The sequence below is a fragment of the Amblyomma maculatum genome, chromosome 11 (assembly GCF_055883805.1).
Source record: "Amblyomma maculatum isolate TAMU_Amacu chromosome 11, ASM5588380v1, whole genome shotgun sequence".
NCBI lineage: Eukaryota > Metazoa > Arthropoda > Arachnida > Ixodida > Ixodidae > Amblyomma > Amblyomma maculatum.
Window position 1 is genome coordinate 66515096 of NC_139354.1, and position 143579 is coordinate 66658674.

General features: G+C 46.6%; 3 protein-coding genes, 1 long non-coding RNA gene, 9 other non-coding genes and 1 pseudogene across 14 annotated transcripts in view; 10 read left to right on the plus strand and 4 right to left on the minus strand.

Annotated features, from left to right (window-relative positions):
* The first annotated feature begins 15410 nt into the window (after positions 1 to 15410).
* On the plus strand, positions 15411 to 30014 carry LOC146174016 (uncharacterized). The gene is made up of 3 exons (XM_084583819.1): positions 15411 to 16298; positions 26138 to 26340; positions 29120 to 30014. The coding sequence occupies exons 1-3, from the start codon at positions 15899 to 15901 to the stop codon at positions 29495 to 29497; spliced, it is 981 nt and encodes a 326-aa protein (XP_084439945.1). The 5' UTR covers positions 15411 to 15898; the 3' UTR covers positions 29498 to 30014.
* Positions 30015 to 33399: 3385 nt separating this feature from the next.
* Positions 33400 to 90004, minus strand: LOC146174017 (transmembrane protease serine 11D-like). Of its 2 annotated transcripts, XM_084585052.1 has the most exons (8): positions 89939 to 90004; positions 86385 to 86482; positions 86101 to 86242; positions 50154 to 50268; positions 42059 to 42092; positions 38365 to 38375; positions 35548 to 35687; positions 33400 to 33591 (listed from the first exon to the last, which is right to left on the minus strand). In XM_084585052.1, exons 1-8 carry the CDS (start codon positions 89990 to 89992, stop codon positions 33400 to 33402), a joined length of 786 nt encoding a protein of 261 aa, XP_084441178.1. In that variant the 5' UTR covers positions 89993 to 90004. The 2 variants fall into 2 exon arrangements, with proteins under 2 accessions (XP_084441178.1, XP_084441177.1); XM_084585051.1 differs by lacking the exons at positions 38365 to 38375; positions 42059 to 42092 and having other exon boundaries at positions 89939 to 89992.
* Positions 90005 to 95984: 5980 nt separating this feature from the next.
* Positions 95985 to 96807, minus strand: LOC146174018 (uncharacterized; annotated as a pseudogene).
* A 9308-nt stretch (positions 96808 to 106115) lies between these two features.
* On the plus strand, positions 106116 to 109719 carry LOC146174019 (uncharacterized). Its single transcript, XR_014701925.1, has 2 exons — positions 106116 to 106261; positions 109349 to 109719. It is a non-coding gene; the product is annotated as an uncharacterized LOC146174019 (long non-coding RNA).
* A 78-nt stretch (positions 109720 to 109797) lies between these two features.
* TRNAS-GGA (transfer RNA serine (anticodon GGA)) lies at positions 109798 to 109871 on the minus strand. Its single transcript has one exon. It is a non-coding gene; the product is annotated as a tRNA-Ser (tRNA).
* A 285-nt stretch (positions 109872 to 110156) lies between these two features.
* Positions 110157 to 110230, plus strand: TRNAS-GGA (transfer RNA serine (anticodon GGA)). Its single transcript has one exon. It is a non-coding gene; the product is annotated as a tRNA-Ser (tRNA).
* A 211-nt stretch (positions 110231 to 110441) lies between these two features.
* TRNAS-GGA (transfer RNA serine (anticodon GGA)) lies at positions 110442 to 110515 on the plus strand. The gene has a single exon. It is a non-coding gene; the product is annotated as a tRNA-Ser (tRNA).
* A 211-nt stretch (positions 110516 to 110726) lies between these two features.
* On the plus strand, positions 110727 to 110800 carry TRNAS-GGA (transfer RNA serine (anticodon GGA)). The gene has a single exon. It is a non-coding gene; the product is annotated as a tRNA-Ser (tRNA).
* A 211-nt stretch (positions 110801 to 111011) lies between these two features.
* TRNAS-GGA (transfer RNA serine (anticodon GGA)) lies at positions 111012 to 111085 on the plus strand. The gene has a single exon. It is a non-coding gene; the product is annotated as a tRNA-Ser (tRNA).
* Positions 111086 to 111296: 211 nt separating this feature from the next.
* TRNAS-GGA (transfer RNA serine (anticodon GGA)) lies at positions 111297 to 111370 on the plus strand. Its single transcript has one exon. It is a non-coding gene; the product is annotated as a tRNA-Ser (tRNA).
* A 211-nt stretch (positions 111371 to 111581) lies between these two features.
* On the plus strand, positions 111582 to 111655 carry TRNAS-GGA (transfer RNA serine (anticodon GGA)). The gene has a single exon. It is a non-coding gene; the product is annotated as a tRNA-Ser (tRNA).
* Positions 111656 to 111866: 211 nt separating this feature from the next.
* Positions 111867 to 111940, plus strand: TRNAS-GGA (transfer RNA serine (anticodon GGA)). Its single transcript has one exon. It is a non-coding gene; the product is annotated as a tRNA-Ser (tRNA).
* A 210-nt stretch (positions 111941 to 112150) lies between these two features.
* TRNAS-GGA (transfer RNA serine (anticodon GGA)) lies at positions 112151 to 112224 on the plus strand. The gene has a single exon. It is a non-coding gene; the product is annotated as a tRNA-Ser (tRNA).
* An 8652-nt stretch (positions 112225 to 120876) lies between these two features.
* The window catches only part of LOC146174029 (glucose dehydrogenase [FAD, quinone]-like), a 29543-nt gene continuing 6840 nt past the window's right edge, over positions 120877 to 143579 (minus strand). The window contains exons 2-11 of the mRNA XM_084585614.1: positions 142179 to 142381; positions 141524 to 141716; positions 140491 to 140622; positions 138952 to 139073; positions 133905 to 134075; positions 132148 to 132306; positions 129477 to 129641; positions 126008 to 126185; positions 121665 to 121887; positions 120877 to 121060 (exon numbers count right to left, since the gene is read on the minus strand). Coding sequence (XP_084441740.1) covers positions 120877 to 121060; positions 121665 to 121887; positions 126008 to 126185; positions 129477 to 129641; positions 132148 to 132306; positions 133905 to 134075; positions 138952 to 139073; positions 140491 to 140622; positions 141524 to 141716; positions 142179 to 142381 — 1730 coding nt within the window. The remainder of the gene's footprint in view (positions 121061 to 121664; positions 121888 to 126007; positions 126186 to 129476; positions 129642 to 132147; positions 132307 to 133904; positions 134076 to 138951; positions 139074 to 140490; positions 140623 to 141523; positions 141717 to 142178; positions 142382 to 143579) is intronic.

Here is a 143579-nt window from a genome sequence, read left to right on the forward strand (position 1 = left end):
AGATAGAAGAGAATATAGAGAAGAAAGAAAAGCAAGAGGGAAAGAAAGACTCGCGCCGCAACCACAGCCGCCGTCCACCACCAGCGGTGGCGTGTGCAATGACGACCTACAACAGATAAAAAATTGGTGGCAGGAGAGCCTCCGCCGTAAGCGGCGGTGACCTGCCTGTCCCAGCCCCATCAGGGGAGTATCACGTTAAAAATCCCCAGGTGGTCGAAATTACTCCGTAGCCATCCACTATGACTCCCCTTTCTCTCTTTCCACTTTCACTTACATCTTCGTTCCTTCCCTTACGGCGTAGTTCAGGTGTCCACTGAGCAAGTGTGACAGATACTGCGCCTTTCCCTTCCTATGAGCCAATTATTATTATTATTATTATTATTATTATTATTATTATTATTATTATTATTATTATTATTATTGTTATTATTATTATTATTATTATTATTATTATTATTATTATTATTATTATTATTATTATTATTATTATTATTATTATTATTATTATTATTATTATTATTATTATTATTATTATTATTATTATTATCCTAGGGCTAAAATCAGCGCGCTCGCTGATTGGACATCTCGAGCCGCCATCAAGTGCTGCCTCCGGATTCGGCAATTTGAGGGCCAACGACTTTTCCAGGCAGTGCCGCTCGCAAGGAGGGGACACGTCGTAGTCTCCCCGGCCGTCGCTGCGTGACTGCAGTATGTCCAGCTGTTAGTCCTCGGGCCCCATGCCGATTTGCTGTAAATATGTCCTGTATATGGTGTATAAAGACGCCTTTGTTCATCTCTTCGATACTGACTCGGTTTTATCGCTAGCATCAAGGGAGCAGACAGCTCTCGATCACGAAACGGGTGACGCCAACTACGGGCCATACTCCCTTCGCACTATCCCGTAATCTCAATCACACCATGTGATCACAATAACATAAAATATATAACAAAAGGAAGGTGAAAGATAAAGGCATAAAGAACTATTTCAAGTCTTTAAATTTACCCTTGCAAGAAACATGAAGCAGTAAATTGGTGTACCCTCAAGTGTGGTGTTTCGTGAGCTAACGCTCGACATCCATGTTCGGCATCGTCGAACATCTGAGATTTTTGAAATAATATTTATTTCTTCAGGAAGTAAAGGGAATCGAAAATAAAATGATGAAGAGAGGTTAGCCGATCAACTGAAGTTGAGGAAAAACTTATTCGTTTATAGGAAGGAGTTGAGGAAGGAGCGATGATATGGCCCCTACGTCCAAGCAGTATTTGAGTACGGGGTGCACAGTGGGAGACCTGCAGCGCTAGGCAAACCCACTAGTGGTGAATACCTTCGTTACGCTCGTCGCCACTTGGCGTATTCAGGGGGAGTATAAAAATGCGAATGTAACCAATATTATAAAGCGCAAATTGCTGTGAACGATTTCTGCGACTACTGAGGCAATATTTCAACTGTCCATAGGGCGTCATACGGTTGAGACAGGTGCTAAAAGCAAAGCGAAGATTTGGTACTCGCTTATAATCACAAGGATATTTGGGGCTCTGGAAGAATCTTTGAGAGACGAAAGAATGTAGTTTGGAGTCTACAGTCAGACTCCTCCCGACAGCCAGCACAGATCATGGTGATCTGTGATGACATCGAATGGCCGACCATATAAGTAAGGGCGAAATTTAGTGATGGTCCAACAATTGCCAGACATTCTTTTTCTGTTATTGCATAGTTGGTCTCTACTTTGGTCAAGGCAGGACTGGAGTAAGCTACGACGTACTCAGGAAAACCAGATTTGCGCTGAGCGAGAACGGAATCGATACCGATGTCGCTGGCGTCCGTGTGGAGCTTGGTAGGAGCGCACGGGTCAAAGTGGCGTATCGGTGGGGATGTCAGAAGTCGGCGGAGCGTAGTGAAACCTTCATAACATTCAGGTAACCAGGCAGACAGGTCGAGGCTCCCAGCTAGAATCTGGTTCAATGGGGCAATAACTTCGACAAAATGTCTGAAGAAGCGGCGGAAATACGATCAAAGCCCAATAAAGCTGTGCCGTTCTTTCAGTAAGGTGGTCCTGGGAAATTGGTTTGGTTTGTGGGGTTTAACGTCCCAAAGCGACTCAGGCCATGCGAGATGCCATAGTGGAGAACTCCGGAAATTTCGACCACCTGGGGTTCTTTAATGTGCACTGACATCGCACAGCACACGGGCGCCTTGCTTTTCGCCTCCATCGAAAAGCGGCCGCCGAGGTCGGGATTCGATCCCGCGTCCTTGGGAACAGTAGTCGAGCGCTGTAACCACTGCGCCACCCCGACGGGGCGCCTGGGAAATTCCGCCACTTGACGAAGTTTGGCAGGGCCCGGCAGGACTCCGTCTTTGGACGCAACGTGGCCGAGTAAGGCCAGCTGTAGAGCGCCAAATGACACTTCCTTAAGTTTAGCTGCAAGCATGCGTCGCTCAGACATCGAAGAACCCTCTCAAGGTGAAGGTGGAAAGTCCTTCGAGAAGATAGCATCATCATCTAGGTAGCAGAGACATATCTGTCATTTCAGCCCCCGGAGGAGGTTGTTCATTATGCGCTCAAATGTGGCTAGAGTGTTGCACAAACCGAAAGGCATGTAATTAAGTTCATATAGACCATTACGCGTTATAAATGCGGTTTTCTGGTGGTCGGTTTCAGCCATTTGCACATGCGAATAGCCAGAGCGGCAATCCAGCGAAGAAAGGTATATTCCGCTCTCTGCAAACAGTCAAGGGCTTCGTCGACGCGAGGAAGGGAATACGCCGTCGACGCGTGGGAGGGGGTAAACGTCCTTCCTAGTAATGTTGTTGAGCCGACAGTAGTTGACGCACAGCCGAATGAAGCCGTCATTTTTTCCTACTAGCACGACGGGTGAAGCCCACGGGCTGTGAAAAGGCTGGATCACTCCGCACTCGAGCATGTCCATGACTTGGTCATCGATGACGCGGGGTTCAGCGGCTGAGACTCGATAGGGGCGTTGGCGCAGTGCTGCGTAGAGGACGGTGTCGATATGATGGCGAACCACTGTTGTACGTCCCAACGAAATTTAGTAAGAGTCGAAGGAGGTGCTGAATCGTTGAAGCAAGGTGACGAGCTGGTCGCGCTGGGTAGGCGGCAAAGATGCGTCGACAGAACGATCGGAAATGTCAGATGTGGTCGAGTCGGTGACACCAGTGGGAGGAGTGAGGACGGTAATGTGATGCACTATATGATCTGCAATAACAATAGAGGCGTCGGCGGGATTAATGATGTCTACAGTGCCAGGCGATTCTCCTCGAAGTAACGTCGTTGGAAAAGGGGGAAAGGCAACTAGTTGGCGATGTACAAAGCACTAATACCGCCAGAAATTGTGAGCACGGCATGCGGGAGCAGCACATATTTGCGATGAGCACTATGGACGGACGTTGTGTACATTGCAGTAGCGTCAGTAATGGCGTCACGTGTCACGGGGACAAGAACAGAAAAGGAAGCAGGGACAGCGATGTCGTTGGCAGCCACGATAGGCGCAGCTGGAGCAGGGGTTATGTCTACGTGAGTGTCACAAAGCGGAAACAAATCAATATGAGCACGTGCGAAGTCGATGATGGCATGATGCTTGGGCAAAACGGCTCATTCGAGGATGATTTCATGAGAAGAGTGAGCGAGAACGATGAATTCAATATTGTATGTGAGGCCTACCCTACTGAAAAAATTGTCTGAGGCAATAAACCTCACGTTTTCTCACACAATCTCACTCAATTCACATAAGAAATCAGATACAAGTCACATATAATTGCATAAGGTCTCGTAGTTTCTTGTACATTATCATAAATTATGTACGATATTTTATGATAATAATGTGCACCGTATGAGACTATATGCGATTTGGTGATATTTTATGAGGTTATTCCACCGTAGAACTTTTGGTTTTTCAGTAGGGTAGTGTGATGAGAAGTGCTGTGCACGCAGCAAGCGGGTTCGCAGTGAAATATCGGAGATCGGCGTCATCACTTTTTTAGTTTGCGGCACAGGTTGCAACTAATCACGAACATCGCAGCGTCATTGTCAACAAGCGTATCAACAGCAACAGTTTCGACGAAACCTTAATACTTTTATTGCGATAGCAATACTGCGCCAGGTTTCGGCCCGTCGCGTCGTCCCGGGAAGGGCCACGCTTGACCTTGAACAGCCGCGAAGATGAAGAAGAAAGAACAAGAAGAAGACTCGCTTTCGCTCCGCATTCAGTTCAGCAGCATTGAAGCCTTCCAATTTATATGTGGGCTAGTAGCTTACGCTCCCGCGTCATACTATTAAAGGGAAGCTGAAGTGGTTTTCAAATTGCATGAAATGCCGTGGTTGGGAAGGAAAGACCTCGAAAATCATATGTGTAAATTTTTTCTCGATTCTGTCCGTTAGAACAGCCGCAATCGCCTTTTAAAAACCCGCCGCGGACACGCCCCCGTCGCCTCCGGAAGCGCCGGGTTGGGGGATGGCAAAATTGGAGAGCTGGCGGAAGTGACGCCATTCACGGGGAGCCGGCCAGCCGTCCTGCCCGTCCCGCATTGCTTGCTCCGCTGCGTCTCGCGCTTTGGCGTGGCGAACGACGATTCAACGTAATCCTTTGCTAGTGCCGTTTGGTTTTTCTAGTTCGAGCGTTCTGTGTGGAGTGGGTGTAGCGACAAGTGGCCATCATGCCGTCGTTCTGCGCAGCATTCGGCTGCGCGAACACTGGCGGCCGGGATGATGGGGTGTTTCACACGTTTCCAAAGGACAAGAAACTTTCAGCGCGGTGGGTCTCCGCCGTGAAGAGGAAAAATTTCGTACCTACGAAATCAACTGTGTTGTGCTCGAACCATTTCCGTGACAGTGACTATTATCGGAGCTTGGGAACGATGCGGGCACTCGGAATTCCAATTAAATCAGCGCAACTGAAGCCCGGAGTCGTTCCGTCAGTGTTCCCGCACAACAATAACGCCTCGCCACCTCCAAGAGCGGCCTCCTGGCAGCACAAGCCGTCCTCTTCATTATTCAACAGCGCGCAGCACATGCAGCTGCACCTAATTGAACAAAATCCGATTATTTGAACTTATAAATATTTGAGCAATGCAAACAATTTGCATTCGTGAACGCTTGACAAGGCTGATGATCGACAATAGTATAGCGTTCGTGCAAATTTTTCCTCGAGTAAAAATGGCAAACTTGTCGAGCCGCGGTATGCATATATCTGTTGTTAGTCATTCTGCTGGCTATCTCGCTGCGCAACACCACCAACTACATCCTGCTGAAACAAAACCAACGGAAAGCCGCAGACAAAAAGAGGTGCACAGGACGACGCGGCAAAGATCTGCCTCGTTTTCTAGCTGGCTTTACTTGTTTAAAATGTGCCAATTCACCTAGCTCTCCACTCTACTACATCTCGTAGGACGACAGAAGAAAAAAAATACAGCGGCGCACTTAATAGCACACACGAATAGCTTCCTCTGTCATCTCGTTACACTGCAGTCCAGCAGTGAACTCACTAAACAGGTTTGGCGCTCTTTCGTATAGCAATAAAAGGCCTTCGGATGTAAGTAGGCACCGTGCTCTAAATCAATGAAAAATAAATGCTTTACCTCGCGTGACTCGTGTAAACATGCCGGCGTTTTGAATTCGATATTACAGGTGTCTGGTGTTCCGGCTGTTATGCAGCAGCCAGTAAGCAACAGCGTTTCGACGTGATTTACTTTATTACCACTTGCACATCTACATCGCAAAGATATGTAAAAACAAGCACCTACGCAAAACATACGTACCAGAGGAGATTTCAAACCTGTGAAAATGTCGCGGCGTCACTTTCTCCATCGGCGCACTCCGCGGCGTCGCTGGTTCCGCCGTTTTCTGCAGCCGCTGATGGCTCGAACATATATGGCGAGAGTCCAAACTGTTCACTACTGCCCGCACTATCCATAATTTTCAAGACTAGGCCTTCCAGCCAACTGAAGCAACGCGCTAGCAACGCACTACGCAGCAACGCCGTCGGTGCAGGCCGGAGACCCGCGGGACGCCCGTAGATGACGTCACGACGGTCCCGACCACTCACAGGCGACAGTGGCATTCGCTCGGCGCCCTGAGGCGCTGGCGCGCGTTTTCTTCTAAAAAACAGCTGTTTGCGTTTATTTAAGCCCTTTTTTCATGCGATATTCTTGTTCACTGGACCAAAAACAACTAAATGCTGCCGAAAACTCAATTTTTTCGAAAAGTGCTTCAGCTTCCCTTTAAAGGATGAGCTGAAGTGTCCCCAATAACGTAGCACCTTACACTGATAGGACGTGATAGGAGAATAATGTAGCATGCAGGAGAAGCTTCCGCAATTGCTATCGCAATTAAACTAGGGTTAACTAAAGTTAAGCCACAATTAATTCTTGCAGGGCGTAGTTCTCGCCTCCGGATCAGCAGCGCCTAGTTTTCCGGCTGAAGGGGTAGTGATCGGCGGGTCATAGTAGAGCGTGACCGACGTCGGAGAGATCACGACTGGTGGCTATATAAATTGGAACGTATCGGAGAGTGATGCGAATGCGGACGATCGGACTCAGATTCGAAAAAGGTATATTGTACGCTGGAGCGCGCCCATAGTCATAAAAATGGGGTCCCCGTGCACAACACCACCATACCACATGGCCAGCTACACCGCAGACGTAGCATATCGAACGGTTATCTTGTGTGCGCCGCAAATTCGGATGGCGGGACCGGTGCAAAGCCGATCAGGCTGCGTAGGTGGCACCAGAGGCACTGGCGGCCGGCGATTGAAGATGTGGCTCTGGAGCGCGTACGTTAGCGCGGCGGGTGAAAGCGGATGGCAGCTTGAGATTTCGGCATGCTTCGGCGGAGCGGCGACCATAGCGGTGATTTGGTTCTTGGCAGGATCTCGGCAACCTGCTCCTGAATGACATGCTTGTAAGAAGGCGACAGAGATGAAGAGTAGGGCCGGCTGGTAACCATGGACAACTGTCGAGCCACCTCCTCCCGCACAAACTGATTTTATTTGCTGGAGAAGCGCTGGGAGGAGCACCGGGAAGATCCAGTGTCGATAGTGCTTCATCCGAGGAAATGGTCGGGCGCATCATGAGACGCTGTTTGCGGAGCTCGTCATAAGTCTGACATCTAGAGATGACGTCAGAAACGGTTTGGAGGTTTCTGGCGACGAGCATGTGGAATGCGTCCTCTTCAATTCCTTTGAGGACATGCTTGATCTTCTGTGCTTCAGCCATAGATGGATAAAGACGTTTACACAGGTCGACAATATCCTCAATGTAGCTTGTGAAATTTTCGCTTTTCTACTGGACGCGAGAGCCCAACTGTTGTTCGGCGCGAAGTTTCCGAACAGTGGGGCGGCGGAAAACCTCCGCGAGACTAGTTTTGAGTGCTGGCCAGGTTGAAATATCAGCTTCGTGGTTTCGGAACCACTAGCTAGCGACATCCGTAAATAGAATATGACGTTGGTGAGCTTAACGTAATCGTCCCACTTATTGTAGGCACTCACACGCTCGTATGAAGTCACCCAGTCCTCTACGTCGGTGTCGTCTGTGCCGCTGAAGATGGGTGGGTCGCGCTGTCGTACTGGTCCCGAACATATGATAGCGCTGGGAACAAGAGGGTCAGACTGCACCGTGGCGTCTATCATAATGGCAGAGCCGGACAAGGTGCGACTTCGGAGCTCCAAGTTGGGAACAGGCGACACTTCCACCAAGTGTAATGAGGCGGTTTAGGTAGTTTGCATGGCAATATAATTATCTTATTGTATATCAGCTACGAAGTTGTTGTTGTTCTCCTCTCACCAGCGCTCACAGCGACAGCTCGAGCTTCGTCAGCTTTGTCATTTTCACAACTTCATCGTCTTCGGCGCGCGAAGTGTCCGTTTTCCTCTTCTTTCTGCTTTGTCACGGGTCAGGCACCACTCTTACAATACATATATAAGGGTGGGCTCAGAAATGTCGGCCACCTAGTGTTCTTCAACATCCACTAATGTCGAAAAGCAGAGAAGCGCCTTGCATTTCGCCTCCTTCAAAAAGCAGGCGCCGCGGTGATGGCAGTGTTTCCGGGCCAGGCAGTGCTTCGGCACCTTTGACGCACGTGTGCGCACAGAACAAGAGGCGCCGGCTGCCACTGAGCGCTACTGGTGCCGCCATCTTTACCGACACAACGGCTTCCTCCTCGCCACCAAGTACGAACTATTTCGTAAGCTTGTCACCAGGAGTGATAGTGGGTGCTATTTTGGGATAGTACAGTGTTCGACACTCCCTCGAGTACGGGCCTACCTTCACCTAGGGAGAGTAGGGAAGGCAAACTATAAAACTCAGTCATCATCATCATCATCATCATCATCATCAGCCTGATTATACCCACTGCAGGGCGAAGGCCTCTCCCATATTTCTCCACTTAACCCGGTTCTGTGCTAGCTGCATCCACTTGACCCCTGCGAACTTCTTAATCTCATCCGCCCACCTAACTTTCTGCCGCCCCCTGCTACGCTTTCCTTCCCTTGGAATCCAGTTTGTTACCCTCAGCGACCATCGGTTATCCTCTCTTCGCACTACATGTCCTGCCCATGTCCATTTCTTCTTCTTAATTTCTACTAGAATGTCGGTAACTTGAGTTATTTCTCTGACCCACTCTGCGCGCTTTCTATCTCTTAATGTTACCCCTACCATTTTTCGTTCCATAGCCCTCTGGGTTGTCCTCAACTTAAGTAGAACTCTCTTGGTTAGCCTCCACGTTTCAGCCCCATAGGTGAGTACAGGCAAGATGCAACTGTTGTATACTTTCCTCTTGAGCGATACCGGTAAGCTGCTAGTCATAATCTGCGAGTGCTTGCCAAATGCGCTCCATCCCAATCGTATTCTTCTTGTTATTTCCTTTTCGTGGTCCGGGTCTGCGGTTACTACCTGTCCTAAGTAGACATATTCGCCTACTACTTCCAGTATTTCGCTACCTAGTGTAAACTGCTGTTCCTTCCCGAGGCTGTTGAACATTACCTTAGTCTTCTGCATATTGATTTTGAAGCCTACCTTTCTACTTTTCCTGTCTAAGTCATCAATCATTATTTGCAGTTCATCCCCCGAATTGCTTAGCAAGGCAATGTCATCAGCAAATCGCAGATTACTGAGGTATTCTCCATCTACCCTTATCCCTAACTGCTCCCATTCCAAGTCTCTGAATACTTCCTCTAAACAAGCTGTGAATAGTACTGGGGAGATTGTGTCTCCTTGCCTAACACCTCTCTTTATGGGAATTTTGTTACTTTCTTTATGCAGAACTATTGTTGCTGTGCAGCCGCTATATATATCTTCCAGCACTTTCACGTATGGCTCGTCTACCCCCTGATTTCGCAATGCCTGCATCACCGCCGAGGTTTCAACTGAGTCAAATGCTTTTTCGTAATCAATGAATGCTATGTATAAGGGCTGGTTATATTCCGAGCATTTTTCTATCACCTGATTGATTGTATGGATATGATAGATAGTAGAGTACCGTTTCCGAAACCCTGCTTGATCCTTTGCTTGATTGCAGTCTAAGGTTGTCCTGATTCTATTAGCGATTACCTTAGTAAATACCTTATACGTAACAGACAGTAAGCTGATTGGTCTGTAATTTTTAAGGTCCTTAGAGTCCCCTTTCTTGTGAATGAGGATAATGTTTGCATTCTTCCATGGTTCCGGTACCGTCGATGACACCAGGCACTGCGTATACAGGGTGGCTAGGTTTTCTAGCACGATATCCCACCCGTCCTTCAGCAAATCTGTAGTTATCTGATCCTCTCCAGCTGATTTCCCCCTTTTCATAGTTTCTAGTGCTTTCTTGACCTCGTCCTTCGTCACTGGTGGAACGTCTGACTGTTTTTCCCTACCGCCAATCTCATTACGGTCCTGACTACTTTGGCTACTGTAGAGATCTGTATAGAACTCTTCGGCTACTTTGACTATCTTTTCCATATTAGTGATGACGTTGCCCGCCTTGTCCCTTATCGCATACATCTGGTTTTTGCCTATGCCCAATTTCTTCTTTACCGCTTTAAGGCTTCCCCCGTTCTTTACAACATGCTCAATTTTCTCCATGTTATACTTCCTAATATCGGCCACCTTGCGCTTATTGATTAGCTTTGATATCTCGGCCAATTCGATCTGGTCTGTTGGATTGGAAGCTTTCATACTCTGGCGTTTCTTAATCAAATCTTTCGTCTCCTTAGACAGCTTACCGGTATCCTCTCTAACTATCCTACCGCCTACTTCTACCGCGCACTCAGTAATGATATCTCTGAAATTATTGTTCCTTGCCTCTAGGGTAATGTCGCCATCCTCAGTTAGAGCTGAAAACCTATTCTGTAGCGAGATCCTGAACTCTTCTGCCCTCCCCCTCACCGCTAATTCGTTGATGGGTTTCTTTCTTACTAATCTGTTGCGTTCCTTCTTCAGATTTAGGCTAATATGGGACCTCACCATCCTGTGGTCACTGCATCGCACTTTCCCGATTACCTCTACATCTTGCATAATGGCGGGGGTTGCATAAAACTGAGTGTGCCCGTGCATTGGTGCTCTCGGACTGATTCCTTGTTCTTATTCTGTTTCTTGTTTTGTTCTGGTTCCTAGTTCTTTCCTGATGCATTCAAGATGTAAATAAACCCAGTTTTCTTCGTCCTTTAACTCCATACCTCCTTTACTCGTCAGCACTTCTCTCCTTGATGGAACGGGCGTCTACTTGGCCAAGGATCCATCAAGCGCAGCACCCGGACCCCACTTCTTAATGACTATTTGCCAACATGCCCTGCTCTCTGCTGCGGGCGCTTCCAGCATGCAAACTGTTTATACAGCCCCAGGTGTCACTAAATGAGGAGCTTCGAAAGCGGTGCAAACGGGGCGAGGGTTTACCATCTACAATTTCATTGCTAAACCACCCCATTTGCGAGTACTCATGCTACAGTGCTTTATGTTGCTGCAGGCAGAGATCATCTATCGCTATAACGGCATCTGTAGTTTGCTTACCGCTCAGGAAGCCTGTTGGTTGTTCACATAAAATAGACGTAATGACAAGTGCTCCTGGTATTTTTTCGCCTCCTCGCTCATGAGAATGTACAGCTATGCTCTTACGTACTTCCTAGATATATTGTGTGCATTCTTTTCTTCCTGTGTTGTGCATGCATACATCAAGGTTCATGCTTTGTATTGACAACAAGTGAAACCATTTTCTCCTGACACGAAATTTGTCATATTTAGCGGCAAATGTTCCATTCACTTCTGGCAATACTTGTTTCTATAACTAAAACACATATAGATGCATAAATTAGGGCACCCATTTATTGTAATGTCTGCTGAAGCCATGAGCACGACCAGGTAATCCCTAGTCTCGATGACTTGCAGAGATGTCGCTGCACATTTTATGATAGCCACCTGCAGGGAAACAAGCAAATGCAGATTATGCATGAGAGAGTGTTGCATTATAAAATGTTCAAAAACTTGCATGAAAAATAATTTTGTCATCTTGTTCGCACCACCCAGTTATTCCCATTACATTCTGCAGGCTGAATGTTTCGGCAACATATAGACCGAATAAAACATGCAAGCTTCCTTGCCATGATGCGGAAGTGTGTGAGGGCGGTAACGTGACACGTGCCTAAAATGAAACTCAAGAGCCATCGGTACACCTAATAGTCATCTCTAACATGTTAATACTGATATGATAAATCAGTTTTATATGCTTCCATATTACAAGCAGACCGTGCATGCGTAAATAGCGTTTTTAACATCGCGAATGCTACTATATGTATGTAATTCAGAAAGAACGAACAGAAACGCTAAATATTTGGCGCAACGCAGCAGCACCACGAGACCTCAGTCGTACTAAATCAGCCACAGCACAAGCCACCTCTGCACTCCTCTTCAGAAACAAGGTAAAACTACAGCAGACTTAAGCGAAGAAAATTCGAAATTTTTCCACCATGTTCGCGCGTCGAAAACCGCTGCGCAGAGCGGGCGGGTGCCGCCGCGTATCCCTCGATGAGAAACCAAACGTGATCAGTGAGCGAAAATAAATAGAGCCAGCTACGTGAGAGCAGTGACGCTGATCCTTCCGTTAAAACCACAAAAGGGCTCATTACGACGGTACTGTCTATTAAATAAGACGCACAAGGATTGCTATGCTCAAACGAATGAAGACGCATACCTCGCAGTGCCCGCTCAGCTGCGGATTCCAGCGGTGCGGTTTTCTGCGACACATTTCGCTTCAGGGAGGAAGCACAGACATTTATTTACCTCCGAGAGTAAGTCGTATACTCACAAAACAATGCAACATTCCATCTTTGACAAAACATTTATTTTCACAATAATCACAATTGAGCGGCCAAATCGCTTCATAGCTCGCCGCGGCCATGGCCGCCATCTTGACAGCGCCCGTAGGGACCAAAGTATGATAGCGCCCGCGCAATCCGGAAATACATGCCTTCCGCTTTGCTTTAAGTGGTGTCCAATCTGAACGCGCCGCAAAGCACGCTGGGTACTTCGGACTTCCGGGTCCATCGACGAGAAGCTCGTCTGCTTAGGTGTGCTTGAAACTCGGCATCGAGAAGCTTAAATTCGACTTTTCACGTGTTTTATAAGCGCAAATAAAGTCGTAGAGAAGGTCATAATGATCTGTGTACATATTAATTACCCCATGTAATGTTTCGTATTTCAAGAAAACGGGTGAAAAATCGTTGCAAGTGCAACCAATTACAACGTGTGTCGTCCGTTCATGCTGAAGTTTAGCATGCATCATTCAGTCCACCAAAGCTCATTTGTCGTTGATGTTATCATGCAGTCGCTACATATATCTCTAAAATATACTGGAGTAAACAGATTTTAGAGGTATTTCGCTAGCGGAAGCCGGATAATTACACTGGCGGCAGCCGCAGTTTTTGGCGTTACGTAGGAGCAGACTGTCACGCATGTTATAGCTGCGACGGCAAAGAGCTGAAAGCATGCAAGTCCCAGAAGAACATTATGCGCTTTCTTTTTTTTTTTTTTTTTTGCAGCCTTTACAAAGATTTCTCGGGTTATTCTGCACTGTCCGAGAGAGTCAGAGCTGCTAGGGTTTCTTGTCTTGCAGTGCACTGTAGCTGCCTACAAGTACGGCCGGTACACTGCGGTTGCTCAGCTAAAATTGTGACATGCCATTCTTACAATGTGTTGTGCTATTCCTCCAGAAGATCTAGATATACTTACCAGTGCTTCGAAATCTTAGAAGTGTACACAATCTTCGCTATTTTAAGCTACATGCTCTTCACAGCTGAATTGATTTTGTGCACAGAAGTATATTGTGAGCCTTCCGTGGCTCTTTCATTTGTACATACCATCATCATCGTCAAGCGGCGCCTCCATCTCCAGCACCTCCACCACTTGTGAAAGAAGGCTAGGTCGAGACGGCAAGGCCGTGACGGCAAGGCTAGCAATGCCTTGTCTAGCCTTTTTATCCGATCATGAACCCAGGCGCGTGCCGTAACCGGCGCCGCGGAACGATGATGACGGTATGTACAAATGAAAGAACAAGATCATGGCATGTACAAATGAAAGAAGATCCACGGAAGGCTCACAATATGTGCTACAGCTCTTTTTTTTTTTTTTTTAACTGTAGGAGGTAGAATGCCAACGAATTCATGGTTAACATATTATACTGTCAATCAATGAAAATAATAGGAGTATCGGGAAATAAATAAAAATCTTTCTCCAGCATTTGATTTTTACTTCAGTTGTATTACGACAATGTAACTGTATGGCGTATGAGTTGCCTTTTTAGCACTGCTGTATCCATTCTGCATGCATCGTACCCCAACATGTATAAGTAGCCAAGACTATGCGGCCAAAAACCTCTACTAATGCGTGTTGAGGGCCTGGATCGGCTCGTGACGTAGCTATACAGGCATTCAAAGCGACATATCCACGTGCCGAGGAAAAAAAAACAGCTTGACGCGGTAAAAACATTATTCACAGTAGCGCACCCCTCTTGAAAGCCGCCAGGCAAAGTACGATTAAGGCGAATGGTTGCCAAGGCACCCCGCATTCCAAGTTGAGTGAATGGCTGGTCTCGCATAGCCTGGGCAAAAACGCGTGAATCATCGGTAGACTTCCTCCCCCCTCCCCCGCCCTCAAACCTGGTCGCGTCTTCACGCTTGGAGTAAGCTAGAGGACACGGACAGAGCTGGGGGGAGGGGGGGGGGAAGGGGGGGGGGGGGCAGAGAACAATACAATGCGAGCATTTCCGAGGACCTAGAAGAGTCTTGCACTGCACGCATTTCGCGGCAGTTTAACGCGTCGATGAAGCAAGGGATGTCGTTTCGTGGAAAAGCACGTGCAGCGAACCCCTCCCCTGTTGCCTCGCATATCGGGGCAAGAAATGGCGGCAGAGGAAGCTTAGCGCATGCGCAGTGGCTTTACTTGCGAAAAGGTTCATTTACGCAGGTTCAGCTACTTCACAATTGTACCTTGTGAACCGCCTCATATTTGACCTGTACGCTTTGCAGCCGGTGTTAAGAAAATGTTTAGCTTTTTGAGACCCAGACATGCATCTAATCAGTTAAAAATGCAGGCAGCGTTTAATCGATGCCAATTTAACTCTGGAATCTCTGCCGGGCGTGACAAGTTTCGATTTCGGAGACCAAGCGAAATGTACTCTTTTCATATGGCTGGAAGTTTTCGATAGTTTTTTTTTTTTTTTTTTCCGATAGTTAAAACCAGCCTTAACAAAACCTAGTTTCATAGTTCGAGCGTTGTCCCCGATTTCAGCAAAATGTCGACGGCACTAGTGGTACCCGACTATGCTCTTTCTGTCATAAGAAAGCCAAGGAAATCGCAAAAACCAATCATGCTGGCACGACCTACCGGCTTGGTTTCTGGAGAACCTGTAGGTTTCGGCAGGAAGTGACCGATAGACGTAAAGCGCTGACTCGTCCTCTCTCAACATTTTTTTTTTTTTTTTGAATTTGTGAAAGCTAACGAATGTACATTGCTTGTATCATCAAAGCTAGGTCGTTCTGCTGTCTGACGAAAATGTAGAGAATACCGCTCTACCTTCCTCGTCGTGAATTCCATGGAAAAACGTAAATTTTGAATATTCATATAAAAAGACGCAAAACGAAGAACGAGAAAGGGAGGGGCACATCAGAGGAGTTCTACACAGAAGGCCTTTTGGTGTAAGGCAGGCCCTGATCTCGTAGCTCTTAAATCCCGGGAAACTTCAAACGTACGCCAATCAAACTACGCGCGTTGTGTAGCTGTAGCTACCGTAGCGCCATCTCGAGAGTGTAGAGAGAGCCTACTTTTACAATGTGTCCTCAGGCGCCGCTTGGCGGCGCTGGCGTCTAAAACGGCTTTGAAAATACGCTGACTCCGACCCCTCGCAAGGGTACGTTTTCACTCTCCGGCCGAAATGTGAGTGTGACGTCGGTCGTCAGATGACAACACTCCGCGGAGCCGGTCCCCAGTTGACCGGAGCCGCGGATGACGTGACTTTTGAAAACTGTGGCGCTTGAAGGAAGGAGAGAAGCCGCGGTGAGACCAACCATACCATTCCACTGCTCGGAACACCAGTAAAGAAATCTGACGTGCAGGCACGGCACTAAAGAATTGTCCCCGCTCCTTTGTTCAGCCCCGGCACCTCGGGCGAGCCTGGAGATGTTTCAAGGGGGCCTCCCCGGTGGGAAAGGGGGATCTTCGGCAGGAGGAGGATAAACGGTGCCAGGAGGGCGTATTCCGGTTTTTGTTCGTCGTCGGTAGCCTCCCCGTCACTGTTGCCGCCTCTCCCTCCCCACTACCAGTGCAGGCCCAGCTGCCGAAGCGGGTGGGGAGCTGCTCCAGCACTTGGCGACATTCGTCCACAAACGTGCTCGTTGTGCACAGCGTGGTGCTCCCCACGCGATGCTTCTGGGGCAGCCGGCGGGCTGCGGTGTTCAACTTCCTGGCCCCGGTACGCTCGTACGCCTCGATAGGCGACCGGACGGCACCGTGAACGTGATTCCAGTTAGCGTGCTGGTCGCCTGCGATCCTCCTGACCCAGTACCACATCATAGACTTGCCCGCACGCTGACGCCACCCGGATTACGTCGTACAGTCGTCCCTGAAACCGAAGCCATCTCGACGATGATGACCTTATCCCACGAGGCGACCGACTACTTCCTTGACCTGTTGAGGGAGAGACCAGGTGTTTGGGACGTCTATCACCCGGATTACCAAAAGCGAGCTGTCAAGGAGACTTTGTGGGATGACGTGGTGACTCTGATGAGGAAGAACTGGCCTGCGTATGGTCCTTACACAGCCGGTAGGTGTCTCTATTTCTCCTTTTAACGTAATTAGCCATATGCGCTGTCGCTAATTTCCTTCCTGTGCTATTTGGCCGTTTGAGAGGACACGGGCATGAGGTACACAGGGAGAACGATGGTTTGTTTAGTCCATCACCTTGCTGAGCGCCTTTCTGGGAGAGCTTTATTACCGTGTGGAGTGGAATTCGCCCTTCTGTAATGGAAATTGTATTAGAGGAGCTAAGAGCATGTTTGTTCAATGGGCCAAATGCACAATTTGTCTCGTCAAATTTATTTAATTCATTTCATTGAGCAAATCAATGCAGGCAGCAAATATTCGATACGGTCGAACTATTTAGTCATACGCTTTGAAAACAGCGCCCACTGGGACAACGCGCGGCGCCGCCTGCTGCAGTTACGTTGGTCCCGCTCTCTCTCATGCGAGTTCAAGAACGGACAGCCCAACCCGTCAGAGCAACGTCGCTCGGAGCGACCGTTGCCTGTTTGCGTGCTGCCACAGCGTATTGCTCCGCCATGTGCACTTGTCTAATTAAGCAGTTATCGTACATTCACTATTCTTTTCCGCGATGAAACAGTGTTCGTTGAAATCATTTCGGGTAATACCACACATCGCCTTCACGTACTGCGGCGTATGATTGATGACAGCGTCTAAATCATATTTACTGCTTAAATAACGCGTAGCTGCCATTTATGCATCTTCTGCGGTCAAGGAAGAGGAAAGCAGTGTGCGCTGTAGCCGGTGCCTGCGCATGCCGGTGCCACAAGCGAGATCAATCTATGAGTGGCTGTACGAGTCGGATCGTGCAGTTCCTGAAACAAGCGCGTCATGCGTACAGCCACGCTTATCTTACTTTCCACGCGCTGCCACTCCGAACGGGAATATCATTTACAGCTCGCAAATAAACTGAATGGGAAATTGCTTTAGCAGATGGAAAGAAAGTTGATATCGTGAAAAGGCGTACATCGGGGATGTATTTCAATAAATGGAGCGTCATTCCCCGGAAGACTTCGCCTTGTGGTATCCGCATGTGCAAGGATAGGAACCATGTTATATGACTTGAGCGACATGTTGCGCTGTCAGGTAATAGAACGTGTTTATGGGCACAAATAACGCGTTTTTATATTATTCCGAAGATTTTTGACGACCGCCATGCGGCTGTAGCACGCACTGACCGTTCCACGTGTCGTATAAAGCGACGGCCGCTCCGACTAGTGTTGCTCTTGCGAGTTGGCCTGTGGCACGGGAGAGCGATGATTGGGGAATGTGAAGTGCGACAAGAAAGCGGCATACATGCGGGAGGTCCCGATGTGGAGAGGGCGTGCACAACGTCATTGGAAGGCCAAAATAGCCCTGTGCTCCCAGGAGAGCGGATAGTCTCCGGGATGGATATCGCTGTTTTTTTTTTTTTTTTTTTCGCACGCAGACCGACACGAAGGCGAAGTACACAAGGCATCGTCTCTGTTCCCCGACATTTAATTGCCGCTCAGCGAAACAATGTAAGGAAGACAGCAGATTCAGCACAAAATAAAATAGGAAGAGTGATATGCGAGCGCTGAAGCTGCCTGTTGTTATCCGCTCCTACTCGGACGCCTGTTGATTTTTTTTTTTTTTTTGTCTTTCCACATTTGCGCAAGCCAAGCAGTATGCATGGCGAACCCTGTAAATGCAGTAAGCTTGCCGTAGCGTTGGGGCGCATCATGTAGACTCCTTAGCCAGGGTACTAGCTGGCTACGAACCGCGATGTATGCACCCGCGCTGCGGCGTGCGCCGGCTAGACGATTCTCCCCCGTGGGAGACGGGAACTGTTCCTGCCGGTCGCGGCTGTCACGTGTGAGTGCCAGACGCCGCCTCAGGAAGAAAAGCAAAGAATTAACAAGAACGGAAACGGAGAAACAACCGGCCCGCAAAATTCGAAGCAGACATATACCACGGGGACGGAGCCAGGCAGACGGCGTAAAGTGCGCGCGTCTGCGCGGAAGCAATAATCGTTTAGACAGAAGACCAGACGTCGTAACCGCGTGGTTTCGGGAACCTCAAGGTCACGCCAACTCGCGGATCCCACGGCCGGGAAGATACATGGGCGCAATGCTCCCGGCGGGAGAGGAGAACGGTATGCATGCGACGACGCCTGCTCGGTGCGGCTGCCCCGGGGGCAGGGAAGAGGAGACGAGTTTTGGACCTGGAGTGAGAAAGACGTATCGAGGCTGCCCTCCTAGGCCGACGTATCTCGGCCGCGATCCGGATCGTCGAGACGCTCCTTCGGCTACGCTCCGGAGGCCCCAGCGAGGACAACTCGAGCGACACCCCTCATCTGAATCGCCGCTAAGTACCGATTTGAACATTTGCCTACTCATCGATTCGTTTTTGTTTTGTGAAGGACTCTAAAGACCAATTAGGACCATATTGTCGCGATCCTTAAATCCACCTGCGTGTGGTGTTGCCTGATGTGTGCATGCTAATTGGTGCCCTGTAACCTATTTCTTTTTGTTTTTTTTTTGTTGTTTATGGTTATACTAAAAGTTGTTTCTCGAGATGTACACCTCTCTGGTTTTTCGACTCACGTTCTAGATATGTAGTGACAAATTTATGGCGAGCCTGCCAGGATTCTCTTTAGTCATTTTGTCTGAACGTTAAAGTCAACACGCTTGTGTTCGTGCTAAAACCAGAGAGATGGACCTCCAAAAGCTTATGCTTAGAGCCGAAAAGCTCGGGTTCACGAAAGAGGAAACAATGGCTCTTTATGAGGAAGAGAAAACGAGACACAGAGAGGAAAAAGAGTTGGCGCACAGGCAGGCGCTTGAAGAGAGCGACAGGGCTCGCGAGCAGGCACGTGAAACAGAAGAGAGAGCTAAGCGGATGGCTGAGGTAGAAGAAAAGAGATTGGCACAGGAAAAAGAAGTGCTTGAACTCAGGTTACGCCTTGCGAACACTAACGTTGGAGCCGTGCCAGAGGCAACAGGACTCTCGTCAGGTGTTGGGGCCCCACGCCCAACAGCGGTCTGTCCAAGGAAGCTGATGGCTCCTTTTGACGATAAGCGGGACGATTTGGATGCGTATTTGCACCGTTTCGAGAGAATCGCAACAGGCCAAGGATGGAGTAAGAGCGAATGGGCAACAGCCCTGAGCCTTTGTCTGGTGGGCGAGGCATTAACAGTCTTTGGGAGGATGCCCGCATCAGAGTCGACGGACTATGACAAAGTGAAGAAAACACTTCTGCAGAGGTTCCGTTTAACCGCGGAAGGTTTTCGAGATAGGTTTCGAAGCAGTAAACCAAATGATGCGGAAACAGCAAAGCAGTTCGCATCGCGATTGTCGAACTACTTTGAGCGATGGCTGGAAATGGCAGAGGTTGAAAAAACATACCAAGGGGTGAGAGATCTAATGGTGGCAGAACAGTTTTTGGCCTGCTGTCACCCGAAGTTGGCCATATTTCTGAAAGAGCGGAAGTTGAAGACAGTAGAGGAATTTACAGAATATGCTGACCAGTTCATGGAAGCCCAAGGCCATAGAAACCTAGGAAAGGTCAAGGAAGACAACGGGAGAGCTTCCGATGTCGACGCGGTAAAGCGAGGAGTGCAAAGTGGCACATTTAGGCAACCCCCGAGGTGTTTCTTGTGCAACCGTGTTGGACACCGCGCCTCGGACTGTAGGCTTGGAGGAAATAGAGGGCAGACGCAGACATTCTGCCAAAACTGCAACAAGAGGGGCCACCGTACAGAAGACTGCAGATATCGGACGCAAGAGAAAGCCGCGTGTATCGTACATCCCCGACAAACTGACTTGACCGCAGAGGAAGTCGAAAAGACGGCAGAGGGTGAGAGATCGGAAGGTGAAACGGCAAGGCACGCAACCGTCAGCGAGTCGATGCCTGTAGTTAAAGGTGAAATTCGCGGACAGCGCGTGAGCGTGTTGAGAGACAGTGGCACAAACACTGTCCTGGTAAGAAGGAGCCTTGTTGAAGATGAGGAGCTTACCGGTCAACTTGCGGCGGTGCTACTGGTTGACAGCACGGTTCGCTACCTTCCCGAGGCAATGATTGAAATTTCTACACCGTACTATTCGGGGCCGGTCTTGGCGAAATGCCTAGATGCACCCCTATATGACTTGGTGCTAGGAAACATCGCGGGCGTACGAAAAGTTGACGATCCCGATGCCGACTGGACCCTCAGTGGGGAACATTTCCCGGATCAGGATGAAAAAGATGAAGAGGAAACCGTTGTGAAGACTCCCTCCAACGTGATTTCAAGAGAGTGCAGCGGAAACCTAGAGCCGGCTGAAGGAAAAGTCGAAACACCCACAGTGTCGTCTGCCGTACAGACTAGAGCAGCAAAAGCAGCACAAGGGAAGATGCCCAAACTCAAGGTTCCTGCGGCGGAACTACTGAAGGTGACTCCCGAGAAGGTAGCGCAGGAGCAAAGCAACGACGCGTCACTGGCGGACTGTTTCAAGAAGGTTGGCGAAATTCTAAAAAGAAAGAAAGGCCGGACGACATTCCAGTTTCTCATCCAAGATGGGCTGTTGTACCGAAAATGTACTTTCAACTCAGGAAGGGAAGCGCTACAACTAGTGACACCAAAAGAATTGAGACCATCCGTCATGTGTCTGGGTCACGATTCGATTATGGCGGGACACCAAGGTGCCAAGAACACAGTGAACAGAATAACCGAAGAATTCTACTGGCCTGGCCTGCAGAGTGACGTGAAGCGGTATGTCAGATCTTGCGATATATGCCAAAGAACGGTACCGAAAGGAAGAGTTGGGAAAGCACCACTTGCAACTATGCCGACCATTGAAATGCCATTCCAGAGGGTGGCAGTCGACATCATTGGGCCTATGACACCTTCCTCAAGAAGAGGAAATCGGTACGTCATCACCCTGGTCGACATGGCGACTAGGTACCCGGATGCTATCGCCTTGAAAACTATCGATACAGTCGAGGTGGCCGAAGCGCTACTCGAGATGTTTTCGCGATATGGTGTGCCGAAAGAGATGCTTACAGACCGGGGATCCAATTTCACATCGGTCTTGATGCAGGAAGTGAGCCGACTCATGTCAATGAAGCAACTGCTGACAACCCCCTATCACCCGATGTGCAACGGCCTGGTGGAGCGCTTCAACGGGACAATCAAGCACATGATGAGGAAAATGTGCCAAGAAAGACCGGCCGACTGGGATCGATACCTCCCGGCACTGCTATTTGCATATCGCGAGGTCCCTCAGTCAAGTTTGGGGTTCTCGCCGTTTGAAATGCTATACGGCAGAGCCGTCAGAGGACCACTAACCATTCTCCGAGAGTTCTGGTCCAATAAAGAATTGGGAACGGAAGAGAAGACAACGTATACCTACGTACTGGAGCTGAGAGAGAGGTTGGAAGAAACCTGCAAGATCGCACACTGCAACCTGGAAGCCGCAAAGGAGAAGTATAAGAAATTTTATGATCGAAAGTCGGTGAATCGACAGCTCAAGCCAGGGGGCAAAGCCTTGATCCTGCTGCCAAGTGAAAAGAACAAGCTCACAATGCAGTGGAAGGGCCCATTTCCAGTAACAGCAAAGAAGAATGAAGTAGACTACGAGCTACTCGTGAACGGAAACAAAAAAGTATTCCACATAAATATGCTGAAAGGTTATGAAGAGAGGCGTCCTGATCTTGACCATACAATCGCCTGCATGGTCATCAATGATGAACCGGACGCGGGGGAAGTGCCTACTTTCAACACAAGAAAGACATCGGGACCAAGGGACGCGGCGCTTAACCCGACTCTGGACACAGAAAAGATAGCGCAAGTCAAGTGTCTGCTGGAGCGATATGACACCATTTTCTCAGACCTGCCCGGGAAGACGAAGCTTCTTGAGTGCAAGCTGCGACTGACCACCGAGCAGCCCATACACGTCAGGCAGTATCCTTTGCCACTGGTTGCACACAAGACAGTCGAGAAAGAAGTAGAAGATATGCTGGAACTTGGCATAATTGAACGCACGGAGTCTGCCTATAACTCACCCCTCGTAGTCGTCAAAAAGACAGATGGCTCCAATCGACTTTGTGTTGACTTCAGGCGGCTCAATAGCGTGTTAATTCCTGACAGCGAGCCGATTCCGAGAATCGATGTGGTGTTTGCGAGCGTCGCGCAGAAGAAATTTTTCTCGAAGTTCGACCTCGCGAAAGGTTATTGGCAAATACCAATGGAGGAAGGTTCCAAAGAAAAAACAGCTTTCTCATGCGCTAACGGCCTGTTCCAGTTTCGATTCATGCCGTTTGGCTTAAAAACTGCCGCAGCCACGTTCACTAAGCTAATGAGAAAGGTTTTGGGCGGTCTTCCAAATGTACACCACTATATAGATGACATTCTGGTCGCCACAGATACTTGGCAAGAACATCTGAATGCGCTCGAAGCCCTGTTCGAGAGACTCCGTGAGGCAAACCTGACGGTGAAGCCCACAAAGTGCGAGGTCGGGTTCGAATCAGTGTCTTTTCTCGGGCACGAGATAGGAATGGGCAGGATAGCGACGAAGCCAGATATCCTGGAAAAAATACAGGCGGCACCAAGACCAAACACCAAGAAACAGGTGCAGTCGTTTTTAGGATTAACTGGATATTACAGGGAATTCATCCCACAGTACGCCGACAAAGCTCTCCCACTCGTAGAAATGACAAAGAAAGGGGCGCCAAATGCGGTGCACTGGACTGACCGACACCAAGAAGCGTTCAGTCAACTGAAAGAATGCTTGGCGCAACCACCCGTCTTGCTAGCCGCTAATGTAGACAAGGAATTTGTTTTGCGCACAGACGCATCAGACACAGCTCTGGGCGCAGTACTGATGCAGGAGGAAGACGGCATCCTGCACCCTGTGGCGTATGCGAGCAAGAAGCTTAGCCAGTGCGAAAAGAACTACTCGACGGTAGAAAAGGAATGTTTAGCACTGGTGTGGGCAGTAAAGAAGTTTCACTTGTACTTGTACGGAACACATTTCAAAGTACAGACGGATCACCAGCCCCTACAGTGTTTGACAAAAACTAAATGGTCAAACGGAAGGCTGATGAGATGGAGTCTGACTCTCCAGGAGTACGACTTCCACATCGAGTATATAAAAGGGAGAGAAAACGTAGGAGCGGACTTCCTAAGTAGGCTGGACTAAGGCTATATTTGTCAGCGTGTGTAGCATGTCCATATAGCAGCAGAAAAGAAGTATACACGTGCGTTCGAGCTTTGCTATTGATGGTTTGTACTATGTGAACAGTGCAGTTTGTTGTGACGTTTGCCTGTGCGTGTGTGTGTTTATTACGCCAGTGAGTAGTTTTCCGTGCGGGAAAACTCTTAAGTGTGGGGGTACTTGTCACGTGTGAGTGCCAGACGCCGCCTCAGGAAGAAAAGCAAAGAATTAACAAGAACGGAAACGGAGAAACAACCGGCCCGCAAAAGGCGAAGCAGACATATACCACGGGGACGGAGCCAGGCAGACGGCGTAAAGTGCGCGCGTCTGCGCGGAAGCAATAATCGTTTAGACAGAAGACCAGACGTCGTAACCGCGTGGTTTCGGGAACCTCAAGGTCACGCCAACTCGCGGATCCCACGGCCGGGAAGATACATGGGCGCAATGCTCCCGGCGGGAGAGGAGAACGGTATGCATGCGACGACGCCTGCTCGGTGCGGCTGCCCCGGGGGCAGGGAAGAGGAGACGAGTTTTGGACCTGGAGTGAGAAAGACGTATCGAGGCTGCCCTCCTAGGCCGACGTATCTCGGCCGCGATCCGGATCGTCGAGACGCTCCTTCGGCTACGCTCCGGAGGCCCCAGCGAGGACAACTCGAGCGACACCCCTCATCTGAATCGCCGCTAAGTACCGATTTGAACATTTGCCTACTCATCGATTCGTTTTTGTTTTGTGAAGGACTCTAAAGACCAATTAGGACCATATTGTCGCGATCCTTAAATCCACCTGCGTGTGGTGTTGCCTGATGTGTGCATGCTAATTGGTGCCCTGTAACCTATTTCTTTTTGTTTTTTTTTTTGTTGTTTATGGTTATACTAAAAGTTGTTTCTCGAGATGTACACCTCTCTGGTTTTTCGACTCACGTTCTAGATATGTAGTGACAGCGGCACAAAGCCGGAATCTGCGCCACCATCGAGGAACATAAATATGATTCTATGGCGTCGCCGCAGCTTCTCGAAGGCATGACGTGCACGCAATCTTCCAGCCAGGTGAGGGCACAGTGTTTATGATACGTATGGCCATCGGGTGATGCGCAAAGCAATTATATCATTCTAATTTCTGGTTATTGTGATTGATTATTTATTGGTGTGTGATAGGCAATGACGAGTTAATCAAATCATTGTAATTAATTGTTGTATGATCAAAGTAGAAAAACAGGGAGTTCAAACTTCAAATGCGTCAAAATGCTCAAAATGAAAAACCAGTATTCGATGATGCTAAGAAAAATCACAAAGTATGTAATTGATCCAATAAATAACTGCAATACGAAGTAGAAATGTTTCAACGCGCTCACAATGAAAAGACAATGCTTGATAATGCCAATTAAAAAATTATAGTGTGTAATTGATCGATTAAATGATTGAAACAATTAGAAATTACAAAAGGCGGCTTCATAGGTGTCAAAATGCTTAAAATAAACAGCTAATGCTTGATGGGGCTAATAAACAAAATGTAACTGTTCAACTAATTCAATAAAATATTTGAGAAAAACAATAGAAAATTGCGGTCAAAGGTGTCAGCTGCGATCAGTCGAGAAAACCAATGTTTACCGATGCTAAGCATCGCAGTACAGAAAATGAATACAAATTTAAAGGAAAAGATACAAAAGCCAAAGAAATTAAACGAAGTTAGGGAGCATGCAGCATCCGTGTGTGTGAAATGCTAACGCGGCATACCCATATCGGCAAAGCTTAATGTGCCCCTAATTTTTTTTTTCGAACGTTTTGTTACTAGACACGTTCTGAGCAATCCAATATATTATTTAGTAGCCCATCCTCAGTACTCACTGCCTTTTATCCGAAAACGGGTTGTAATCACTGCGGCACGAAAAGGAAAGCACACAGCGCGCCTGGGAACATCATGATGGCAGCACAGCAGTGTGAAAATAGGCAGGTTTAATCATGCTTAAAGCAGTGGTCCTAGCGAAAGCGGTGCGATGTTCTTGTTCGATTATGGTCATCCTCCAGCCTTGTAGCGCGTTCTTCTGACTCCTCCACGACAACCTCCAATTCGCATCTAAATCGTGTCCCGCAATGCGCCAGCCACAACGTAGCAATGGAGGCGGCCAGTTTGGCTTCCGTTTTTGCACATATTCTGTTCGCGTAAAGAAAGAAAAAAAACTTCATTGAAGCGAACCAAACGAGGCCGGCGGCATAGTTAGCCTTGTTCTTTCATACCCACATTTCAAACAACACTGCATCCCATCGCGCTATGCGGCGCACTTTTCTTTACTCAATGCAAAGCCGAATTTCATGTCAATGTGGCAATCTTATATATAGCCAACCTTAAGGTCAAATATTCAGTTAGTAGACAGTAACATCCGGTTTGGCTCATCAACTTTAAGCGGACATTAAGTGACATCATCTAGACAAATAGGACGTCTAATAATAGTTTGAGTCATAACTCGCCAGTCATGGATTTAGTTCGTTGGTTTGGTTTGTGTGGTTTAACATCCCAAAGCGACTCAGGCTCATCAAAGTATATGTATTACTTTGCTCATTGTTTTTGCTTTACTGACGCACTTGGTTACATGGTCAAATTGCAGATGACATTCTTAGTTGTGTATGCTTGCTTTATTGTTTTTCACATTGAGCCTCACGTGGCGGTGAATGCGTCCATTACTCTCGCAGCCTCCTTGCGGGCGCTGTTCAAGAACAAGCGGCGGACATACCGAGACGAAAGAAGAAAAATCCGACGGTTGAGCGACCAGGACTCGGATGGTGTCTACGTAGGAAAATGGCGCTACTATGAACCAATGTCTTTCTTGGAGCCCATGTCAAGGATGCGGGAACTCAGCGGAGCAGTTGACGATGATGCCGGGGAAGCAGACACGGTATTCTTCCTTTGGTGTTTGCTTATATGCAATTTTGACATGCCAGAGTGAGGAAGATAAGATGCCAGAATTCTTTGAACGTGTATTTGTGGTATGCAGCCGGTGAAGTGAACGGTGGTCGCGCCACCAAAACGAAGTGTTCGATTTCCCTGGTAAAAGTTTCAAAACAGCCTGCTGAATGCATCGTCATTCTTGATTACGTACTATCAGCGTCCAATGAAACGCGAACAGCGGAACGCGTGGCGATAGGCCCAACTGAGGCCGCCTGCCTATCGTTATCAGCGAGCGGCGCGAATTTCCGGTTCGCGACAGTTTGCTTCTATTGTCTTTGGCCTTCGTTTTCTTGTTTTGCCACATGGAGCGTCACATTCCTACTTACCACCGATCGCAAGTGCCGCAGCGCGGTTTCTCTGGCGAAAGAGGCTTATCAGAAGAAAGAGCAATTAAAAACGTCACGTAGCGCACCGACCGTTCCCGATCGGCCACCTACGCTGTTCGAATGGCAACCAGATGCTGATAACATCGCATCGGGGGAAGCACAATCAAAGCGCTGTGCAAGGTGTAATTGGTGCTAAGTATGAATGTGGCGCTCCAGTGGCAAAGCAGAAAACGAACGTCAAAGAAAATACAAGTAAACTATCGCGAACCGGAAATTCGTGCCTCTCACTGATAACGACAGGCAAGCGGCCTCAGTTGGGCCTCGCCACGCGTTCCGCTGTTCGCGTTTCATTTGACGCCGATAGTACATTCCCCGAAAAAATGTTAACACTTCCCCGCCATCAGTTGAGAACAGATTGTTGTGTTTTCAGGGAGTATTTATTCACACGTTGCCTGCAGAGGCAGTAAGAAAAGTGCTTTTCAGTAGTGGATTAGCATCTAGTTTTCAACGCTAAATGCGCTGGTTGAAGGCACATTTCTGACAGTTTTAGATTTCTTTTGTTTTTACATTAAGTCAGTCTCTGGCGCGCCCGTTATAGCTCTAATTCTGAGATCAGACTCGGAACTTTAGAATATTTTGTAAGCGTTGCACTATGATTCACTTTTTTTTTTTTTTTGATAAACTGACAATTCCCTGTGCCCTCCCTACGGCGCATGTTCCTTATAAGTTACACGTCTGATGTGCTTCGGAGATTGTGCATTAAAGTAAAACAGTTTTCAGCCGGCCTCGTGGCTGTATCAGCTGCCCCATACGTTCCCGCGGAAGGAGCAGCTCGCATAAGTTTTTGCCATCACGCATTAAGCTTCCGAAAAAGAAAAAAAAAAAAAACTGAAATAATTTTAAGACAATTGTATTTTTTTTTTGCTTTTTTTCGTTATTCTTCAAAGTCCTGTGCAACAAAAACAAATGATAAAACATCTAAATGAATTTCACTTCGCTGTGTCACTGCTACACACTATAAAATAGTCATTTCGGAGGTGGCCAAGCGTCTTGACCGAATTGCCCACGTTGTGGTAGGCATTTGCAGCAAGCAATCGCTGACTACGTCGAGTAGTCTGCATTCTTGAATCGCCTGCGTCATCTCAAAGAAACCGATCTCATTTTAATGTAGTAACAAGCTGTGCAACAAGCTAGACCATCACGTACAACAAACATATCTGCGTATGCTTGAAGCCCGACATGCGAATATTTGCGCAATACCCATTCCTACCAAGACGGTTGAGACTGAATCTCTTCTTCCTGTTGCTATATTTTCCTGAAAATCCTTTACAGCAAATTTGTTTCCGGGAAAACCTATAATTCCTTACTTATTTCGGGTTAGAAAATCAGCTCATCTAGTAAATATTTCTGTTCTCGATTCTTTTATTCCGGAGTTTCACGAAGTTCTGAAAAAAAAAAGAAAGGAGGAGAATTGGCTGCATTCAGAGCTTTTCGAATTTCATGAAATTTTGCCTGTGTAGTGTCGGCCTCCTACCGCAATTATGCACACTCGGTTTCAAAGTTGAGAAGAGGCCACGTGCGTGAGAACGAGTATATACTTCTGTGCACTGCCTAGTCTATAGGAGCTTATCAGCCATTTGGAACCAGTGCATTATGCAACATTACCCACCATGTGATTGTGCCTATATTATCACTTTGGTAGAGGAAGCAGTCATTGTAGAGTGCGGCAAAGTGACAGGTGGGGAAATAGGATTAGCACTATAGTTACGACGCGACGCTCGCAGTCGGCAGAGGCAAGTGCTATTTGGTGGCCTCTTTTCTGCTCGCGGGATAATCGCTAAGCCGTTCATCATTAAGATGATTGTGCTTTAACCTTTTTTTTTTTTTTCAGTTCTATCCACAGTAACACCACCTGGTAGTAGAAACTTTTTTATCATACTGACAATATTGATCTGTCAGTGGCGGCCTTTCAGGGTTGTGCATATTTTGAGTTTTTAAGGCGAAAGCATTTTTTTTTTTTTTTTTGGCTCATGAGTCACGTGGACAGACCCTGTCTTCAGAACAGGTCCACAAGAACTGTCAACAATTCAGTGTATGGGTAATTCATAAAATAGCACCAAATTAGGTGCCCGATTAATTAGAGCATGGTTAACCTGATGGTGACCTCTAAATTTGGATGGGGCTTCCCCAAAATCTGGATCCTGGAACCACAAAATTTGACCTCAACAGAAATTGCACAAAATTTATCTCTGGCCTAAATCGAGAGAGGCCAACCCACTAACTGCAAACATTTGTCATCGTCAGAATGTGACCAATACTGATATATAACCTATTTCAATTATGTCCAATTGTGTGCGTTTCTTTTCCATGATGCTTGTTCTTGTTGTTCTTATTACGTAGCCACCCCCGCAATCCTACGATGAGGTCCTACTGCCCGATGACCCCTGCGAGAACAACCTACAGTTTCGAATAATCAGCGCCACCTCAATGGCAAGTACAACATCGCCTCCACCTGAAGTCGGCCAGTCCCAACCGGAAAGCAGCTGCAAGCGCCCCAGGGAGCCCGATGCCAGCACTTTGGCAACGTCAGAGTTCGACACAGAGCGCCAGCCTGTCCCCAAAGTGGCCCGTACTGTCGCAGAGAGTGCCGACTGTGATGATGCTGCTGTGTACTTTGGAAAGACTGTGACTGCACTGCTTCGGTCACTGGACACCAGAAAACTCGTCAAGTGCCAGGCAGAGATACTCGGTGTGATTGAGCGATACCTTGTGGAGTGAACATTGTTTTACTTTTATTTTTCATTTTGAGCAGCTGTGTTGCCTTCGTACAGTGCGTCTACATTATATGCGGAAATCAGTTGACAGATTTCAACAATTAACGTGGACTAACATTTTTCGGATTACGACGACCACATTTTGTAATCATTCATCTGCAATGAAAGATGTGCCTCACCTTTCACTATTGTTGCGTCTCGTCAGCATGCGCGATAAGTGGCAGTGGAAAAGATAATTGCAAATAAAAAAAAAAAAAAGTTCCGATACTTGCCCCGCTTAAATTTATTGGTGCAAGAATGCAGTGTGGTGACTCGACGGACGTCTCGAAAGAGTTGTGTCGATAGTGCGTGAAGTGGCTCTACTTTGGTTCAACGCACCTCAAGCCTTGAGTCAGTATATTGCCTGTCACATGTTAAAAGCTGGCGAAGGCTTTAGTAGTTTTTTCCCGCAGGAAAAAACTACTAAAGCCTCAATATGTTACAAAATATTTAATGCCGTTTACCACGGCGCTTTATTCAGTGCAATAAATACATGCCAAACTGCTTGAAAGTCTGACAAAGTTCCGGTCGTCGTTTTGGTCAGTCGTGAACTTAAGTAAGCAGCTATAGTTAGCTATATGGGGTTTTATGGCACAAAAGCAACTATGGCCAAACAAGATTGGAAGTAGGCAGCTCTGGTCGGATATCGCTTATATCTTCAGGCACCGCCGTGCACGGCATTTCTATATAACAAAAATGTAGTCCACGTGAAACTAGGTTTTATTGCGTAAACAAACGCTAATTACGGGACGAAATTATGCCGCCAAGATTTTGATGATTTTGCCACGTTGGATACTCTCAAAGATCAAAACTGTATTTCGTTCGTTGTTATTGTTTAGCGGAGCATACGGGATGTAGCGCTTGCGTCAGTGTCCTCATCGTATCTGTCTTCTTCCGCGAGCGGTTTCTGTGCAGGTGTGTACATACTGGACAAGCTACTTTCGGTAAAGTGGTACGTCACGAACCACGGTTTGTTGTCACCAACTACTATTTTTTTGTTTTAACTGTAGCATAATATATCGGTGCTTCCTTGTGCCTCCGGGTACCCACCGGATTTCAATGGGCACAAGATGTCCCTCGACCTGATGATCGGATCTTCTGGGATGCTATGCTAGGGAAAGGGGTCATGAAACACTTGGGCCACATTTGGGCTTTTGCTACACGAGGCGGACTTATGGTGTGTCCGATAGCGGAACGGATGGCTGACCGATCGGCGCAACAATTGGGCGCTGTGCATGCTGCTCCTTCCTTGACGTGCCGTTAGAGCCAACATCGCTGAGGTTACATTATTCACATTCATGTCCAGCGTCGCGGGAAAAGAGTAGTTGTAGCTGAATATCGCAAGAATTGGCGCCCTAAACAGTGCATCGGAAAATTTACTCTGTAGCCTTCAAGCAGATACAAGGATCTCGACAGAATTGCACCTTACAATATTTTTGACGGAAGGAAAATTAGTTATTGCATGAGTTAGAGCCATATTCATGTAAGAATTGCCGTATTTTTTATATATATGAATCATGTTTTTGTCAGACACACCTCTCGTGTCAACAAAAAGGGTGGGCTTGAGTTTCTACTTGAGGTAGCGATGAGAGGAAATATCTTGATGAGAACGCCAAAGTACAAAGCATACATAAAGAAAAAAACGAGCATGCGCAGAAAGGGACAGATAAAGCAGCAGCTGTCAGCGCAAAAACATGCCCAGAAAGGCGCATTCCGCTGACTACATGTGTACCTACAGAAGTATGGCTAACGCGACGATCGGATAGCTTATCTACATAATATGCCTCTAATAGAAGCCTTGCCATATAATTCCCACTTTGCTGGTGAAGCAAGCGCCGTTCTCCGGGTATTATCTCAAGGGCGGTACCGGTAACGGCCGCATAGCGGCAGTACTGTACGTAAAATTTGCGGCAATTATGTTCCTAAAGAGCGGCTTTCAAGCGTTTGCTGTCTGTACCTACTCCATAGCCGAAGGTGGTGAAAAAAAAAAAAAAAAAAGAACATTGCTGAAGGAACGCGCAGTTTTTGACGCGTGAAACAAAGACAGAAACGTCGAAATGCATTGGAGGGGCGTTTCTGGAAAGAAAGGTTCATATTCCAGCAGTCAAACATCCTGAGGAAAACAGGACGTTACTGAAAAGCAAGCAAAATAAACACAATAAACTCTTTTCCAGTAGCACACCCTTCTCGCGAGTCGCGACTGCCACGCGGAGTACATTTTGACGGTTACGATTGCCACGGCTCCTTCACATATTCTCTATAGAAATACATTCACAATAGCGAGTTGGGTTTACTTTATTAGCTGTAGTTGAGTGCGGGGCTGATCTCGCCTAGCCTGTGAAGAGACGCATGGGCCATCGGCGGAATCGCTTCCTCTGCAATTCATCTACTTCCATGACCAAGGGCGCTGGTGAACCTAAACGCGTCTTCTTGCTTGATCCTTGCGCTTGTCCGTCATCATGTGGAACCAACTAGCCCGCCAGATTGTTCTTCTAAATTAATCCAGCGTTAGGCCAAGGTAAATTTTATTCGATGTGCCCTAACCGAGGCCAAGATCAGTAGGCGAAAGCTCTGCTTCCCTCTTAATGTGTGCATTGCTTAGAATAAAGGTACTCCCTCCTCCTCCCCGCCATCCATGTGGAAAAAACAGCTTGTAACACGACTCTCTGGGTAAACAGCCTCCATCTAAATGCAGCACCATCATCTCAGTATCGGTTTCCACTTCTTCCATGTAGTATGTGTTTCGGTTTAGTGAGTCGAAAGATGCACTAACGTCGTAAGCAGGCAAGGAATCATTTGCTACAATACATTTTCCGAGATCACTGAAGAATTGCACTGGGGAAATACGTAAGCCTGCGCGTTGCTTTGCTGTCAAAGAGATGTGTTAGCGGGATACCGCGAGTGACAGATACTGTTCCTTCTCTTTCCCGTAAACCAATAACAGAACTCTGGTGAACTTTGATGCATTCAAAGGAAGGACAAGGGGCGTTCCACTGAGACATGTGACCAAAATCTGAGAAACAAAACATTTTGGCTGACGGCCATCTTGGCTCCCAATTACACACTTAAATGGCTATATCTAATTACGTAATTAACCCGCATCAACCAATTTGTCACTTGCACACCCCTTCTTGATTCTGCATCCTACGGTACCATTCTTTTTTCCGATGTAGCATTTAGTTCCTCTTTTATAGCACCGACAATGTCATGCCTCCGCGAAACCCGCCTACATAGCCATACAATGCTTAACGCATCGAAAAAGATGAAGCAGAACAGGTTGTGTTCAAGCTATGTCGTTTTAACTTCTGAAACAAGCTTGCGAAGGAGCTCCGACTCTATACGGCAAATGCCTCTGCCCTATCTCTCCCATTATCCCGGTATAGTGCCTGCTGCGGCAAGATTATGTTACGGCAAAGTTCCTAATCTCATCCCCACGCCTAATTTTCTGGCACCCCCTGCTACGCTGGCCTGACCCTGAAATCTACTCTGTGACTCGTTATGTGACCTTCGCTGTGCATGCTCTATAGATAGATATCTTACAGTATTTTTACTTTCGACTCTCCAGGTGGCCCAAATGCTCGCGCGACTGTTAAATGCCTGGATGGGAGTAAGACGTTAAAACAACGATTGTGTGTTTTGTTCTTTTTGTTGTCCATACTTCATACCTGCACGCGATTTGGCAAACATCGTTTAATTAGTTTAAACCGAAGAGACGCCTGAAGCAAAGAAGGCGCACGCGAATATACTGAGGCGGTTCTAGTAACAAAGTTCCAAACAAAGAGCATGCAGAAAGTAATTTGTTTCCGTACACCTTTACACAGAACTGAAATAAATACGTCGCAAAGCATACACTTTAATATCTCTATCTCACGGCGTAGGAATATTTGTATATTCTGCGAATCGGTTAAGCTTATGGTAAAGCCACGGAACGAAGGCTTCGATGCGGACAAACACGCTGGGCACATCGCTGCTTCCGCAAGAGTATCCATAGGAAGCCAAGCCAAGCAGGTAAGTTAGCCCGTCTGTGCCTGTTACCATTGCTGGAGCTGCTGTGTCACCCTGAAAAAAAAAGAAAAAAGAAAAATGTTATCACCACGAGCTCTAATCACTTTTTGTTTGGTTGATCTTGCTTTTTCAATGGGGAACATGACGTCATGTTAGGCTTACGCTCAGAATATCGACAGTGCACACCACTGTGTATGCAGAAAAGAGTAGCTTCCAAAGGGGGGAGTGGTCTTGTCCAGGGTATTACACATAGTTTCGATGCCGAAGTCGTGTTCGACAGCAATACTTTGTGGCCAAACGTTTACAGAGCAGGTCTTATTATTGCCAAAATAATATGGCTTAAAACGCACCCGGAACATAGGCGTTTTCAGATCATTATACAAGCTTCTGATTAGAGTTTGTGCTTCAAGGTTTAAAGAGCTGCAATTGCATCTGTTGACCAACACGTCTTGTGTTGAATGTGTGTTTTTACGATAAGTGGCTAAAATGAGACCGCGAACCACTGTTGATATTCTGCGCGTAAGCGCAACATAACGTCATGTTACGCTTACGCGCAGAATTTCAAAATATGAATTCGACGTCAAATAGCGTGCTGAACAACACGATGATTGAGAACAGTGAAGTTATTACGCTGAGCACTTCTCAATTTCAGTAGCGTTCGTGTCGAGCAGTGCCACCACTGAAAGCGATGAGCCGATCGTGGCCAGCGACGCATCAATTTTCCAGGCATAGGTCCTAAAATTAGGGAAACACTATGAGCCGCAGTTAGACTGCGTTAACGGGATTTTCTGGTATACACGTGCCCTGCTCGTGCTAAAGATTGCCTATTTAAATTCATAGTTAGAGGAGGTTCATCTCCGGTGTATTTGCCCAGTAAACCTATACGGTCATCCGCTTCTGGTTTTACGTACATTTCTGTATTCAGTGAATACCCATCTGCAAGACGTTCAGCCATCCGGACTGTACAGTCGTAATTATTTTTTATGTATCACCCAGCGTAGACTTAATGGAGCTTCTGGGCCGGCATACAAACAAGAAAAAACGTATGGGGAAGGGGGGGGGGGGGGGGGGGGGTTCACATGTACTATTTCAGCTGTTGAAATGAGCACCGTCTGCAAAGCTTTTCCGACTAAGGCGTAGTAATTTCTACCTACAATCGCTGTTATTTTACCCGATCATCAAAATGGCCGACCACCTATTTTTATCGGCGTAAAGGTAACATCTGAAAATAGCATACATTTGCAATCAACAACTTAGGGTGCCCAAAAAGGTGAAATTGTTACCAATTTCAAGAGACCGTCGATATAGGCACATAATACAGACAATGCCCTGGTGACGCTATACCCACGACCGAAACCGGCACTTAACGTCATGCTTGGAAGGTTGTGCTTTTTCACCACACAGCAGCCTGCAAACAGCAGACACAACAAAAACATGCGCTCTCAGACCTAGGGCGCAAAAGCCGCTTCGCAGGGGTCGCTTCTCACGAATCAGAATGCCCAAACAGACGATGCTTTCTCAAGCAGCATCATCAGCGCGCATGCGCGTTTCCTCCCCCAACTTCTACTCTGCTTCGCCTCAGCGCCGCGGCGCTGGTGCGCTCGCGCGATACCTTTAAAAACGTGGCCGACTGTACGTACTATCGTGCGTTCAATTGTAAGGGTTGCTGTTGCATAAGAAAACGAATGAATTTTGGCAAAGCAAACCAAAAGCTCAAAATTTGTTATTTATAAGCAGGCATAAGTGCTTCGTTCATTGACACAAGTAGAAGCAGACTGGATCGCCAGGCGGCGCTACATGAAATTGTTCCCGAGTGTGAGAGTCCCCACAAAGTTCATGTGTTCAGTGAAAACCGTTTATATGCCTGGCAAGATGAAAAGAGACAGCGACATGTTCAAATGGCACGCATCAAAATTTTTGCCCAATAATATTTTGAATTCATGTTTGGATGCTTTGTTTGCGAAAACCTCTCACTGCTATAGAATGGTAGATCAGTGCGCGTGCCATTACCTCGCAGAGCGCTGTGGTGTCCTTAGCAGCGCAAAACATAATGAGGTCGTCGTAGCCGTAGGTCTTGAATCTGCTGTAGCAATCCTCTCCGTCCAGTCCCCTCATGGTTCCCCGATACAGGGACGTCTGCTCAGGATCATCTGTTATATAAAAAAGGGAATAATTCTGAAACCAGCCTCTGTTAAATAACTTGAAGAATACGCTTAAGAAAACTGCGCGCAAACCTTTATTGCAAAGAAATAACCCACGTATGATTTATAAAGCAACCATATTTTTCATTTTCAGAAAGAAGACACTTCACGAATATTTCTCTCCTTTCAAAAATACACTTTGCCTCTCGAATACGATCAGAAACTCTACCTGAGATTGGGCTGCATGAAGAGCAAAACTTTTTTTTTTTATGTGCAAAGCTAAATCATTAAACCACCACCTTTAGTCAACACCCGTACCAATATCGAAAACACCGAAAACATCGTTGATGAGCTCAAGGTATATATATATTGCATAACGCGGGAAGCCATGAGAGTAGTGTATTAAGAATGGAATTTGAATTGATGTCGTCACTCTTCCTAGTATAGGAGGAAGGGGCGGAGCTGAAAATAGGACAGGGGAGGGGGATTCCGTGCCGCGGCAATGCCATCGAGGTAGGGATATTGCGGAGGTTCTTCAATCTTGAAACACGATTTGAGTATATTTCCACACACTGTCCGATGGCGTTCTACTTTACGGGTATAAGCTCTGAACACCGTGTTGATGCCGGTTTGCGAAATTGTAATTTTTTTTCTCAAAGGAAATTGCGTCTGGTGAATTATTCAATGTACACGGATTCATTTGTATATACTAAGAGAGTAGGCCGTATTCAGGGCGGCAAATAAAAGCTTCAATTTAGGAATATTTTTCTTCCGGAATTCATATATTTGATAAAGGGCTTGATATAAATTGGCAATTTCTAACGGTGTGAACGTGACAAAAAGAGACCAAGTATTTCGCCTTGACAGGCAATCAATAACATGTGTTAGGATGTACTCACTTATTTCATGATTGCTTGCGAATTAATCGCGATTAGTACTTAATTTTAGAAAGCCAGTACTACCTAGCTTAAAAAGCCAATACGAACTAGCCCAACTGAGTACTCTTTACTATTCCCTTTCTAGTACAAAATCTGTTGAGTCTCCTGTTCATATCAACGATTTGAGTAATCTGCCAATGATGGCGTAATTTCTTCTCTCTTTATGTAAAACGCAGCTATGGACTCAGCTCCGTTTCGTATTAACAATGAGACATGCAACCACTATTCTGTCCTCCGGATCTCTCGATCTGCAGGCCTTTGGTACAGATTTCGGAAACATTGCATTCTGCTCTGCGGCCATTGGTTGAAAACGACTTCCTGCAATTCAACTGTGAAAGCCCTCCGGTTAACTGCACTTAAGTGATAAGAAAATGGAGTGTATAATCCGCAGTGTTATCGAATTCCCGAAAAGAAAGTGACAGCTGCCCCATTAGTCTTATGCTTATCATCACTTTCTCCTGATTACACTACACAGCTACTTTCGGGGTCATGACCTGCTCTGCCAATGAGGCGATGGATGTGTCTTCTTCACTCTAAATCTCATCGCTCTCCCCAGGTGAGACTGCATTTTCTTGTAAAGAGAATCCATCTTAATCGATTCCCGCCCGTTATCTGACGCCACAGTAAATAAATTTGAGAGACGTTAGGGACTAAAGTAGTGAAAGGCGAAAGCCTAAGTGCCACATTCTGCTACGCAACTGGCACTAATCAGTAATTAACTAATAATTAGGGATTAGGTACACAACTATTCATTATTTAGGTAATTGTCGAATCACCTAATTAGACGACAATTACTGAATAATTCATTCATTAATTAGTCACGAATTGGTAATTGATCACTGATTGACATATGACCATATAAGGCACGCATTCGCGCATACTGTGGTGGTGCTCTGTGATTGGTCGAGACCTCTATGGCTTCATCCCGCCTCAGCCAATCAGAGCCGCCGCGAAAGCGGGACACATTTTCTCTACAACAGCATGAGCTCTTAAAGGCTTTCGACTTAAAATGCCTTCCTTACTTAGTGCTCACAGAACAATAAGTAATATGGTCCGGCCTTATAGAAAATACAGTTGTAATTACTGTTGTCACCGTCGCTGGATTTTCTTCAGCTCAAGGTGATCAAAAAAAGATTGTCTTTTAGAACTAACGGGAGCCACGTCTCATATCTGCATGAAGTAAGTGTGTTGCATAGCCTCAGTAAGAAAAAGTTGAATATCGTGCATCGGTTGGTTTGTTAATAAGTACACAATATATTTGCTGTAATCAAGCTGCAAAATTACCAATTAATCTTCGAATCGGGTGCCTTGGTAGAAGGGTGTGTTAAATGTAATTTTTTTTTCGTGCTAAAGTGAGACATAAAAATTTATATATCCGGACAACTATATGAGGCCTTAAGCAAAATGCCCCACAGAGAAGCCTTCAGTCGCAGACTCAAAAATCAGCTTTGTCAGAATTCTGCCTGAAACTGAATGACATTTGATTAGAAGCGCAATGTCAAAGATGCCGTATGAATGAAGTGTGTCACATTATACATGCCTGACACTATGGCTAGATCAACACACGTAGCCGCCACACGCCCAATACATTTAATGACCCTAAAAACTTTACAGTTTATTAAAAACTCTTATGCGCGATGAGAACATTTTTTACTTTTTCATCAAAAAAGTATTTCGACCAACTCCGCACCGGAATTAACAGATTTAGGTCGCCCTGCTGAAACTAAATATATTCATAATTTTCAGACGGCAGCCTGTACTAAGGACTATTTGCGTGAAGCCTACAACGCCTTTTTCCAGTGAGAAGATGTCGATGATGGGAAAAAGCGGAAAGGTAACCACAACTGAGTAATCGATCTGCTGGCTTGCTCACAACAAATGGCCCTGAAGATTCATGTATGAACGAAAAAATTACCTATGAAGACGAGGAAGTCATTAAGCAGTTACCATGTGGCAAATTTTGCACCTTGAAGCTCAGGTCCGGCGCCCACATAATACGGCGCAGTACCTGTGAGGTCTTCGGCGTCAATAACAGCTGCGATCATTGCCTGAGGTTTCATATTCGTCAGTGGGCATCAACTCAAGCAACTGAATGCGCGACAAAGGGCTGCCTGTCAGCATCGAAGGCCGGTCATTAACAAGTGTATATGTGTGTGAGTGGGGGGGGGGGGGGGGTGCATACACTGCTCAGAGTGCGTGTGATATAGTTTCATCACAGCTGCGGATAGCGTATGCAAGGCTAGCGAAAACAAAGTATAGTGGGTCTTTAATTAAACCAAGCCGTAGGCGAAAAAGAAGTTCCTTTAGGTTGTGGTAAGCCGGGTGGAAGTCAGAGCTGCAGGTCTGAGTCCAGGCATTGTAAGCGTGGGTTCGAAACGTGACCGGAATTTCGCAAGGCAGAAAATTTCCTGCGTAAGTATTTAGGCCCACCTGCTATGTCCATGCTTGCGAATTAGGAAAATAAAGTCTCCATCGCTTTGAGCAGTTCGCGCGTACTTGTCCGCGGCCTGCGCAAGTATGTGTCCTTTGATTCATTTGTATATGGCATCGAGTCGTTTATTTTTAAGGCGAGAGCGTTATGTGGATCACGAGATATCAAATTTGAGGCACAGCCCCAAAATGTGACCCCGGAAGTGGTCTCAGTCGCGTGATCCCAACAGCAGAACGATTAATTGATAGATGTGAGCTGTAAAGCTGAGTTAACGAAAATGAAAATAAACAATTTAGACAACAGGAAAAAATGGAAAATCACGTAATAATGAAAAAAAATTGATGTGGCTCAGCTCAGCTGAGCCAGCTTACACGGAGCGAACGCTCACTTACACACCGTCTAGCCGCCCAAGCGACAAAGCGAACCGGGCACTCCGATTCAATAGTCTAGCGTCTTAACCACTGAGCCACAGTGGCGGGGCGTGTGGCATACTCTGTCGTGTTCTTTTTTTTTTTCATATTACTTTTTAGGTTAGGTTCTGCGGAAAGCAAAGCGCAGTGTACTTTTGGATGAACACCACACAATTCCGACACCTACGCTAAATCAGATCAAGTTCACACCACCTTTCAAGGGTAAGCGACTGGACAGTTTGACCTTGGCTGATGCATGGCGTTTGCTCCATAAATAAAACTGGCACACGTCGGAAAACCAACGAAGCGCAGAACGAACTTATAATAGAACTATAGGCACGGAACTCGCAACGCCTTTGCTTTTTTCCCTTGATGCACCCCTCTAAATTTAGCAAAATGATGTGTTTCACATTATTGTGACCCTCTACTCACAGAATCATGGCGACAAATATTCTGGAAGCCTTGAATGTTGCTTTCATGTCAATAAGAATATACCGTTGCTGGTTGGTTTCGGGAAAATACATAATCATCAATATCATCAGCCGGACTATACCCACTGCAGGATGAAGGCCTCTCCCATATTTCTCCTCTCAACCCGGTTCTGTGCTAGCGGCATCCACTTGACCACTGCGAACATCTTAACCTCATCCGCCCACCTAACTTTCTGCCGCCCCCTACTACGCTTTCCTTCCATTGTAATCCAGTTTGTTACCGTAAACGACCATCGGTTATCCTCTCTGTGCACTACATGTCCTACCCAAAGTACACTCAATGGCAGCACAAAGAACAGTAAGTTCTGCAACTGTCGGCGAATTCGATTGAGATTTATTATCTCTGATGGAAGTCGTCCTTAACGGCATTGTCACAAATTTAGAATTAATGGCTTCCCCTGAGCCATCTGAGAGAGATAGCAGAAATATATGAATAGAAAGGAAGGGATGTTAACAACGCGATGCCTAGTAAGCTACCCTACACATTGTGAAAGGAACAAATGAAGAAAAGGGAAAGAAAGAGCGGCCAGGAAAGAAGTTTGTAAGATGTCCAGAGATTTATAGACGGAGCTTTCTGTGTGCACGTGAAGCATGTGCCCTTAGGGCTCGTTCAAATGTTGAAAGCGTGACTAGCTTTAGTGCTATCGGCGATAAATCGACCTTCATCCTGCAGCCACGCGTGGAGAGAAACATGTGAGGACGAGGGATGATCTAGAGGCAGTTCACGGTAATCTGGATACAAAAAGGCACGGCAGTCGTATGAAATTTTCGCAAGCGGTATTGTACGTGGTCTGGTGATAAGATCAAAGGCTGGAAAGTTGGTACAAGGGAATCCGAGGAAGGGGAAGTTCCGTGAGTACTGTGGAATTAACACTGCAGAAATGCGGAAGCCGGGACATTGCTGCTGCACACGGTGCATCACGTTTGCTCTCATCATCATTATGAACTAAATGCACCGTCATTATCATTGCTAATCTTATTGTCATTACACCAATTGCAGCGTCATTGTCATCGCTATCATCCTCACGGTGGTCAAGGAGAATTATGATGTGCGTTTCACGATCCCGGGCGTGGCGCAGTTGGTTAAAGCACTTAGCTGGAGATCCTAGGGATGGAGATTCAATTCCCGGTGGAGATAGGATTTTTATTTTTCGTATTGACAGGTGCCGCGGACGCTCGCTGTCGACGCACGCACGCACGGACATGCTGAAGAGTAATGGGCCATTAAAAGCTTTCGCCTTAGAATATGCTCTGAGGGTGTTAACCGCAATGTAGACCATGATTAGCTGGTCGTTGGTGCTGCGTGTAATGATGCGACCATAAAGCCACATTTGAACAATCTCAAGCAAATGTCAAAACATTCACTTCGGACGTATGTTTCTTTTCATACTTTGAAACAGATAGAATGCCAGAATAAGAAGAGTCGGAAGGCGAGGGTCAGCCGATGGCGGCAGTGCCTGAGGATGTGAATTTCTTCGGTTAGGCTGATCACCATCCTCAGCGCTGTACAACATGGTGTCGCGACACTATATAGGATATATTCGACGGACAAAGGCAGGCCCGCACGCTTGCTCTTGCATGCATGATGCCACATTCTACTGTTTGTGGAGTATTTCAAACCATCATATCAGTGAATTTATGTCTAAGGGTTCATGAAGCACTATTCCAAAAAGAAAAGAAACACTTTTTTACGTGTCGAAAGGTGTGTCAGTTGTCAGGTGTGCACGTGTCAGGTGTGCATGTGTGTTCCATTTTTGCCATAAAAGTCCCCCTCTAAATTGCTTGCGAAAATGTCTAAAGTTACTATGAAATCAATTTTATTATTTTTAGGCTTGTGCAGTTTAACAAAATTTCATACCTCACAAGGGGTTAAGGAGACGGTGCTGACGACTACAGGTGATAAGTCAGCAATTCAGAATAATCCCGGATAGGAGAGGATCATCGCTTACTATTCGCTGTCTGTTCTTTATGACGAGGTTGCATATTCTGTGTTCAATGCTGAGAAGATTACCCACCCAGAACCTTCGAAGACTGTAGATCCGATTGAGTGGTCGAGGCCAAGTCGCCAGAAGTTTTAGGGGACGTTTCACCCGCTGCCATTGAGGGCGACGTCGTGCTTCCAGCCTTCCCGTCGCTAGCATCCTCTCCCGCTCTCCCAGTCAACTGAAGCCGCATGCCTACAAGATGCATGCACGCTGCTTATGGAAATGCTCTCATAATCTCGCAAACAACATTGACTAAAAACCCCGAGAATAAGGTTCTGAGTGAGATTCAGTCAGCGGACTGTTTCTCTGAAATAAGCTCCGCGTTCTAAGTTTTACAATCACTGGGAACGTGGTTCGGCCACACGTATTAAAAGTAGGAACCGTTAGAAAGTGTTTGTAAAGTAAAGAGGCTTTGGTTGGTGTTAGAATTTTGAATACATGTCTATGCAAAGTAAATAATAAAAAAATTGAGGCAAGTAATAATGTTTATACCAATTGTAGTCTCGCAACAAGTTATGTTTCGGTGTTTCAGCAGTTCGTGCAGTGTTCTGCCTCTCCTATATTTTCTTAAAGTGTACTTTCCTCTTATCTACACATCCATGAAGCAAAGATTATAATACTACTCCGCTTAAGTCTGCTTATGAGCGCAAATGGCGAAAGCGACTTTACAGGACTGTTTTCATTAAATGCATCGTCATTGTCATCGATACTATAATCATAATTGTCAGCTATATGTGCCATCATACCATATCTACTGCCATTATTATCATCAACTAAACCGGCATTGCCATCGGTACTATCATTCTTACATTAGGTGAGGAGAATAGGGATCTGTTTCGTAAGTGGCCGGAATGTAGTAGCAGTTTTCACGCTCGGATGGAGGTCGGAGGGATGCACGGTGGAGATAGATTTTTTTCTGATCACCACACTTTGTCCTCTGTCTTCTTGAAGGTCAAAGGTGAACCGTCGCAGACCTTGGTCTGAGGTGGTGTAGTGAAGGTTTCGCCTCAAAGCTCTATGCTCATCAAATTGTCTACAAGAATCATTACGCAAGAGAGCACTGTTAGAGAAAAATCAACGCAGCAAAAAGAAAAACTATGGGAAGTGGGAATGCTGTTGTTTACTTTGTTGATTGCTTTCTTGAGCTGTTTTGTCTATCTGTATGACCTGAGCAACGGCTGCCATAAGTGTCTGAAAATGTATTTTAAATGTTTCTGCACGGTGTTGGAAAAGAACAAAGATTGCTTTCATCATCATAAATATATACTCTCTTTTTAGTTTATCATGCTGCATTATCCTAGCAAGATTCCAGTTTTTGTTTTCAGTGTTTTCTGTGGTGTATTGCCGTTACCCTTGAACCAAAAAGAAAAGCTAGATGGCCGCAATCCTTGACTAATACATCAATTCTTTAACGACGATTACTGGAAATGATACGGTGATTAGATGCTCCCAGAAACATGATTTTAACGATCACAGTGCTTCTTTGTGACAAGAAGGACCAAATACATGGATGTGTCTTGTCGCATCTTTTGGATAATTTGCACGCCTCAAGAAGAGCACAAAAAGATTCTGCGATGCAGGGCAAGTTTCGTAATGCGTCTGCACAATTAAAACAATGGACGAGATGAATATTGGTGCGCAACTGCCATTTACTGGCTTCCCTCATGTTAGGAGGGAAGCCAGATAGATATTTGAAGTTAGGACCCAAATGGTACATAGAGACATATATCCAAGTGGCTAGTCATACACAATGACGCTTTCACTTCAGACAGCTTTCAGTACACGTTTTGCTGCCCCACCTGCCTAACATTCCAGGTTTCAGAAAGCACCGCAACATCATTGTTACTGTTGACACGCAACTTCTGAACCACAGTGCTTGTGGGCTGTGTGAGAATAGAGAAGAAAAAAATTGTGTTGTCTGCTGATTACATATCATGTACGCGGCTGCCTTCCATCGATAAATGGTTGTAGAGGGTGAGCAAACAATAGCAATGCGTTTGTATGAAACTTTGCTTAGTTTAAGCGGACGAACAATGTCAAGTATTGACCCATTAGACTGGGCTCATAAGCACTGTTCGGCAGTCGACATGCGTGTCGAAGCCGGGATGGCATTTTCAGATATCACGCCAGAAGAGCGATTGTGACCTTGCCATAAAGGTGCACTTAACGCGTCCTCCCATCGATTGCAAGAGACAGCGTGCAAAGTAAACCGCAAATAACATATACTGGGAGCTGCTCTAGAGTTTCATCGATCCCAATGCATCGTTCACGGCCTTTGCTTGGAGCGACAAAAAAAATTCGCACTTTTCACATTTAGTGGTATTTGCTTTGTCTCACTGTTCTTTTCTCAACGATCATCCCTGCTCCTTCGGGCCGTTCTCAATACTCGGTTAATGACGGCTTGAGTCGAAGTTTTAGAAAATATTGGTATTAACTTCTTCGCGTTATGCGGACTTAAGGATCAAATAGAGCTGCATTGTTTTTATCGCGTCTTTTCAACTGTGGATCATTCACAAGGCATATGCGTCGTTTCGCACTGAATTTAGGATCAGGTAATCAAACTGACGTATAATACATCTTTATGCATACATATCGTGAAAGATTTCCGCTCCTTTAGACACGAGAAAAAAAAAGTAATTTTCATATTTTTTGAAGCTGAATATATCTCCGCAGCACACAATGAAAGGGTAGAGGTGCATATGATCATCTGTGCTAGTACGAAAACGATTATAAGTGCCTTGATCTAAACAGCTATAAACAATCTTCATCCGGTAATGTTGTGCCGCAGGATTCGTTGAATACACTAAGGTCAGATGCTGCATTAATTTAGGTTACCGTTTTCGAAATTAAGTGAGAGGAAAACTTGGCTCTAGCCGCAGAAAGTGCAAGCGTCATTACGTGGTCACTGGGAAGGCACAGCCAAAGAAAATGATCGTGGAGTGTAGGAAAACGCACAAGCACACGCTAATATCGCAGAGTTTCTCAAATAAGTACTTCTATCTGGCAAGCCAGCGCTTCTTCAAGCCTTTTGGGTTACGTCACGCTCCAAAGTAAGTAATAATACACTTTTGAAGCCCGAGAAGAATATCTTATAACGATGCAGTTCATACGCAGTCAGACGCGTGAAGCTGACAAGAGTCACAGTCAACGGTAGTTCGCTGGAGACGGAATGCAGTTCGGAATAGGGGCATGGTCAGTGAGCACCTCATTTCGTTCAGAGAAACTGTCGTCCGCATTGCTGTGTTTCAGTGAATCGTCTCTGATTCTGAGACTCGGCACTGCACTGTTGCATCCACCACACCTGCCGTGATCGCTGCACACCTGAGACACGACGCGAATGGGTCCGCGCATGTCGACTAGTAGCGGTATCCTTCCGACAGTGAAGAAGGACAGGCGATGTCTTCGAGGCAGTGGCTCAATTCCATGCCGCGCGGGATGCGTGCACCAGGATGAGCTGGAGTGCACCTGCACGCGCTTCTTGCATTGAGGCAAGCAGGACATATTCTCTCCCATTCTCTTCCAATTTTTACAAAAGGTCCACTGTAAAACTGAAATTTTTGCAGATGTGGCTGCCGACAGAAAATCAAGAACGTTTTCTTTTTATAAAAGCTTTAGGGCTGTCCTCCTTGATTTCTTTTTATGCGACAATCGCTGTCTTTCAGTGCATCTTCCACGTAAAATAAGGAATTTGCGAATTTTGCGTGTCTGCATTTAAGAATGTACAGCTGCCCTGAACAGTCGTTATGACCACATGGTTTACTGCGTAAATAAGAAAGATATTTTAAAGTATTTCTATAGGGCCACTGCCAAAGTGAGGATAAGTTCAGGCTCGTCGAGAGTGAAAATCAACAACAGAGAAGCTGCACAACCAACGGACACGTCAAGCTCGGCATCAGTGGAAACACGCATTCAATCGTCAGTAAACAAAAAAGGTCTTCAATCCGACACTGATTCCGATATCAACCTACCCCGCTGTGCATCTACACAACACGCCTCCAAAAACAGAGCAATGAGCGTTTCTCAGAGCTTATGGCCATATAGCTGCACTGCAAGACAACTTTTCCACTGCACGCTCAGTCACATCTTTGATACTTTCACGTTCCACGAAAATGGCTCGTAGGCATGGGTAGCCAAGTGCCCGCTCTATGTTTCTGGATCGTCGCAACCAGCGTGGTGCAATATATAGCCAGGTTTCACAACACTCCGAACACACCATGCTTGAGGGAATGTCGCAGAAGATAAGTAAGAATTCGCCAGTAAAACCCTATAAATAGAAGAGGCCACTCTTGACAGTGGTCTGCGGCGACCGGCATCCGATTAACGGCTAACTGAAAGAAGCTCCAAACCTCATACTACATTTGAAATGAAGTGATGCGCACAGCAAAGGGTCAGCCTGTGCTTTCCAAATGTCTACTCATCGTGTGCTTCGAGGCTCACACTCCAACGCCACAACCGACAAAAATGTGTATTCCAGGGCTTGCACGCCGAGATGACTACACCGTCATGACTGTTTCTTGAAAAAAGGCTGCACTTGTATTCATAAGAACGATGACTCTCGCGAACACAAGTTTCATGACCAGCTGCTCTGTTTCCAGCAGCACTTCTCAAGGGTCCTTTCAAGACAGATGCGCTAGATCACTGGACCAAGAACGATGTTGCTTTCCCATCCCGTTCAACCTGCCTTTGCGTGCAAGAAACCTTCGGCACTGATACACTTCAGCCTACGCTAAATGATTCCCGGTGACGTGCACGATCCCCATCCCCTTGCAGCTACCCTTGGCCAATCGATGTACCTTTTCTCATCGCCCACGCCAGTGGTTGTTGCCTTGGACACGGGGCGTCACAGTCCGGCCACTCATTTCGGTAAATGCGTGTGTGGGAAGCTAGCCAATCAATTTGTGGCATTTAGGGTCGGCGTTGCTTTGCGGCGAGTCGTTTCCACGAGAGCGGCAAAGCTTGTTTTTGGTATCGGGATCTAGGGAAGATATGGCTGCGGCATATATCGTGCATGCAACGTATGGGGCCCCAGTTGCTTGTCCACTATCTGGCGAGCTCGGCTCACGCCGTGTGTGGAACTGGTGTCGTGCGTGTATGCCTTCTCCCTTCGACGATCGCTTCAAGTGAAGTGTATGGGCCTTCACATACAATTGGATACATCCCTCCCTTTGTATAGAGTTTGTCGTAAGAAGAGCCCACTTTCAGTAAGAACAAAAAGCAAACCGCGAGTCTAGAGTTCTGGTACGCCTCTCATTAGTAGTATTTGCAGGATGTTGCAAATATATTGTTATACACACGTTTGTAAGAAGAGCTTAAGCTTCGATGCGTACCAAAAGTTTTCTTTGATAACTTCCAGCCCTCAAGCCAAGTACTTAAATTTGCCTTAGAAAACCAGCCGCATGGGATTTCGAAAATAATTTTATCGCCGCTAAAGATTACTCCAATATCATTAAAATACTGAATGAAATGGTATTTGCTTGCGATGAATAACAAAACTTTGTGAGACTGTCATAAAAGCGACTCCCAAGTGCGGTTTTCAAAATTAAAACACCACAAAACTATAAACATGCCCAGGCAGGACTTGCTAATATTATGATTTTTATGATGCAAATAAGCAATAGAAAATTACGCTCTCGCGTTCCAGCATTTGCCCAAAATGTATTGGTATGAGAGCTAACAAGTGCCTATTGTTTCGCGGATATACGACTCTCGGTTCACGAATGGTATACAAACCACTACAAACTTTTTGTGCGCTCATTTTATTAGGTTTGTTGTTGAGTTGTTTGAATAATCTCATGTAAGGACAACTATATCACAAAGGCGCAATTGTAAAAGCACTATTGCAAATATGTTAGCATTCATATTCATATAAAGTTTCCTTCCAACTCCCCCACGAGTTCGCGCTCCTTGTGAAGCACATTTTTCTACCTCTTTGCATTATATTTCTAGCGAACCCTCCTCGTTTTTGATAGTTCGTAGGCTACTTCACTGATATCCTACGGCGCTCAGATTCATTATTACGGGAAGAACAAAGCAATGAAATACTCCCCACTACTTCTTCCGTCAACATGCTGGTGTTTTAATAGCACTAATTCTGACAACGAAATATATTCGGAGAGATTCGTTTCTGTCCTGTTGTTATTTTGAGGGGAGAGGGTAAAATGGAGGGAGAAAGTGGTGCAAAGCACTACACCTCCAGGTTCTGTCTGAGCTTGCGCGGAACTAGGATGACGCAGTAAACTACGGACAACAAACGGCAGAATTCAGCGAGCACATTTTCGCGGTTTCCTGACAGGCTCTGAGAGAAATTTTCTTTCGAATAGTCAATTTAGAAATTCGACGCTGGAAATACCCTTTCAAGCGCGATGACGTGTGCAGAGTAGACGAATGCTACGCGGGGTAATATATATATATATTTTTTTTCAGGTTATAGGTGGAAAACGTTTCTTTTCAAGAAATACTGGCATTATATTTGTCGCCATGTTATTTAGGTTTCCCTGAAAGAAACTCTGGCACCATGCATATAGCACCCTGCAAGTAACCCTGGATATCAATCTGGACATTCACACTTCATAAAATATCGAATACTTAAATTCGAAAAATTATTCAGGTTACCTTAACAGTCTCTGTGTAGCTGTTTAATATTTCCATATGTATATAGGTTTTTCACTACATGGATTTTACTTCTGAAGTAAATGCCCGCTTTTTAACAGCACCTTAAATCATGATATTACCTTTGAAGAAAACTTCTAGGCGTTTTATATCGTTAAGCTCCTATTAAAATCTTTTGAGTGGGCGACATTCGTTAAACACGGCGACCAGCCATGTATTTTTGAAAAATCAACATATTTCACGTGAAACATAATTATTGAAAATGACGGGTATTTGGAGCCTAGGCGCAAAACACATATATTAGAATGAAGCAATTTTAGTTTGACAAAATATTCCACTTTCCTGCTGTGAAAGAATCCGTTACCAAACGTTTCTTCCACTAGCACTGTTTTGACAAATGTTTGCATCGTCATTGAATGAGACGAGTAGTCTAATCCCTTTCAAACGGTAATGTGAACAAAAAGTTAACCTGCCCGTTCCAGTAGATATAGCTGGTTTCAAATTTTCGCCCAGGAGCAAACGACGAGGGTTGAATAACCGGAGAACCTGGGAAAATGTTTGCAGTTCAGAGGACAAGCACTTGTTTGGTTTTGTATTTTCATATCCTGCACTCTATCTGGACTTCAGTTTAGCTTACACCTTCCTCGCCCCTCAAGCACAATGTTTCAAATTGGAAACCTGTGAGGGATTTAAATCAACACATAGGCAAAATAAAATGTTTTGCAACTTTCGGTCGCCACAAATTTTAACATTTAGTTGGAGACACAGCGTTTTCAAACTTCTCTCGCGAAAACCGCGACACAAGCTAATTTCTAGTAGCCAGGTAATTTCAACTGCCTGTTTAAGATGTTCCTGTCTGCAACCAGAATATGCCATTTACCTCTTTGCTCCTCTCAAATGAGTTAACGCTGTTGCAACCCTGCTGGTGGCACTTGCGGCCCCTATCAACTTTCACACACGTCCGGAATTCCCAGTGTTTATGTTTTTACATAATTGCGTAAAGGCCAATGTGTGCCTTTGGGGCGTATTTTAGTGCATATTTTGTACCCCGCCTTCTGTATATGTTCAGATTCTGAATTCTATACATAAGTGTCTAAGACCTCATGCTCTTTAATTTTAGCATTTTTAAATATTTCTCTTCTTCTTGCCCTTTCTCACTTATTACATCTTTTAATATTGAACAATGTTTGGACCCTTGCTGGCCGGAGCTTTTGCTAAAACTGCCTCCCCAACAGGGTTCGCTTTTGAACAGTTTAATGCAGTACTTACGTGACCGTGTGGCTGCACAGCTACAGTGTGGAAATGCCAAGATGTGTAGTTACTGTACAGAGGTACTTCAAGGGCTATGCATGATCCCTGATGCTTGGCTCTACACCGATTCTTGCACGCTGGTGCCTTGTGAGTACAGGTTAAACACCCTCCTGGCCAAAAGCAATGCGGAACTCTATGGCTCTCTTAATAGTCTACAGCATTGGTACGGCAAGCCACATATTTCTAAATTCTTATACAATATTCGCACCTCTTCGAGGCTGTTGGTTCTGTATTACGAATGGAATAATTTGGAATGGCAGCTCTCCCTTCAGGGTTGCTATATTCAAGGATGCTGCTTACTGTCATTGAGGCGTCCCCAGCCTGCCACGGTGAGTCGCATGTCTGTGACGTTCATGTGGTTGGTCGGTATGCAGATTGGCTTCGTGTAGCGCGTGAACACCAGTGGCCTCTGGACCTGCACAGTGGTCGTAGATTGGGAAATGACCTCGGCAGCACGTGTCTATATCACCCCTTCAGGTAGGGGCCAAAAGGTTTCGCGGGCAGAAAGGTACGAGGCCCGCTTAATTATTGCCACTTTAAAGCAGTCCATCGGCATTTATCCTCATCAACTGTGCTGCACTGAAGTACAATACATACATAATGGTATGGTGGTAGCGGCGAAGTGTCGTTTATAAGCTTTTCATGCACCACATTTCGCTTTACAGCCAGGTAAATCTGTGCTGCGAGTACGTCATTCACTTTCCTTGCATTGTCTTCAGTATATTATTACTGACTGAACACAATAATTTAGTGATCTATTTACGAGGTATTGAAGACACTTCAAAAAGGGGGCAAACAGGTGACAATATTGCGTAAGAGAGGTTTTATGCAATAAACAACACAAAACGCACATCTCAACGTAATTACAAAGTAAGAAGTCTAACAGCGATATGAGAACAGCGACAAATAATAAAATTTCAAAGCTGGGTCAAGCGGGGAATCTGTAGACAATATTTTCAATACAGCTGATTATTGGGATTACCTCAGATGACAGCATGGTTTATTTCCAGCTAGGACGTGAGAAATAACAACATGAAAAAAGTTTTGTTTAATGAAATGGAGTTAGGAAGTGTTGGTGACGGTGCCTCATTAGTAGAGTACAAGGCCCAGGATAAAGTTGAGAGCCCACCGACAACTTGTGGCTCTGAAATAAAAGAAGTTTCCCGTTGTGTTACTGCCCTGAACCACGAGCTTAACACAACTACTAGTAGATGTTCCAATCCTGGTTTTGTCCATTTTCCCAAGAAGAGAGTTCGGTTTGTTGGCGCTGGTGCGATATTTATTTATTTATTTATTTATTTATTTATTTATTTATTTATTTATTTATTTATTTATTTATTTATTTATTTATTTATTTATTTATTTATTTATTTATTTATTCATTTATACATACTGCAGCCTCGATTAAGCTATGGCAGGAGTGGGCAAACAAAGCAAACTGTACCAAGCAAATACGAACATATATATATATATATATATATATATATATATATATATATACACATACACATATACATACATATATATAAAAAGGCATTAGGAAGCAATGGCTGTCAAGAATTGTTCAATTGGTAGCGAGCGGACGTGAAAGTATGAAGTCATTTTCACAGCTAGGGTGCAGGACAAACAAGTACAATGTCGTCGTTATTACATCAAGCGACCGCTAGTCCGAGCGTCTGTTTTGGTTTCATTCCTTCTCAGTCTACTGAGCCCTGATAGTGCTAGCCGTGCTCTGTTAATAACGTCATTTCTTGGTTTTGAATTTTTTACCATTACTGATCTTTGTCATAGCCAACAGAATGGAAACCAGAGCATACTTGCATGCTGTAACGACACGGCATCGAGCACTTCACATAGCGGAGATAGCAAACACAAAGAATATATATTTTTTTTTTATTTCCGTAAATAGTGCTTGCGAGTTGTCTCACATATACTCTTATGCTAGATATGTGATAGAAGTACAAAAATGATCCTAAGAGGGAAACATCGTCTTTTGGTTCTAAAAGGACTGTGAAAAAATTAGGAAGACGCTTAGGCTTCCTTAAGCTTAAGCTTCCGGTTAACACCACCATTACATTTCGCGAATATTTTTTGCATTATTTAAAATTACTGTTCCTGTAACATAAGCGCACATATCAAACACACTTTGAGAGCTGATACTCATCACAACGCGTTCACTATGGGCCCATCAGTACTCTCGGTTCCAACGACTGTAGCGATGCCAAACCGGGGGCCTGTAGTATTTTCAAGCTGTCAAACGGCAGCTTTTGCCAAGGGCTCCCGCAATCATTTGTACCCCGAAAACAAATAAAATAAATTGAATGAAACTGAACCTCCTCGGCCCGTGCGTTGCATGTTCGAAAGGCCCCGGTTGGAACCCCAATGGCGGCAAAATTATTTAAATGAGTCCATTACATTTTATGCAAACACACAATTAGAGGATCATTCTCATCAATTTGGCTTCATTTGGCCGCTCCCTCAATTTGCTAACTTTATTTCTCGTGGGGTGCTTCAAATTTCCGTGCGAGGTCATGTGACTGTGACGTCATGACACTGCCGAGAAATATGGATTTTTCCTAACCGCCGCCAAACGACTGCGAAGCGGCGTCAGATTTTAATCAGAACAAGCCTCTTACGCTCGAGCGCAAAAATATATCAATATGATTTCCGCCTCCTCACACATGCAGAAACGGACACGGCTTTATTTTTCACAACAATGCTCAGTACGCAACTCGTCACAGCCCAGTCAATATACACATCTCATGAACATTCGTCGCAATCTTATGCAGCAATAACGTACACGCCCGCCCCCCCCCCCCCCCCCCCCCCAAACGATATGCAGTTTACTTCTCACTAATTCATCGCCCCCTTAATTGTTGATTTTGTAATTACACGAGTACCCATTAGCATACCGTCGTAGGCTACCACGGCGTGAGACGGATTAAGCCACGCTTTAAATCAGCCGCCGATAGAGAGAGAGAGAGAATAACTTTATTAGTCAGCGCTGGTGTTTGTCTTGGGTTGCATTCAGATACTCCAGGTGGCTGGCAGTTTAAGTCTGTCAGCGACCTCTTGCGCTCTTGCCGAGGCCCGGGACTGGACGTCTGGGTCCCGGCTGGCGAGACAGCTTCCCAGTGTTACAGCGAGACCATGTGGTAGCCTGTTATCGGCTGAGAGAAGCGTGCGGAGGAGGCAGTCTCGCTCTGAGCTCCTTGCAGCAAGTGGTAATTGCCTGATACGTATCCAGTGACTCACCCCGTCGGGCACCCGCGTCCGAGATACTCTCACCAGCTCGGCTGACAAAACCTCGAAAAATGTCTTCATTGGATTGGAGTAGCGTACTTGACTAGGCACCCAAGGATTCGATTCCTTGCTAATCACCCAACTTTTCTTTTGAATAATTACGTCTTCATTTGCGTAATAAGTCGGTCGAATATTTCGGCATAAATTGGTCCTCTGCACGGTAAACTTACGCGTCCGAAAGCTATTGGAGCCATATTCTTACGTTATACCACTTTAAAAAGGTTTCATTCATTTTTAAATTTTGCCGCTCTATGTGTTACGTAAAACCGATTTAAATAATATATCGGGGGCGCTTAAGCGTCTCCTTGATAATAAGTGCAAGCTCGATAGCATATTTAGTACCGACTTTTTATTCCGCGAATTTTCAAGAACTATTTCTTCTGTAGGTAGCTTTCGAAGTGAAAGCGCAGTACCTGTCATTTTTCGGGAGACACCTACACTCATTTTGTAAATTGTTTTATACGAAAGTAAAGGCGCAGTAAATGTCAAAGTTCTCTTTGGACCCCTGCACCACGCTGTTTGGGAAGAGACACCGCCCAAACTACAGCCCTTGATTTTTTTTATGCCATGTTGCGAACACTTCCGAGAGGAGGAGGAGAAATTATTTATTTACATTGTAATGATTTGGGAAAGGAAGGTGCGTATGGTTGTGGAGCTGGGTGACAGAGCCTGTTCCGGGACGTCATTGGTCGCCGCCGCAGCCCGACCACTCTGGACCTGGGCACGCTGAGCCTCCAGGTCCGAGCTGGACAGGGCCGCCTCCCAGCCTTCCCTAGTTGGCAGTTTTATAACTTTTATATGTGTATTTTGCTGGCAGGCCCACTACATGTGGTATAGGTCACCATACTGCCCGCAGAATTTGCCCCTACCCGTGAATGTCGGGGCATGTGTTTTAGTATGGCGGGATTTAGAAAACACCTGGTTTGGAACCGTCTGATGTGGCACTTCTCAGATCTGTCGAGACCTTTGGTGGGTCCCGCGAGGCCCTCCTGCAGAGGCGTAAATGATTTGTAATCTCCGCATAAGTTATGAGCTGGATTAGTATGGTTGCCTCGGTAGAACCGGAGGATTGAGCGAGGAAACAGAAGCCGGATCCACAAAATGTGTGTGCCAGACACTGCACCTTTCCTTTTCTGTGAACTAATTATTATTATTAACTTGCGTATGGCCACGCCTTTTCGAGCGGGCGAACTCTACACTCACGTGATAATCTGAACTTTGTCATCACGCGGCTTACATCGCCCGGCTATCGGATGAACAGTACACTTAACGCTGTCATGTTGAAAATGAATTATGCCAGGCCGAACTCAGACGGGCAGCGCGCGACTATTACGTTACTTCCTAATGCAAAATTTCAGTGCAGCTCGTCAGCTGTTTCACCCTTGCCGGGGTGGAGCAGTGGTTACGGCGCTCGACTACTGTTCCCGAGGATGCGGGATCGAATCCCGGCCTCGGCGGCCGCTTTTCGATGGAGGCGAAAAGCAAGGCGCCCGTGTGCTGTGCGATGTCAGTGCACGTTAAAGAAGCCCAGGTGGTCGAAATTTCCGGAGTCCTCCACTACGACGTCTCTCATAGCCTCAGTCGATTTGGGACGTTAAACCCCACAAACCAAACCAAACCAAACCTTTTCGATAGTTCGATGCAAAGATTTCGAGCAAGACATGTAGGTACTATTACAGACAACTGTTTTCTTTTTCAGACATATTCCTTGAAGAAACCCTCCACTAACAATTCTTGACGATCATGAAGGAAGCTCTGTGGTCGGAGGAATGCAGAAGGCAATTCAGTTATCGGGAGGTTGCGGGGAGCAGCGCGTGGGCCCATAGGAGCGTTGCGTGGCGAATGGACTAATGACACAAGCTCCAGACGAGAAGAAAGAACATTCGCAAATATCTTAAATTGACTAGAAAACTCTGTTGCCAAGATTAGCAAGTGTCTCATCAAATTTCTAGCATTGTATGTTTTAAAGAAAAATGAGGGCGGGCTAGATTAGGGCCAGGCCTTCCTCGAGAGCAAAGGAACGATCGTCTAGATATCCGGACTATAAAACTAGCTGTATATACGCAAACTACATCAAAATATGGTGCTTTTCTCTGTGAGTGTGTACATTCTCGGTAACTGCACATTTTACCCTGCAGTTCGGTGTGGGCGCTCGCATTATTAACGCGAAAGCGTTACTTCGCTATGTTCACAGATTTCTGTCCGCAGACCTTGTCCGCAGACCGCGTTCGCAAAATCGTGTCAGCAGTAGTTGCGGGTAATTGGGAAGTGGTAGAGGTTAATTAGTGATGTCAATCGATAGAGGCTGACGTAATGTTGGTGCAGAAAAAATAATTAGGCCATTAAGTTATTTTGGTAATTAATTAGAATAACTGGTTCACAGGAAAGGGAAGGCTAAGTATCTGCCACACTTGTTCTGTGGACACCTGAACCGCGCTGTAAAGGAAGGGAGGAAGGAGGGAGTGAAAGCGGAAAGAGAGAAACGGGTGCCGTAGTGGATATGACGTCAAGGATGTGACGTCACGCAACCGGAAGTAGAGCCGAAAAAGGAATGGGAAGGGATTGGCGCGGAATTTGAAAGTATCAAAGAATAAAATTGGCAAACAAGAAGTGAATTAAGCTACAAGAAGCAACCAGGAGCAACTAACAGCAGCATCTGAGCTTTGGCATTACTCCAATGCAGATTCTGCAGTGCCCTTTAATTTTTAATGAATTATTATCTTAAAAGTGTGTGCCATGTGCGGTCACGTCTTCCACTTGAGCTCTGAAGCGTGTCTTTCATAATTGGTTCACAGCAATGGAAAGGCGCAGTATCTGTCACGCTTGCTTCTGTGGACATCTGAATCATGCAGTAAGGGAAGGTAGGAGTGAGAGAGGGAAGAAGGTGGTGAAGGATGGCTGTTCCTGGCCCTGATGGGGCTGGGACAGGTAGGTCACCGCCGCTTGCGGCGGGGGCTAGCCTGCCACCGAATTTTATATGTTGTAGGCCATCATTGGACTCGACACCACTTCGGTGGTGGATGACAGTGGATGATAATGATGATGACCTCAGACAAAATGGCACATGTTATTGTTGTTGTGGTTGTAGAAATAAGGAAACGAAAATGCACGGGCCTGCTACTGGCTCATACCCACGGAAGGGGCGGTAATACAGAACTGCATTCAGTTTGCGTTCAGTTCGGAACGCTCTGTGATTGGTTGGAAGCATTTTCGCTCAAAGCCTCTCAGAACGTACCATGACGTAAAAGCGTTCAGCTCCGAGGCTCTGAGCGGAAGTGCCTCCAACCAATCACAATGCGTTCCGAAACTGAACGCCAACTGAATGCAGTTCTGTAATACCGCCCCAGGGGATTTGCCAGGGTACATTGTAGATTGTAAAAATATATGGTCAAGTACTGGTGTAATGAGATAAATATGGATGTTTATTATAGTATTTGGAAAAAAATTAAAAGGTAAGGAAAAAGTAATGAAGTCTTACCTAGCATAGAATCTGCCTCTTAAATTATGCAATCATGAATAGAATCGCACACTAGTTTTAAGGCATATCCCTCGACGCTTGTCCCGAAAGAGAGGAGAACTGGAATGGTTAGAGCAAGGCCTAACCATGTGTGTGTGTGTGTGTGTGTGTGTGTGTGTGTGTGTGTGTGTGTGTGTGTGTGTGTGTGCGTGTGTGTGTGTGTGTGTGTGCGTGCGCGTGCGTGCGTGCGTGCGTGCGTGCGTGCGTGTGTGTGTGTGTGTGTGTGTGTGTGTGTGTGTGTGTGTGTGTGTGTGTGTGTGTGTGTGTGTGTGTGTGTGTGTGTGTGTGTGTGTGTGTGTGTGTGTGTGTGTGTGTGTGTGTGTGTGTGTGTGTGTGTGTGTGTGTGTGTGTGTGTGTGTGTGTGTGTGTGTGTGTGTGTGTGTGTGTGTGTGTGTGTGTGTGTGTGTGTGTGTGTGTGTGTGTGTGTGTGTGTGTGTGTGTGTGTGTGTGTGTGTGTGTGTGTGTGTGTGTGTGTGTGTGTGTGTGTGTGTGTGTGTGTGTGTGTGTGTGTGTGTGTGTGTGTGTGTGTGTGTGTGTGTGTGTGTGTGTGTGTGTGTGTGTGAAAAACTTCATTGCAGGGAGGAAGCTTGAGGTAGCCGGGGCTACCTCTCGCAATAGGTGGACTCCTCATTACAAGAGCCCACGCGACCGCCGCGGCTCGGGCTCGGTGGACCAGGGCCTTCTGACTCGCCAGGTCAGAGCAGCAGATTAGGGCTGCCTCCGAGTCTTTTCGGGTGGGTGTCACCCGTTAATAATTAGGGGGTATTATTAACGATGCGCCCTTAACGGTGCGCACACTCCCAGACACGCTTAGAGTGAATGGGGGTAGCTGTTCTAGTCGCAAAGGAGATGCCCTCGACCTGCGTGGCAAGCTCAGCCGGAATTCAACTACCTTGTAGTGACAGAAGGGGGTGGCCGTTTGGTGCCCAGCTGTCGCCGGTTCAAACCAGAGTAAGGATCGGAGTCAGAAGTAACAAACAAAACACAATTTATGCACAGCAAGAGACGATACAAAGGCATACACAAGATCACTTGAAATGCACAGACGAGAGGTTTACAGAATAACAAACGCTAAGCATGCAATTACAGAGGTATTCAATAACATAGCGGCTTTCCCATACAGATGAAACACGAGAGAGTTACATAAACAAGCACCAAATTGTTCACCGGGCACTGTTGCAGTCCGACGCCTCAAGAGTCACGATGTGGCCGCCATACAAGACGAGCGCCGCTCCCTTGCAGGTCCGTGGGCTTGCCAGCAGCGGGTGATCCCCGGGAGTCCAGGCGAAGCACTGGCGAACACGCCGCAACTACTGACTGACTGACTGACTGTTGTTGTGGCTGTAGTAAGAATAAAAAGAAAATGCACGGGCCTGCTCTGGCTCTGTAGCTGAGCCACCTCCGCTGCCTCGTGCAGACAGAAAAGAATATAGAGAAGAAAGAAAAGGAATAGGGAAAGAAAGACGTGTGCCGCAACAACAGCCGTCGTCCACCACCAGCGGTAGCGTGTGCAATGACGGCCGGCCTACAACAGCTAAACATTCGGTGCCAGGCTAGCCTCCGCCGCAAGCGGTGGTGACCCACCTGTACCAGCCCCATCAGGGGCGAGGACACCAGTGACTGACTCAACAAGCGGCGCAACAAGCGGCGCGGTCTCTTTAAATAGGACGCGCCGCATCTGTCTGTTAGCACGTGTCAAAGCCAGCGCGCACACAAACAGCTTCGCTGGTTATAGCGCTCTCTCCTCCTCCCGTCGAGCCGCGCGTCGTCATTGGCCAGGTCCCATAAAAGAATCTCGATTTTTCTGGCGTATTCCAGACTGATGAGTCCGCGTCATCACCGGGTGATGATAAAGAGGGCGACGGCGACGCGTACAACGCTACGCGCTCTCTCGCGCAGGGAAGGAGGTTTTTCTCGAGCTTTCCACGCGACGCCGCGCGGGCCTCGCGCCGTGCCGGCTTGATGAAAATGTGCGCCGATTTCTTGACAGTGGGGTTGGGTTTGGGGGCGAGGTTCGGGGTTGGTTGGCCTGTCCATACCATGTAAAAGATGTCCGAGGACTTCTCCGCACAGTGCGGAGATTGTTCTGTACAGGCAGGATCATATGTGTTATAAAACCGCCGTGCACAGCAGCGTTTTGGTGTAAAGACGGAGGAGTGTGCGTTCCTCCATCTTTGTAAGGCCCTTACAAGGCTTGGGATAAATTGCATGACCGAATTGGAATAACAGTAATTTCTCAAAAATTGAGGGCCGGATTGGGTTCAGGATCCGTATCAAAAGGGTCTGAAGGCGTTGCCCGGAGAGTGAGCGTGCGGGCGGTGGCGTCTGTCATTTCATTGCCTTCGAGGCCCATGTGAGCTGGAGCCCATACAATCGTTCGAGACGCGGGCGCCCCGAGGTAGTCACTGTTTTAAGGCGAAAACCTTTAAAGGCTCATGCGGTCGTGGATAAAGTGTGTCCCACTTTTGAGGCATTCTGAATGGTCGAGGCGAGATGCGTCCCTGCCATCTGCAGTGCCACACTTGAAAGGTGGCTGTTCCTGGCCCTGCAGGGCTGGGATTGGTAGGTCAACGCCGTTTGCGGCGGAGGCTAGCCTGCCACCTAATTTTGCGGCGGCTGTCGCGTGGCGTTCCTTGGCGCACATTATAGTGTGGGATTGCAGATGGCAGGAACGCTAGACAAGAACAGACCTCAGGCTTTCGCCTTTCACTACTTTAGTCGAAGTCCCTCGTAATTTTTGAAGGATGCTGTACGCAAAGAGAGGAATATACCCCTGTTTAGTATTTCTGCAGGCCCCTCTTGAGTCGGTGACGATGACTCGAGGGTCCTGGTCTGCAGCGGCTAACGCGATGGCACCCTCTTTCGCATGTGTTATGTCTTTAGCTTGGAACGTTAGGCCATTCACCACGACGTTTTAGTGGATAACTGCGACCGTGTACCACCCCTCATGGCGAGGACCGATGGCGCCCACGTAGAAGATTGCATGTTTGTTCCCATAGTGATGGGCAGTGCCTCCGCCTGCGCAAAGCGCCTGCCATCGTGGTGCCACGTGTCACGTGTGGCCAGAAGAGGGCGTATGTGCAGGCCGTATCTCCACATTTCAGGAATGCGTACGCACTCTTCCGTAAGTATTCGGTGGTGGATGTGTAGTCGGGCTAACAGGCGGCATCCCGGCAGCATTTTTGAAAGCCAATTGTGTATTGATTGGTCAAGTGCGTCTCCCGGAGCTCCGCGAATGTATTCAGGAAAGCGTCTGCCGGCATCAAATGGTCCCGGCATAAAAGTGGATTCTTCCTAGAACGCCGGTGAACTTTGATGCATTCAACGGAGCACTGGTTGTGTTCGATGCAGCACTCGGTAGCCCGCACCGCCCGAGCCGAAACATATAGCCGCTGCCGTTCGCTACTGCGAACCATCTGCTTATATGAATAGTTTATTCTCTGTCAGTTCCTTCTAAGCCATGAGCGAGGCAACAGGTCTGCCGCTGCGTACGCACTTACTCCGCCTATACTCGGGGACAACCTTCTGTGGCAATGTGGTGGAAGCTACGGAGCCGAAACGCACCAGCTCGCTCCGCACAAGAATATAGTGCCGCCAAAAATTTCGCAGGAGCTGCTCTGAAATGTTACGCCATTACGGAACTATTGACCTTATTATTCTATCAGGCTTACGCTACAGTACTAGCCAATACAGCGGGAGTTTAATACGTAGCGTTCATGTCGATTGCTGCGCGGCCTGTCGACAATTTCGCAAAGCGCAAGCAGCGTACGCGGGGCCGGGTAGGATGCGTCTGCCGTTTTTCCCCGCCCATTTCTGCGCGCGTTCGAAACGTGCGTCTATTTTTCACAGACGCGCGTTCCTATCGCGCGTGTTTTTGACAGCGTACGTCGTGCGCGGTGTTGATTTCCGTGGCCAGGTACTCGGAACTACATGGCGTAGTAACACAGTTAGGAAAGCCCCGCCCCCATTGCCACAAGAAGTTGTCCCCGAATATAGTGCCACCACCGCCTTTCCCGTTATAGCGAAGGTCACATATGCGTTTATTTCAAGAACTGTTAGTGGAGCGTTTCTTTAAGAAGAAATATATATGAAAAAATTAAAAGTTGATAATTGTACATACATGTCTTCCTCGAATTATTTGGCTCAATCTATCAAAAAGCTAAAACAGCTGAAGAGCTGCCTTCAAATTTCGCATTGGGAAGTAACGTAATCGTCGGCAATTTTCTTTTATTTTGCGTCGCGTCGTCGCTGGGGTTGTTGCGTTACTGCTCAGTATCTCAATAGCGGACGGCGACGGAATCCGGCATGAGTTCACATTTGTAACAAAAAAAATTAACCGGGAGAAGCTTGTTTAATGAAGCTGCGAATGGACAAAGTACGCGGGAATTAACACGTGTGCAGAAAGCATTCCTGCAAGAAACATTTGGTCTGCAAATGCTAAAGAGTTCGGTAAGTACAGGAGCTAGGACCGACGCGCGTTTATGGTCTTGCTTTTATAGCTCCTGACGGCCGCAAAAACTGATTGCTGATAGGATAAAAAAATATACTGGCTTCTTCAGAGAGTGAATTCCGAGATCGGTGAAGGTTCATCCGAAAGCCGAGAGATCTCAAACTCCTGCCGAATGAAGGCCCTGACACCCGACAATAAAAGTTTCACCGAAACAAACTAAAACATTGTCGTCACGCGCTGCGGTATGCATAATGAGTCGCATAGGCACCCCGAGCAGTTCTGAGCAGTAATTGAAACGGCTGACAAAGTAAACAAACGTGAACAAGCTAGAATTTCACAATCTTTAACATGCTGAGGTAAGAGGCAACAAGCGCGCGGAGAAAACAATCATCCGTCAAAATCCTAGTGGCAGTAATCGCAGTCAGCGCGCTAGAATTCGGAGCGCACACACAGTTCTAAACACTCCATAAAAAATGAAAGATGGCTTAGCTCTGCTATGCCTGGATATACGTAGCGAAAAGCAGTGACTACCTTGGGATCAGATAATTTTTCCTGTCTTCTGCGCCGTTTGCCAGCATCTAAACTCTCCTTGGCTTCCATGTCGGGCGCGTCTAAGTTCACCGGTGTTCTATAATTCGTTTACAGCAAAGGAAAGGCGCAGCATCTGTTACTCGCGGAAAGCAAGAAGCGCCGCCCCGGCGGCCGCTGGAGCACACTCTTTCCTGTTTGGTCCTCATAGCTGATGATAGATTGGCGACCTATCACTCTGGCCGAGTTTCAGAGTGATAGGTCGGGTATCAAAATTAGTTGATTTGGGTCGGTAAAGGAAGAGTTTTGAGACGGTGAGCAGGATAGTCCTCTCATCTTCACATAGATGTCAATAGTGTTGAGGGCTGTTTGGAGGTGAGTCTCTATGGTGTCGTCACTGCCTCGGCATGCCCAGACCGTGATGTCATCCGCATAGACGGCGAAATGTATGTCTGGAATTTCACAAAGTTGTTTTTTGGGAGATAAATGAGGGCAATGTTAAAGAGCGTCGGTGAAAGGACAGCCAGGTGTTCCCTGAGCACTGAGGTTGATGTTAGGAGGCTTATGTTGTTGTTGTTGTGGCTGTAGGAAGAAGGAAAAAAAATGCACAGGCCTGCTACTGGCTCTGTAGCTGAACCACCTCCGCTGCCTCGTGCAGATAGAAGAGAATATAGAGAAGAAAGAAAAGCAAGAGGGAAAGAAAGACGCGCGCCGCAACAACAGCCGTCGTCCACCACCAGCGGTGGCGTGTGCAATGACGGCCTACAACAGATAAAAATTCGGTGCCAGGCAAGCCCCCTGCCGCAAGCAGCGGTGACCCACCTGCACCAGCCCCATCAGGGCAGAGTGAGAGTCGCTGTTCGGTTGCTGAGGAAGGCCCTTATGCAGATATACATATGGCTGCCTACTTGTAGTGTTCGTAGATTAAGAATGGCAGAGTGTGTTACATTATCAAATGCTTTGACGAGGCTGACTTCAAAAACAGCTCGTGTATCGCGAGCTTTTGAATCAAAGATCTGGTGTTTCAGTGCTAAGAAAACAACTTGCGGAAAACAAATTCTCATGAATGTAAAGCTAGAAAACGCGCTAAAATGTATAAAGTGAGCTGCAATTAACCTCTATTAGCCAGCAAAAACTTCCCAACACTAACAATAGTAATGTGCAGCCATTTCTTTTCTTATGTCAGCAAAGGTTGCTAATCTAGATGGGCTTGACATTTTCCAAGAAAGCACACATAATTCGAAAACATAGAGTGCGCAGCCAGGTATGGTAATAAACAAAAGCAGTGGCTTGTAACGAGGTACATAAAAACGGATTCAACAGCCTCTGACAGGAAGAAAACCACGAGGTGTAATAAACGAAAGCCTTTAATGGCTCATACGTCGACAAAAGCTGTCCGCTCGAGCGGCGCACATGATTGGTCGATAGAAAAGTGACGTCACCAGCCACCAAATTCGAAGCCAACAACCAGAAGTGCCCCGCGGTGGTGGTGCAGTGGTAAGACGCCCGACTACTGTGCCGGAGTTCCCGGGCTCGAACCCGACCACGGCGGCTGCGTTTCGATGGAGGCGAAATGAAGTAGCGGCCGTGTGCTGTGCGATGTCGGCGCACGTTAAGATTCCCAGGTGGTCGAAATTACTCCGCAGCCCTCCACTACGGCTCCCCTTTCTCTCTTTCCACTTTCACTCCCACCTTCCTCCCTTCTCTTGCAGCGCAGTTCAGGTGTCCACAGAGTGAGTGTGACAGATACTGGCACCTTTCCTTTCCTGTGAACCAATTAATATATTATTATTAACCAGAAGTCTCATCTTGTCTAGCGTTCCTAGCATCTGCAATCACACACAAACGCGCGCCAAGGAGCGCCACGCGACAGAAGCGATGGTGAACTGTCCAAGCACACACTTTTTGGAGAAAGTGTGACAGACACTGCGCCTTTGCTTTCCTGAAAACCAATTATATTTATATGTGGCACTGCAACGAGCGCCGATAAAATGCAAACAATGACAGGCAAATGACACGAGACGAAGGGTAGGATTTCGCCATTCTCAAAAAGAAGAAGCTCTGCAAGCCGCTATAGACCTAGTCGAGGAATTTGCCGGGGAGAGTGGTCTTCAATGCTCCCCAGAAAAATCCGAACTTATCAGGCTACACAGAAGAAATTACAAGTCCCCAGGAGAAATTCAGCCCTCTCTAGAAGACCAGATAATTCAAGAGAAGGACAAGATCAGAGTTTTGGGGCTGTGGTTGCAAAGCAATTTGAGAGTGGATTATACAATCAAAACACTCAAAACCACAGTCAACCAAATTTCCAGAATGATTAGAAGGGCGACCTGGCACCGGAAAGGGATGAGGGAGGAGGACACCCTCCGCCTTGTACAGGCCCTAGTCGTTAGCAGGATTACCTACGGGCTCCCATATCACGAAATTAGATTCACTGATAAAAGGGCCATTGACACTATCATAGGAGGAGCCTATAAAACGGCCCTAAACCTCCCGCCAACAACATCAACGGGCACTCTTTGGCACACGGAGTCTTTGGGCACTCGGAGTGCACAACTTCGAGGAGCTCAAGGAGGCGGTTCTAGAGAGTCAGAAACAACGCCTAACAACAACGCAGACGGGTAGGGAAATCCTGTCAAAACTAGGGCTATGGCAGGCACTAAGAACTTCTGAGATCAAATCACAAATTCCGACATCCACAAGAAACAACATCTATGTGAACCCGATACCCAAGCACATGCACCATGAGTTACAGAAGGGTCGAAGGAAAGCCAGCGTCAAATCATTGGAAAAACAATTGTCTAAAGACGCGGAAGTTGTCTACGTGGACATAGGGGCTTACGGCGAACCTGGCAAGTTCACAATAGCTGCAGTTGACCACAAGAAGAGGCCAATTATTCAGGCTTCGATCTATGCCAAGGATCCTGCGGAAGCGGAATCACTGGCAATAGCCATCACCATAAAAACACAAGACAACCAAAATAAGTCATCACACGTAGTGACGGACTCCCAACCAGCCTGCAGGGACTACCTGGCCGGAAAACCTCACAAAAGAGCGTGTGCAATATTATGTTCCATCTCCCAGACGCACACAGTTACATGGACACCTGGACACGAAGGCCTAGAAGGAAATGAGGTAGCGAATGATCTAGCCCGTGCTCTCACAAACCGTGCGGATCCCCATCCCTACCTCACCCCTCTCCTAGGACCCTACGGCGACAGGCTGGAACACCTACGGTTAGAAAGAAGAATTTTCTCACCACCACACAAACACCTTCCTTCCTCGGACGCTATAGACTGGAGAAAAATACAAACACATTCCCTAATCTTCAAATTTTAAATAAGATAAACCCAACAAAATACACGAGTTACTGTCCTTGGTGCAGTGCAAGCCTCACACTCTTTCACATCTCTTGGGAATGCCAGGACAAACCTGACCCAACGTTAATAGTGCCATGCCCGACACACGAGCAGTGGGAGGCGGCCCTGACCAGCGACAACCTGGACCAGCAAGCCAGGATTATCCAGCTAGTCCGCAAGTCAGCTGCTGCCAGCGGAGCCCTGGACTAGGGGCACCGACCACCCAGCTCCTGCGAATTTTTACTGATTATATGCTCATTAAAAGTTTTCTCTCTCTCTCTCGTCATTCTCCTCTTCAGCGACATCTAAAATACCCTCTACTCCGTAGCCCTCCACTATGGCTCCTCTTTCTCTCTGTCCACTTTCATTCCCACCTTCCTCCCTTCCCTTACGGCGCGGTTCGGGTGTCCACAGAGCAAGTGTGACAGTTACTGTGCCTTTCCCTTCCTGTGAACCAATTTAACTTAATTTAAAATACCCTCTAATTTTTAGGGCGAAAGCCTTTGATTGATTGATTGATTTATAGAAACGGAAAGGCGCGGTAACGTCTCACTTATTTTCTGGGGACACCTAAACTGCGCAGTAAGTGAAGAAAGGAAGGTGGGAGTGAAATGGAAAGAGAGAAAGAGGAACCGTAGTGGAGGGCTACGGAGTAATTTCGAACATCTGAGGATCTTTAACATGAGCTGACATCGCACAGCACACGGACGCCTCTTCGTTTCGCCTCCATCGAAGCGCAGCCGCCGAGGTCGGGATCGAACCCTGGTACTCCGGCACAGTAGTCGGGCGTCAGTAGCAGGCACGCGCATTTTCTTTCCCTTCTTCCTACAGCAATAACAAAAGCAACAGGAGCTATGGTGTACCGTCCAAACGCAACCTTGTCGGAGAAAGTGTGACAGATTTCCTGTAAACTATTTTATAATTAAAATTTGCTGGGGCTTAGCTGTGGTTAGGCTTGGTAGGTTGCGATAGCAATAATCTCGGCTATGATTTTGCACGGCTTGTGGTGAATGTACACGTGGATACAGACAGCTTCGCTGTTCAGAGCATCCATCATGCTCCAGTCTGGATTATCATCAGAGGAGCAGGGTTCACGAGAAGATCGACGTGCCCGCCTAGCTGCATCTTGAGCACGCCGTCATGCGAGACGCTCTTCATGCTGTTCATCTGTCTCCGCAGCTCGCCGTTGCTTCCTAGCAGCAACAAGGCGACGGTTCACTACCACCACACATTAGATCACCCGCCTTATCAAACGTATAGCTAACAAGCAAAGTGGAAGGCGCGAGCATCACTTCAGATGCCTGGTACAGGCATCCATCATAAGCCGCATTCTAACAAAAACAGAGACAGACAATGTAGATGCTCTCATCAGGCAGGCGTAAGTCAGCCCTCGACTTACAGAAACGCACCCCAACCTCTCGACTCTTAAGCATGAGAGTTCACAAAACCCTCAGTCAACTGATGGAAGCCCACTACATCGCCCAACTAGGACGGCTCTAAACTACCCCAACTTGTCGGCATTCACTCCTCTCTCCAACTTAGGCCATTACATGCCCCTCCAGTAGAAACTTATGCTGTTTCAAAGACAGTCCGCAGTCACCTCACTGTGCACCTACTTCCTAAAAACATGCACCCCCTTCATAACCAGGCCAGACGAGAGGCGAGAGCACGTGCTCTACACAGCGCGCATGCGAATAGACCCGACACGGCTTACGAGGATGCCGCAGAATATCCACCCCGCTCAGCCTAGGCGATATGCGCGGTATTCAGTCGCTTCGAACACATCACATCAGGCTCTATCATTGCCCGAACTGCCGTAGAAGCGAAGAATGCGCTATAGCCATCGCGATAGTCTCTTCCACTGCCACCCTTATCCTCCGTGATTCTAAAACTGCCATACAAAATTTCGGCCGAGACCAGATACTGCCTCTCACAAAATCCTAACTACCAACTTTAAACCACCCAGACCCATAGAACTTGTCTGGGTGCCAGCCCATTCGGGCAATCGCGGTAACGAAGCGGCCCGTTCTGCTGCTCAAGCATACGTCAACCGAGCAACAGATACCGAGGACCTAGGCAGCGCCAGAGATCGGCTGATTACGTAAAACGACATTACACTGCACTACCGCTCTGAAAGACTGCACTACAATCCGCCACACCCCTACCTAACTAAAACACAACGAATAACGTGGGGACACTTTCAAACCCTTACCTTATTTCTTGCAATCTTCTCCCCGTCTAGTCGTAAATCCGAATGTTTCCATTGCGGGGCCCCGAGAGCTACATTCGGACATATGTTCATATGCCAAGAGTTTCATCCACTGGTCAAATGGGGTCTTACGGACAACGAGGGTTGGGAGATCGCGGTCTTCAGCTCAGAGCCGGCCCCACAAAGGAGGCTGGTCGACTGGGCTGAAGCGGTCGCTGTCAAGCACGGCCTGCATGGCTACGATCAGAAGCCAGGCCAGCCCTTGTAATATTTCGCGGCTCCACCAAATAAAGTTTTTCACCACCACCATGTAAGGATCCTGAGTGATTCGCTGCTCTCGCAGAGAAATATTACCGAGTTTTCATAACCTCTCAAGTCTGATTGGTTGTTTAGCAGCTTCAGTTCTTTCCATACAGCAACAAAAATGCCTGTGCGCGTCGTCTTCTCTGTAAACAAATTGCTGTGGTTGTGTGTCTAGAAAAAAATTTATTAGACATTATGCATTCACGTGTTTGATGACAAAGGGCCAAAACTGAAAACGTACAGTTTAAGAACAGGAGACACTGCTCATAACATACATAATTTCGAGGAAATACATCAAAATTTACTATATACATTCGCGGAAAAAAATTGACTGCTAGTAATGATGATATATACAATTTCGAATGACAATGCAAATGAAGTTATACACAGTGTACAATAATTTAACAAATAAATATAGGTACAAAAATATACCGCATGCACAGTGTGTATTACAGATGTGTTTAGAGACGTATACAGCTGTGAATTTACATAAATATTTACATTATATTACAAGTACCAAGATGGATTAAAAACCACCCGGATACGTTCATCCGACACGAACGCAAAACGGCAAGACCATTGGCGAAGAAACTCTCGCTCCCTAAGGTAGAAAAGTTCCTCAGCCAGAAAGCTTACGATCTCCTTTCGTTACGCGCCAGGACCGGGAAAAGCGCACGTCGGGGCTGGCTCGATGTTGCAGCCTGACAAAGATTGCTGCATAACGCGAAAGCGCCTGCTACAATCACCAATCGTGCAAAGCAGCCGCAAGGACATCTACTATTTATATGAAATCAGTTAATACCTATATTTCTGAAACCGGCTGAATTGCCCTCCAAAAAACACGAGCAGCGACGCATTGCTGGGCCATGTGACGATTGGATTCTTGAAGTGGGCAGTTGGGGCACTGCGCTGTCCGCACAATGCCCCATCGTGCGCAGCCGATCTCATGTAGGCAAAACACCCCAATTCAAAAGCCACATAAAGTCACGTAAATGCCCTGGCAGAAACGACGCCGTAAATGGTAACCAACTAGTGGAATCCGCCCTTCGCCTACGTTCCGCAGGCACCAGCGGAAGTAGTAACGTTCCCATTGACTGTACTACTCTCTTCTTTAAGATGTCTAAAGCCGGGCTCACATAGCGGGCGTGGGGCCGAAATGCCACACAACACGAATAAAATAAAATTTGGAGGACGCTTAAGCTTCGCCTTTAAGAATGGAACGTGATAGCGTTATCGCGCCCCGTTCGCACCGTCTACTCATTTGCTTGTCGCGCTTTTGAGTGGCACGAAGACGTAGTTCACATGATACAACACTCGTTAACTTGTCCAAAGCATGACTGTTTGGTAATTACTTGTTCTGAAACGTGATTCTGGGACGTAGAAGCGCTGCCAGCCACCTTGCCAACGCGCGGGCCTCAAAGTGCAGTCGTAGTTCGTCGGTAACATCGTTGCCGATCCGAGCCGGCGCGATGAAGACCTCGGAGGCCATGCCCTGTCTATCTTATTCCGTGCGCCACACGCATGATGGCGCTACGTGCACGCCAAGCGAAAAGGAAGTACAGCGGAAAAGTAATTTGCCACTATCTTAACTGCGTGCTCTGTAATTCTGTAATTTACATGCTCATAATTATTTGTATACGCCACAATACACTTCTCTAAGAGACATTTCTGAGACAACACTGCAATAAATAGACGCGCCTTTGTCTCTTTCAAACCATCTAGCGGCTGTACAAGGATCTTATTTCACAATTGTTCCCAGATCCATTGTACAGAACCTTATACTGTGAAGGCCCAGGGAAAGACGTGCTCAAGCGAGTTAAAGACATGACTGTTGCACCGGGCGTAAAAACATTCTTTTTTAAATTGCATACAGGAACCCTCCCAGTCAAAACATGGATGGAAGAAAAGGGCCTTTGTGTACCTTGGGGCTCAAACTGTCTACTATGTAGGAAACCTGAAACAGTTGAGCACGTGTTCCTGGATTGTTGGGATGCGGTGTTTGACTGGGATGTGTTACAAAGGACACTTAAAAAAGAACTGCCATTGACGCCACGTGGAATTCGGTACTTGACAACTGTTATTGATGACTTTCAGTATGACCTCATCATGCTATTGGGCCTTCACAGTACTTGGAGGAGTAGGATGGCTTATAGACACTGTGATGTCGATGCACTATCTGTATGTGATTATTTTGTTGAACAAGTGTATAAACTAAAAGAAATTTTGAAGCAGCAAGATGCTGCGGAGGAGGTCTTGAGTCTGATGGGCGAACTTGTGGTAATGAAAGTCCATTAGACACGGTTGTCAGCCAAGGGGCATGGCAACCACGACCTTTTACTGATGTATTTGTACCAATTGATGCAATAAGGAAAAAAAGACTGGCGTGCCCGGTAACTTTAGACATGGACATGTTTAAGTAAGTGGAGTTGTTCCTTTTTACGGAAGTTTTTCCATGCAATAAAGAAAAAAAAAACTGGCGTGGACGAGTGGTTAACGTGCTCGCCTCGCACCCCGGAGAACCACGTTCGAATCCTCAGGTCGGCGAATTTTCATACTTGTTTTTATTTATGAATGCTTCTGGGATTTTTCGCTCACGGCCAACGCCGGACGACGCGGGACGACGGCCGCCGACGACGACACCGACATTTCTGTGACACGGGGTCCTTAACGCTACCGCGTTAAGGTGGAAGGCAACCAACCACCCGTGCTTATCACCCTGCAGCAAACGAAGAAGGTAGCGCGGAGCCAGGAGCCGACGGCCGACAAAGAAGGGAAGGCAAACCCACCCTTCTAACGTGGCTGGCCGAGTGCCACACAGCATACTAGTTCCGTTCGACCAGCTCAAGAAAATGAACTTACAAGAAACTGAAAGGAACGCAAAATTCTGATAGGTGGATTCGTTACATGTGCGAAGTACCATATTCGCCCGTAGAAAACATTGTGGACAAGGTAGCGTTTCTCTAACATGGGTAGTTCAAAGACACTAGCTATAGTCACCTAGCCGCGCACCTCGTTTAAGATGGAAGTCCACACCGAAGCTGCTATTCCACGTGCTTCATAATCAATTCCAAGTATGCAGATGGTGTTGCTTTGCGTAATTGGTAGGGCACCAGTGAGGCGCGCTTCTGGCCTGTCAATTAAAAAATATTTACCAAAGCTAAAGCAAACTGCTGTGTAAAGAGACTATATTGGATACATACATACATACATGCATACATACATACATACATACATACATACATACATACATACATACATACATACATACATACATACATACATACATACATACATACATACATACATACATACATACATACATACATGCATACATACATACATACATACATACATACATACATACATACATACATACATACATACATACATACATACATACATACATACATACATACATACATACATACATACATACATACATACATACATACATACATACATACATACATACATACATACATACATACATACATACATACATATAAAAACGCACATTACTCACAGACCAAAGCACTATACAAAACACTCTATGGTACATATACATAATAAACTGAAAAAACATGATTCCCCAGAGAGGGGAAAACAATAGAAAAGGGGCGGGGGGTTCTGATAAAGGACGACAGGCATCTCGAGTCTGCTTCTCCGTACAACATAAAAGCGAGTGTGCCAGCGCCGCGGCGCGGAAACCGCGTCTCGCCATCCGTTTCGCCCCGCCGGGCTGGTGCAGTGGTAAGAAGCCCGACTACTGTGCCGGAGTACCCGGGTTCGAACCCGACCTCAGCGGCTGCGTTTCGATGGAGGCAAAACGAAGAGGCGTCCGTGTGCTGTGCGAGGTCAGCGCACGTTAAAGATCCCCAGGTGGTTGAAATTACTCCGTAGCCCTCCACTAAGGCTCCTCTTTCTCTCTTTCCACTTTCACTCCCATCTTCCTCCCTTCCCTTACGGCCCGGTTGAGGTGTCCACAGAAAACAAGCGAGACAGTTACCGCACCTTTCCTTTCCGATAACAATCAATCAATCCGTTTCTAACTGTCCAGAGAGATGTTTAGCTCTGGTTAAACCTGGAAGAAGCGAAGACTTCATTTGCACAGTTACGCCTCGGACGAGCTTTTGATCAAACACACGGTTAAGCACTGGTTCACATAGTAGTTTCGTCTTTATGTCAATGAATACGCTGCGATAGTCCCTGAAGTGGTCAGGCTTGCTTTCTATCTAGTTCATCTCGATTGTCTTTGATGGATTGGAGCTAATGGTCTTGCGTTGGAGGATCAAGCCTACACTGTCGCCCCATTGGGCTGTCTTCTTTGGTTGGCATTGTTGCAACTCCAAGTCAAACCTCTTCTGGCACTGACAGGAAAGATGTTTCACGCTTTCTGTCTGTGTTATAGCAAAGCCGGTCTCGAGGGAGAGCATGCGCTCACCCTCGAGACCGGTGTGGTTGTAGTCACCGACGCCGACCACGTGTTTTTTATTATTTATTAATTGGTTCACATGAAGTGAAAGGCGCGGTATCTGTCACACTTGTTTCTGTGATTGATTGATTTATAGGAAGGGAAAGGCGTGGTAACTGTTCATTGTTTTCTGCGGACACCTCAACCGCGCCGTAAGGGAAGGGGGATGAAGGTGGGAGTGAAACTGGAAGAGAGAAAGAGGAGGCATAGTGGAGGGCTACGGAGTAATTTCGACAACCTGTTGTTTCTGTGAAAACCTGACCGCACCGCAGGGAAGGGAAGAAAAACCTGTCCGCATCGCAAGGGAAGGGAGCTTCGAAGGTATGAGAGGAAATGGAAGAGGATCGACCCGCAATGCAAGGCAACGGAGTAATCGACCCCCTGGGGATCTTTAATGTGCGCTCAAATTGCGCAACACACGGGTTCCTTCCCTAGCAGAGGTGGCGAAGGGTGGCAGTTCCTTGCCCTACGGGGCTGGGACGGTAGGTCAACGCCGTTGGCGGCGGGGGCTAGCCAGCCACCAAATTTTTATCTGTTGTTGGTTGGTTTGTGGAGTTTAACGTCCCAAAGCGACACAGGCTATGAGAGACGCCGTCGTGGAGGACTCTAAAAATTTGACCACCTGGGGCTCTTTAACGTGCATTTGCATCGCACAGCACACGGGCAACTTGCTTTTCGCCTCCATCGAAAAGTCGCCGTCGAGGCCGAGATTCGATCCCGCGTCCTTGGGAAGAGTAGTCGAGCGCCGTAACCACTGCGCCACTCCGGCGGGGCTTTTATCTGTTGTAGGCCGTCATTGCACCCGCCACTGCTTCGGTGGTGGACGACGGCTGCTGTTGCGGCGCGTGTCTTTCTCTCCCGGTTCTTTTTCCTTTCTTCTCTATTTTCTCTTCTGTCCGCAAGAGGCAATGAAGGTGGCTCAGCTCAAGAGCCAGTAGCAAGCCCGTGCCTTTTCCTTCTTCCTACCGCCACAACAACTCTTGACCTTTGCAGCGAAAGCTACACTGCGCTAGGGTTCCAGGCCGTCGGCGTAAGAATTTTTTTTATTTGGTTCAAGGAAGGGAAAGGTGCAGTATCTATCACACTTGTTCTGTGGACACCTGGCCAGCGCCATGAGGAAGGAGGGGAGGGGTGGGGGGGGGAAGCGAAAGTGGAAAGAGAAAGATAAGGCGTAGTGGAGGGCTACGGATTAATTTGACCACCTGGGGATCTCTAACATGCACTGACATCGCACAGCACACGGACGCCACTTCGTTTCGCCTCCATCGAAACTGTTAAGGGTTGGGTTGGGTCCTGGGGTTTAACTTCCCAAAGCGACTCAGGTTATGAGAGACGCCGTAGTGGAGGACTACGGAAATATCGATCATCTGGGGTTCGTTAACGTACGCTGACAGCGCACAGCGCACGGGCCCATTGCTTTCTGTCTCCAGTGAAAAGTGGCCGCCGAGGCTGGGATTCAATTCCATATCCTTTGGAACGATAGTCGAGCGCCGTAACCTCTGCGCTACCCCGGCGGAGTATATTGAGGATCACTAGATCACATAATATGGGAATGAGCGAAATCGCCAGGCAGGTCTAAAAATATAATCAAAGACCCCTGGGAGACCCCTCTGCGAAGCTTAGACCCAAGAGCCCAAAACGAAATCGTTCGACCGGCCGAAGAGGCCGCCGGAGCCCAAGAAATACCGGCCTGCAACTAAGGCGACTGTCCCACCTTCCGGGTCTAAGCCCTGAAGAGCAGGATGGTCACTCTGTTGGACAAATAAAAGTTGTCTCTCTTCTCTCACTCCATCGAGACTAAGGAGAAGAAGAAAAAGGAGACGAAATAAAACAAAAAGAAGAAGGAGAAGAGAAAAAAAAGACAGGTAACTCCACTACAAGCTAAACTTTAGCGTATCCGGGGGCCATAGCTTTCGCTACACCATTAGGCTTAAGCGTAGTTAAACCACAGCTAATTTTTGAAGGAAAGGAAAGCGCAGTATAATTCGGGTGGACACCACGGAATAATGGACACCCACATTTCATTATGTCACGGTCACCTGAAGGTCAACTTTAGTGCCACGCGAAGAGCGGCTCTACCTAGCGTAGTGAACATTTGGCTTGCATTTAAATTATTTAAATTAGTTTATAAGAAAAGGCGCAGTATCTGTCAAGGTTACTTGAAGGTGAAAGCCGATGCTACTCAAGGCTCGAACCACCTGCCCTAGCGAAGCTTCTGCTTCAAAACTTCCCATGCTACGCTTCGACAGCTCGTTGAGTCAAATGCTTTAATGGTGAATGAGCCGGCCTAATGCACCAAATTATACTTAACCAGCCCGTGACTGATTAAATAAATATATAAATAAAATATTAACGCATCACTGAGCTGCCAAGGTAAGTATCACAGAGCATCCGCCATAGCCAAAACAAAAACGTCTGAACAACGATCTTGTTTCCCAAAGCGCGAACAAAACCGCTTATAGAAATTACTGTTCCTGAATGTTTAGTTGGAAAACACGCTGAGTTGTACAAAGTAAGCGTACAAATTATCCTCGCGTGAAAACAACAAATCGGAAACACTACCCAATGTTAATGTGCTGGCATTTCTTTTCATATGCGATGAAAGGTTGCTAATCTAGCTGTGTTGACATTTTACAAGCAAGGACACATAACTTGAAAACATCGAGTGAGCAGCCAGGTATGGTAATAAACAAAAGAAGCGGCTTGTTACGAGATACATAAGAATGCATCCAACAGCCTCTGATAGGGAAAAAAAAAAGCACGAGAGATATTTTTATTGGTTCTTAATAAATATCGAGTAATAATTTGCAATCGTAGAGATAATTTGCAAAGTGGACGAAACACAATCCTAAGTAGCAGGTGGGATCAGAACCCGTGGCACTCGCCGTAACATAGGACGTTTCACGGCTATGAAGGAGGGTGGCGCTGATGAATTTTCTCAAGGATAGGTTACACTCAAGATCGATAATAAAGAAAATAAAAGACTTAAGTCGTCTCCGTAGTTCAATCAATAGAGCTCCAGGCGCAAAATTTGGAGTTCGTTGGTTCACACCCCATAGGCTGCATATGGTTGTTATTCGCCTATTTTTTAATCTCTACGAGCAGCTTTTCGATGGAGGCGAAAAGCAAGGCGCCCGTGTGCTGTGCGATGTCAGCGCACGTTAAAGAACCCCAGGTGGTCGAAATTTCCGGAGTCCTCCACTACGGCGTCTCTCATAGCCTGAGTTGCTTTGGGACGTTAAACCCAACTAACCAACCAACCTATATTATTTCACATTGGCGTCTCTCATAGCCTGAGTTGCTTTGGGACGTTAAACCCCACAAACCAAACCAAACCATTTCACATTGATTACTATCAAATAAAGAAAATTTCATTTGCTTTCCTTTGTATCACTGTTGTTGTTGTTGTGGCTGTATAGGAAGAAGGAAAAGAAAATGCACGGGCCTGCTACTGGCTCTGTAGCTGAGCCACCTTCGCTGTCTCGTGCAGACAGAAGAGAAAATAGAGAATAAAAGGAAGAGAAAGACGCGCGCCGCAACAACAGCTGTCGTCCAACGCCGAAGAGGTGGCGGGTGCAATGACGGCCTACAACAGGTAAAAATTCGAACAGGCTAGTGGCTGGCTTCCTTGTGTGTCTCATAACGAAACCTCTATTTTTGCTACATTTTTTGTTGAACCGTAGACCGTATTGGAGAGTAAGAACAATTCCTCACTTCTCGGTGGAAGCCTCAATCGTACCACGGCGCTAAGGTTCACTCTCACCTTCATCCATTCCCTTATGGCGCAGGTCAGGTGTCCACAGAAACCAGTGTGACAGATACTGCGCCTTTCCCTTCCTGTGAACCAATTATTATTATTTATTATTATTAATTATGAAAATGCTTAAAAAGGACGATGATAATTGGTTTGCGGTATAATAAAGGCGCAGTATCTGTCACGCTTTTTCTGTAGACACCTGAACCGCGCCTTAGAGGGAGACGGGAAAGTAGGAGTGAAAATGGAAAGAGACAGAGGGGCCTTAGTGAAGAGCTGCGGAGTAATAATAATAATAATAATAATAATAATAATAATAATAATTGGTTCACAGGGAGGGAAAGGCGAAAGGTGGGAGCGAAAGTGGAAAGAGAGAAAGGGGAGCCGGTGGTGTAGGGCTGCGGAGTAATTTCAATCACCTGGGTCGTTTCGCCTCCATCGAAACGCAGCAGCCGCGGTCGGGATCGTACCCGGGAACTCCGGCAAATTAGTCGGGCATTTTACCACTGCACAATTTAGATCACCTGGGGATTATTAACGCGCACTGACATCGCATCGCCTCCATCGAAACGCAGACTACACTTTTAGGAACTGAAGTACGGAGAATGGCGAATCAGATGGCCGAGATCCCCTGAGCGCCTGCGGCATCCGCTTCCTAGGCCACTATACCACTGTTTCAACGGCAGCTCCTCTTCAGTGGCGGCACTGCTCCGCGGTACGGTAATTATAACTTGCTGTTGACATTTGCAGACATTCTCATAGGATATGGGGTCAGGTTCATGAGTGCTTGCACATATTATATTCATTGTTGAAGTGGTTGCAGTAGATGCGGGCGGGTGTATACAGAGTGGGGTATGGGTATCTGTTGATCTGTAGGCGACGCCAGGCATGCTCTGGAGCTTGGACAATGTCTTTTGTTTCGCCTGGTACCTGTTCGAGCCAGGCGGTACACGCGTTATTTCTCGGTAGTAGTTCAGCATATCCTTGTGGGCGGTCTCGGCGTTCCTTCCTGCTTTTGCGTCCTAGCCTTATTCGCGGGCAGTGTTATGGATGGAACTGTAGGATAGGAGACAGTGAGTGAGGGCCCATATGAGGCTAATGAAATGTGAATTTCGGCTTTGCATTTCACTGTGCTGCGTAGAGGCAGCCATAGCGAAAAAACCTTATGAGTCACAATAACCTCGTACAGATTTCTCATATTAAACTCATACTAAGCTCGTATAAATCTCATATAATCTCATACAAATATTATTCAAAGTATGAGAAATATATGAGATTTTATGAGATTGGTATCAGCTTAGTATGAGAAATCTGTATGAGGTTATTGTGACTCATACAGTTTTTTAGCTAGAGAGAAATGCGGCAGTAGGGGTAATCTGGGACTAGGGACTAGCAGTCGCTTATATTTGAGCTGGAGGCGGTGTTGGTGAGCGCTTGGACGAGCCGGATAAGGCGCTTCCTTCATGCTAGTGTGGCAGTTTAGAATGCGCCCGTATAAGACGTTCGATTTGTTGATTGGCTGACTTCAGACTATGAAGCCTGTTTTCCTTGTGGAAGTTGTTTTGGATAATCATATCCAGCACTCGAATCGTGGAGACGTCGTCTATTGCGTTGACATAAAAGCGTGCAGCTGGATTAGCTGAAGGTGGGGGAAGAGGTGGAGGAGGTTCATCGGCACCCAGCCTGGAGCGGGGGGCTGATAGCTATGTGTCCTGATTTCGTGGGTGTGCAGGAGGGTCCTCGCGGGGTAACGTACGTATTCCGTGACGACGTTGGTGGCGTCCTGAAAGTTATCTTCTAGTGCTCCTTTGCAGCCCGCTTCAGCCTAAAGTGTAATATCGTCGGTGTAGAGGCTATGTTTCAGACCCGGCATCATGTTAAGCGGCTCCTCTAGGCAATAACACTACATTTAAGAGGAATGAGGGAAGTACAGCTCCTAGGGATGCCTTTTTCTTTTCTACCTTTGGGACTTGGTTGAGATTTGTGCTCCCTACCAGAAGAATTGTCGTTCGGTAAGTCACGATGTCTTGAACGAAGAGTATACGTTCGGTGGCTGACCTTGAGATCTTAGAGACTCTTGAAATGGTTGCAAGAGAAACGCTGTCCAATGCTTTAGTATGGTGGAGGACCAATATAGCCCTGGTCTTCTGCATATGGGGAAGATCATCTCTTGATAGATTTGAAGCAGGAGGACTGGGAAGAGAACCGATCATAATGTGTGATAGGAAGTCCCTGCCCTTTTATATAGTCATGCAGGTGGTAAAGAATGACAAGCTTCATTGGTTTTCCTAGACAGGACTCTAGGTAAATGGGAAGTAGGTGTTTAGTTTGAAGCGGTTTGCCCAGTTCGCATGGAGCCGGACATATGGCTCCCACCACTGAAACACACCGCTTCGCAATCATGCAGAGCTTCGAGACTGATCGACATACATTTATGGCCCTTCTAGTCTGACGGCGTCGGAAATTAATTAAAGGACTAGTGCCAATAACACAGACACAGACATAGGAGAAGACTGCCTGTGTCTGCGTTATCTGCGCTAGTCGTTTTATTAATGATGACACACCAAATTGTCCAGTTTTCTGCATTGACTGCGTCAGAAAAATGTCTTAACGGTGACTTATTTCGAAGCAGGCGCCGCAGACATATATGGTTTTTAAACAGGCAAAACGATAAGTAATGACGCCGACTTGCTCATCGTTCTTTGGAGGACCTGATGCGTGTTCAGTGTCAAGCTGAGCATATCGTCTTGGCTGTCGTATTTAGGGATTCCGTAAATGACACCTTTTGCTGAATTATCTGGTGGGGTTAGTTAAGTGGCACTCGGCTTGATTTTAATGTAAGTTTTCGCTATGATGCTGTAAGGTATAGTGTTGCACACCTCCGGGGTGCTGGTACCAGCACCCCGGAGGTATGCTGGTACAGGTTTTGAGAAGGAAAAGGGACTGGTTAACAAAGGAAATTTTAAAAGCATATGCAATCAGGAACTCGGGAGACCTATGCGTTAGCATGTCTTCGTTGGTACTGTTGAAAATGAACATAGATTTATTACGCTCACCAGCAGGACGTTAAAGTCAAGGAAGAAGTATAGCTACAGAGGTGAAGTGAATGGCGAAGAAGGTGCGCGGGTTCAGGTTAATATAGTTCTCAGTGCAGCATTGTACTTGTGTCTGTGCGTGCTTCTTCTGTCTTGTTGCCTGCTCTGCTGCCTTATGGCAAGAATTCCGCAGAAGTTAAAAATTAATAGTGTACTGTTGGCTGGCAAAAACACTGCACCAGGGCTAGATAAAATACACTAAAATCTGGCTCATTTGTCTCAATCCTCAATACACGATTTATTGAAACTTTTTATTAAAGTACAGAGATCAGAAATAATGCCAGAAACCTGAAAGCAAGCCATTATAGAACCACTCTAAAGACATGGGGAGTCACCACACCCCCCAGCATTTATAGGCCAATAACCCTGACGAGCCGTCTCACGAAGTCTTTTGGAACCATTATGAATATAAGGTTGCTGTTTGTTCTTGTATCCCGGAAGCTTTCTGACATCCATGAATGTAGTTACAAAAAAAAAAAAAAAAAAAGACCCCCGTTCAGCTCCTGATCACCTTGACCGGCTGGAAAATACAGTGACGAGAAACTCTTGTACACGAAGGTTTTCTAGCCGTAATAGGTAGCTTTTATTGGGCGTTGAATGATTTGGCCTGCAGACCTGACCCACTGCCAACTTCGCAATTGGTACAATTACCCTTGTGTGTGTGGCTGTGACAGCACGTCAGTACAATTTTTTATAAAGCAATCCCCACAACATGTACTACAGGAGTTCTTGTCACTAAGACAAAAGGATATGATACAGATGGCTCGAAAACAACACTTCATGTTGTAAGCGTTACATTAATAAACAAGCATGAAAAATAGTAAGATTACCTCAGTATGCTGCAAAAACCTGTAATAAACATCATTTGCAAACAGTAAAATCTACAGGGACTCTCTTACTGTGAGCACATCACTACACTACAAAAAGGCAACAATTTCTTTAATCCATAATCCATAATCGAATTAGAGCTAAAACACAAGGACTTGAAATAAAATTATGCTGGATACCAAGCCACCTAGGCATCAATAGTAATAAGCAAGCTGATGTATGTGCCGCAGCCGCCTGTAATACTAAACTACATAAAGCGAACATACTGTACAATAATACTACAAAAATTCTAAAAAGAATACTGTGTACTGTGATAGTCAGCACTTCAGCCATCGACATGCACCAGTGCGTTGTGCGACGAAGACAAAGAAGAAGTACGCTGGGCTCGCCGTTGCATGGTCCTCTCCTCACAGCTCTCCATCTGAGCGTCAATAAATGCCCTATTACAATTGGTGGAGGGGCCGGACACGATCCACATCCAAAGTGAAACTGCGAAGCCGTACACTGCCCTCTACGACTGCCATGCAAGACGAGTCCACTTCGACGCTGCCGGCCGTTCCACCCACGATCATGTGTTCTGGCGTCGTGCGCCAGCGTGACCCTTGAATCTTCAGTGGCGCGGCCGATCAAGATGTCGACGACTGGCTGTCATCGTATGAAAGAGTAAGCAGCTACAACAAGTGGGATGACTCATACAAGCTCAGTAACGTCATATTCTATCTGACGGACGTGGCGAACCTCTGGTTTCGCAACCATGAGGCTGACCTGTCATCTTGGTCGGAATTTAAAAAGAATTTCGCGGAAGTGTTCGGCCGCCCGGCAGTGCGTAAGCTTCGTGCCGAACAACGTTTACACGATCGTGTTCAGCCCGCTGATGAGACCTTTACCAGCTGCATAGAAGACATCGTTGATCTCTGCAAACGAGTCGATCCGGCCATGCCGGAAGCGAACAAAATCCGCTACATCCTCGAGGGCATTACTGAGGACGCCTTCCGGATGTTGGTAGCGAAAGGTCCGACCAGCGTTAGTGAAATCGTGAAGCTTTGCCAGAGCTACGACGAGCTCCGCAAGCGGTGCGCTTCTAGGCGCCGCTCCAGTGTGTGCGACGAAGGCGTATCCGCATTAGCCCTGGGGGGTTCGCCAACTTCTGAAGGGAGCCCGCTGAATGAACAGATCAAATATTTTATTCGTGAAGAGGTCGCACGTCAACTCTCACTCCTTCCCCATTTTCAAGACTCGGGCCGCCTCGTTCCTGAACTGGCTCCATCTTTGGCCCCTACTATACGCCGTGTCGTGCAAGAACACGTCGCTGATGTCTTGCCGTCCAACCCCGTGCTGCCGCCTGTGACGGCACCTCTCACGTATGCCCAAGTAACGGCTAGGCCACCACCTTCGCCCACGCCTGGCTCCTATGTGCAGGTCCCTGCCTACCGTTCACCGCCGCATGCTGAGCCTTCGTTCCAAGCCCCACCCTCAAGGTTCCGCCCACATCCTATGAAACCTTGGCGTACTACGGACAACCTTCTGATTTGCTATGCCTGCGGTCGGCCGGGCCATGTTGCACGCCTTTGTCGCCAGCGCCTCCAACCTTCATAGCCTGACATTCGACTTTACCTATACGATACCGACTCACGCTCGCAAATGATTCCGCCCGGTTCTCAATCTGTCTCACAAGATCGCCAAACCTATGCCACTCGTCGATCACATTCTCCTCGGCGCCGATCGCTTTCTCCAATGCTGCGACGTCCTACCAGCACCGTTGAGGGAAACTAACAGTCGCAGTTCCGGGGGCAAGAACTGCGCTTGTTTCGAATTCCTCAAGTCCTCCGTGTCGTCCCGCTAATGTTATCAAAGTTTCTGTAGAAGGCGCCACAGTTCTCGCTCTCGTCGATACCGGTGCAGCCGTCTCCGTCATCAGTGAAGCGCTCTGCCGTCGAATTCGCAAAGTGACCACTCCGATTTCCGACTTTTCGCTCCGCACCGCCTCATCACAGCACATTCACCCCTCCGCATCTTGCACAGCCCGTGTGCTCATTCAAGACGTCTTGTACCCCATCGAGTTTATTGTTCTGCCGAACTGATCGCATGATATCATCCTCGGATACGATTTTATATCGACTCATCAGGCCGTTATTGACTGTGCTCGTGCGCAAATTGCCTCTGTGATGCCCCCTTCTGTGATACCCCTCCCCGTACTGCAAAACTTCTCGTCGCCCATGACACCGACATTTCTCCGTTTTCTGCTGCCCTCGTACCACTGTCTTGTGAGTGTGTAACTCCTTTGACTGCGATTTTTACACCTTCCGAAGCGGCCTCCCGTCATCCCTGCCTCCTTTTTCCGTTCGCAGTTCTCGAAATTCAAGACGGCGAGAGTGCACTTTACGCCTCGAACCCATTTTCTTGTCCAGCAGTCCTGCTCCGTGGCGAATGCATTGGACGTCTTGAAGGGCTTGATCCCGGTCATATCACCACTCTTGCTGACTCAACCCCCTCCTTCGACGTTAGTCTGTGCTCTTGCGATGTTGCGACCGCTTCGACGCCCTCCGACGTTTTCCAACATGCTATTGATGCTGATCTTCCACTTGCGCAACGTGATCAACTTGTCGCCCTCTTGCAGAACTTCGCTTCTTCATTCGACCTTCCTCAAACTGACTTGGGCCGCACGTCTGTCGTAGAGCCCACCATCGACAACGGTAAAACCGCACCTTTGCGCCAGCGCCCCTATCGCATGTCGGCTTCGGAGCGCCAAGTAATTGCTGATCATGTGGACGACATGCTCCGTCGTGGTGTCATTCGGCCATCCCATAGTCCCTGGGCGTCTCCAGTTGTGTTGGTACATAAGAAAGATGGCTCCTTCCGGTTTTGTGTCGACCACCGCCGGCTCAACAAGATCACGCGCAAGGACGTCTATCCTCTGCCACGCATCGATGACGCACTGGACTGCTTGCAGGGCGCCGAGTTTTTCTCCTCGTTGGATTTACGATCTGGCTACTGGCAGGTGCCAATGGATGACGTTGACCGCTCTAAAACAGCCTTCATCATACCAGATGGATTATATAAATTCAACGTCATGCCCTTTGGGCTTTGCAACACCCCGGCCACATTTGAACGCCTCATGCACACTGTGCTTCGTGGATTCAAGTGGCGAACCTGTCTTTGCTATCTCGATGATATCGTAGTCTTTTCTACCGATTTTCAATCCCACCTGCTCCGACTGAAGGACGTTCTCACTTGTCTCGCTACCGCCGGCCCCAACTGAATCTGAAGAAGTGCCGCTTTGCTGCTCGCCGACTAACTATTCTAGGTCATGTCGTTTCTAAGGATGGCATTCTTCCCGATCCCACCAAACTTCGTGCAGTTGCCGAATTCCCACGCCCAAAATCACTGAAGCAGCTACGAAGTTTCATCGGCCTGTGCTCCTACTTTCGCCGCTTCATCTTAAATTTCGCCTCTATTATTGCTCCTTTCATCCAGCTCCTCTCCGCATGGACACCTGCTTGTGATGACGCCTTCAACACTTTACGCCGCCTTTTGGTTTCGCCTCCCATCCTCCGCCACTTCGACCCGAATGCGCCACCTGAGATTCACACTGACGCTAGCGGTATTGGGATAGGCGCCGTTCTCACCCAACGCAAACCTGGTATCCGAGACTATGTGGTGGCGTACGCAAGCCGCTCCTTCACCAAGGCAGAGTCCAATTATTCTGTTACGGAAAGAGAATGCTTGGCCATTATTTGGGCCATCGGCAAATTCCGTCCGTATGTCTATGGCCGACCATTTTATGTGGTCACTGATCATCACGCTCTGTGCTGGCTGGCGTCCCTGAAGGACCCGTCCGGCCGCCTTGCTCGCTGGGCTCTTCGCCTCCAAGAGTATGACATTCGTGTCATATATCGCTCAGGCCTCAAGCATACTGACGCGGACGCTCTTTCGCGCTCACCGCTGCCTCCCTCTTCGTTGTCTGATGAGATCTGCGCCTACGATTTGTCTTCGCTTGCCACTATCGACATGGCCACGGAACAGCGGCGCGACCCGTGGATATCTACACTTCTGGACTTTCTTTCAAGTCACTCTCCAGGTCGTTTGTCTAGGGCGGTTGCCCGCCAAGCTCACCATTTTTCTATTCGTGACGGGCTGCTCTATCGCCGCAATTATCTTCACGATGGAAGGAAGTGGCTTTTAGTCATCCCCGTCATCTCCGCGCCGAAATTTGTGCTGCTTTCCATACTGATCCCCAGTGCGCCCACGGCGGAGTGTTGAAAACCTACACGCGCTTGCGTCTACGCTTCTTCTGGCGTGGAATGTACCGCTTTGTCCGCCATTTTGTCCGCTCTTGCCAGTCTTGCCAACGCCGAAAAACTCCTCTCAAGTCCCCTGCTTCGTTGCAGCCGTTGCCCTGTCCTGCCCGTCCGTTTGATCGTGTCGGCATAGATCTACACGGTCCCCTTCCTACAACTTCAGCTGGCAACCGCTGGATTATCGTGGCAGTGGATCATCTGACCCGCTACACTGAGACATCATCATTTCCCTCTGCTTCCGCATGCGACGTGGCTGCCTTTATTCTAAAAAACCTGGTTCTTCGCCATGGTGCCCCTCGCGAACTGCTTAGTGACCGCGGACGCGTTTTCTTATCAGACGCTCTTGAGGCTCTCCTGAAAGAATGCCGCATCATACACCGCACCGCTACCTCGTACCACCCTCAGACGAATGGACTGACAGAACGTTTCAACCGCACTCTCGGTGACATGCTGGCTATGTACGTGAACACCGACCATTCCAATTGAGACCAAGTTCTACCGTTTGTTACTTACGCATATAACACCGCGACACAGACCACTACTGGATTCTCTCCATTCTTTCTCCTTTACGGGCGCGAGCCACCCTGTACTATGGACACACTTTTTCCCTACCGCCCTGACGTTTCCGAATCTTCTCCGCTATCCGATGCCGTCACGTACGCAGAAGAATGCCGTCAGCTCGCCCGCTCTCTCACAACAGAAAATCAGTGGCAACAAAAATACCTCCGTGATACCGGCGAAGCTTCGTCATAACTCCCGAACTCTCTGGTGTGGCTCTGGGTGCCCTCCACAACCCCTGGCCTTTCAAAGAAGTTTCTTGCTTGCTACCACGGGCCATATAGGGTCCTCCAGCAAACATCTGCAGTCAACTACGTAATTGAGCCCGTCACGCCCTCTGCGGACTTGCGTCGCCGTGGTCGTGAAACAGTTCACGTGAACCGATTGAAGCCATTCTATGACCCCGCTGTGCTTTCCGCGCCATAAGTCACCAGGATGGCTCCTTTTTTTTACCCGGGGGGGGGGGGGGGGGGGGGGGGAAATGTACTGTGATAGTCAGCACTTCAGACATCGACATGCACCAGTGCGTTGTGCGACGAAGACAAAGAAGAAGTACGCTGGGCTCGCCGTTGCAAGGTCCTCTCCTCACAGCTCTCCATCTGAGCGTCAATAAACGCCCTATTACAACTGAGATAAAATTGGCAGTTATTCTTGCATAATGAAGTAAATAACAAGCTGCACATAGCGGAACTATGCAGTGATTGAAAATTGAAAGCATCCATTCATGAAGAGCGCTTAATCGAAGTGCTGATATATCGCTGACGTATCAGACACACTCACTTAACGCACAACGTCATGTCTGCAAAGAAGGTCAAATTTACGTGTGAACTCTGCGGAAAGGGGGTCATTGCAGACCAATCATAACCTCCTCCTTGAAGCTTAAAGAATTAAAAAAAAAGTCATTTCCGAACATTCTATGACGAATGTTTTTTTTTTTTTCCCTCGAACGGTGAACGAGTGGAATTCACTTTACATTGGTGTATTTCAGTCCAACGATTTCATGGTTGAATTGCAAAATCCTTTTTGTGCAAGTTAGCGATATTGAGGCTTCATTTGTTTTTTTGTTTTTGTGCATTATGTTCATTTCATGTTAATTTTATACGCTTTTCTGTGCCTTCTTTTTGTTTGTGAATAGCCCCTCCTGCTTGGGCAAAAGTATTGGCCTGCAGTATTAGAAAATAAAAAAAAAAAATCATTTTATGATGAATTGGTTGTAATGGGATGTTTTCATCTTATTACAACCAATATTACTTTTATGACAAAATTATCTAGTCGGTACTCCTGCATTCATTACGTTCCTAAAAAATATAAGTCTTCTATACCGCTTAAATTAATTAAACAATATTTACCTTTCTATTAGCAGGCCGCCATATCCGACTTTTCAATTGGCGCAGGATATCCTCAACTCCCAATGTAGCATAAAACACAACAACAATTTATTGTGCAATTCATCGCGATAGGAGCATTTCAGGTTAATATGTCGTTATAAATGCTAATCGTGTCTTATGGGCAGTTCCCTCTTTCCTCAGCCGATAAAAACAAAAAAAAAAAGCTCATCGCCCACTTCACTTACGGTTAGGATGGCAATGTCGTTCCTCTGCGTAGAGCTGTTATAGTCGGTGTGTAGTCGCACTTTGTCCACGTACAGGAAGTCACCCTTTTGTCGTTCAGTGCTCAAGTAGTAAGCCTTGATCCACTCTGGGTACGTGCCATTCCTGCGCAAAGACCGCCGTTTTCCAGCCTGTCAGTTCCGAAACATTCAGTTCACAGCTGCTGCCTCTGATTAAGCATTTGACACGCCTGGGCTTTTTTAGAGGTGTATTGAACTTCTGCGCAAATAGGTAATCTTATTCTTACCGGTAAACGCAGCTCGCAGCAGCCAGAAGGTGTACCTCTGTCAGGAGAATAGCGGTGCAGTACGACATCTTCTTCGTAATATTCATCGCTATAAACACCTTGCCCGTAAAAGGAAGAGAAGACAAGTATACTAAAAGTCATAACAAGCCAGTGACGAACTCGCGTCTCGCTGCAACAGTAATCAAAAGTACAAAAGAACGGCAGATTGGCCAAGTTAGTGGTGAGTCATGAGAAGTAATAGTAACAGCTCTAGACGACGGGACAAAGCCTAGAACCCGTGTACGTTTCTTCTTGTCTTTGTCACGTCGTCTACTGCTGTTGCGATTACTTCTCGTCATGAAAAAAAAGTGCACCCTGCACTGGTCGCACGCTAGACACTACTTATAAACGAACGCCGCAAAAATTTGGTTAAAATATTCCACCATCACCTTTGCTGGTGTTCTACACAAAACCGTTAACAATGCTTTTTTTTTTCATGCCTGGTAATAATTCTTTAAATACGCTTTACATTAATAATGATAGCCCTTACAATTTTTTAACAATTCATTTGCTTCACTTTCTTCAACTTGACGAAGTGGCGTCCTTCTGCGATCATCTTCAAAACTGTGCGATTAAAATAGTACAGTAGAGACACAACGCACATAAAGTGCAGAACACATCTGCGACCACTGGTACCTCCACCACGGCCCTCAGAATGTTGCCCCTATTAATCTTTCTAGGAACAAAAGCCGTTGATTTGAATTCCTTGCTGGGCCTTAGCTCGACTAGTAATTCTTTGCTTCATAACGTAACGATTTAGCTCGTTTGCCACCACTTCGAACCCTCTGCGCCACGTTGGTGGGTCAAAATTTTGACAGCATTGGTGGCTTTAAGTGGCGCAATCTCGGTACCCGTCCAGCTGGCATATATACTGTGGAACGACAGCATATGTGATAACTGCAGGCCCGGCGGCCGCGCACGCGATCGGCAACGTATGTTGACGTCCAACGTTAATCAACATGGTGATGCGCCACCTGGTGCTTTTGCTAGGTGGTCACGCGGTGTGATGACGTCTAGCTATGGTGGTGCACCACCATAGCTAGACCATCTTGGTTACTTGAGAGTGGTCACTTGGTTACGATCACTCATTGTAGACGGCTCATCTATGAAATCAGGCTGTAGATGAGCCGTACGTGAAAGTGCTGGAAGATATATATAGAGAGGGTGCACCGCAACCGTAGCTCTGCATAAAGAAAGTAACAAAATTCCTATAAATAAAGGTGTTAGGCAAGGAGACACCATCTCCCCAGTACTATTCACGGCTTGTTTAGAGGAAGTATTCAGAGACTTGGAATGGGGACAGTTAGGGATAAGGGTAGATGGAGAATACCTCAGTAACCTGCGATTTGCTGATGACATTGCCTTGCTAAGTAGCTCAGGGGATGAATTGCAAAGGATTATTGATGACCTAGACAGGAAAAGCAAAAACGCAGGCTTGAAAATCAATATCCAGAAGACTAAGATAATGTTCAATAGACTAGGGAAAGAACAGCAGTTTACGTTAGGTTAGCTAAGCACTGGAAGTAGTAGGCGAATATATCTATTTAGGACAGGTATTGACCGCAGATCCGGACCATAAAAAGTAAATAACAAGGAGAATAAGACTGGGATGGCGCGCCTTTGGCAAGCACTCCGAGATGATGACTAGCAGCTTACCGGTATCGCTCAAGAGGAAAGTATACAACAGTTGCACCTTACCTGTACTTACCTATGGGGCTGAAACGTGGAAACAAACAAAGAGGGTTCTACTTAAGTTGAGGACAACGAAAGAGGGCTATGGAAAGAAAAAAAGGGGGATAACGTCAAGAGATAGGAAACGTGCAGAGTGGGCCAGAAAAATAACTCGTCACTGATATTCACTGACATGTGGCTTGAAGAAAGGATGACCGGTGGTCGCTTAGGGCAACAAACTGGATTCCAAGGGAAGGAAAGCGTAGCAGGGGGCGGCAGAAAATTAGGTGGGCGGATGAGGTTAAGAAGTTCGCAGGGACCAAGTGGATGCAGCTCGCACAAGACCTGGTTAATTGGAGGAATATGGGCGAGGACTTCGCCCTGCAGTGGGTATGTAAGGCTGAGGATGATGATGATGATGACTTATTGTTGAAGCGATCAACCAGGTGATAGAAGAATGTTCGGAATACAACCAGCCCTTATATATAGCATTCGTTAAATTACAAGAAAAAAGCAATTGACTCAATAAACCGCTCAGCAGTCATGCAGGCATGGCGAAAATCAGGATTTAGACAATCCTCGTATGTGAAAGTACTGGAAGATATCTATAATGGCTGCAGAGCAACCATAGTTCTGCATGAAGAAAGTAACAAAATTCCCATAAATAAATGTGTTAGGCAAGGGGACACGATGTCCCCAGTTCTATTGACAGCTTGCTTAAAGAAGTATTCAGATACTTCGAATGGGAGCAATTAGATAAAGGTTGATGGAGAATACCTCAGTTACCTCCGATTCCCTGATGGCATTGCCTTGCTAAGTAATTCTGGGGATGAACTGCAAATAATGATTGACGACCTAGACAGAAAAAAAATTAGTTGTGGTTTAGCTCTGGCTAACCCTAGTTGAATTGCGAAAGCAATTCGGCGGAAGATTCTTTTGCCTGCTACATTATTCCCCTATCACGCCCTGTCAGAGTAAGGTGCTACATTATTGGGGACGCTTAAGCTCATGCTTTAAGGATATGATGCGCGAGCGTAAGCTACCAGCCCGCATATAAAGTCACGCTTGAACCAGGCCCTATAGACGTGCCTGCGTGTCGTAGGGGTAACGAGAATGCAAACGGTTCTGGCAATGCTGATTCTGATATCACCCTCCCGTATAAAAGGAGCGACTCTAGTTGGCAGCTCCTGCCCGTAGCATAGTGGTAACGTTAATTCAAATGTCATGGCAGGCTGATTTTTTCATGAGGAGACTGTAACTACGCCTCTCCAAGGCGCAGCTGCCTCTTTAGGGTGTAGCTGCGGCCACCCGAGATCTCTATTTGGCTGTCTTATTTTTGATTTCGCAATAAAAGTAGAAAGGTACGATTTAAAATAACTATAGAGAAAACTCAGGTATGTTCAACAGCCTCTGGAAGAAATAGCAGTTTACAATAGGTAGTTGAAGCACTGGAAGTGGTTGGCGCATATGACTACTTAGGACAGGTACCGCTGATCCGGACCATTAAAGGGAAATAAATATGAGAATGTGACTGGGATGGAGCGCCTTTGGAAAGTATCGCAGATACGTGTGCGTGAACTGTTATCGCACATTTAACGGTGGAGCCTAAGTGTCTCTGTAATTTTTATATTGTGTCTTTGAATGCAGTCTCCTGATATATAGCTGCGCCAATCTGTATAAAACTGAACGACCATAGTCTACTCACCGCTTAGCATTATTAGAAGAAACTAAAAGAAACATACCGCACTCATTTTGGAGCTTTTTGTGCACATAGCACCATTGAAATTTTCGAAAACTATTGTTTTTCTTCGTTTAGTTTGGTCCTGCATGGTGAATCGACTTACCATCCATGGATTTTCATCTCTTTGTCCGAGCTTGCCATTCAGTACTCTGGCCATAGGCGCCACTTGCCCGCATACTAACAAATCAAACAGAAATGGCAGATGCACAACATCTATTACCACGCATTAATTGCCTTGCATACATATATTGGCGTCAATAGTGGCAAATGTTTGTCTTGTAAACCGTTGAAGTTCTATGAAGCTTGACTGTGGCAAATTGCGCGATAATGTGCCTTGTGAGGACTCGTATCTCAACTATGTGGTGTGCTGCACATACAATGCAAAATGTAGGCAATAATCTAAAGTATGCCGATTAAAATGTTTCGAGTTTTCTAATTTACAACCTGAGCAATTATTGAAGTGGGCCTTCGAGGTAGGTACTGCGCTCGAGCAGGAAGGAAGCCATTAACAAAGACCCAGCATTGAGTATGCGATGATTGCGTAGCGGTTCGCTCTTTGTAGCTTCTGAAGGTGCTGTAGTGCATAACATCAGACGTACGGCCACTCTGCCAGGAGGATTACCTATACTTGATGACAATGTTAATAGATAACTGTGACACATAAACACATGCCCTTCCGCCAGAAGCAATATTCGGCTTCCAAATCTAAAATAACGCTAGCAGTACACGTAGATGTCCCTAAAGAAATGCTGCCAGAATACCTCATTCATTCTTTACAAGCTAGTAAAGCCTCGTTCTTTACTTAAAGTGTTCGAATTGCTCTAAGGTTGTAGCTATTTATAGAAAAACAGGCAGCAGTAAAGAAAATTCAGCTAACTGGTTAGCATTTATAGAAGCACAGTTAACGCCCTCCACTTTTTTCCTGTGTTTTAAGCTTTTTAGCGTAGTTCCTACACCTCAAGACGACCATTCACAGTTTGGAATTTTTCTCCACTCTGAATTATTTCCACCTATTCTGGCGTACGTTATATTTCGTGGTATGGTCGCACGCGAACAACAGTTTGCGCGTTGATGAAAGAGCATAGAGGCTGATATCTCAACCACTTTCTTCAATTTTCATGAAAAATGATAGTGTCAGCTACCAGGCATGAAGACGAGCGAGTGCAATGATATTGAAATGCTGCCCAGTAACTGGGGCATAGGCTTTAATGCATGGGACGACAACCAAGCTTACGTAACCTGTCATCCCATTATCGCTAGTATATCTTAACGAAAACACGAAGCAGGCATAAATAGCCGTTTTCAGACACATTAGATAAAGATACGTCAACTTTTCTCCGACAACAGAATGCATATACTCACTCTTTGGGTTTATTGTGCATGGTTCACTATGTACCTGTAACCAATAAGCAGGAACCATATACAGTTAGTCTTCCACGTGTCGATGTAAAACTGTCTGCCATCCAAAAGGTCAGAAAACCTTTGACACAGCACAAAAAAAAAGTTGTTTTTTTTTTATTTCTTCTTTAGGGGGATGGAGGGGGGCAGATGCGCAAAAGTATTTCTATGCAACAAGGAAAACTAGTTCACAAAAAATTCAGGAAGTTTGATTAGGCGCATGGGGTTGTTTTTTACAGAGAAGAAAAGTTTAGCTGAAAATACATGTGAGTTTTATTACAAATCCGTGCGTTAACTTGGATTCTCATAGTGAGAAATGTTGTAGTCGGGTCTTCAAGAGCGAGAAATACTCTCAAGTGGGTCTTTAAGAGTTCTGGATATGTTGGAACAAACGCGCAAAAGACTGGTGCCATTGGTGATCATAATATGTCTAAAATGTCTAAACGTCCCAAACGAGGTGTGAATGTGGCACGAAGAGTAGCCTCCGCCAAGGAGGAAGTGCGGCTAACTGCATCGCTGTGTTGAAATCTACCGACGCTGAACATTTTGGCACCAGGATCGATTGCTTAGGTAATAATTTCTACGATGCACAGAATGCGTGTTCCCCGCCGGGGTGGCGCAGTGGTTAGGGCGCTCGACCACTGTGCCCAAGGATGCGGGATCTAATCCCGGTTTCGGCGGCCGCTTGTCGATGGAGACGAAAAACAAGGCGTCCGTGTGCTGTGCGATGCCAGTGCACGTTAAAGAGCCCCACGTGGTCGAAATTTCCAGTGTCTAGCTTCCACTACTGTGTCGCTCATAGCCTGAGTCGTTAAACCCCACAAACGGAACGAACGAAAAATGGGTCGGAATTCTGGGACATCTTGCGTTTGACCGCTCACTTTGGGTCGATAAAATTAAAGCAAGTGAATGCATCTTTGTATGCGAAAAATTAGAGTGGAAGACGGCCAGCGGGTAGAAGAAGCATCAAACATTAGCACGGTGCAATTCTTACGTCGTAAAGTTCTAGGCTTCTGGAAGCATATAACTCACGCTACATGATTTGAACCTTTTCATGGCACCTTTTCAAGACGGTCACTAAATGAAGAGGTATTCATTTCGAATCAAGTTCACTGCCTCTGACATGAGAGGTCCGGGCGGGGGGGGGGGGGGGGGGATATATTAAAAGATCAGCAACATGTTGCAGAGTTTTACGTGATGATTATTCGTTCTTAGCATTTATTTGTCTTAGGAACAGCAAAAATAATGATATATATGAAAGAAACGAAACAAAATAAAGGGATGCTAAAAGTTAGTACAGGCGAAAAGTGCCCAAAAGTAATGTTCAGCGCAAAAGTACACATATATTGGTGTAGACCTACGCTCTACCCCAGAACCTATAGTGTCACCCGTAGGACATTAATTTGTTGGTAAAGTAATTTCTTCAACAAGTGCAATGATGTTAAAATGCCAGCAGAGTTGAGCCGGTGTGGCAGGTTGTCACACGTAATTAATTCGGTTAGTCTCAATGCAACACGAGGCTGCACACAGGCACGTGGAAAACAAAATAAAAGTGAAATTGATTAAATCGATTTATAACAGCTTTCGTTGATTCATGCTCTAAGCCTAGATGAAATTAATTTATAAAGCATATCCCACTGTTGTTTTCGCAAGTCCCAATGCTTCAAATAGCACCGAATCACCGAATATATTCCCAATAACGTTTTGGTAAGAATGAAAAAACTGCTACTCCGCTATTGATTCATCAGCATATATATGTTGCAAGTAAAACAAATTATGCACTTTCATTTCAAGTAGACACGTCCATGAATGAAAACTCACCATCTCCACGCTAAAGCCGGCTAGAAGCCATGCCAAAATCAAGCGTTTCTTCAAAAGGGGCTGGAAACCGTGGCAGCCAGTACAGACGGGTCCCATAACTTCGCGAAGGCACTCACCCTAAGGATAAAGGAACACAGCCCCGCCCACAGTAAGGTATTCTGCGTACGATTGGTCCCAATGTACGTCCCGAAGTCGTTACAGACTTCGTGGCCTCAGCTGCCTTCTGCTATGTCATTGTAGGTATTGCAGAATAAAAGGTAGAAAAGAACATACAGTATGGGCAAGCCTGCGGCTCGCAGAGATTGCGTTACTATGCAGACGCGCATATGGGTTCTACAAGACCGGCATCTAAGAAGGAAAATAGGGTCTTTTGTAAGCCTCGTTCACAGCTGCGAGTAGCCGAAAAACAATAGTATGGTTCTTTGGAAAATGGGCAATTAAAATCCTTGGGATGCGCCTAATATTATATTGCAGAAAATCAGCCACCAAACCGAGCGTTTCATTTCTTGAAAGCGATAAAGCGTTATTATCGCAGGGTATTGACATTTTTTTTTAAATCACCTTGACGCCAGCTAAATGTGTCTAGAGCATTTTACCGAAAGCATGGAGCAGAGGAGGAAAATAGTACTCTCTAACCAGATCCAGTGCGCCTGCCCATTGTTGCCAGTCCCGAGTGGGCTGTGCACTTACAAGCTTTATGTATGACTCTAGTGACCCTGCTCCCCTGTATTTTGAAGTATAAAAGACTGAAATATTTCCATAGTGCAGTTCCTAGTGCTGGGTCTAGTTCTTCACTCCCATGGCGCGCATATAGTGCTCAAGAATATTCTAGAGCACTGTAGCGCGCACGAAGTCACAAACACATCTCCATGCACAAAGCCAACACACCACCCGACTGATTCGCCGTAGAGCCAACCGCCCGGCTGGCTTACGCGAGCGAATTATACTTCGCCTCACCAAGGCTTACATTAAAGCCGCGCCACATATGCCCTCCCATACCTCCCCCTCAAACAAAAGGAGAGAGACCGGGTGAGCGCGCTGCAAAGAAGTTGCACGAAAGCGGCTGTACGACTTCGCCCAGCACATCTAACGCCCGACTTCTCAATATCCCATCTATCTAACTCGGCGGCTGGCCGCCTTCTATTATTCCAAATAAACTTAAAGGCCCACTGTCCACCCTCCGGTCAAAAATATTTTCTTCCCAGGTGACTGTAAGGCTTCGTCCCCAGAACGCAAGGCCTCAAAATGTTTTGAAAAGAGTAACTAATAATGCAGCTACAGCCACCGCAACCCTACTGAAAAAATTGTATGAGGCAATAAACTCAAATTTTCTCGGACAATCTCACTCAATTCGCATAAGAAATCACATAAAAATCGCATATAATTGTATTACATCTCATAGTTTCTTGTACATTATCATAAATTATACGAAATATTTTATGATAATGATGTCCACCGTATGAGAGTCTATGCGATTTGGTGAGATTTTGTGAGGTTATTGCTCGGTAGAACTTTTAGTTTTTCAGTAGCGAATCACCCGATTCTGTCGGGTATCTCTCCTCCCGTTCCCTCGCAAAGGTTTTTCACTCTCCTGCCCGGTCGTCTAGCCTCGGTGAGACAAATTCCCCTTCCTCCTCCGCGTTTGGCGGCAGACGGGAAGTGGCACTCCGCGTGCGCGAAAAAAAAAAAAAAAAAAAAAAAAAGAACGGGCGAGGGAGCGTGCGCCGCTGGTTTCACTCCGGCCGTGGCGAGGGGAAAGCTCACAGCGAGCGGTAGACACCCATCCTTCACCCTCAGACAGTGAGATGGACCAATGGATGTCGTTTTCGACTACGACGTCATCCTTGCGGCTCGTAGAGAAAGGAGGAAGCTGGTTTCCCGACGGGGAGGATTAGAGAGCTTTGATTTGTATTTTTGCTGCTTTTCGGCGCGCATATCGTTGTACCATTTTGCACAGACTATATCTGGTACCTGATCGAAACACTGGGCTCCTTTGCTTAAAAGGTCCCTCCCTGGACAGTGGCCTTTTAAATCCAGTTACACACCCTACTGATGGCGTCCCCCTTTCTCTTAACCTCCGCTCTAACCTCAACATACCTCCCATCCCTAAAAACATGCACCCTGAGCGAGACGAGGGCCGCAGAATAGAGTGCTCACGCCCTTCACAGACAGTGTAGCAAGGACCAAGAGGTGGCCTACTTGGACGCAGTGAAATATACGTCAGGCTCCCTTTGGTCCTGGCTTAAGCCGACAGTCAAGCAAAGGTGCTTACTTCCAACTCCATAATCACCAATTCACCACAGGCAGAAGAGGCAGCCATCGCGCTTGCTCTCATCTCTACATTTCTACATCTGCTACAAAAATACCTCTGGCTCCAAATTTCCCATTCTAAATTGCACCAATGGCTATATATCCTGCGCCACTGATGTTTATTACGCTTCTGGCAGCATCGGCACACCATAAATCTTATCTGGACGCCAGAACATGCCGGTCTCCCTGTCAACGAGGAGGCTAATTCTCCAGCCCGAGGTCTTACAGTCCGGGCCAGAGGAATGGAGCCCCCTTACAGGCCGGGAAGCGCCTTCTCTCCTTCCGTGATATTATCTCGTACTACCGTTCAGATAGCACAAAGTGGGCTATGAAGGATGGGCCCCGGTGGGTCCGATGTAGGCAATGCAGGACAGCCCCGGTGGGCTCAATGTGGGTGCTGCAGGAGGGGCCGACGTAGGCCTTAAGGGGGCTGTAGACAAAGCCCCGATGGGCCCCACTAGGGACCGATGCAGGCAGCCTTGTGGGGCTGCCCACATTTTTCCCGCATTGCCAAAAGTGCACATCCCGCCAACTCCCCTCGATGGTCCTACTTTGGACAGATTCAGGCAGCCGCTCTGGATGAATGTTTTGTTTTTTGTTTTGTTTTTTTTTTATTTCGGTTAGCCCCACAGTAATGACATAGCACCGATGCGGGTTCTATTTCTATTCTTATCGGTTTCGGAAACGCCGTCGAGGTTCCCGTCTGCTTGCTTCTTTTTTCGGCATGCTTTTTCAAAGTGGCCTAACTTTCGACAGAACCTACACCTTTCTTGTTGCGCTGGGCAACTGCTTCTCGGACGAGATGGTCCGGCGCAGAAACTACATCTGTTTTGGCGGTGAGCAGTCCTCTGTCTGCGTGTAAACGTGTTTCTACACGCCATTTTCTTACACTTTACCCCGGCGACGCAAGTGTCTGGGATCGCAATGTCGTCCCCTTTTAGCTCAGCTTGCTTTTTCTTCACCGTTTCGCTCGTACGCGCTTTTGCCAAATCACTGTTCAGCCCGAGATTCGGATCCATCTGCAGTTCTTTCGATAACGTATTGTCCCGTAGACCGGCTACGAACCGGTCTCTAATTAGGCGTTCTTTCATGTCCTTAAACTCGCATCGGCTAGCTTAAGCTCGGTTGCGAACTCTACTGTTTCGCCCAGCTGCTGGCTGCGCTGATTAAAGCGAGCACTCTCGTAGGCTGTATTCTTGGTGTGGACGAAGTAGCTATGAAACTTCGACTTTATGAAGCTGAGGTCCTTCATTTCTTCGTCTGAGACAATCGAAGAATCTCCCGCGATTTTCTGTTCATTGCATAAAGAGTCCTTATTTGAACTTCGTCTGGCTTCTCGTGTAGTCCGGACGCGAACCTCATCAACCCGAATTCATCCATCCATACAGGCCAGTACGCGTCCTTGTAGAAGTCGAAAGGCCTCCAAGGCTTCATTCCCGCCATTACGAAGCGTTGCTTGTCGCTTGCCTCCGGAACGCTTTGATGCAGTTGCTGGAGCGCTTGGATGCAGTTGCTGGTCGGTCGCCGGTTGACGGGGCTGCCGCGATGCTACGTCGGGGTCGGCTTTGACCCCACTTCTGACACCATTTCAGTTTTTAAAAAACTAATTGATTGATAGGAAGGGCAAGGCGGGGTAACTGTCTCACTTGTTTTCTGTGGACACCTTAACCGCGCGGTAAGGGAAGGCAGGAAGATGGGAGTGAAAGTGGAAAGAGAGAGAGAGAGAGAGAGGAGCAGTAGTGGAGGGCTACTGAGTAATTTCGAACACCTGGGGATATTTGACGTGCGCTGACATCGCACAGCACACGGACGCCTCCGTTTCAATGTCTTGCCCGATTTATTTATAGGAAGGGAAAGGCGCGGTAACTGTCTCACTTGTTTTCTGTGGACACCGCAACCGCGCCGTAAGGGAAGGCAGGAAGGTGGGAGTGAAAGTGGAAAGAGAGAGAGAGATGAGAGAGAGGAGCAGTAGTGGAGGGCTACGGAGTAATTTCGAACACCTGGGGATATTTAACGTGCACTGACATCGCACAGCACACGGACGCCTCCTTTTCAATGTCTTGCCCGATTTATTTATAGGAAGGGAAAGGCGCGGTAACTGTCTCACTTGTTTTCTGTGGACACCTTAACCGCGCCGTAAGGGAAGGCAGGAAGGTGGGAGTGAAAGTGGAAAGAGAGAGAGAGAGAGAGAGAGAGAGAGAGAGAGAGATGAGAGAGAGAGGAGCAGTAGTGGAGGGCTACGGAGTAATTTCGAACACCTGGGGATATTTAACGTGTGCTGACATCGCACAGCACACGGACGCCTCCGTTTCAATGTCTTGCCCGATTTATTTATAGGAAGGGAAAGGCGCGGTAACTGTCTCACTTGTTTTCTGTGGACACCGCAACCGCGCCGTAAGGGAAGGGAGGAAGGTGGGAGTGAAAGTGGAAAGAGAGAAATAGGAGCCGTAGTGGAGGGCTACAGAGTAATTTCGACCACCTGTGGATCTTTAACGTGCGCTGACATCGCACAGCACACGGACGTCTCTTCGTTTCGCCTCCATCGAAACGCAGCCGCCGAGGTCGGGTTCGAACCCGGGTGCTCAGGCACAGTAGTCGGGCGTCTTACCACTGCACCACCCCGGCGGGGTCAATGTCTTGCCTCCCGCTGCCTCGTGCAGACAGAAGAGAGCAAGTGGAGCAAAAAGAAGAGGGAGAGAAAGACGCGCGCCGCAACCCTAAGCGGCGGCGGGTGCCATGACGGCCTACAACAGATAAAAATTGGTGGCTGGCTAGACCCCGCCGCAAGCGGCGTTGCCCTACCGTCCCAGCCCCTGTAAGGCCAGTAACAACCCATTTAGACAGTTGCAATTCATCATCTGGTGTCTCCCCACTCGAAGCACCACTCGCGTCATCTAAAGAATTCGTGTTTCGTTTTTATTGCGAAGCAATACTACTTAAGCTACCACCTCAGCCCGTGCCATGCCGCGGCCGCATAGCCACGCTTCTTTCGCGTGACCTCGCTGCGTGACGTCATACCATCTGTGTAAAAACGGGGCCCCATCTCACGCCGTCGCATTGCGCGGCGCATAGCCACGGCCGCGGCCTCACTCCCGCTCTTCTCGTCAAGCCCATGAGAGGCCGCCTCCAGCCTATACGCTTCGGCAGGTTGCAAAGAGAAAGCATCAGCGAGCTACGGAGACAGAAGAAGAACTAGAAGAACGGATTTCCAAGCGACGAGCTCAAGATGCAGCCAAGCGAGAAAAACGCTCAGCGTCTTCGGCAGCAGAATCAACGGCAGAAGCAAGTGAGGAAGTTATAGGTTTGGCCGACAGTGTGGAATGTGCGTCTCCTTCCAGCACTACTAGTTCGGAACGCAGCCAAACGGGAGCGACGTGCCAAGAACCTCCGGAGCAGCGGCAGCAGCGACCCGAGAAGGAACCCTCGACTCCAGATATTCCCTTGAACTATACCAACTGCAACCAGTGTCAACAACTCAGTGCGGAAGCAGTTTAGACTTAATCATCTACAGACCTTCTGACGAATATGCGATAAGTGATGTGCAGAACAAGAGTCATTTCTTCACAGATCACCGAAGCATATTTATAGGTTTGAATAAAAGATTAATTGAGTAACATGTGTGTGTCGTTATTCTGGTCTGTGCATGTTTACCCATGCCAAGCATAGCAAAAACATAGCACAGCCAAGAGTATCACCGTAGCCATACTGCATCTGTAGCTAGGTGACACTGCTCAGAGGACCCTACCGTTGAGGGATTGGAATCACGCAGCCATACTAGCATAAGCATAACCAGAGCATCACCACAAGCGGTACAATAGCAGAACCCACGTATTGCTTCGCAATTACCAGGCTTAACCAAGCTAAGCCATAGCCAATATTTTTTATTCTTCGTTGAAATTATGGGCCAGGAAGAAATAGAAATATCAGCCTTTGTAAACTCTTTGGGTAGCATCATTAGTGTTTTGCATACGAGTGATATTATCGCTTAAAATACAGTTGACGCCTTCTTTTTGATGAGAACGGAAAGTTTTCTCCTCACCGAGATTTGTCGCTTTTTCTTTTTATTTTTGTTAAAGTTTACTCTAGATCTCAAAAATATCTAAACTCCGTGTCAATGAGTGTGTTTGAATCTACAATGCATCCTGGCCAATGCCATGCCGTGCATATTTGCAATGCGCCTTTTTGGAGGCATTGACATATGTGCCGTTACGAATGTCGCTATCATCATCATCAGCGAGAGGAGGACGGCGCGAAACGCAGGAATGGGCTTACTATAGTGCCTAGAATATATTCTAGGCACTATAGGCTTACGGTGTCTAGATGGGTAGGTGTGCCGACCGGCGGGGGTAACGCGTGCCTTTTCTTCATGACGCCGCAGTGGCGCCACCAGCGAAAGCCCGGTTCATGACCGTTTCCCCCGGCCGTCGCCACGCATGACAGAAAGCGACTCGCTTCACTTTTTTCCAAGTGCAATGAGTTTATTGCAAACAAGCTGTCTTACTGGTGTCCCTTTCCTTCATGCCGTTGTGCTCACTGATTCTCAAAACGCCTGTCGCAACTTCAATTACGGATTAATTCATAAGTCAGGGTTGTCATTGCTAACTAAGCACCCACCCAACCAAGCATCAATCATCTGGTTTCCCGGTCACCTGGAACTACCAGGAGGAAACGAAGCCGCTCACAGGCATGCCCGAGCTCCTCTATACCGGGCGTCTCCCCCTGATGACCATAAAGGGTGCCGTGACCTGATAGGTTTAGCAGTGTATGCTGACAATCTCGCGCCATACAGAACAGCCAGAAAGGAGTACCCAACACCACACAAATCCCTCAATAAGTTAGAAGAGAACATCCTTAGGAGACTACAAACCAACACATACCCAACACCAGCTAAATTACACCTGTGGTACCCTACACTATACTCTCCGCAGTGCCCACACTGTGGAGAGGTAGCTAACCTCTACAATATGGTGTGGGCATGCCAATTTAATCCCTTAGTTGACCCCATTCCCAACCCCTCGGAGGAGCAGTGGGAGGCTATTCTGCTCAGCGATGATCCTGACCGTCAGCACTGGCTGGTGGGGAGGGCCAGCGCAGCGGCAGCAGCCAATGGACTACCGGACTAGGCGGCCCACCCACATGTTCTGAGAATACTGAATAAATAAAGATGTTTTCAATCAATCAATCAATGTCTTACTGGAATAGGGAAGGGATGTAAACATATTACAAAGGCAGGGGAGCCGAGTTAAGGCTGCTTTTTTTTACGTACAGCGTGTTTGCTGCGTTCCCGATTTTTCAGGCAAGCTCCAAACACCGTTATGTCACTTCCTCGTTCTTAATTTTTTTTTCATTAAATGTTCCACGCCATCACAAGGCAACGCGAATATATATTAAGACAGTGCTCAGCTGTGATTTATGCGTGTGCATGGGCGTAAGCGGACCTTGCGAATAAATAAAATAAAAAGAGTGCATAAGCTTGTATTGCAAAACGGTATCTTCTAGCTGAATTTTTGAAAGTGCAATAAATAACATGCACACATTAGTGTTTTTGAGTCAGTGAAGTAACACACCCCAAAATCGTGCCTATGCGTTCAAAGCACGCGTCTCGATTTCAGGTGTTTTCTTTTTTTTTTTTTCGCGCGTTTTCACGGGCCAGGTTCTTGCTCTTGACCAAGAAGTGGAGGCGCATGATAGAGTAAAACTTTACGACGCTGTTAGTGATCTCAATCTTATGCTCCTCACAACCGATCATAGGCGGAGGTTTGAGCTGCAGAAAAGAGGCGAAGTCTGCGAGACTTTCTCGCCTCAGTTCAGTGACTGTGAAGCAGTGACTGAAGGTCTCCTCGAGAGATGTCACGAGACTGTTCAAAGCATCAGATGGGAATATTAAGTTCCCCATGCTTACGTGGGCTGTGAGAGCGGCCACAGGCGGAAGGGGAACTTCTGGCGATGCCAGCAAAACAGTGGCACAATCGGCACATTTAGTCTTTGAAAGAAACTTTCGCGCCACGTATCCTGCCAAATAGAAAATCAGCCGCGAATCACTTTTTCCTACCGCCAGGCTGCTGTGGTCGTTGTTAAGCTGGCAAGCGCTGAGCATTTCGTGTGCCGCCTGCACATTCCCTATGTCCAGTAAGTCGTCCACATACCTCTGCTGGGTCTCTGCTTTTGCTATGACATCATCGGTGTCAAGCAAGCTGCTTAGTAGACCGGGCGAAACATTCCCATGATCATGACTTGGCCAAGTTCATGAACTCCAGAGTGTTTATGGAGATCAAGAACTGAACGGGGGTTGGATGGTCGTTACTTCCTGTCATTTGTCGCAAAACCCCAAACAGTTGCTCCAAGATGTATTGGCTTAGTCTGGCGGTCATTAAGTACCTGTAGCCTATTTTGGACGACAGATAATCCAAGAGGGAAAGAGCGCTCGACAGCGTGACTCGGAGGCCTTCTGCAGTGCTCCCTGATAAGAATCCCTCCTTCTGAGCACAGCGTTGCCACTCATCAAGATAGGTGAGGAAGTCACGAAGTCGCCGAGCTTTCGCTGAGTTCGGACGGAGGGCGGCAGCTGGAAATCTTGAAGTCATGATGCTGATGATCTCCTGCATCAATTTGACAAGTTCATCGGTCGCGTAAACTGAACCCTGGTTGTGCTCAATCTGCTGTCTATACGTGAAAAGACCACGCCGGACATCATCAGAGAACAAGCGAAACGCATAATTTACGCGCATCTTCTCGAAAGTGTCGGGCCTTACAACAGCTTTGTGCACCCTGGGCATATTGCCTTCAAGCCGACATGGCTACGTTGATCTAGCTGCCATGCGGCATCAACGTGACTGATGGATGCCATGCAATGAGGAGTTGTTAAAGGGTGCTGGAGCAAGCTGTTTCTTACATTCTTCACCAAATGGGGAAAATCGGAGACGAAGTGCAAGGAGCGGTTCTTGTCCACAGGGTGCGGCGACTTGCAGACAACTTGTCCTGCTTTCCCAGAAATTCCAAAAATACGCCACATCGAACGATTCCAGCTAGCAGCGTCTGTTGTTATGAAATCCACAAAAAGTGAGGCGTTTTCTGCCATTATCGCACCCTCCACCGTAATTTTTACCAGCACATCAGCTTTCACATTCCCCTTCGAGGCGGAAACGCCAAGCACCTGGTGCCACTTTCCCGTGAATGGTTGGAAGAGAACAACTAGGGCGTGATCCGCCAATTCTGAGCTGGAGCTAGATGAAAGTTTTTCGAGGTCCACCAAACCGTTCACTTTTCCAAGTAGTGACTGACTGTCAGGTTCTCGGAAAGTTTAATTTCATCCATCATAATGCCGCCATGACGTTGCTGCTCCGTCATGCATATGCATTTTTCCTTCAAGGCAGCAAACACCCGTTTGTTGAAGCCGAATCCGCTTCGAAATCCGCGCAGGTACCGTTGGAGACACGTTCTGCCGGGCAGCAGCATGATCTTCTCCTTGCGCAGGTGCTCATAAAGCCGTTTGCTCCTCATCCGCATTATCAAGCATTCGAGCAGCCACTCGCGCTTGTACTTAAAACCCTTCGTGCTTTTCCGCTTTGAAGCATTTAAACAGGCCATGACTTGTGACTGTTGTCTTACTGGCAAATTTTCTATTCTTGACATGAGCGCGCAGCTTTCTAGTTTTGAGTTCTTCCTCCTCATCTCTTCCAGTTTTGTCTCAAGAGTAAACATATTTCGCTTCAGTCTCTTGAACTTTGCGGTTACAAGCTTTCTCTTCTTTTCGCGCTCCCTCGACCTCCGGTCCTTTGTTCTTTTGTACGACAGCTGATTTAGGAGCAACTTTTTTGCGTATCGGCAACGCAAACAGGAGTCTCCTTGACTTGTGGCGATGCCGACGCATTTGGAGCTGAATGTTGTGTTTCCGTGGATTCTTATATTCTTGGAGTTCGCGAGGACGGTGTCAAGTTGGTCATTGCATTTTATGCCCTGACATGGAATCATGGCATCCACGTCAGCCAAAAGGTCCCCAACCTGTTCACGAGTTTCCAAATCCAGCTTCTGTGTTACGGCGCCTTGCACGGACACGGTGGCTCGCAGTTTTGACGCCCAGTGCTCCAGGAGTATTACTTTCACCAGAACGATGCTCTGTCCGCTTTTTCTGCATGTCGAGAACGCAGAGGCGCCAGAATCTTCAATAGAGTGATGTGTCCAGCCGCTGTGGGATACCGTGCAGGTAGTGAAGTCAATGTCAACCGGACGAGGTGACACTTCAGTTACAGACGTAGAGATACCTTCACTGGAGCTTGAAGGTACTGGATCGTCCGGCACTGCCTCAAGGTCGTGGCTGTCATTTCTGACAGCCTTGGTTGGGCGGCAGCCTGTGGAATTCTTCGTCTTTCGTTTCGCGGTCACCTTTCTTGACAGGTAAGCAGGAGCATCGGGCAGGGCAGAAGGCACAGCATCTTTCGTCAATCGTGGGTGAGAACGTGGGAGGCTAACAACGTTGCCTTCTATCATATATTTGTAATCCCGTTCGATACACTCTTGGTCAAAATGACGCTCACACACAACGGAGTGTGGCTGCAACCTCTTGTCGGCACGATGAAGAGCAAGCTCCCACTTTTTGAATAGTTCGGGATCCCGCGGCGCCGAAAACAGCGAGACTTCCAGTCCTTTTCTCGATGACTTGTAGCCGGATTTGCAGAAGGGTGCGACACAAGTTGTGTCCTTTTTGGTCTTCATTCCGATCACTTCTCACAAAAAGCGCAGCGCCTGCTCCGCTACGGCGCTTGCATGTGGACGATGACAGACAGCAAACAGACGAGAAAACAGGTAGCTAGTGTCGTCTGTTTATTGTTTCAATGCCAGACCGCAAAAGTCTCAGTTTCATCTACTATTTTGACTGATAACGCAAGTAATAAGTAATGTTTTTAAACAAAAATGAGGTTAACAAAACGCGCGATGCGATTGAGACAAGTAGCAGACGATCAGCCGGTGAGCACCGGGCGGAGAACAGCAGCGCCAGTTTCGTCGTCATGAAGCGGAGGCACGCGGAACTACGCTTTGTGCCCTGCCGGTCGGCACACCTACCCATCTAGCCACCGTAATGGGCTCCAAAGGGGTTCGCTCTAAATCACGGTGGAAGAAAGAGCTCTAAATATCCTAGTGGCGCCAACGGAGAGGCGCAGGCGTGCTCTTTGGCGTAGAAACCACGAGATGGCGCCACTGCAACGTCTTCTAGCGGCGGCATTGATGCTGCTTCAGACACTTGTGAGTGTTTCTCTGTGTCGTTGCCCCACGGTTGTGCATTTATGCTTCTTTAGTAAATAATCCTGAATGCCGCTGGCTTTAACTAGCTTCAGTGTAAATAAGCATTTTTCTCGCACCTTGGCGTTCTGAGAAGTTCAGAAGCGGTGAAAAATTGCGTCTTTCTGTGGTGTCTGCTACCATGAAGGGGCGGTGCGAAATGTTTGATTTGTTGATAGATGTCTGTTATTTACATGCACCTCTTAGGCAAAATTTGTTTACCTGCGAACAATATTCTAGTTTACTATACGTGCGCATATGGTGAACTATATACACCCTTACGATTCATCTGTCCGCGCACCTACGCTCATGAACATTTAGGAATTGTTTTTTGAAATGGCTCAGCGGCCTCCGAAACGCAATTGATTCACTTTTACCCAGGATGAAAAATATTCCGAACCCAATTTCCGGCAAGTCTTACTTGTAGCGTGTGCATGACGTTGCTTCGCACAGAAAGGTAAGAGGTCAGGTAGGAGTGTATACGCACCGCACCAGGTGCCAGAGACGGTATTCCACGAAGAATTCGCACTTCAGAGCTGTTTATCACGTGCACGTAGTCTAGAAATATGCATTCGGGCTCAAAGTGGCGCTTGCAGACCAAAGGTTCTGTCAGTAGTTTGTACTCCCTATGAAGATTGCGCTCCCACCTTTTCCTGAGGTCATCTTCTCTAGGAGCGGAAAAAAAAGACGCCGACAGCCCGGCGCAAAACAAATGAGAGTCCGTCTTCCTCTTTGACATCGTGCCACTCATTGCGGGCTACACAGCACTAGAATCAGACCGACAGCACACAAGAGACGATTTATTATTGATAAAGCATTACTTCGCTATGATCACAGCTTTCTGTCCGCAGACCGGTTGCACAGGCCGAGTACGCAGGCCGCGTACGCATGCCGAATCCGCAAGCTGGCTGCGTAAGCATGCCGCGTCCGTTCCGACTGCCTTCAGCAGCACGGAGGCAGCGGTTTGGGGTTAGTAAAAGGCGCGGCAGCGCCCCTTGCGGGAGGCGAGCCGTTTTGCTTCAGCCGTTCCGTTGGCGCGCGCCTTCGTTCGGGCCACTAGGTGAGTATTCTAGTTCACTATAGCTCTAAAATCCTGTGACAGAGACGACCGAACATATTGTGTTGACTTGCCAAGTGCTCATGCCATGTCAGCCTAGCGGGTCAACTTTTCCGCAGTTGCTGGGATTCACGTCTCGACAGCCGCAAGGAGACGCTGCGGTGAACAGTGATGCGACGCAGCGGGATGAGACTGCTGTGGCTGTGAAGACAACCAAACGACGCTTGAGAACTGGATAAGGCATACCTAGGTAAATAGGGTTGGTGGCGTCGCGCCAGGGCGGGACAGACTCCGTCACAGTAGAGAATTGACTTGGCTGGGACCTTTCTGGTCCACCTGGTAAAAAAAAGGGGGAAGCCTCAGTACCAATTCAAAACCAATCCAATCCAATCCAAGTCACCCTCAAAGGCCACGCTGCCACTATTGAAGCACAGCGTTCTGTTCTCTGCAGCCGCGCCTGTGAGAAATTCGTCCCCTTTTCTACTTGGTGTGAATTCCCAGCGGAAGAAGGCATGGAATCTCAGCACAACGATGTCGTGAAGCAACCGAGCCCCCTGGGTTTGGGTAAGTAAAGCAATCAGAGGCTGCAGTTTTTCCCGCCATTGTAGAACGACGCCCGCGCCTCGATTTTACACGATAGAGCATGAAGCTTGTTCGGTCAAAAAAGCCTCGCCGTCTGCACTTTGCGCTGCTCTCTCCAGAGGCCAGAATCATGGAGCATTCTAGAAACCTTTAGGAGTGGAAACTACGCTGTTTGCGGCGACCAGAAAAGGTCACAAGCCTGCGGCGCCCCTATCATGCTGGCAGCGCCTGTCGGCGTGGAAAGAAATTAACGCCGTTTGTTGTTGTTGTGGCTGTAGGAAGAACGAAAAGAAAATGCACGGGCCTGCTACAGGCTCTGTAGCTGAGCCACCTGATTGATTGATTGATTGATTGATTGATTGATTGATTGATTGATTGATTGATTGATTGATTGATTGATGTATTGATTGATTTACAGGAAGGGAAAGGCGCGGTATCTCACTTGTTTACTGTAGACGCCTCAACCACGCCGTAAGAGAAGGGAGGAAGGTAGGAGTGAAAGTGGAAAGAGAGAAAGAGGAGCCATTGCGGAGGGCTGCGGAGTAATTTCGACCACCTGGGGATCTAGCGTGTACCCAATAAAGCAATGAGCTGATAATCTCACAGCACATATATTTTCGGCGCTCACAAGAGTGCGCCTGAATCACCAAGCTGTATATATCTGTTAGATTTTGTAATGTCATCTTCAGTAGCTGATAATTATATCAGAAAAGAAACAAAATTATGTATTCTTTTTTATTTTGTAGCTGGGGTTTTACCAGGGCCGGCTTGCACGATAAAGTCCGAGCTAAGTCCAGACTTAAATGGTGTCTTTAGAAAGACCAAACGGCCTTACCTGTTCACCGGCTAAATCAGAACTATTAGTTATAAGGAACAAACAAGCTTCACAGGTAAAGCCAGATTCTCGAGAACCTATCCAGTTACACATTGACAACCATCCGATACCCCCGGTAGCCACGATCAGAGTTCTCGGAATGTTGATTCAGAATAATACGCAGAACACAGAAGCTATACGCCGGCTACGCGTCACGGCGCACCAGATAGGTGGGCTGGTGAGACGCATTGCCACACGTCGCAGGGGTATGAGAGAAGCCGACCTGTGCAGGATTATCCAAGCCTTTATGATAAGCAGAATCATGTACGCTTGCCCGTACTATCATCTGCGTCGTAGGGACGAACATGCACTTAATAGCATAATTAGAACAGCATACAAAGCGGCCCTTAGCTTACCAGTATACGCTAACTCAGATCGACTACTGCAGTTAGGAATTTTTAACACACTATCTGAACTAATTGAAGCCCATAAGACAGCACAAGTGACCCGCCTGTCACGCAGCCTTGCGGGACGCGTAATTCTCGACAAGCTCCACATCCACCCCACTGAGGAGGTGTGCGCAACATCCCATTTATCGGCTGACATAACTAGTAGACTAGTTGTTAAACCAATAGCCAAAAACATGCTACCAGGTAGACATGATGCCCGCAGGAAGACAAGGGCACAGACCCTTGAGAAACAGTACGAGGACGATCCACAAGCAGTGTACGTGGATGCAGCTCAGCACATCAAAAACGGAGCATACGTGGCATGTATGGCCACTCCAAAGTCAACCTTCATTAACGCTATAACATTTCATGCTAGCTCCATATGCGAGGCAGAGGAAGTAGCTATCGCACTGGCCATCGCGGATCCCCACACCAAAACTATTCTAAGCGACTCAAAAAGCGCCGTTCAAAATTTCGCCAAAAATTCTGTAAGCGCACTCGCGGCGCGAATTCTGCGCAACCGATCTCTCAATCACAACATCAATCTCGTATGGGTTCCGGCTCACGCGGGTAACTCCGGAAACGAAGGGGTCGACCGTCTAGCCCGAGGCTTAACCAACCGGGAGACGGGAGATCTATCGGGAACGGACGCGCCTGTGGAGGCACCGCGCACATACGCGGAGGTAACAAACTTTTATCGCGAGCTAAGACGCACGTACCCCGCCCCTCACCCCGACCTCGACCGGGCGCAAGCCACGACACTCAGACGCCTACAAACAAAGGCCATTCTTAGCCCCTACCGACTATCGTTAATTACAAACGGAGAATTCAACCCTGCATGCCGGCACTGCGGTGACGGGACGCAGGCCACTCAAGACCATATACTGTGGGAATGCGCCAGCAATCCCCCTCCAAAGACACTCTTGCCAGCTCCCTCAGCGGAGGAATGGGACAAGCTGTTGGCCAGCCCAAGGAAAACTACGCAACTGGCCCTCGTCACGCGAGCTCAAGAGGTCGCTCCCGACTGGAGGCCACCCTAGACTCGCCCCAGCCCGAAATAATTCCTTTCATTTCGTGGCAATAAAAGTTGTTACCACCACCACTTAAGACGGCTCGTGTTCCGAACGTCGAACGCTTCGGGTTCATGTTCACCAGAGTGGCTTCTCAGAACGGCCTCAGCAACCACTTGGGGCATTTTTCCTCGTAACACAATCTTAAACCGCAAAAAGCAATGGCACGGATTTTACACAACGCAAAGTTGACGGAATGTGTACATCTTACAGCAGGGACAGTGCCAGCGCATCCCTGTATTTCCCTAATTTCTCTACTTAGACACCTGGCGTCCTTGTGTCTTAACCAAGACAGCACTAGAGTCGCAATCATACAAGCGACATATTCAAGTCAGGACTGAAGCCCAGTCTTGACTCAGTCTTAAGCGGCCATGCTAGTGGCCTATTCTTTAGACTCCAGTTAAGTGTGGACTTAGCTAAGACAGTCTTAAGATTGTTTTGTGCAAGCGGGCCCAGGTCAATAAGTTTCTACCTTGGCAAGTTCATGGAATTTGCTTCAAACCTAAAATGTTGTACGTTGAGCAACTTTTGTATATTGTGGAGACGTGTCCTTCTACTGGAACCATGACTTTCTTGATCTTACTGATGGCTCTTAGCGTACAAGGGGTGTCTTTAAAGCCTCAAGCGTATTCATAGCCTTAAGACTAGTGGTAGTCTGCCTACATTTTTACATTTTTCTCTTAATAGCTTCTGCATCACATCTTCAAAATAACTCTTCCTTCTTTTCTTGGTACAGATTACCAGGACCTCCCCTCACCTGACCTGAGCAGAGTCTGGGATATCCTGATAGAGGCCGCAAAGAGAAGCCCAGTCGAGTGCTTCTCCCTAACCGACGATGTGTACAACTTTGCGCCTCATGTGGCTCCCGGTCAAGCGAACAACTGTCGTCGCTTTCGCCAGGGCTGACATCAAATAAAGGTGTCCAAGTTCAGCGTGCTTTGCTTGACAAACCTTCAGATCTGTTCTTCAGTCTCTCTACGAAGTGACTATGCTTACCTCAAGTCAATGTAGGTTCTTTTCTGACAGAAAGAAAGACCTTGCTCAAATATTTAGGGGAATCCCCCAAGGTGGAGTAGATTTGTAATAAGGGAGTAATTACTCGTTGCATCCACCCAAGCGCAGCCATACGGCTACAAAGGAAAGCTATACAGCTTTCTCAGAAGCTTCGTAGTTAAAGAAAAATTCGTCCTGATCCGGGAATCGAACCCGGCACCACCGCCTTTCCGGGGCAGCCGCTCTACCGACTGAGCTAACCAGGACGGTCAGCAGATCAGATGATAGGGCGAGAGCGAATTGATCTATAACTCGAAGTGGGAATGGTGTTGCTCAAATATTTAGGGGAATCCCCCAAGGTGGAGTAGATTTGTAATAAGGGAGTAATTACTCGTTGCATCCACCCAAGCGCAGCCATACGGCTACAAAGGAAAGCTATACAGCTTTCTCAGAAGCTTCGTAGTTAAAGAAAAATTCGTCCTGATCCGGGAATCGAACCCGGCACCACCGCCAGGCGGTGGTGCCGGGTTCGAATAAAGAAAAAAAAAAAGTCCTGGTTAGCTCAGTCGGTAGAGCGGCTGCCCCGGAAAGGCGGTGGTGCCGGGTTCGATTCCCGGATCAGGACGAATTTTTCTTTAACTACGAAGCTTCTGAGAAAGCTGTATAGCTTTCCTTTGTAGCCGTATGGCTGCGCTTGGGTGGATGCAACGAGTAATTACTCCCTTATTACAAATCTACTCCACCTTGGGGGATTCCCCTAAATATTTGAGCAACACCATTCCCACTTCGAGTTATAGATCAATTCGCTCTCGCCCTACCATCTGATCTGCTGACAGTCCTGGTTAGCTCAGTCGGTAGAGCGGCTGCCCCGGAAAGGCGGTGGTGCCGGGTTCGATTCCCGGATCAGGACGAATTTTTCTTTAACTACGAAGCTTCTGAGAAAGCTGTATAGCTTTCCTTTGTAGCCGTATGGCTGCGCTTGGGTGGATGCAACGAGTAATTACTCCCTTATTACAAATCTACTCCACCTTGGGGGATTCCCCTAAATATTTGAGCAACACCATTCCCACTTCGAGTTATAGATCAATTCGCTCTCGCCCTACCATCTGATCTGCTGACCGTCCTGGTTAGCTCAGTCGGTAGAGCGGCTGCCCCGGAAAGGCGGTGGTGCCGGGTTCGATTCCCGGATCAGGACGAATTTTTCTTTAACTACGAAGCTTCTGAGAAAGCTGTGTAGCTTTCCTTTGTAGCCGTATGGCTGCGCTTGGGTGGATGCAACGAGTAATTACTCCCTTATTACAAATCTACTCCACCTTGGGGGATTCCCCTAAATATTTGAGCAACACCATTCCCACTTCGAGTTATAGATCAATTCGCTCTCACCCTACCATCTGATCTGCTGACCGTCCTGGTTAGCTCAGTCGGTAGAGCGGCTGCCCCGGAAAGGCGGTGGTGCCGGGTTCGATTCCCGGATCAGGACGAATTTTTCTTTAACTACGAAGCTTCTGAGAAAGCTGTATAGCTTTCCTTTGTAGCCGTATGGCTGCGCTTGGGTGGATGCAACGAGTAATTACTCCCTTATTACAAATCTACTCCACCTTGGGGGATTCCCCTAAATATTTGAGCGACACCATTCCCACTTCGAGTTATAGATCAATTCGCTCTCGCCCTACCATCTGATCTGCTGACCGTCCTGGTTAGCTCAGTCGGTAGAGCGGCTGCCCCGGAAAGGCGGTGGTGCCGGGTTCGATTCCCGGATCAGGACGAATTTTTCTTTAACTACGAAGCTTCTGAGAAAGCTGTATAGCTTTCCTTTGTAGCCGTATGGCTGCGCTTGGGTGGATGCAACGAGTAATTACTCCCTTATTACAAATCTACTCCACCTTGGGGGATTCCCCTAAATATTTGAGCAACACCATTCCCACTTCGAGTTATAGATCAATTCGCTCTCGCCCTACCATCTGATCTGCTGACCGTCCTGGTTAGCTCAGTCGGTAGAGCGGCTGCCCCGGAAAGGCGGTGGTGCCGGGTTCGATTCCCGGATCAGGACGAATTTTTCTTTAACTACGAAGCTTCTGAGAAAGCTGTGTAGCTTTCCTTTGTAGCCGTATGGCTGCGCTTGGGTGGATGCAACGAGTAATTACTCCCTTATTACAAATCTACTCCACCTTGGGGGATTCCCCTAAATATTTGAGCAACACCATTCCCATTTCGAGTTATAGATCAATTCGCTCTCGCCCTACCATCTGATCTGCTGACCGTCCTGGTTAGCTCAGTCGGTAGAGCGGCTGCCCCGGAAAGGCGGTGGTGCCGGGTTCGATTCCCGGATCAGGACGAATTTTCTTTAACTACGAAGCTTCTGAGAAAGCTGTATAGCTTTCCTTTGTAGCCGTATGGCTGCGCTTGGGTGGATGCAACGAGTAATTACTCCCTTATTACAAATCTACTCCACCTTGGGGGATTCCCCTAAATATTTGAGCAACACCATTCCCACTTCGAGTTATAGATCAATTCGCTCTCGCCCTACCATCTGATCTGCTGACCGTCCTGGTTAGCTCAGTCGGTAGAGCGGCTGCCCCGGAAAGGCGGTGGTGCCGGGTTCGATTCCCGGATCAGGACGAATTTTTCTTTAACTACGAAGCTTCTGAGAAAGCTGTATAGCTTTCCTTTGTAGCCGTATGGCTGCGCTTGGGTGGATGCAACGAGTAATTACTCCCTTATTAAAGAAAGACCTTATTTCTCAAAAGAGCGACATTCATTAAACTTATGGCCAGCATACCGATCCTTGCCACTGCTTTTTTTTTTCTCAGAACGGCACGTACTTTCAAATAGATATAAAGTACACCTTGATTCCTGCCATTATCATCTGCCTGCCCTTCGCTGAAGTACTTCAGTGTCTAAAAAGAAGGTGGTCATTTGCATACGCCTGTTAACTTCTCATGGTGAGCAGCACAACAGAGGAAGAAATGTTGATGATGAAAGCAGAGAATGGGTATGAGTTCACATCATATTGGTGCAAATATTTGCAATATTTATTTGATCATCCTCAAAGCTACCTCCATGGGGCTATATCACTTTGTGACGTGAAACAAGACTACCATACTGAAAATATCCCACATTAAATTTGAACCTAGTGCTGTCGGATATGGGGATATGGGCAATATACAGCCATACGGGCAATATGGGCCAGCGATAATACAGGCTTTATGGGCTATACAGGCATTATGGCCAATATGGGCAAAATGGGCCATATGGAATCCATGGCCATATCATTGCTATTCAAGTGATGACCATTGTGCACGAGCTCTGCCCTGCAAGAAAAGAAGGCAAGCAGTTAAAATAGTGTTTGGCATAATTTTATCATTTATTCGTGTCTTTAAATATACATCTGCAACTTCATCTCCATGGTCAGAATAGCCTTTCAATTTATACTCTTTCAACATTTCAACCATGCATCTTCTGCATCAGTTTACAGAGAACATCATTCAAAATTCTTGCTGGTGTAACAGATCCATCTGCAAAATAAGAAGCAAAACAAAATGTTCAAAATATGTCAGTACTTAATTTATTTTATTGCAAAGTTAAATTATTGTAACTGATAATGCATGGAAAGCCAAGCTCAAAGGAGTGGCATAAACATTGACTAAATAGCATGTGAAGATTGTGTACCATGTTTAGGTAAAAGGACACAACATTTACTGAAAAAAATAATTAGGTAAAAGTTGAAATGCTCACTTGTTACAGCTGGTACCCTGTCGAGGGTTAGGGCCTTTGCATGGTTGACGCAGTCAGCTGTCAGTCAGCTTTCAGCTTGTTGCAGCCGCAAGAAGCACCTCTCACATTCCTGTTTCAGTGTTCAAAGAGTGACCAAAGCACCTTCACTGCTTCTTTCCAGGAGGATCCTTAGACTATGTGACGCCTATCTATCTTCAGCAAAGTACACCCCCTCACAGAGGCGAACTTGCATGAACCTCAACACAGCACACAAAATAATACTTTGTAATTACATTTCAGTAATAAATTAACCTTAGATAACTGCATGCTGAGCGCACCAGATTTGCTGTTCGTGCTAGGCCCTTTCCATTTTTTGCTTTCAAAATCTTTATTGCTTTTTAATGACCATGAGCAATTTTCCTTATTGTCTCTTGGAAAAAAAATCACCTGTCATCAGACAGTTCTTTAGATTTTCAAAACTAGTGTAAAGGAGGGGGGGAGTACAAATTTACAGTATACACAATATACTTGCTGATTATGCATACACATTGCCAGTATAGTCATTTTCGTCTCTTTTAGCGCAAGATGATGATTTTAAACTTTTTAAATCTCCACGTAAAATCCGTTAACATGGTGAAACTTGCAAATCCATTTGCTATACCGTGCTACTTGAAAAAAAAATGGTTAGATTAACTTGAACGAACATTCAGAAAAAAATGCCAAATTTACGGAAGTATGTTTTCTGCTACACATTTAAATCAAACAAATAGCGGCGCTTATTGCAAAATACAATTCATCTGATAGCCTGTTGTGATCTCAGAGTGTTGAGCACTGGTCATTGTGTCCACGTGATATAACTTCACTGCAGAACATAGCCTCGGCACTGACAAAACTACCCACTTTCCGTGCACCCATGGGTTTAGGCATTACTTTTTTTCATTATAAGCCTTTTGTTTCAGTACAGTAGAACCGCTTTTTCGTAAAGTCACTCGGACGGACAAAAGTCTTTGCTATAACAGGGGCTTTACTACGTCAGTTGTTGGTGATAACATTGTTCTGAAGAAGATGTCTGGTAATTAAATGGCTACTTACTAACACATCTTGTTTTATGAAAAAAAAAAAAGTGCATAACACCTTCCATCTCTCATATCGTCTCTTTGTCCCATTTTCTCTTTTTTAGCTACAAAATTTTTGTTTACATCTTCTTGGAGTACTTAAATGAAGGCAACGTGGCTATGAATACAACTGAACTTGATTTCATGTGAAAACCAAAGCCTTGCAATTACACTGCGTCATCTTCCGCTGTTTGTCTTTGAAGAGGCAATAGATGTGAAATGAGAGCGCCAGTCAAGCGCTGCAAAACCGCACACAACACACCTTCGCTTCGTGCCACCGCTACCTAGTGCTGCAAATGTGCAGCCATTTCTTCCCTTTTCTATTTCTTACTGCACTTTTACTCTCTTTTACTTTGTGAACAGACCGCGCCGCCTTCTTTTTATATTTGTAGCCAACTTTACTTTTCTTTTTTCCTACACAGGCTGCATGCTCTCCCTAATGGCTTTAAGGCTCAAGTAGAGTTGGCTTCTTCTCATCACTGGTCAGCCCAGTGGTAAAGCTAATAAAGAAAACACTTGGTGTTACTATGTGGTTTTGTTTAAAGAACAATAAAGAAGAATTTGCCTCGCTATCTTAGGTTGTTGTTGAAGCTATAGGAAGAAGGAAAACAAAATGCACGGGCCTGCTACTGGCTGTGTAGCTGAGCTACTTCCGCTACCTGTTTGCCGATTGATTGCTTCAACGTTAACCTAGATGTAATGTCGTGACACGGCAAACTACAATTGTCGCTGAGCAGCGAGGGTGCAATCTGTGAGATGGCACTAGTTATAGCATGTACATCTTTTGCCACATAATTTGAGCCAGGATTTAAAAAAATGAAAACCTTAAGATGCAAACTGAACCAGATTCTTGATATTGGCAATAGTCTACAATAAGTTTGGATGTTTTTAAGTTGGCTAATTACTGACTGATTAGTTGAATTACTCAAGATTTTTTTTAAAATATTGGCAGCAGAACTTAAGTGATATGCAAAGTTGTGAAGGATGTATAGGAACCACTGATTGTTTACAATAAGACACATCTCAAGTGACACTTTCTGCTGCTCCAAAGGAAAATTACAAAATGTACAAAATAAACGCCATGTAATCATATAACTTACCCAGTTGTCATGGTGCGCTCAAGCAAGCAACGGCTGAATAAGTCTGGCTGCATTAATGACGTGACTCTTATTAAAGGTATCTGGGCTTCCTGCTTTTATCGCACAATGGTCCACGTAGTGAATGCTCCTGACCAAGCATTCCATCTCTGAAGTAGAATAAAAGGTTGTTTTCTTTTATTCTGCAGTCTTGGGCCCTTTATCACTTCAGCAACAGTTAGCCAGTCGCATTCATTTGTGCCATAATGCAACATGGGCTAGATGTCCAAATATGTACAAATGACAGAATGCCCTGTCGCTTCGCTATGCAGTAATCCTACGTCTAACCTTGATCATCCAGTGCATGCTTGACAGCTGTATAAGTGCAGTGGACAAGTGCCCCATCAAGTGGTTTCTTCTGTCCTCATTTTGAGGCCTTTCTTTGAAATTCAGGAGCAAGGACTATGTGAGGCATGCCATGCAAGCAATACTTTATTAAGTGCTTTCAACAGATGCTAAACTTAGATTTGGAGCTGAGCTCTGTAGGCAATAGATAGAACTGGATGCACATATTCATCTATTCAAAGACAAAACAAAAAAAAGACTGACCTGCTGCAGTCTACTGCCATCATCACGCATTTGGTTCAATTCACAGTTAATGTGCTTTCATTTTTAAAATATTTGCTCAAATTTCACAGGAAAAGCTGTACAACAAAAGCAGTGAATGAAGCCATACACTTAAAGTCAGAATGTAGTAATGAATCAATACAGGCAATCTCCTATGTCCAGTAAACCACGAGCATCTATGGTACGTCTGATTAGGATCCGAATTTTTATTGCCATGAAAGGATGTTCGTAAGGCGGCCTTATAGACGTCCATATCTAGATATTCACATCGTAGATTCAGTATATGTACGAGGAGCATCCATTTTCAGATGGGGATTGGAGATCTGCACAGAGACGTCTGAGAAGTATCCATGAATATCCATTTATGGCTGTGAACTTGTAACTGACACACTTGGAAATTTTCCTGAGCAAAATATTTGAACTAGAAATTCTGCTGTGCAGGTGACGATATTCATCTGACCATATTCCTATTACTAGCAAGTTTATTGCTCAGACTAATTGATTATGACCGATCGAATATGATCATTATACAAAAATTTTCAACGAAATTAATCGTGTCACATTTTAGCACCTGAGCTGATAATTAGTTGCTTTTATTTGTATCGTGCATTTTTTATACCGAGGCATGCACTCATCCTCCAGTGAAAACAGAACTTTTACTGCTCGGTTAGTCCTGCCAGGATGGAGAGCAACCCACCTCAAAGTCAATCCAATCCAACCTGGCCGACAAGCTTTGGCACATGATGCATCGTTTGTTGTCGTTTGATGCATCTTTGGAATCTAATTATCCAAGCTGGTTTTTTTTTGTTGTTGTTTGCTATTGTGTGGTTACCTGGTAGTGCTACAAAAGCTATGCCACTTATGAGCTAGTCAAGACCTCCTTTTTTCCCTAAAGCGCCCGTGAATTAAGAGCCCCAGGGTCGCACTGTGACTGATCTTGCCGAGACATCGATGCTTCCTTCCTTTAGATGAAATGACTGGTTGGTCGCTTGTGAATGTAATGGTGCGTGAACATTACTTTGAGGATGCTAATGCAGGATGGATGAAATTCTGTAACATAGTTGCAGCCTACTGCGTGCGTTGTTTGCCTTCGCATACAAGTCATGGACTGGCTACAAGTTCATTAGGATTTGTTGGGCTAGTTGGCTCATGATTCCAAACAAAGAAAAGCTACAGGACCGAAACAATATCTAAGAAGAGGCAAGGCACACAAATGTGTTTGTGTGTCTTGCCTCTTGCTAGTCCTAATTGTCTCATACTGCAGCCATACCTGCCACAAGGTGTGTTTGCTCATGTTGGCGAGCGTACCACTAAGTTGAGGAAACGAGTGCTTTGCGCCTCTCTCCTTTGCTTGTGTTCCGTAGCATGAGTGTTTGATAACATTTGAGGAAACCCTAACGGCAGAGGGCAGAATGTAGTTCACTGGGCTTTGGACTGAGAGTACTTAACATACCCCAGTGCACAGCCATACGGCTACAAAGGAAAGCTGTACAGCTTTCACAGAAGTCAGTAGTCGAAAACATTTGTCCACATGTGAATCTAGGGTTGTACTTAGGTTCATAGTTGTGAATAAACGGATTGTTCTTGAAGTATAGTATCAGAATGACCAAGGTTTTATAGTGGTTCACAACCTTGCTATCTCCTTAATTCTCAATTTTTTGCCTTGTAGATGTGGCAAGCAAAGCACCTTGTGATGTGCAATGCAAGAGCACATTAGAGAACCCTTGGTGGTTTAAATTTCTGGAGCAGTTCATTACGGTATCTCTCATAGCAAGAGTCGCTTTAGGATATTGAAATCCATAAACCAAACCAAGCCTATATTGCATTAGAAGAAATAATTTTCTGTGGCTTGTGGGTTATGAATTTTTGAAAATAAATAAGCTTGCTCATCCAGCTTAATATGCCCAAATATAAGAGGTTGTGGATTCCGGTCGTTGCTGTTGTTGTTGTGCCCTTAAATCGCTCTGGCAGTATGTTGATGTCTTCTTTGTCTTTCTCATCAAACAACTTTCAGTCACGAAATAATCACTATTGGTTCCCCATTTATCAACACAAAAAATTAGAAAATATAAATACTCCTTCATGCTTTCCCTAGTTTTAGCAACTGTTGGCTTTCTTCATTGCTATTCTTTCCAGCAGCCATCATACAAGATATGTATAATCCATGAACGCTGCAAGCCTTGCATGCCTGCCCATCCCATCTGGTTACATGAACAGTTTGCAGTTTGAAGTGTTCCATTATCTTCCGCTAAATTTTCTACACCATCTCAGCAGTTGTTCGCAGCACTGCAAAGGGCAGGGTCGACCTGGACCAATCCTGGCGCCTCTCACCTCTGCACACTAGAATAGATAATTGAGATCCTACTCTCAGCCCCACAAATCCTGGAGGTGAAAGGAGCATAGGAGCACAATTGATTATTATAGTGTGTATGATCCTGATTTCTCAGGTCGTCCTTGCCCTTCACTGTGTTGCACTAGCTTCTGAGACATGGTATGAGCTTCCAAATAAAACATTTCGCTTATTGCCTACTACAAAGCAAAACTGTCTTTTTCAAAATTCCAGCCCTATTACCCCTGATTGCAAATCATACTTTAGTTTGTTGTGCCTTTATAACAGTCGTCTTTGTTTCATGCAGTCTGCTAGGCCCTGCCTTATCAAACGAAGGAGGTACACACAAACCACTTTACGCTTTAGCCTCATAAGTCCTGTAGTGACAGGCTGTTATTTCAGGAAGGCCTAAAATTTTACCCTGAAATGATTATTATTGCTATCTAATAGTAAGTTAATAAGCAGGAGCTGTTATCTTTTCTCACACAATCGGCTGAAAAAAGTTGCTTTTTTATATCCCCTTCGCCCTTTTTTTTGAAACCTGCAACAGCTCAAGCCGTATTTTTCACTGCACCTAACTAGATTACTAACTTGCTTAATTTTATTTGTGTACTGTGTGCATTCTAAACCCTCATGTACGTACCTAATGTACGTACCTAGGAGATTCTGTGGGCCACAGTGAGACAACTACCAACAAGGCAGAGAACAGTGCCGTGGCCAGGAAAGGTCTGGGTAAAACGGCAATTCTGGGTAAAACGGCAATTCAAAAAAAAAAAAAAAAAAAAAACAGGAAAGTCTTTTAGAAATGGGACCGAAGTTCTGCAGAGCTCGTCCTGTGGTCCTCTGCTTTGGTCTTTGTCTTTTGCGCTGTTTTCCACTCAATATGTTCCACCAAATCGCCCGTTTGGCTATAGTGTTGTACCTCTTCCATGTTGCATGAAAGAAAAATAGTGGGTTGCATCTTTCAATATTATTTTATACTATGTGAATTGCTTAAAAATTTTCTCTCAGTGACGGTATTGTATAGTCGTCCAAACAATATCCCATCTTGTACGAGTTCAGCGATGACAATATTGCCTGCAGACAGTGACATTCGCACTGCATGGAACTTCAGCTGGTATGACCATCTCAAGAATAAAAACCGGCCTCAATGTTATGAATAAAATTATTTGAATCTGCTTTGCAGTCATTTGTTTCACCGCAGTGCGCAGTGACTGTGACTTGCTGCCTAGCTTGTATGGTGGCAGCTTGGCGTAGGCCCGCACTGATGGTGAAGGTGTTGTTCAGAGGGTGCAGCCGCACTTTTTCCTGGTGGATGACTTCTTGGGTGGTGGTGACAGCATTGCAGGTCCCTAGAAGTATGGGTATCGCGGCAGTAATGATCCATCTGCGGCCGCTCAGTGTAGAGATCATCTTTTGGCAAACGTGGCAGTGGAGCGCGCCGCCAGCGTGGCAGCGGCGACGGAGCAGATTCAAAATATAAGAAAACCAACCAAAACATGACAACAACGACGAAGCAAGTAGAATATTTTTACTATGGCACTCTACACCAACCGCAAACAAGAGAAACAAGCGTAAAAACACAGCCTAAGGAAATACTATCAATCTTAACACGAATGCGGTGGTACTGCAAGAACTTTATAAATTCTACCCGTATATTATAAAAAATCACGCTGGGCTTACATGTGCCACGCACAGTAGTTCGCTCTCACATACGTACAAATGCAAACAGGAAACGCAGAAATTATCCGGCTTAGTACGAGGAAACCCTTTTCCGAATTAAAAGCATAAGGCAGTATCACTGCACGTAAATACTTATCTCTACCAATATTTGGATGGAATTACGTCCGTGGTGAGTACAAGTTGCTTAGCTGCAAATGTAACATTAATAACCCAGCTACGAATGTATTTTTTGAGGGATTCTCACAAGAATACAACAGTCTGCATGATCTCCTTTCCCTTAGTGTTTCGTAAACGTGTGTTTAACATCAGACCAAGAAACTGTACGTCAGCTCGTAGCAACGTCTGAATTCCCACCTGCAACGTTAGAGCGTGTCCATGATTTCAAGGCAGGCACCAGAACGTCTGCAAAAACAGCATATCTGACCATCTGTACTTCATGCAAGAACTGGCTATGAGAGCCCTCATTTGTCGTTTGTGGGTATATGTAATTTCCATGGGACCAGACGAAGAGAGCCTGACACTAGCACTGAAAGGAGCTTTAAGATTTTGCAAGATTTTCGTCTCGAACTGAGCATATTTGAATACGTAATGAGCAGGACTTTGAATTGGGCACGGCGAAGCGCAAATTCGTGAGCAGTATTGTTCGAACTTTTGCGCACTCCGTAGTACATATGCCCTTTTTTCTACCCGGACCACGGACTTCAGATGAATCAGGGATTTTTCATGGTCACCGTTTACGAGTCCAGAGCCACCACCTTAAGTGGGGAGCGTTCCACGAGGCTTTCCGGGACTGACGGATCATGTCGGAAGCCTTCTCAGCCACCATGATGACTGGAGCGTTGGTGTTACCCGAAGGAATCTCGGGAAAGATGGAGGCATCCACGACGCGAAGGCCCAGCACTCCTTTCACTCTGGAAAATGCCAGGCGCGGGAGTTAAAATTATTTACTCATATTTATATGCCAACGTCCTCACAGGCAGCATTATCACAAGGCAAGTTTGCGAGAAACGTTCTCAGCCGCACCTCAACTGAAAGTGCAAAAGAGACCCTACCGATTCTTGGTACAGTTACTGCCTGCACTCAACAGTGGGTGTCTGGGCCGGTTATTAGTTACAATTTGAGTACAAATTCGAATTGGCTTGCATCAGTAGATTACGGCATCATTCGGAGGAGAAAAAACCACTCGTGCCGAAAAAGCAGAGTTAACAGGCTGAAACCAAGAAGAAAAATTAGACAGATGCCGTCATGACTCAAATGCGGTTTTTTTAATCACCGGGCAAGGTCTATCCCAAGCGCTTCTCACGCGCAAACGGCCGCTTCGTAGTTGTTGCGGCTAAGGCTGCGCAATGCTATAAGCCCGTGACAGTATGTAACCAATAATCTGACTTGAAAAATTTCGCGGCAAGCAGCTCTTATTCGGTCTGTTCCCTGCTGCCATGCCGCTGGTACTATAGTCCTGCTTTGATATGTTCAGCTATGTGAACGGGGCGAATTTTCAGAAGCTCGTTGTCATACCTGAGCTGAGGGTCGACCACAGTCGTGGGAAGCTCGGGAGGTCCCATGCGGCAAGTGCCACTCGGGTGGTAGATGGTGGCGGTGTAGGTGCGAGCGATGCAGGCGAGGTGTTCGTCTGAGTACGGTGGGTACACCTCGCAGCCAGGGAAGTCTGCCTCAAAGATGCGCGCAGCGTACCTCCGGAATGGCTCCGACTGGCCCAGGGCTATTAGCTGCTTCATGGCTGGTAGGAAAGGTGAACAAGTGCCGCTCTAAATACCACCTCTTTGTATTGAAACAAGGTGGGGAGGTGGGTGGGAGGGATCAACGCAACGGTGAACCAAAGGAAGCGACATGCGATGCGATAAACGATTTGTAATGAATGACAATGCTTGCTTTTTTACCTTGCTTGCGTGGAGAAACGAATGTGAAAGTAGTGCTGCATTCCCTCCCGCCAGAGACAACAGTGCAGCAATCCGCATAATACTGCCAGACACATATGCGCCTCGTGGCATAGACAGCACATGATCAGAAACGCTCGCTCCGAGGCCCATATGCTCAAATCCGGCTAAACCACATCCTTCTCTAGCTCGCATAAGAACTCTGAAGTTATATAGTTACGGTGTATGTACCTCAACCAAAGAGACAAAAAAAAATAGTGCTGTAAAAGCACGAATATACTGCACTTTATATGCGACTGTGCTGTTTACTGACAAAGGGGAGGAAAGAAGAAAGGTTGCCAAATATCACGCGATCAAAAATGTCAAAACAAAAGCAATGCTAAAAACGTGATCATCATGGAAGCTTTAAGAGCCCAGATAAGACTTTTCTTTTCGCATATGTATAATCGACTATGTGGCGTAAAAAGTTTTGGCTCCCTTTTGAAGAATGTGAGCCACGAAGATTTTGGGGGCATTATTTTTAGAGAAACGCATTCTGATCGGAAATCGGGGGAAGAGGTGGATAAGCTAGAACCAGTAAGGCGTTTCTGACCTTTCCTTTCCATTGGTAGGTTTTAAAGGTGTCGTGGTAGATACAGTTTTAGAATTCTAAGAAAAAGAGAAGCTCGTCTTTTCGCCAGTTAAGTTCTAGTTTTTCGGCATGGAAGCGGAAGCTTCTTTTGCATGCGTCATTATTCCCATATCGCCACTTATCAGTGTAGGGCGCTACATTATTGGGAGCACTTAAGCACTTATGACGCAAGAGCGTAAGTTACAAGCCCACATATAAAGTCCCGCTTTAACCAAGCCGTTTGGACGTACCTGCGTCTCCCAGGGGTAACGTGAATGCAAAGGGTGAATGCCAGGTTGATCCTGATATCACCCTCCCATATGAAACGAGCGACCTGAGTTGGCAGCTCTTGCCCGTGGCATAAGGTAACGTGAATTCAAATGCCATGGCAGGCTGATTCTAAAGCCAATCTCACACATGAAAGGAGAGACTCGAGTTGTTGCTTTTTCAGGCACCCACCGACACTGATGCTGAAGGCTATAGTGCTGGCTGGCGTAGTGAAGCTTCTGCTTCAAAAGAGAAGTGGTTGGTTATGGCGCAATAGCTACCCCTAGCTCCAACTCATAAACTACTCCTCAAGGCAACAGTGAATTTTCGTTGTTCTCGAAATTAGGTTCTTTTCGGTGACTTGCAGACGTGGCAAATTGCACCACAGGTGCGCCCCGTCCAAGACGGTGATCAGAGACGATGAAATATGGATAACGACACTTGAGAGTTACAATGAGATTAACTGAAGTTTATATACAAAACTTTACAATATTTACAGCAAGGTTAGGCAAAATATACATGGATCTGGCTAGCTCGGCCTAGCCGAAGATGTACACATCGTCATAGCTCAGAACATCAGACTGGTCTCTCGGGCTTGGTTTTAAGCCTTCCGTGTCCAGCCCACAATTCCATTACGTCCAATCGCCACGAACTTCAACATGATTGGTTCGTGGCCACGTGCAACTTCAGCAGTGTGAATGAAACCCTTTCCCCACAACGAAAGAAAGAAAAACACAAACCACAAAATGTCACATGCTGCCCACATTCCACTGTACGCCTTGCCGCGTTCTCGCGTCAAGATCATCAAAGCAAATGAGCAGGGTCATTAGCAGACCGCCGCCGTCTCGCGCCCCCACTCTTCCTAGAATCTGCAAAGTTCGTGACCTTTGGCTTAGCGGCGGCGCGACGAAAAGACGCTCGGTCAGACGGTCCTCCCGCGGACGTCTTCCCCTTCGTTCAACGTTCCCTCTTCTTCCACCGGCGCCGAATGTCACCTTTCTGTCTGGACGCGGCGTGTCTGTGAACGGACGTTTCAACCGCGACGGCGGCGTCGTGTCGGCTCGTATGCAAAGCATACTGCAGGTATGCACAAAGCAGCTTAACTTCCCCCTCTTAGGGACTCGATCGCCTGTCAGCCGCCCGGTGACACTCATCACTCTAATGGCTTTCCCTGCTCTATCCGGTGATTCGCGGCGCCTTCTCGTCTGCATGCAGCTAGCACCAATTCACTACAAGCAAACATACCACGAGGTACTGAGTACATAGCCGCTAATCCGATGGCGCCTAGCGATACCTTACAGCAACCATCAGCTAGTTCACTTACCAGGCATGATATGGGGAATTCCTGGCTTCTGCTACAGTCATAATCTGATTACGTCGTCTGGCAGTGCTTGTACAATGATACCTCCACAGAGAACCCCCAGAAACTTTCTGTTTACCCGCACGTACACGTACCAAGGCTCTTCTGGCCGAGTATACGAGCGCGGTTGTCACTTTTTTTCGCGTAAAATTGATAGGTTGAGTATCGGAAGGCCTAACCAACATGTTTGATTGCTGTCGGTGACAGCCAGCTAAGCATTCGCCATAGCTCTCCGTGGCTACGGTTGGCCCATATGTCAGCACTGGTGCTCCGAGCTAAGGCGCATGAGAGGAATTTAGTAAATGCTATGTTTTAATCAACATCCTGTAAGCGCTCCTGACTGATGGCATCATGGAGGCACTGCAGTTGAATCTGTGTGATACTCGAAAGGTAGTGGGTGACCGGACAGCTTGGCGTAATACGATGTTTAGGGTGACGAAGAATCGAACACGAATGAATGACTGATTGAACTGACTGATCGTTATAGTTACCTATTGCCGAAGGAATATTTTGGAGTCCTTTCTTAAAACACTGCCAAGGACCACTGAATTTAATCAGTGCCTGGGGAGAAAGCAATCAACTGAAAACAATAGCACCCCGCCGGGGTGGCGCAGTGGTTACGGCGCTCGACTACTGTTCCCAATGACGCGGAATCGAATCCCGGCCTCGGCGGCCGCTTTTCAGTGGAGGCGAAAAGCAAGGCGCCCGTGTGCTGTGCGATGTCAGTGCACGTTAAAGAACCCCAGGTGGTGGAAATTTCCGGAGTCCTCCCCTACGGCGTCTCTCATAGCCTGAGTTGCTTTGGGACGTTAAACCCCACAAACCAAAACAATGGCACAGCAAAATACGGTATCCAAAACGTTTGTGTGCCACTTTGGACCACTAAAATGCGATAAGGCAAAAGCCTTTGTTTGAAACTTCGCTGATTTCTGTTTTTACTGCGTCTGCTTCTGTAGGCTGTGTGGCGCGGCGTTCGAGGAACCGCCAAACGGAAGGAGCCGCACGGACGCCTGGATCGGTATGACACTTAAGATACCAGCCAACATATAAAGCCCCGCTTTAACCGAGCTTATGAACGTGCCTGCGCGGTTTATAGGGATAACGTGAATGCAAGGGTCTTGGCAGGCTGATTCTGATCCTCTGATCCTCCCATATGAAAGGAGAAGCCCGAGTTAGCAGTGCCTACCAAACGTAATATCAGGAAGCCCTACGTCCAGTTAGTGCTCGGCCATATCAGCTGCCAGCTACCGCCTCCCATGTAACGAAAGGGTATTAAGGCTTACACCTTAATTAGGGTATTACGCCTTAATACGTCTCCCTTTGGGGAGCGTTGGCCCATGGTTGCCCACCTTGGCCTATGGTTATCGTCATCTTGGGTTACATGGCGTGACCTAGGGCGATAGAAGAAGAAGAAGACAAAAAAGAACGAGAAGACGACGAAGAAGAGTAAGAAGATGAAGAGGAAGAAGATTGCTCTGTCACCCGCATCTAATGCTTCCGCTCCACATTCGGTTCACCAGCATTGCACCCTTCTCATTTGTTTTCTTTTTTTGTGGTGCGTTCGTACCTACTGGCTCGTTTTGATTGGTGCACCCGAAGGAAACAAAAGAGAATGAGGACGTCTCAGTGGAACAAAGAGCTCGGCGCTAAGGAAACAAACTATTTTCAATGTTTTTTTATAACTTCCTGGCATTCGGCGCATTCGAAGAAGAAGGCAGTTGCTCACCTTCGACAAGGACCAGGACGTCTTCGATGCGTGTCAGGTACTTAGGGTCGATGAGTGGGTGGTCGTTAGGGTTAGTAGACCGCAGCCGTATCCAGCCTCGCGACTTGGGCCGCAGGAGCACAGGGTACATAGTAAACGAGTCCATGTTTAGGTACGGCCGGTACACGCGGTTGAACAGCTGGATGAAAAACAGGAAGCGGACTTCGTTTATTCCGATTTTCTTATTCAACGTAAAGACAGAATATATCGTGACAACGATAATATAACTGGGTATGCTTTCTGGTAAGTAGTAAGTATGAAATGAAGCAGGCCTATGGCATCGTGGCGCACGCTTTTGAGGGATTCGGTTAGTCCTCTACCATAGACTCAATAGGATTTTACTTCGCATTAGTATTTAGGAGGTCGGATCGGTCGCAACGAAGACATATGTACAACAAGCTTTTTGGTTCAAGCTTGGTCAGACCTACTAGCGTAAAGTCCTTACTGGTAGTGTTCCGGTATTTCAAGTAAAACATAACTCAACCTCTCCTTTGTGACGGGTTACCGTATTGTACGTTCATTATATCGCATAGCGTAGTTATTTCTTGAATGCTAGTAGAAATACTGACAAGAGATGTCTATAGTCACAAGCCACAAATAATTACCCTTGCTGGCTCTCTGAAGTGTTTTCAGAACGAAAACATCAGCCTGAGTGCGCACCTGTTCAAAACTATAGAGGGTAAACAGGCCAGAAGTAAGTCGGCACTAAAAAGAGTATATTAGTGTAGCCTTAGGCTTGTGTCTTCCTGAGGTCCCGCCTAAAAATCAAATCCCTCAAATGCCATATTATACCGTCAAAACTCGATTTAACGAAACCTGATTTAACAAAAGTCCCGATTTAAGAAAGAGATCCCTATTCCCCTCAGGCGCTGATATGGTAAAATGCTTTGAGTAGCTCGAAATAACGAAACTAATTTCGCTATACGTCCCGATTTAACGAAGCTTTTGCTGAAAAATGAAGGTGAAAAAGTCTATTTTTGGTCTACTTTGCACAGAACGCTCAAGAATGTATTGACTGCGAGCCAACGATAACATCGTGCAGTAACAACATCCCACGTTTGCCAAACTGCGCGGTGCGAAGCGCGAGTTATATTGATTTCAATTCACGAGATTTCGCCAGCGGTAGAAAAGCTGGCCCGTCGACCTGGTGTCGGCAGCGGTACCGCATGCGAACACCGGGACAAATATCTGCTGCGACAGTTTGCCGGAACACGTAAAGGAAGAACGTTTGAAAAATCCGGGCAGATGTTGCTTACAAACGGCAAGCAAGCAAAGATCAGCGACGTCTTTTCTGGGAAAAAAATGTAATCCCCCGGGACCCTTCTTGCCGAGGTAAAAGTTTTGTTGCTACTTTTCATACGCGCTATCGGTGTCAGTGGTTGCACGGGTCGCAATATTATTGTACCAACATAGCATAGTGGACAAGTCGGTATTGCATTTAAAAATGACGTAACAGTACAGCTTCCCTGGTTCTTAGTTTAAGTTTGCTGTTATGTCCTTCCAAACAGGATTTCATTTTCGGCGCATTTGTGCTTCGCAAATATGATGCCACGCGGTACTTCGTCGGTGCCGCGACAGCATTGAATAATCAACTGTATCAGATTAAGTGACCGAGAAATACCTGCCTCAATTTAGCGAAGTTCCCGATTTAACGAAATATTTCGCGGCTCGCCTCAACTTCTTTAAATCCGGTTTTGACTGTATATCACTTCACTTCAGCACCGGATTACGTTTCCCGTCGCACAAATCATCGTCCATAAGGTCGAGGCCAAAAATATACAAGACCTTTTCTTCCTTCCTGCCTTCCCAGTCCTTCTATTGAATTGCCCCATCATTCAGTCCAATGCTTCAACAATTTGAGGTAATCAACGTTCGCGCGATGAACTAGGCAATATTATACACAGATGTAAACGTGAAGCTTCTTTTTTTTTTTGTGCAATAGTGTAGCTATATCATTTTAAATATATACTCATTTCTTGTCACCAAGACCGCTGTGTGATGTGTCCTGCTCCGATTATGCAGTAAATACGGATACACTGTCGCCTGGATATGAAAAATGACACACCTTGCACGTAAGTTTGTGTAGCCCATAAGTGCACTGCTTCCTCGTTCTTATGGCTTATCTGAACAAAGTATGAACAAAGTATGACCACAGGATTCTTTAAACCTCCACCTGCTTCCAAGACGCGCATTTACCTTCACACCATTGAGAAATTCTTCGCGCTCAGATTTCATATGGAGGTACACTGTATGCAGTACAACGTTAAAATTTAACAAATATCCTTCTCTGGGGATATAGAAAACAGCACCGTCGGCGAACATATATACTGAAAACGTTTGTTCAGATTCTAGACACTGATCTTTAGCCAGCAAAGTGGTTGTGTGCTTCCTTCTTTTTGGTATTAGAGAGCCAGAACAGTAACGACCGCGTTTAACGTCCTTTCTCATGAAGATGACGGCACAAGTCAAATGGCATAAGCAACCCACAAAACATGGCCTAGACCGACTAGCGAAGGCTTCTGTTGACAGTCATTAAGCTTAAGAACGGCAGTGTCTGATAGATGCGCCGTTTGAGACGGGCCACTAATGTATGCAAGGTCTCTCAAGAAGAGTAGAAAGCATAAAAACTTCAACATACATGTCAAGTCAAATCCTTACTAGAAAACATCAGTGGCAGAGGCGCCAGCAAAAGTAAGACGCGTCATGATAAATACCAAAGCCACTCATGTTTCATTGGTCGCCCTTTTGTCATCAATAAACGCTGTTAGCTCTTTCACACTGCCTGAGTTCTCATTGTAGCCTTATGCAGCCAGAAATTCCAGATCTCTCAGGAAGTGTTACTACGGGTCATATTTGCACGTACCTTACGGTTCGGTTGCAGTAAAGTCTGTGAAATGACTAGATGTAGCTAATCAAGCGACATTACCGTTTAATTATATTTGCGCCTAGTTCAAGTTGGCAGCTTCTGCGAGAGAAGAATGGGTTACAGGATTAACGAAAATTGTCTACCTAAACAGGTCTTCAAATTTTGAAGAGGTTGAGAACAAAAAACTGATCATTCCTCAGGTATTTTCGCTCACAGTATGACGTGCAACACGCATCGGTAGTGCGACCATGTCCTCTTGAATGATACTGTGCAGCGTGACGCATATTCCCTGTTAAGCGGAGACCGGGATAGGATAGCGGACCAGCGTTTGGGGCGTTGGAATCCATACTGAGCGCACTATACCTATCGAGCTTTCATTCTATAATTGGGCAAAGTTCCTTGAGCCTGTATCGTACGTTTCTTCAAGCGCGCGGTGTGAGTTGGTTCTAGAGGGAGCACAGTTACAGTCATTTGTTAGAGCTGTTTAAGTGAAACCGTCGGTACTTACCTTAATCAGAAAAACCCCTCTATCTTCTCTGAAGTGGTATACCTGGACTCACGTACCTCATCGGTCATCCCCATGACGCGACGTATGGTGCGGCCCCCGTCGGCTGCGGGGCTGCTTGACACGAAGTGCACCTCGACGTCCGGCCAATCAGCATGCGCCGCGTTGAATTTGGTGCGGATGAAGGCGATTCCTTCGACGCCGCCAGGAATCGTCAGGGGGACCTAACGCACAAGCACAATATGGTCAGCACAGGTAAATATATTCACTGTGAGCATAGCGTACTTTATTTTAACAGTGTTGATCGTTGCAACTTCACTACTCATCATTATAGCGAAAGTGGAGGCATGAGGCTTTGTCAAGTGTCATAAGGCAGCTTTTAGTCTAGACCCTTTCCATAATGTATTTTTTATGGGAAATTATGGTTGTTGATATAGTCACTGCTACGTAAAAACATGATATGTGGGGCACAAACTGCAACGTATCAAAAAGGGCTTAGTTCATAACATTTTCTTGCAGCCAAATATTGACGCAGAAACCCGAGTGCTGCATTGAAAAGTTATTTAGTTAGCAACAACTTTCTGCGCAGGAAATTTCAAACTACCAAATGAGGCACTTCTCCTGCTAAACAATGTTGAGAGGAATTAGCTAGAAAAAAATATTTTATTACTTGCGAATATTCATTGTTTGGCTGCTCAGTCGTTTGTTCTTTGTTTCAGTTTTTTTTGCAGCAAAAGACACATGCATTGCTCCAGAAAACTGTACTTAAAAATTTAAGATTTTTCCACATCTTCCGATCGTCGCGTTTGTCGCCAGAACGTACATGCGATCACGTGATCAGTACGGTGCACATAGCTGCAGCATTTCACGTAAATTTCTCCGTTGTTAGGTAGAGCACGTGGTCGATACATAGTGGCACCAAATACCCCCCCCCCCCCCCCCCCCCGCCCTACTGCCTTTAAATATAAACTGATATTTTTACATAGCGCACTATACTCCCCACCCGCGCAGTAGAGGTCCTGGCTGTTGGAATAAAGCAGCCAGCGAAGTTCCGTGACGTCAGTAGGCGGGTTGCCGCATTGCGATAGATGCAACCTGTGTGCGTAGCCGTGCCCTCAACGCTGCATGTGTGCGTGCATAAAAGTCAAGGGCCACAAAAGTGCGGAGGGCATAGCTATTGGAGGCTATGGTAGAGTATAGGACGAGTTCCTTTTAGACGCTGATAGAAAACGCTCTGCACGACAAGAAAATCAAGTCTTGCCGATTGATTTCTCACATCATGACACGTTTTTAACCCTGCGAAAAAAAAAAACGTTTTTTTCACGAACTCACGCGGACAAGCAGAATTCAAAGTAGATGCAAATGCAACAACTGCAAGAACACAGCGTGGATAATAAAGCTATCGAATTTTTTGCACCGGCTCCAATAGCCACTAATTTTTTTGCCTCTTTATAGCTGATAAAGAACAAATGTAGGCACCGTAATTCGAATGGGAAGACAAATCCACACCTAGAGGCCAACTACTTTTTTTATATATTTTAAATTACGACTTTTGTTTTCAATTTCAGCGGTAGCATTCATGACTTGGCCAAAATTTTTCAAGAAGCCTCGGTTCAAAACGCCAAGTTGTGAAGCCTGAAATCACCGACTTTTACAGTGTTTTGCTTTGACTAAACTATTCAAACAACATACTTAAGAGGTCAGCGTCACGGCCTCGATGCAACGTGTAGGCCTATTGTGTGAGCACTCGTCCATTTTTCCCTTCTACGTTTCTATTTTGCGTTACTTGGTCAGTATTCTAAGTAGAGCGCCTGCACAGAACAAAATGGTCAGACTGGAAACCTTTTTTTAAAGAAAGACTGGAAGGAGCTGGAGCGGGGGGGGGGGGGGGGGGGGGGGGGGGGCATAGTGAAGATTGAAGAAACGTAGCGGAAGAAAAGTCGACAACTAAGTTCCCCCATACTCATCCCAAAACCCCGCAGCTCTGGCTGCTAGTCATGTAAATTATGTAGTCGCATACAACTCAGAATGCAGTGGCGCATGCCCCTCTAACCAATGGCATCAATTAATTCCTATGAAGTCGTGCTTAACACTCTAGCATGAAATCGCACTTGAATAGTAAGTATAACAATTCCGCATGGCCGGCATTTGGATTTGGAGTTGCTCTAGCTGCTCATTATGAAGAATTTCAATTAGTTCATCGAGAATGCGAACGCAAAAATGCCGGCGCAAAATGCAAAATTGATCGAATGTTGCCCAAAAACCATTGCTGCATTTTGACTACTTTCCTTCCATTGATCTGCTCATTTATGGACGCCTTCCGGCGATCGATGAAGCTAGTGACGAAGGAGGAATAGAATGGCATGGAACTGAAATACAATCGCGTCATTACTGCACAATATATTTAAGTTCGTGCAGTGTTCAGCCCCAGTTACCAAAAGGGTATGGCGAATCGACTTCCTTTTTTTATTTAGAAAATACTACCGGCCTGTGTTACAGGCCTTAGGCAGGAACAGGGTACATACATAATGACAAAACGCCTTATAACATCACTGGAGTGTCATAAATGTTTGTATGCGTTGCTATTCCTTTTTAGACTCAATTTCCCCAGGTTTTTTCCTTATTTTCGTAGAATTTACCGCATTTGCCAAGCATTTACAATCAAAACAAAATCAAATTATTCTTGTTTCCCAAGAAACAGTAGCACACTAGCATATCAGGCTTTGTGACTGAATTACCTTGTCCCTTTATGAAGTAGTCGAAAGCAGTCTTGGGATTGAACCTCTTCCTGACCACGGATACAGAGTCGTTGACCATAAAGCTAATGCCTGCCCCACCGATGTGGTCCTGCAGGTTTTCACCAACCGGAAGATCACTGATCACCCGGATCTGCGACAGAATAATCAGGCGACACAAAATAAAGATCGTTAACTGAGAAAAATAAAAAGTAAAAACATGAACTCATAAGTGTAGCATTTTTAAAACATATAACAGCACGAACAGTTCACCTCCGAGCCATGTAGTGGCGCTCTCTAGATCCCAAAGCAGCCCTAAGCTTCTCACCAGTGGTAACGAGAGTTCCTTTCCCTTTAAAGCGATTTAGGGTGCTGCCGATGCAAACCGCCACAATCTGCAATGAAGCGATACGACGCACTCTAGGGTGCCCTGAAGCACACCCAGTGAGCAGCATGTTCTTCACATATGCTGCACCACGCCCAGTGTCGAGGTAGACCTGCCCCTACTCCTCAAAGCTTTGTTCCACTAAGCTTACCATCTTCAGCAGCACTTATTTGTCTAAACTGTCCTGCTCTAACGGCAACGACATGCTCAGAGTTACCCACGTGTCATTATTAAAAATGATTAAATACAAATAAAAAATTGGGTGTCTCTGTTCCTTTAAGAGTTACGCGAAGTGCCTTCAGCACCACCTTTTTGTTCCGATTGTTTTATATTTTTTATTTATGTTAGTTTTTGCGCGGGAAAATGAAGGCACAGTATATCCCTTCTCAGCAAAGACCCACACTTGTCAGAGGTGCATATTTCATGAGTTCGAAAGGTTATCGCGAAATGGCCTCCAATTTGACAAGAAGATAGATAGGTACGACACCACCCTGAACAGTACAGCAGTACTGCAAAGTACAGCTGCAGCCTCAGAGTTTCGATGCGAAATTACCTGCGTAATTTCTCTGACATTTTTGCATGATTATATATTTTTAGTTTCGGTTACGGCGATGGCGACTGTTTGTTGGCTGAACGAGCTGTATGCGCTACGCTTAAAATTAACATTGGAGCTTTTGAACAAATGTTAAAATCTCGAAAATTCTGCACTGCAAGGATTCTCTTATAAGTTCCTTTTTCGTGCGAATGGTACTCATAGTGGTTCAGCTCAGCATCACTTTACCTGAAAAACTCGATAATTCCAGATAACCACGCCTCATATTTACACTGAAGAGAAGCAGGAAGTTAGGAAATCTTATACTGCAATGGCTGTCATGATGTTTGGCGGAAATTGCAGTCTTCTTTCTTCCAGAATAGATGCATGCATGATACCCATAGTGCTATATAACATACCTTCCGTCCAAAATATTTCGCTACTATTATCTCATAATTATTAAGGTTGACATGAATTAAATGAATATTTGTATTTTCACATTCCCAGACATCTGCCCGCGTTATCATTATCATCAGTCGGACTATTCCCACTGCAGGGCGAAGGCATCTCCTATTTTCCTCCAATTTGCCCGGTCAGCTGCATCCACCTGACCCGTGCGAACTTCCATCCACCTAATTTTCTGCCACCCACTGCTACGCTACTCTTCCCTTGGAATTTCTTAGTTAATCTTAGTAACAATCGGCTATCCTCTCTTCGCACTACATTATACATATACATATACACCACATTATACTTGTTATAGGCAACGAGACGCACTTCAAATCGTTCAGGGTTAAACTAGGCGCTTTTGCTAGGGAAAAGAACTTCTGCTCACGCCAAGAGCTTCCAGGTGTAGCCGTGGTCCCACGCCGGACAGCATAAGAATCTGGGCACTGCCTATGGATCCGGCCGAAAGGATGACCTCTCGTTTCGCCCTGACGGCGCGTTGCAGTCGTCTGTATTTGAACAGCACGCTGCAGGCCCTGCGGTGCTCGTCAAAGAGTATCTGCGATGAAATAAAGTCATGAGGGACACTTAAGCTCTGCATTTAAGGGTATGACGCGATAGCGTAGGCTACTACCTCACATATAAAGCCCCGATTTAACCAAGCCGCATGAGCGTGCCTGCATGGCCTAGGGGTAACGCGAATGCAACGGTTCTGGCAGGCATATTCTAACCACCTTCCCATGTGAGAGGAGAGGCCGAGTGTCAAGCTCCTGCTAAACGTAACGTAATGTCATGCAGCCTTCCAGCTAGTTCTCGCTGGAGGGTTACATGACATGGATCATGCAACTGGATCATGGCACCTGGATCATGGCACCTGGATCATGGCCCCTGAATAATGGCACTGGCAGGCTATTGCCTGCCAGTGCCATGATCGCGATTTTGGGCTTACGACGCCAGCGCCGCCGCTGGACGCCGACGTCGGATTTTCGGTGAAGGGGCCTTTAACGTTATCGCGTTAATATACCGCGCATTCGACATGTGATAAAGCGAGCAGGAGAATTTATGAGAAAAAAAAATCTTAGCGGTCTGTATGACGTAACCAGTTCTTCAGTAGAGTGGGAACATAAAAAATCCGAGAGAAGTTGGAATCTGCACTGCAGACATGCGAAAGCCTAAGCGTTGCTGCTGCACACGGTGCATCATGTTTGCTCTCATTATCATTATCAAATACATGCACCGTCATTTTGATTGCTAATGTCATGATTGTCATTATCACTAATTGCAGCGTCATTGTCAGCGCTATTGTCATCCTCACGGCCAGACAAGGACAATTATGAAGTGCGTTTCACGATTCCTCAGAAATACCTATATCTATCCAGAACACAGATGACAAAAGTTTTTGTAGTTTCACGCATCTGGACATGTCTTCACTCGGCGGTTTTCAGTGGCAACAGAACGATATCAGCATGTCGACACGATTCGTAAAAGTTCGGGATCGATGGAATGACCGTTGTTATCTCGCTTCGGTGGATGAACCTCATTGTGCTGTGCGATGTGACGTTAAAGAACCAAACTGGGCCAGGAACCCTCTATTGTTATACTTCATATTTCGTGTCGGTTCTGAGCCTCAGGAGTCAGGACGCACAGGTCCATCCCGGCCACGGCGAAAGCGGCCGATTCGAAGTAATATTTTATAATTCATATGTGAGATTTGCAATTCGTAAAGCAGGAAAAAATATTCTATGTGCCTAGTTTCTACATCCTTATAGGCGACAAGCAAAACAACGGCTGCGCCGATGGTGGCAGATAAAATAAGTATCGCTGCCCCTACATCGCAGGCATCGTTGTTCGAATCATGACGCCGCGTAATTCTCCGCCGGACAAAAAAAAAAACAACCTCTGTCGAAGAAATTGCGTAACCTGGTCTAGGGTGCGACGTGACCACGGTGACTAACGGCGGAAATGCATTGCCCCACCAGAACAGTGTTCGCCTACCCTGGTGCAATAATTAACCACCACCTCCTGTATGAATACCCCAATAAACCTCCAGCCTTCAGCTCCCAGCGACTGCGGAAAACTGACCACGGTGCATGTCACACCTGTGGTACAGCTGAGGGTGCTAAGAATCTCTGGCACCGTACACGCCGCCATAGCAATCTGCACCTGACAACATTCAACATTACAGCCCTATCTGTATAGGGAAGCTAGGAAATGTCACAGAATAGGCGGTATCCATTAATTTGCCCATGTTGCATTTATACACACGCGGAATTGCTGTTCTGTAAACCCCATATGTTCACGGGACCTGTATATGTGACCATCGGTCGGGCGCGCAAGAACGCATACATGCACGTTGCCTCGAAACAGTATAGCTTTCCCTGTGTTAAATACAACTCTCTCCATGCTCGAGCAGAAGAGTACTTGCTGCCTGTGTCGTACGTTCCCCACTCAAAGTCACCCCTACTACGTCCAAAATATAGAGCTTCCTTTGTATATCCGTATATTCTTTTTCCCTGGCAATGTGACCCCCAGAAGAACCGAAGTTAGGGGAGTACGTGACTGTTGTTTTTGTTGTGCGTTATGTTTTTCAACCCTAAGATGGCGGCCATGCAGTTCTGAAGTGTGGTGTGTCTACGTGCGCCTTCATCTGTGATTGAACTACTTTGTGCGCTCTATGTGTGTGTTTTGTTTCGGACCCCGACCCTGCGCACAAGGCATCGTCGAAGAGGGTTTAAAAAGGAGCCGCCGAGGCCCCAAAGTCAGTCCGCCAGGTTCGCTCCCGAAGAAGGAAACCCGAACTGCCGCGTGCTCCCGGGGGGTACCCGAGCGCCGCCGCGAGCACCGCATCCTCAGACCGCAAGCTGCACCGGAAGGACCGTAGCCTTCGAGTGCCGCTCGTCTGCGTCGTCTCAGTGATGGACTGCCGCCGCGCTCCCCGGTCAATTGTACGTTCGAAACTACTCTGAACTTTCTTTCCCTTACTGTTAATTGAATTTTTACTTCCATCCCGGAAAAGCATGACTCTGTATACGTAATTCGAAGTATTTAATTAGACTGTCCCTTCACTCATGTCGTTGCCTTTTAGAATGTAATTGCTGCTCTCTAAATGTTTTGTGTATTCCTCGTTCTGAGCCTATAAACGTCTTCTTATTGTTGTTTCAAGTCAATGCGTCTCGTCCCATTCTCCACGTTTGCTTACCGGCTACGCCGGGCATCGAACGACCAGCCCCCTCTTTTGTCATGTCTCGATGATGACCTCCGGTGATTACCGAGCGCGTGACAGAAAACAAACGAGAGACACACTGTACTAAAAGACGGGCATGCACTGGGCTATCGAGGTTTAGCGGACAGACGAGTACTAGGTTCAGGGTTTCTGGTCAACAACCATTTAGCTGATAACAAGGAGGAGAACAAGGAGGAGTTCTATAGCATTAATGGGCGGGTGGCAGACGATCTACTTAAGCTTAGCAAATTGTATGCATTGAAATTTCTACAGGATGACCAGGCAGTCGAAAGCCTCTATGTAAAAGCGCTACTCGGTAAAGTAAAAACATAGTACAATGCACTGATGGGCGAATTCAAAGCCAAAGTAGGAGAGAAGCAGTATGGGCAGGGTTTAAATTCAGGGGAGTCTCAAGGGCTCTGATACCCCCCCCCCCCCCCCCCCCCCCCCCACCAGCATTCAAGAGGGGTCTGAGACCCATCAGCGCTCGAATATTGTAAAGGACTACATGAATACGAAGCAGGCTGCCATTTTTTTTTTTTTTTCTGTCAGTGGTTGTCAGAGCATTCCTTCTCTGTTGCTTCGGCACTTTGTTAGTAAATTTCAAGAGGAAGCCAATAACATATTTTCTAAAACCCTCGGAAGCAGAAAAATTATTTCTCTCCTCAAACTTGTACAGAACGTTGGGCAAAGAGGCCACCAGCCGTTTATTTTTATTCTGCCTCTTTATTTCCCTTTTCAACTGTGCTCGAACCACTAGAGAACCCCCACCGAAGGAGCCAGACTTTCGCTTAGTGAGTAAGCACTGAGACTAGGCAGTGGATAAATATATACATTTAGCTCTAGAATAGCACGGACGGAGTTATTAGCGCAGATCAGAGAACGGAATAATTTGGAAATAATGAATGCCTTTTTTCAGCAAACGTAAGAACCAGATGCGGGCATGGAAAAGCCCTAATAGAGAGATATTGTGCTTAAGCCTTGGCATTGTGCAGGATTTAGAAAAGATCGGAAATGTGCTTTGCAGTGACCACGGAATAGTGAGGTCTGGAATTAATCTAGGTTTGAAGACGGAATAGAACAAAGTTGTAAGAAAGACGTCCATCAACGAATCGGCGGTGAGAGGAAAAGTAGACAAATTCAGTATCTCGTTACGGAACAAATATTCGCTTTAACCTAGGAAGACAAGCTTAGTGTAGATGTGATGAAAGATAATTTCAGAGATATCATCACTCGTTGTCCAGCAAAAGTAGGCGGTAGGATTGGGTAGAGTTGGGTAGGGGGCGACAAAGTGTGAAAGCCTCGAACCCAACAGACAGGATAAAACTGACAGAGCTATCAACACTAATCAATAGCCGGAACTGTCCTACATAAAAAGGTATAATATGCAGAGTAACGTGCACATTCTGAACAACGGTGGTTACCTAAAAGTGGTCAAGGAGAAACTATGCATTATTACGGTGCATCGTTCAGTTAATCGGTCGTACAGCGTTTCTCTGTGCGTGTTATCTGTGTGTGTGTGTTTCTTCTGTGTAGTCTGCTCTGCTGCGTTTTTCTATCATATACTTCGCATACTCAAAAGTCAAGTATGAGCTGAGAGATAAGGGAGACAATGTTATTAGAACGCGGATAGCATATGTTGCCGGGGAGTTATACGCTGGTGAGTACAGCAGTCGAAGCAATCAGGGCGATAATGAGATTTGCAATATTGCAGAGCAATCAGACATTCCGCCAGTAACGAAGGACAAAGCTTTAGAAAAGGAAACCCCGCTGGGCAAGGTCAGGTAATTGCAGATTTGGTGAAGGATTGCGAGGGTATCGTGCTTGAAAAACTGCCCACCCTGTATACGCAATGCCTCATTACATTGGATTGCAAGAGAAGGCAAAGGTAGCAGGGGGCGGCAGAAAATTACGTGTGCGGATGAGATTATAATGTTTGCGTTGTGAAAAGGATGCAGCTGGCAGTGGACCGTGTTAACTGAAGGAATACGAAAAGGGCATTGACCTTGCAGTGGTTATAGTCAGCCTGGTGATGACCACAATGATAACGACACTTTAAGCCCGGGCAAGTACTCAATTTCGCTTTAGCAAACCAGCCACGTAGCGTTTCTTTACTCCGACAGCGGCGGGCAATGTACAAAGTCACATCGAGAGCAGGGTTACTAAGCATCGGCTTTGCATCCATGTATCGTAAACAGCGGATCTCACTTGCCTTGGTCACTTGCGCCCGGACCAGGATGTGCAGGTTGCGCCGTCCTCTGCACGGCTCTAGGAACGCCTTGGCAGTGCTGCAGCGGGCACCACGCCTCAGCGTGCTCTGAGGAATAGCGAAGCCTGTGAAAGTTGTTTTGCGTTGTTTCAGCGGCTCCGTATTTAGGTACGACACAGTTACCATGCACGTACTTTTTCAAAGGCTTATCAAGCAGCCATATGCACAGGAAAGAAGTGCCTACGGACATTAGCATCAAGTGGGTGTAAAATAATAAACCTCTATGTCATAAATTTGAATGCGCACCTCCGCAAACATAAAACCGATATGTGACTGAAATCCGTGCAGAGTGAACGACATGCATAAAAATTTAAATGGTTCTATAAGTAAAGTATCGTCTCTAGTTGGTTTCAAAAGCCCCTCCTGCTCTAACTACGTCCTCTAAAAGAAATGAGTTTCTCCATAATAAAATGGATGACCCTTAGAAGCGACAAAGTAAGAGGAGTCCTTTCCTTAGTTTTCGCAGGCGTATATAACTTTAGTGAGCATGGGCCAGAAATTCTAGACTGTTCGACTGCAATGCCACAGAGCCCTCCAACTGCATCGCTCTTCTGATTGTACGTATAGAATGGACAAGTGAACAAGACTTTCTTGCATGTCACATCTTGCCCCATTGTTCGCTCTGCTTCGCCAGCAAACATCTTGGGTTGCATTTAAGCTCCCCTTTTAATGGGCGCACGAAAAGTCATTTTCTACGACTAGTAAACGCGCCCGAGCTATAGGTATCCCATTAGTCGTTTCCGCAATGCAAAAAAAAAAAAAACATTTATAATAAGCTAGCTTTATTGCTCCCGAACATATCAGCGATCGAAAAAGATGCTCGCCAAGATGTGCACACGAAAAGAAAAAATAAGTCGCGGCGGTGCCCCACCGCTCCTCTAAAGTATAGTGTTCCTGCATATGCTCCCTAAGCTAGAGTTGCTATATAGGCTTTGCCAGAGTTGCGCGAAAGTAGTGCATAAGCAACCAAGTTGTGCAGCGAAGCCACACGTCGTCTTTGCAAGAGTCGATCAGCCACACTGAAAAGCAGTCGAGAAGAAATTACTTTGGTTGTCCTAATCGAAATAAGTAACCGTCTCTACAGCTCGCACACAACGCGGCACGCCATACGCACGACGAATGATGCAATGCAGCCGGGGTACCCGTTGGGTTGACTTCGCAGGGCTACATGATTGCTTGGCGGCGAAAGAAAAGGAACGCGGAACTCTGGCAAAGCCCATATAAATTCTACCTAAACCCGCCCTCCCCCCTTCCATAAAAAGCGACTCCCAACTTGGTCATGTTATAAGGTGCCGTCAGGTCGAGCAAGCAGTCGACCCATCGGCGCCGGGCCTGCCCGCTACCAGATAGCTGCCAGAGGCCTAGTCGTGCTCTTTCGTTCACAACGACAACGGCGAGTTTTCAGGTGAACGAAACCTTAAACACTATCACGTTAATGCAGAGTAGCGATTCGAGGCGATTTCGGAGTATTGGTATCCTCACCGGCTTGATGTGGCCCATTGAGGTCGATGTTGGGGTAGCCGAGAGTCTCGCCCGCTGCGACGAAGGCATGGGCTAGAGGAGAAGCATACGGAGGAGTGGACACAGTGAGGTAACCGCCTCGGCCGTGGTAACCTGCATTTGAAAACAATGGAGAGGTTTGTACTGCTCCTTTCAGCAATTCATTGTTTTGCTGTGGTTTGGCGAAGAGCTACGCAGCCCGGTTTAGGCGTCGCAAATTACGTGGGAATATATCTGCTCTATAACTTTGTTTCAGGAGCTACATGGGACAGTCGCATTATAAAGGTGGATACTTTACAAAGGAAAAACCACAACAAAAACAAAATTAAAGCGCCAGCTGTCAGCGTTGTGTGGTTTTGTATTTGCTATTGCGATGCATTGTGGCTTACTTTATAGGGATGCATATGTAATGCGCTGCAGCTGTCCCTCACTAGCGTTAGCTTGCTGTTTCGCGTCACTCCATCCCTAGCTCTTACATGCTCTCCCCTGATCACTGACCTCTACACGTCAATGTTGGTTTAATTCATGACACGGCTGATGGCTAGACTCACCTCAAGTCGGAACTCGCGCATGTGTGCCATGTCAGCGAGTAAGTTGCATTTATGGATTGGACATCTAGGTTTAAATCAAAAACAAAACGATAAGAAATCCCTCGATCTGATTTATAAATTCGGTTTTAAGAGAAATTAAGCTCAGTATCCTTGACTTGTGGATAGCAGCAAACTGGCTACCAAGTATATAGGAGTGAACCCTAAGTTAGAGGAGAAAGCTAACAAAAGGCGGAAGCCAGGGCAGAGGAGAGACGGTGCACCGCTGAATTTAGCAGCACAGCTATGTTTTTTGAAGCATTGTTCGCCTGCTCTACACACCTGTTCGGGCTGGCAGGCTGCACATGATCCCCAAACGTCGTTTGCTAGCGATGCGTGAATGTCATCTGGCACAGTGCAATGTTGCCTGTAGGCAATATTATAATAACGAACCCTTTTCTTTCGCTTTGGTTGGGTGAAAGTTTTACCGTTGTAGGCGATTGAGGGATCCCTGTTGTCTTCGGACTTCATGAAGTACGGCAGGACGGAGTCCCAGCCCCAGCCTTCGCATCCTAGCTGCTTCTCCCAGCGATCGTAGTCTCGCCGGTTGCCCCGTATGTACAGCATGTAGTTCAAAACACTCGAGCCCCCAAGCACTTTGCCACGGGGCCACAGACTTTGCTGGGAATAGAGAAGTAGAAGCAAGAGAAGGAATGGCTGAAAGGTGGAACGTAAATCATGGCAAGTTTCCTCTCAAATGTTTGAGCGATGTTTCTTACTTGCAGCTTGCACTCTAGAGCATCTCTAGTGCTACTGTTGAAGAAAAAAATGTTCGTCTAATTTAATTTTTCCTAAAGCAATGAAAGTGCCCTAAAAAGAGTGTTAGAAACGGTGCAAATATGAGCTTCAAGAATAAAGCCGGCGTGTGTGAAGGAAGAATATTTGAGGAGCAAGTGCAAAACACGTCATTAAGGGTCAGAAAGTGTTTTGACTTTAGCATGATCTATACTGCTAGCCAGTGTGGGAATTCATAGAATGCAAACGCAAATCGTGGTTGTGCATTTTGTGAATATGAATTTTTTCGCAATATTTCTGCGAGTAATGGAGCAATTGTGGCAAGACGAAGATCTGTGCTTGTTATACCCGGTTCTTGAGTCCGAAGCAGGCTGCCTCTTGCGGCACTGTCCGGTAGGCCCAGTCGAACTTGGTCAGCTGTAACTCGGCAGCCAGCAGGGGCACATCCAGGAAGAAATTGGGCAGCCGGCCAGCTTCCAGCAGCAGGACCTTTACGTCCGGGTCTTCAGATAAGCGGCTCGCCACCACGGCGCCAGCAGAGCCACCACCCACTGACCATACGTTAAAGTCGGCAAGGGTGAGAAGAGAAGACGGGTTAGGCAAAAGGAAACATAATTGAGCAGAACAGTGCGTCTGAGACTTCGTGTGTAGCAGGGTCACTTAGTGCGGCTATCCCATGGCAAACACTCTCCAAACAGCAGGATACAAAGCGTCAAAGGAATGCCGAAGGCAGAGGTGGCGCAAAAGGCCGGAGTTGAAAACTAGTTTGGAGCGTGGCGCAGTGGCACTCCTGTTGCGTCGGCTAGGGCACAGTGGTGCCTGGTTACACTCGTCACCACGGGACGGGGAATGGTTTGGGTTGGGGGAGAAAGACCGAAGGGTCCATAGCGTGAGCCACAGGGGCGTGAGCATTACTGAGCACAAGGTGCTAACGTCGATTCTTTGCGGAATTCAATAAATAACCTAGCTTCTTCGGGCGCTTAAAATGGCGGAGACAGCTCCGGGCCCGCAAGACGCTATAGATTCGCCGCTTATTTCACGACCGTTCGACTATGTTTCTGCTTTTGTAGTTTTTTTGCGCTTGTTTTATTTTTGTAATGGCAAGTGTTGTAGGAAAGAGGGAAGGAATAGCTCTCTGGGACGGAATTGGGCGGGAAGACGAGATAATGCGCGCTTCGTGTCTGAAGAACAAGTTATTTTGTTTAGAGCTTTACTTAGTTTTTGCATAGATGAAAGCTAGAAAGTAATTTAAAAGGAATTGAATTACTCAGTAGAAGTGATTGTAATGTATTTTCATTACTTTTTGGGAGCAGTAATGAGTAATATAGTTTAATTACTTTTCTGTGATATTCAGGAAAGTAATTAGTAATCGAATTTAATTCCTTCTGAAAAGTAATTTTGCCATGTATGGTGTTCACGGCGTCCATTTGTAATGATACTATTTTCAACAAATACCTTGCAGCTTAGCTCTCCACAAAAAAAAAAAAAAAAAAAAGAGGTGAAGTGCATAGGAAGTCCAGGCATGATGTTCAGTGGCGTTTTATTATTTGAAATGGCGAGCAAGGTATTAGCCTGCGCTTATAACAACACTCTTGATTACCTTACGGCAGGTAAAAAAAATTTGAATTAAAGCGCTTTTCAATTACTGCATCTGTTTCGGTGTCAACCGCACAGTGGTGGCCACGATGTTAAATGGGACTTCTGGGCCCGTATTCTGGGAAGTTTGCGTCGTTATCGAAGTGTCGCTAT

Excerpts from the sequence above, each read along its gene's own strand:
- LOC146174016 (XM_084583819.1), top strand. The coding sequence starts at position 15,899 with ATGCTTCTGGGGCAGCCGGCGGGCTGCGGTGTTCAACTTCCTGGCCCC. Across the intron at positions 16,299-26,137 it reads GTATGGTCCTTACACAGCCG|CCTCCTTGCGGGCGCTGTTC; the intron begins GTAGGTGTCTCT and ends TTACTCTCGCAG. Across the intron at positions 26,341-29,119 it reads ATGCCGGGGAAGCAGACACG|CCACCCCCGCAATCCTACGA; the intron begins GTATTCTTCCTT and ends CTTATTACGTAG.
- LOC146174017 (XM_084585052.1), bottom strand. The coding sequence starts at position 89,992 with ATGGCCAGAGTACTGAATGGCAAGCTCGGACAAAGAGATGAAAATCCA. Across the intron at positions 86,483-89,938 it reads GAGATGAAAATCCATGGATG|GTGTTTATAGCGATGAATAT; the intron begins GTAAGTCGATTC and ends TTTACGGGCAAG. Across the intron at positions 33,592-35,547 it reads ACACCACAGCGCTCTGCGAG|GGTGACACAGCAGCTCCAGC; the intron begins GTAATGGCACGC and ends TTTTTTTTTCAG.